The following is a 144,179-nucleotide window of genomic DNA, read 5'->3' on the forward strand; positions in this document are numbered from 1 at the left end:
TTTAGTACAAAATTAACAGACTTTAAGTATTCCAATTTATAGTGTGCCACAAAAACATTTAGTTATACTAAAGTACATATGAATAAATTGTGCTTAAAGGGTAACTAAACTCCTGGTCAGAGCCTGACTCCACCCACTGGCGATATTTGAAAAATGCTGAAAAAGTGGGCAGACCCCATGCAGCGGAGATAGAGGGAATGAAATAGATGCTAAAACACTCTGTCTAGTCTATATATACATACTAGTTTGTGTTTATTTTGTGTTTCATGCTTTGGATTACCTGATGGTTTATGTTTCACATTTTCTGGATTATAATCATTACAATAAACTGCACTTGGGTCCTCTACAATCTACATCTTTGTTTTCATCTGCTTCCATGTCAGCATCGTTACAGCCCTCATGTCTTTCCAAATCTCTGGAACTTTTTTTCCCCCAAAATTACCCAATTTATTGACAAATTATTAAAACACAAATTATCTGGATAAGAGCATCTGCTAAACGGCATAAATGCATGAAAATGAAAAAAAAAAAAAAAAAGAATTTCACCAAAAGTGTATAATAGATATTGTTCTTCATCTTCATAGGAAAATTATTTTCTTAAACCTGTACAGAGAGATGCACTAATTAACCAAATTTCCAAGCCTGCTTTCCCTTGACGCTAATCTTCCAAATGGTCAAGGCATTTAACACACAGTTGTTATGCAACACACCAAACAAACATGTTTTTGTTCCAAGATATAACTAGGTTCGAGCAACAGAGGGGAAGTACTTGCAGATGAAATCCTTGGTGTCCAATTAGACTAGAGACTGCGTTTTACTCTGAGTGCAGTATAGGCCTACATCCACATCAAAAAGTGGTCTAGATGTAAAGTCTGTTTTAGTAGTAAATGGTTATGCACTCACCTAAAAGATTATAGGAACACCATACTAATACTGTTTTTGACCCCCTTTCGTCTTCAGAACTGCCTTAATTCTACGTGGCATTGATTCAACAAGGTGCTGAAAGCATTCTTTAGAAATGTTGGCCCATTTTGATAGGATAGCATCTTGCAGTTGATGGAGATTTGTGGGATGCTCATCCAGGGCACGAAGCTCCAGTTCCACCACATCCCAAAGAAGCTCTATTGGGTTGAGATTTGGTGACTGTTTGGGCCATTTTAGTACAGTGAACTCATTGTCATGTTCAAGAAACCAATTTGAAATGATTCCAGCTTTGTGACATGGTGCATTATCCTGCTGGAAGTAGCCATCAGATGATGGGTATGGTGGCCATAAAGGGATGGACGTGGTCAAAAACAATGTTAAGGTAGGCTGTGGCATTTAAATGATGTCTAATTGGCCAGTGTGGGGTCAAGTGTGCCAAGAAAACATCCCCCAAACCATTACACCAACACCACCAGCCTGCACAGTGGTAACAAGGCATGATGGATCCATGTTCTCATTCTGTTTAGGCCAAATTCTGACTCTACCATCTTGTTTGCTCAAACATAGCACCGTTTTGAAACATGTCAGCAATTCCTAGCGACTGTTAAGATATGTAATACACAGCGGGGTTGGTTGTAACATAGTGTTACAACTAAGCCGCCAAGTGTACAATGATAATCAAATGAAAATGGAGCCACACAACTTTTCAGGTTTGAGTATACATTTAACTTTGTTGGACTTTCACAAACAATGTTGGAATTTAACATTTTTTAAATTTAGTGTACTATGAATGATAACTTGTTTATTTATTAAAAATATGGCCTGTTTTTAATTCAATAAACCCTTTAAATTTTTATTTTAATCTCATTTGTATTATTATTACTGTTAATAATGATAATTGTACAAGCAGCTGTCACACACAAATCTAATTCAATTGCAATTACAATATTTTATAATTTTATTTATTGCAAAACTGTGCAGCCCTTTTCTATGTCTCTATCCATTGATCCATAATAGAAGGATGATTGGATGAGGGATGTATGTATGATATCTGTCTATACAGATGCACAAACAATATCAAACTAGTACTGAATTATGTGTGTTACACACAAGTGTTACAACTAACCCCTCTGTTTGTTACAATTAACCCCGTATATTGTAACATTGGCACTTCTGTCACTTTCAGTGCAACTGTACGAAAATGGAATGTCCTAGAAAAAAAAAAACTTTAAGTGTTCATTTGTAGCAGAGATGTATATGTTACTTGTGTAAAAAAATTAATATAACCTAATTATTTTTTAATTGAGCCCAAACCAAAATGTGTTAGGTTGTGCCCCGCCTACGTTTTTAATTGAATTGTAAAATGGTATTAGACAATTGTACACGATTAGAAATAGCCTATGACTAATATTTACAAATGTATTACTAGTGGGAGTAATATTAGAGTCTCATTCATGGGTAGCATTTAATAAATCTGACAAGTCAGAAGTGTGGCTCTAGTCAGAAGTATATCCCTTACTTTTAACACAGCTAAAACAAAATAGAAGCTTGTTTTATAGGCTAAATGTTAAAACGGCTTGCCATTTATAATCTCGAGTCTCTTGAGTTTAGTGCAGTGTGGTATTAGCGGGCTTTAAGATTGTAATGTCACTATAGAAACCTCTGGAAAGAACACAAGAGTTGCATGACCATTGCAGACAGGCGTTTAGTGCGCGAGATGGCTGCGTTTCCGCTTCAGGCGCGCTGCGACACCGCTATTCAGCATCTTACTGTTTAGTCTGCGCTTTATATCTTTATAGCATCAGGATATGAACATTTGGCTCGAACATTTTATTTGCGGAAATTCCACGAGACTATGAGGATGATATGCACTGCATCATACTGGAGATATAACAGAATTGCGCTATAACTGTTTTACTTTTGTATGTTACCTTTTGTGGCCATGAGTGCGGAGAAGCCAAACTTTCTGTCTCAACCTGAGGTAAAAAATATCTATTTCTATCGGAATGGGGATCCGTATTACGAGCCCAGGCGTTTGGTGATCAACGCGAAGAGGGTTTCGACCTTCGACACGCTGCTGCGGGAGGTGACTGGTGGCGTCCGAGCTCAGTTTGGAGCTGTGAGAAACATTTACACGCCCAAAGCGGGACACCGGATAGACTCACTGGAGCACCTGAGGAGCGGAGAACAGTATGTAGCTGCTGGGCGAGAGAAGTTCAAAAAGATAGAGTAAGACCCATTTTATCTATCATCTATCAACGTTCTGGAAAGGTTATCTCAATATGTTGAACAAATTCTTCGTTGATAGAATGTTCAAAAGTATCTGGTTCTATAAAAAAAAAAAAAAAAAAAAACATTTGTTATTCGTTAATGGAAGGGTTTTGTTTTATTTTTGGTGAAACATTTTAGCTGACGTTTATCTAACAATCCGTCAGTGTTAGCCTACTTGTTTCAAAAAACATTCAAAGGGAAATTCCCATATCGTTGGGCAAGTTTGTTTGCAAGGCAATGTTTCCTTAATTTTCGCAAGAAAACACTTTGCCTATTTAAAATATGTGTTTAAAAAAGAAAAATGATGTTTTGGACTTTATTTACAGTTTTTCTCAGTCGCTTTGGTGCATTTCTCACATCACTATTTATATTTGCACAACAGTTCAACCTCCACTACATTTAGTCATTTGTGCACATCATAGTTCAATTCCAACAAATTGCAACTGCTTTTGGACATGCATCAATTGCTTTCATACAACTCTCTGCTGTTTTATAGCATTATCATTTGCTTATGTCATATCAGTCCAAATTAACTTGTGTGAATGCTGAATAGTCATTCCATATAAAACTGATAGTCCTCATTTCATTGCTTGAGTCATCACATACAAAAATGTTGAACTAGTTGTCAAAATCTGTCAAGCAATTTTTTTTTATCTTTAAAAAAAAACTTTTTTATCCTAAATTGAACAATTTCTCACAGGAGAACCTTAGCTTTCACTGATGAGAAGAGATGTGCATGAATGATTTACAGTATATGTTGTAGTTCCAATATGTACTGTGATATTGTTTACAGTTGTGCACCGATCTACCCAAAGGGAGTTTATGTTTGTTGTAAATAAGGGTGTATTTTTTTCTTTTGCACAATGTTGTGAACAAATTAGAATTGCAAAGAGCATGCAGTAAAAATGTTACATACTGTAAACATACATATTCAGTGTCTTGCACTCAATTACTGTACCTCACTACGTAAATACAGTAATGTGAAACTTTACTGTAGTTTTCAAATGGCTGTGCAAATAGTTTATAGGACTGTCTTGAGCATTTTCAGGTAGTGTCACCAAGATCTGACTTTTTTTGTATTGGCAAACACTTACAGAGTAAACTATCATAATGAAAACATGACAAAGCCATTTGACTATCTTGTTCATAAACACTGGTGTTAGGACTTTTCATCTTGACGAGACTGACACTTTCAATGACATGAATGCTTGCTTTTGAGGAATGAGTTTTCCATTTTGAGCAAGTGACACACTTATCAACTAAGTTTTGCAGTTTGTACTAATTGTTTTGCATAATTGTTTTACTAATTGTTAACTGCATTAACTGTTGTGCAAATGTAAATAGTGATGTGAGAAATGCACCAAAGCAACGGAGAAAAAAATGTATTTATTTATTTATTTATTTGTGGGGAGGAGATTATGACCGCAGGGGTAAGTTCTCATAACTTTGTCAAACATGAGCAAACATTTTCGAACAAGGTGTTTCCACATTGTTAGCATAAAAACAGTTTATTAAAAAAAATTTTCATAAATCTTTTATTTCTGAAATGTTTTATTTGGACGTCATCTAATGTTTTTAAAATATTTCAAAACATAAATTAAACAAATGTTTTCAGAATATGATCATCCACCCGTTTCAATCCGATCGAAATTTCTTTCTGATTGATTGAGGTGTTTAAATGAAGCCTTTTCAATCCGATTGAGCAGATTATTTGGGTGCATGCAAATGTATCATATCTTAACCTTGCCTGATTAAACCTAAATGTGCCATGAGTACAAGCTGTCAAACATTTTAACACCTTAAATGATTCTCTATTTTCTCTATTTTACAAAGTTACGAAAACACAAATGAAAGTCTGCGGATGATAGTGATCAAAACAAATAATGGCACTTGCTTCGCGAGGTGCATTCTGGGATGCTTTGTTAAAAAGTTCCCATGTATGGTGGACACATGATTATGCTTCGCCTTCAATTCACCTTTGGCTAAGCCCCGCCCACCTTAGTTACTGTTGCTACATCCGTCAAACTTCTGCGCTCTGCATGGCTCATGCTGTAACAGCTCTTCCTGCTGAAATGTTACCAAACTTTTATGAAGCAGCAAATAAAGTGTCCGATAGAAATAGGCAAAAGGGGCTGCAATATGCGTTCAAAGGCTATATTCAAGACATACAGGTGAAACGCAAGAAACAACAAGGCATCCAAATAGAGGCAAAAGCATAAAGTGACTGGTCACAGTCAAAAAATGAACCACCGCATTTCCTACTAATCGAGATGGAGGCTGGGACCAACAATATCAGGGAGCAACACTGTTCATGCAAAGCTGGGTAGGTCTCTATTCACTTCTATAATCATTATTACAAAGCAAACGGACTACACGAGTACTGTATAACGTTGTATTTATTAGCAGCTAGCGTATCAACAACCAGTATGAGAACCAAAATCATAACCTAAAACATTATAAAACGGTCTAACTAGTATAACTTCAAACTCACAGTAAGGTTAAAAGTAAAAAAAAAAAAGATGTGCTTGTTGATCTTTGCGGGGTTTAGCTGACTGAGGACGTCCATACAGTTTAATCCAAACACGACACTTGTCACTGTCAGGATTTTACTTCGGTTTTGGGAAGGGAAAAAACGGACACCCCCCTCCAACCTCTCTGGGAAACGCGTATCTGTGTTGCAAATGCCTGAGGCACAACGTTTAACCATTATTTTGGATAAAACTACGACGGTAATAGCCTGCCGAGACCAAAAATATATGAGACGCCTGTGTTAAAAGTCAATGGAGCGCTGTGAAAAAGTGTCGGACCTCTGTGGGAGCTCGTTGGCTGGGCTGTGATTGGTCAATCTACTTTCTAGGGCGTGGCTTAGCCAAAGGTGAATTTCTTACCCAACTAATTAATTTCAACAGAAAAATGTTAGTTTCATGAAGTTGTAATACAAATTAAGATAACTAATTTCATATTTAAGCATGAACTTTCAGATCAAACACAAATAAATAAACATTTGACCAGTAGTGCATCTGGTTAAAGGGTTAGTTCACCCAAAAATGAAAATTCTGTCAGTATTTACTCACCCTCATGTTGTTCCAACCCCGTAAGACCTTCGTTCATCTTCGGAACACAAATTAAGATATTTAGGATATTAAAATCGCTCCTGCATACAGTCCATAGGCTTCTTGAGGGACTGGCTCTTGCTGTCCTCGAAAAGTAATTGAAGACATCGTTAAAATAGTCCAAGTGACTACAGTGGCTCAATCTTAAGTTTATCAAACGACGAGAACACTTTTGTGCGCAAAAAAACAACAAAAATAACGACTTTATTTCAACTATTCACTTCCTTCTCCATAAGCCTATAGTCCGTTAACGTAGTGTGATTGCGTAGAGCTACGTCACACGTAGGCTCACTATTGGTCGACGCTGGTCATGTGTGTGTGATGCGTGTGACGTACAATAACAGAAGCTTACGCTATTAAACTAGTAACCTGACTCGCGCAGAGGGAGAAATAAACGAATAGTTGAAATAAAGTCGTTATTTTTGTTGTTTTTTTGCGCACAAAAGTGTTCTCGTCGTTTGATAAACTTAAGATTGAGCCCCTGTAGTCACTTGGACTATTTTAACGATGTCTTTTATGACTTTTCGGGGACGGCAAGAGCCAGTCCCTCAAGAAGCCTATGGACTGTTATGCAGGAGCGATTTTAATATCTTAAATATCTTAATTCGTTTTCCGAAGATGAACGAAGGTCTTACGGGGTTGGAACAACATGAGGGTGAGTAAATACTGACAGAATTTTCATTTTTGGGTGAACTAACCCTTTAATGGCAACGAGGAACAAAATCAGCAAATAATTTTTTACTTTGCATTGTTAAAGGAGTAAAAGTAATTCAGCCTTCTTTTCAGTTATTTGCAGATAGGAACCAGGAAGAAAAGAATGCTTCAGCTCAATGGAGTGGTAAGGACAAATAATTACATTTTATTTACAGCTGAAATCTGTATGCAATGAATACAATTTATATATAACACTGCTGATCCTATTAATTAAGAACACAGCACAAAGATTCAACATACATAAACATGCAGTATTTCGCTACAGTAGTCAGTCGCTACAATTTGGTTGTTAATGGAGTCAGCAGGGTATGTTCATCCTCGTGTCCCAGAGAACTGTGTACCAGAAAACTGACCCCAGTAGATTTAGACATTGGCAAACAAAGCCAATTTAAGAACATGTTTTTCAAAACACAATCTTTTTTTTCAAGGTATGTTAAGGAAAAGTAACATGAAGATCCAGTCACAGATATGACCGTGTTCTAGTTCAGCACACAGAATCGCACCTGCTTTAGCATTCAAGAAAAACTACCTAAGCGAGGTGTAATGTTTAGAGACACCCCGTCTGCGTTGTCGTCTGGGAAGAATCACTTTGTTGTTGGCTCATTTGGCAATGAATTATTAACCTGTGAATTATTATCCACCTTCTTGGATGCATATTTAAGTCAATGGCTCTGACCCAGAGCGCAAACAAAGCTCTCCGGACTCTGGAGACAATTTGAATGACACTTCATATACTCCCGCTGTACTTTAAGACTAGTTAAAGAAGAGTAGAATGAAAAGAAAGAAAGAAAATGAGCAAAGGGACTTTACAACAGTCTTAAAATTTTATGAACTCTCCAAGGCAAAGAGAGTGAGTATCATCACAACTGCTCAGAGACCCCTTTATTATTGCGGTGAACTAAATGGTTGTTGCCATGGTAATTGATGATACAATGTCCTAATCATCATTAGGCAAGATTGAACAGGCCAATTTATTTATGATGCGGGCCACACTTTGTTCCTACTAGCTTCTGATTGTCTCAATTAGAGCGGCTGCTTTGGCCTGGCAGCGTCCCAAAGACTCACCGTCCCTCTGCTCTTTACACAAGCGCCTGCGGGGTTACCAGGGGATACGGCAGGGGCCTGAGAGACACTGAAACACTAGATGAGAGCAGTTGTCTGTCTGTGTTTGGGTTTAACTGAGCAAGGCCCTCGCTTAAACACACTGGTTAATCAATCTCACATCTGACCCTGACAGCAAGTGAGCAGCTCCTACGTTTGACATCTTGAGGCAGTGTTTTCTACTGTCTGAAATCCAGTTTCCTATTTATTTTATTTGATTCATTTTTTACGCTTAAATTGATTAAAGGAGAACTCAGCCGCAAAATGAACCTTTGGTCTAATAACACAATGGGACCTAGTCGACCGTTTTCTGAGATTTGTTTTCATGATAATCGAATGTAAAGAGTTTTATATCTGAAAACTGTTTAGATTATAATGCTAGTAAATGGGGGCATATAATAAGTAAAAAGAAATCGCTATAACTAATACCACTAACAAGGCTCAAAATAGCCCCACACTAACACAGTAACATAATGAGGGTCCCTGGATGCAAAATGAAGCATTGAGAAATTTGTAAGTGTACAGACAGTTTAATTAGAAGATATTTTATAAAGACAGTCATGTATACACAGCAGAAGCCATCTTTGGAAAACCGTCTCGATAAGTCGAACCACGAACGACGTGCCCAGTGAACTGAACTGTATGAAGTTCAGCGAACTTCTGAACCGTATGAACAGCTTTTGTGGTTCGACTGGTCGAGACTGTTTTCCAAAGATGGCTCCTTTCTGTATACACAAAGTGAACTGTCTTTATAAAGTATCTCCTTATTAAACGGTCTGTACACTTACAAAGTTCTCAATGCTTCGTTTTGCATGTAGGGACACTCATTATGTTACTATGTTAGTGTGGGCCTATTTTGAGCCTTGTTAGTGGTATTAACTTTAAAATGCGATTTATTTTTTTACTTATTAAATGCCCCCATATACTAGCGCTATACGCTAATACAGCTAACAGACTTTGTAACAAAGTATTTCGGATTCATATTGAGTTTTTTGGGGTTTCGCAACATTAGAATTTTTTTATCCGATTCCGACACGTTTGTATCTGCAGCTGTGGTAACTAGAGAAGAGCTGGCAATTGCCACCCCGAATGGCGCAACACTACTGAGTCAGTGATTGGTGGAGGCTGACGCATCAGAACAAAACACAACTTGACAATATCATCATCAGTCAAGGGCTGTGACTTCACTTTTTAAATGACAATATCCTGGCCGGAGTACTGTTGTCAGTGATATGATATAAGTATTTGAAATGATGATTTCTTAATGTCTAGTGACATATCAGGGAAAATTTATGATTAATTGAAATACATTTCTTGCATACAGCTCCTTTAAGTGTAAACAAAAAAAAAACATTCAACATGAGCTATCTGTTGCAAAAGCTGATGAACTAATACAGTTGACTTCAGTGTTCTTTCACCAGCGGTGATAGACACTATCATTTAGGCTGAGCCCCCTCCACGAGGCGGGCCTATGCTTTGAAGTGGAGTTGAGACCGACCGAGAGGAAGACCCACAGAGACCAAGTGGAGACCGAGGGGAAGTCCCACAGAGATTTGAAAACTCCATCTCTGCTGCCAGTTGCTGCGTTTGTAGTAGTTTCTTCCTTTTCAGATAGGACCTACCACAGGGACTTATTACCATGTGTGGTACTTCTCAGGTGTTCCCAGGCCAGAAGTCCATATGATGTAATCTCCACACACTAACCTCCCCTTCGGGTAGAATGTGGTCTCTGTAGGGTTTCTTATCCCATCTGATGGTTGAGGAGATTCCCCCTTCCATATAAAGAGCTTTGAGTACCCAGAAAAGCACTATATAAATGTAACCAATGATTAATTATCTGGGAAGTAGTTCCTCAATGCTCTGATCAGGATCAGCCGTAGATGTTTCCTTGAAAAAAAAAAAAAAAAAAAAAAAAAGAACAAAAAAGATCAAGGAAGTGCACTTTTTACATCTACATTGCCAAAACTCATAACACAGTTCATCTGGTTGTGGCATTTAGTATAGGGACCCCTAGTGTCAGTACATCAACAAAACCTCACTGTTACTATTCTTAGATACATTCCCTGATAGAGGGAATAAGAGGTTGTGTCCTTTCTACCACAACTCTGAACTGTCTGCTGAAATGGCTGGGATGTTATCTTGGCTCCACAGCACAAACCTCAATGAGTGGAGCACACCAAGCCTCCTTTTATATTCCCCGCATGTCAACAAATTCTCAATGGCCTTTTCTGAAGTACCAGATGTGTTTGGGGCTCCAACGTGTGACCCCTAATGTCAATATACATTACAATGTCAATAAATAGACACTACCTCTTATGCCATCCATCAGGGAACGGCTACAATAGTTACTGAAACTTTGTTTTTTCATCTTTCTCAAGTGTGTAATGTTGCTGTTTGTGTATGAAAAAGGTCTGCAAAGTTACAAAACACAGTCAAGTAAAGTCAACAAGTCAAGTCACCTTTAATTATATAGCGCTTTTTACAAAACAGACTGTTTCAAAGCAGCTTTACAGCTTCTCTGGAGAAAACCGTGAGGTCATCGTCCAGCTTAGTTCAGTTTTCCTACGGTGTCAATGCAGGCAGATCAATAATATTGTTGAATATTAAATTAAATGGCAAAGGTGAAAAAAGGCGACAAAGGCGGAAAAAGGCAATAGTGGCAGGGAACGAAAACTCCATCAGTTGACAGTGGAGTGGAGAAAAAAACCATGGGGAAAACCAAGCTCAGTCGAGAGGCCAGTTCTCCTCTGGCCAACGAACGAACAGTGTATCATTTTGATTCAGCCGGCAGTATAGGTCAGAAATCATATTGGATTGGAACATTGAGGATATTATCCAGTTCCATGCGGGAGAGATCATCACGCCGGTATAGAGACGAGTTTCTTGTGGATCAGTGCCGATTTCTGTCGTGTCGATGAGGCCTTACAGGGGAGAGTCTAGTTGACACAATCTCTGCTGACACTTCAGGGATGCGTTGTCTAGGTCATGTCTAGGCGCAGGTCCTCCATCTGATCTGGATATGGCCCAGATCCTGCTGACTACCATCCTGCGTTGTGGTCGTGTCTACGGAAGAAAGGCCTGTTTTTTTGTTGTTGTTAAGGATTTGAAGAGTTCAGATGCAAAAGCCTCTAAGTGCCATTTGAAATTTTATTCTAGAATGATCATTTTTATCAAGCTTTTATATTTAAGTTCAGTAATTTCACTTAAATGGCAATGATAATTACCTATTAATTGTTATTTAAGTGAAACTACTGAACTTAAATATACAAGCTTGATAAAAATCATCATTAAAGAAGAAAATTTCAAATGGCATTTAGAGGCTTTTGCATCTGAACTCTTCATTTGTTTACTGTGTGTGATTCATTTAATGGAAATCACATTCACTGCTAGTTGCTTTGTTTTAATTTAAAATAAACTTAGTGCAAGTAGCTAATCAGTGTCTGCTCGTTTATTCAAACTAAGTTGTCCTTTAACAGACTAACCTCCTTTAATGGAAAGCACATTCACTGCTAGTTGATCATTTAATGGAAAGCACTTAATTGGGGCAAAAAAGGGCATAGTTCCCATTTAAGGGCCTGTTCACATATAACGTCTTTTGCACGCTCAAGTTCGTTATTTCAAATGTAGGCTCGCTCATAAAGGAAGTCACGGTGCGACGCGCTCGTTTTTTCCACGCCGCATCGAGATTAACACTTCTCAAATTTTCAGAATGCCGCAAGCGCACCATAAGCACACAGTAGGTCATGTGACAAGAACCAACTGGAGCGCAACCGCCCTAGCGCTTTGGAAAAAGCAGAATGCTGCACGCCTACATTTCCTACATGTTTTTAGGCACTATATGTGAATCCGGCCTAAAAAGAGTACTTGGTACAAAAAATATGTTTCCTAACTGAATGTTAGGATTTCAGAAACACTTAACTGCATGTTATTTACAATTAAATGAAAATGTAGACTAGTTTAAATTAAAGGGATAGTTCACCCCAAAATGAAAATTCTGTCAGTAATTGATGTTGTTCCAACCCCGTAATACTTTCCTTTATCTTCGGAACACAAATTAAGATATTTTTGAGTCTTTAAGATATTTTTAAGATAAATCTGAGAGTTTGATCACTCCTCCATAGGCTTCTAAGGGATTAAAACTTGCCGACCCAGAAAAGTTAAAGTGACCAGTGGCTCTATCTTTAAGTTTATCAAGTTTATCTTAAAGACCAGAACATTTTTTTTGTGCGCAAAAAAACAAATAATAATGACTTCTGATAATAAAAACAAAATAATGACTTTAACTATTCATTTGCCTCTCTGTGGGCCTCTAGATAGTTCACGTAGTGTAACTGTGCAGCGCTAATACGTCACACGCATCACACACATGACCAGCGTCGGACAATAGTGATCCTACGAGTGACGTACAACAAAGAAGCACTGCACAGTTACACTACGCGAAATCTCGAGGCCCACAGAGAAGGAAATGAATAGTTGAATACAGTTAAAAATATATTTTTGTTTGTTTTTTGCGCACAAAAAGTATTCTCATCGCTTGATAAATTTAAAGATAGAGCCACTGTAGTCACTTGGACTATTTTAACGATGTCTTTAACTTTTCTGGGCCGGCAAGTTTCAATCCCTTAGAAGCCTACGGAGGAGGGATCCAACAAAAATATCTTTATTTGTGTTCTGAAGATAAACGAAAGTCTTACGGGGTTGGAACCACATGAGGGTGAGTAATTTCTGACAGAATTTTCATTTTTGGGTAAACTATCCCTTTAATATGAAATGCAGTTAGTTGAACTTTAGACTACTTTTTGATCCACTTATAGGACTTAAGTACATCTTTATATGTTATTTCATACTTCTTCTATTGTCTTTGAAATATGTTTGAAGTGTACTGCCAAATATACTAACAAGCATTTATGGTAAACTAAAATACGCTTTAAGGTATTTTTTATTGAAACTTGTATGTCATATATTCAAATATACAGTATTTGTAATTACACATTTGTAATGATGAAATTGCATTATGATCTATCATCACATTCTGTTTTTTAAATACACTTTTAAGATGTTAAGTACAATACAATTGAACATTCAATACAATTAAGCACACTTCTTTTTCATAAAGGTTAACCAAAGATGAGGTTCATGAGAAAATTAAAACTGTTATTGTGTGTGGTACACATTTAAGTCTTTTCACTATGTGTAGATGAAACCTGTTCCCCAGAGTCGTGTGGTAGTGTCTGCCAGATTCCTCAAACCTATCAATGAACCCTGTGCAATATTGTAAGTACAGTTTATTTTTTTTATTTCATAGTCCTTAACTATAGGCACACTTCAATTATTGATTTCTAATTTATTGTTAAGAGGAAAACCTCTTGAGATGTGACATCTCGTTTTCGAGAAGACCTCAAGAAAAACATACTTCATACATACATACATACTGTACATACAACAGAACAGAGACATTTTTAGTCAGCATCACTGCAAACCTTTGACACCTTTTTTTTTTTTTGTTACCACATTTAATCAAAAATCTCTGTGGGGTACTTAAAAGCCTTACATTTTTCAAAAATGAAAATTCTTCCATTACACTCCCTCCTGTTGCTCCAAACCGTTTATTTTTTTCAGTAAATGTTTTGGATGAATTTTGCAGCTCTTTGCTCACAGTGATAGCTCATAGTAAACATAGCGGTCAAGAAAAAGGAAGAAAAACACCAAAAGCACTAGTAGTCAAACTATAAGGAGGTTGGATGTTTGGGAAGAACTTTCATTTTGATTAAGTATTACTTTAAGCAACTAATGAACCAGCATGTATGTATTTATGGATGAACTGATGTACTGAATTCATACATTCTGTTTGTTTGTATACATCTGCAGATTTACAAATACATATTTGTAATATAAATGTACATTTTTTCTGTGTCCTCAGTGTTGTGGCAAATGGAGATGTGCAGAATCCAGCAGCGAGGCTTCTGATTCCCAGCCGTGTGATTGGCCAGTTTGAGCGGATTCTGGAGATGATCACCGAGAAAATGGGCCTGCGAATTGTGGGTGGTGTGCGGAGGTAAAGTGAATTTTTAGCTTATATTAGTCAGAATTCATATCATCAATTGAAATGGCTTCTAAAGGATTTTTCTTTTTTTAACTAGAATCAGAGGTTAATTCTTTTAGGCAAATTTGTGCACTTGTAAGAGTTATTATCATTATGATAATTAATTGTTTTTTAAGAGATGCAAAAAGAACAACAATTAAAATATATATATATCATTTCAGATATCTGGGAATTCACACCATAATTATCTTTCATGATTGTGCTTCTCCAGGACACTCCCAGCTAACTAGGGTGACCACTATCAAACAAACCAAATGTGGGACAATTATACATTTGTGTGGGACAATGTGGGACATGTTACCAACACTAAAACATACCCTGAAACTGTTATATAATGTCTATCTAACTTGAGAAAAATATTTATATTCTGGCTTTAAGCTTTTTTTTTTCAAAAAAAGTCATTTAAATTTAGCATCACTGAGCCCAAAGGCAGCAGGAATCATGTATATAAATATTTTAGAAACAGTTCTGACCAAGTCCAACAAAAATCCAACAAAAATAAACAATGAACAAATAAAATATAAAACAACATGACATTAGATGTCTTATATATTAAGAATATATTAAAAACCAAAACCAAAAACGTCTCGGTTACGTATGTAACCCTCGTTCCCTGAGTAGGGAACGGAGACGTTACGTCAGAAGTGACGGAGATTGGGGGTTTCGCATAGAAAGCCAATCCTCTTCGAGTATTAAAACACGAGCCAATGGCATGCAATGCCTTGGGGCTGCGGAAATTTGCATAGCGTACTCCGCCCTACTCCGTGAGTATAAAAGGAGGAAGTGAACGCAACCGCAGTATGTCTTCGCTGAGGAGCCAAGACTGAACTCGGCCTCTACCCAGCGATACAGCAGAAGTGGCAGGGAGACGTAACGTCTCCGTTCCCTACTCAGGGAACGAGGGTTACATACGTAACCGAGACGTTCCCTATCGTAGTCACTTCGAGTTACGTCAGAAGTGACGGAGATTGGGGGTCTGTGCCATCACGCCATCTTCAAGCTGTCTTCCAGTGCCCTGCGAAAGACTGAACCCCCGAGCCTTACCTCTTTTTTTTTTTTTTTTTTTTTGGGGATCCGACTTTGACACAGGATTACCAAAGTACACTGGGAAACATATCCCGAAGGGGACATGCTACCAGCTGCCTACCGAAGGGAGGACTTAAGAATACACATATGGCCACATAGGAACGCACATGGAACACTGGAGTACCAACCGCAGGTGGCTACTGATTTAAACTCCAGGGGTGGCAGATGGCTTGCCAAGGGAAGACACATGCTCAGAGAGGCTTACAGTGGATAATACACATGAGACGGTTACCATGGGGAACCGTGCGCATGGAGGCACCTAGCTAGCATCCAGAGCACGCAGTGGTGCCCGCATCGTCGGTGCTGGAGGACTCAAGACTTCAATGGAAGAACTGAGGAAATATCGCACTTATCCAGTCCGGGGAGTGGAGTGGCGAGCAAGCGAAGACACCTGAGCGGATCCAGAACTGGCCGAAACGAGTACGTGAGAGGATACCGGCTCAATTCGCAGATTATAGAATCTGGCGAAGGTGTTGGGTGTCGCCCAGCCTGCAGCTCTGCAGATGTCTGTTAGCGAGGCGCCGTGCGCTAAAGCCCAAGAGGAGGCTACACTCCGAGTGGAATGGGCCGTCACACCAAGGGGGCACGGAAGGCCTTGCTGCTGGTAAGACAAAGCAATGGCATCCACTATCCAGTGGGACAGCCGTTGCCTTGAGAGAGCCCTTCCCTTCTGGCTCCCCCCATGACAGACAAAGAGCTGGTCTGAGGTCCTGAAACACTGCGTTCTGTCGACATAGGTGCGGAGAGCACGTACCGGACAGAGCAGTGCCAAGGCTGGGTCTGCCTCCTCCAGGGGCAGCGCTTGCAGGTTCACCACCAGGTCCCGGAGGGGAGTGGTAGGAACCTTGGGCATATATCCAGGCCGGGGTCTCAGGAATACGTGAGAGTAAGCCGGCCCGAACTCCAGGCACACTTCGTCAACAGAGAGTGCGTGCAGGTCCCTTACTCTCCTGATGGATACCAATGCAATCAGGAGTGCTGTCACATAGGACAGGGCAAAAACTCTACCGACTGCAAAGGCTCCAGGGGAGGCCTCTGCAGAGCACCCAGGTCTACTGAGAGGTCCCCAGAGGGCAGGAGGGGAGGGAGGCGGATTTAGCCCCCTCACTCCCCTCAGGAACCTGATGACCAGGTCATGCTTCCCATAGACTTACCTTTCACTGCATCATGAGACGCGGCAATGGCCGCGACATAATCCAAAGGGTGGAGGGCGACAGCCTGCGCTCCAACCCCTCTTGCAGGAAGGAAGCATGACTCCGATCGAACATCTCCGGGGGTCTTCTCAGCGAGAAGAACACCAATGACGAAGAGGTTTCACTTCAACGCATAAAGGTGTCACGTGGACGACGCTCTTGCGGAAGTGATGGTTGCCGCCACCGCAGGTGGCAGCGAACTCAAACCTGCCTCGTCCCGTCCTGGAGCCACACGTGCAGCCTCCAAGATCGGGACGAGGGTGCCACAGAGTGCCCCGTCTCTGAGAGAGTAGGTCCGGTCTCAGAGGAATAGGCCAAGGAGGTGCTGTCGCGAGGAGCAAGAGTTCGGAGAACCACGTCTTGGTGGGCCAGTAGGGGGCTACCAGCAAGACCTGCTCCTCGTCCTCCTTGATCTTGCACAACACCCGTGCAAGGAGGCTCACTGGGGGAACGCACACTTGCGTGGGCCCCGTGGCCAGCTGTGCGCCAGCGCATCCGAGCCGAGAGAGCCGCGGGTCAGAGAATAACTGGGCGCAGTGGGACGAGTCCCGAGAGGCGAACAGGTCTAACTGTGCCTCCCCGAACTGGTCCCAAATCAGCTGGACCGACTGGGGATGGAGTCGCCATTCGCCGGAGATGGGACGGGCCCGGGACAGCTCGCGGCTGCCCGGTTCCGGTCTCCAGGAATGTAACTGCACGAAGGGACCTCAGGTGCTTCTGACTCCATATCAAGAGGTGGCGGGCGAGCTGCGACAACCGGCGCGAGCGTAGACCCCCCCTGGTGGTTGATGTACGCTACTGCCGTAGTGTTGTCTGAGCGGACAAGCACATGCTGGCCCTAGAGCACGCTCGGAAGCGGTGCCGGGCGAGCCGTACTGCCAACAGCTCGAGGCAATTGATGTGCATGAGGCGCTGGGCTCCTGTCCAGGAACCGGCGGCTGCATGCCCATTGCACATGGCACCCCAACCCGTGGTAGACGCATCCGTGGAGACAACGAGATGCCTGGAAACTCGCTGAATAGGGACCCTGTCCGTAAAAAGCTGAGGTTCAACCACGGGGAGAAGGATCGGCGGCACGTCGGAGTCACTGGAACTCGGAGCGAGCCGCGATGCCATGCCCACCTCGGGACTCGATCGCGAAGCCACAGCTGAAGCGGTCTCATATGAAGCAAACCGAGCGGCGTTGCCGCGGCCGCGGATGCCATATGCCCCAGGAGCCTCTGAAATAGTTTCAGTGGAACCGCACTCTTGCCCTCGAACTGTCGAAGACAAGCCAGCAGTGAGTGCGCGCGCTCGTTCGTGAGCTGCGCGGACATGGCGACCGAGTCTATCTCCATGCCGAGAAAAGAGATCCTCTGCACGGGGCAAAGTTTGCTCTTTTCCCGGTTGACCCGAAGGCCCAGACGGGCTAGGTGCCGTAGCACCAGGTCTCTGTGTTCGCAAACCTGAGCTCGAGAGTGTGCTAGTAACAGCCAGTCGTCGAGATAGTTCAGGATGCGAACCCCGTGTTCGCGAAGGGGAACAAGGGCTGCCTCGACGATCTTCGTGAAGACGCGAGGGGACAGAGCTAACCCGAATGGGAGAACGGCGTACTGGTATGCCTGGCCCTCGAAGGCAAACCGAAGAAACGGTCTGTGTCGAGGGAGAATGGAGACATGGAAGTACGCGTCCTTCAGGTCGATCGCTGCAAACCAATCCTGATACCGAACACATTCGAAAATGCGTTTGGCCGTGAGCATTTTGAACGGTAGTCGATGGAGAGAACGGTTCAAAATGCGCAGGTCCAGGATCGGTCGTAACCCACCGGTCTTTCTTGGGGACAATGAAGTAGGGGCTGTAAAGCCCGGACCTCACCTCGGCTGGAGGGACCGTCTCGATTGCACCCTTCGCCAGCAGGGCCGCAATCTCCGCTCTCAAGACTGGGGCATTGCCACCAACCATCGTGGAGCGAACTCCCCTGAAGCGGGGAAGAGACCGTGCGAACTGAATCGCGTAGCCGAATCCGATCGTTCTGATGACCCAGCGGGAACCCCGGGAAGCGCTAGCCAGGCTTCCAGGAAGTGAGCCAACGGGGTCATGCGAACCACAGACGTCCCCCCGGAGGGGCAGCGAGGCGGGTCGACCGGCATGCGTGCAGGAGTTACCCCGTCCGGATGCACCGTCGAAACCCGCTCCCCGACAGAAGAGACCAGGGAAGGCAGAGCGTTCCACGGGGGTCTTTTCTGCCGGGGGTCTGGCGACAGAGGGGGAAGGGATTGGCGTAGCCCGGGGACGACACACGCACCCTTCCGCGCCCTCCGAGACAGAGAGGAATGAACGGGGCGACGCACTGGACGTCGTGCGCGCTCATTCCAGTCTGTGTGCTCAATGACAGTGTCAGCTTTTCCTCAACCAGCTCAGGGAGCTAGCTAGAACAAAAGATTCTCCACCGGCCCTCCACCGGGGAAGGAGGGGCCCTGCCACCGCCTCCTGAGAAAAACCATGACACTATCACTGAGCGGCCCGCCTCAGGAACATCGCTTCGCCTGGCATCTAGCGGGGCACGCGGCCTGAGGGGGGCTCTTTCCTTGGGACGCTTACCTGTGGCCTCCTCCGCGACGCGAACCGGCTGAAGGCTGCTGCTGAGGCCGCGTGGGAGGGAAGGGAGCCGCAGGGGGGCGTCCTCGGCGGCGAGCTGGCGGAGGCGTCCGAGCCGACGGCTGGTTGGAGGCAGCAGCTGGCCGTCGGGGCAGAGAAACCGCCTTCGTCTGCTCCTAGGCGGTCGAGAAGTGCTGGGCAAAGTCCTGGACCGCACCGCCGAACATCCTATGCTCCTGGACCACAGCGGTGGGCATCACCTGACCAAGGGAGCGAGCGACCGCCTCCGTGACCCGATTAAGGACAAGGTAGGCGACAGGCTCGCAGCTCGCTTGGTCCGTCACCTCCTCGTGCACATTCCTGAGCAGCTAGCTTTGTAGGTGCTCATCATATGCAGGGCGGAGGCTGCCTGTCCCGCCGCTCTACAGAATCGCGCCGCCATAGACGACGAGAACCCATAGGCTTTGGAGGGGCATCTGAGAGCAACCGCCGGTTGACCGGGGGAGCCCCAGCGTACCCACAGACAGCCGCATCGCCGAGGGGAGGAAGGGCGGGGAACTAAGCACGCTTTTTTATTTATTTATTTATTTTTTATTTTTTTATTTATTTTTTAGTGCGTGTCAGTTCCGCATGCAACTCGGGGAAAAAAGGAAATTGGGGTTGGCCGTGGCCGTAAGGCGGCAGCGTTACCCAAAAACCAATTATTCAGCCGCGAGAGATCGGGGAGGGGCGGAGTTCCACCCCCACCCGATGCTCACGGACGCCCGAGATAGCACGGCCATCATCGCGGGATCAGACACGGCGGCGCTGACGCTCCCGAGGGAGGCAACGCGGCCGCATCCTCACTTCCCGAGGAGTCAAGCCCGCCTAGTGATGCTGTGATCGACATCGCATCATCATCTGGAGCGCTGCCCGAAGCAGCCGGTGCCACCGAGGAAGCAACCGACTGAATCGAACTAACGCTCGCTGGCTCTCGCACTGAGGCGGGAGGTGTGGCCCGAGGAATCGTCGGGGCTTTGTCCCACACCATCACCGTAAAATCACCAGGTCCCCGGGTCGACGGGCCCCCTATGGAGGAAACCGATCGAGCGGGGGGGACCGGGACTCTCACTCAAGTGAGATCATTGAGTCTCGACCTCAGTGTAGAGATGGTCATGTTCCCACAGAAGGAAAATGAGTCATCCACGAACGCTGCTGCTGCATGCTGAAATGCCCAGGCATACAAAGCAGCGATCGTGACCATCAGATGACGACAGAAATCAATCACACCCAGAAGAGCACGGGCGAACCGTCTTTAAAAAGACGTGCGCGTGCAGCTCTTTCAATGAGAGGAGGAAATTCACTCTTTCAGCGCTGAAGCGACCAGGGAGAAGCGCAAAGTCTGGCAGACCACTGCTCAGATCGCAGGCGATGCAGAATCTCGCTGGGTACCGCCGTCACACCAACACTGAAGAGGACGCTCGTCTCGAAGAGTCTTGAACAGTGCTTTCAGGAGTGAAGAGGTTCTCTTGGCTCCGAAGCGAAAACATACTGCGGTTGCGTTCACTTCCTCCTTTTATACTCACGGAGTAGGGCGGAGTACGCTATGCAAATTTCCGCAGCCCCAAGGCATTGCATGCCATTGGCTCGTGTTTTAATACTCGAAGAGGATTGGCTTTCTATGCGAAACCCCCAATCTCCGTCACTTCTGACGTAACTCGAAGTGACTACGATAGGGAACTTATATATTTTTAGAAAGGATACAACCACTGCAGGTTAAACAACAACAGATAAATTCCGTTAAATTAAAATTTTAATTTACCTAATTATCCATTTGTTTTCCGACAGGGAACATATATGAAACGTATCATCGGTCCACATTTTGATTGACAGCCGTCACAACCAACGAGTGATCATGTTTACTCCTTTCTTTTCAACCATTGGATAGTGTATAGCTAAAACACAGCTGTTGTATTTGTACTTATGACGAAGCGCTGCAAACTACGCAGCAAAAGTAATAAGTAGAATGCTTTCTTAAAAAGGCAAAAGAACGCATGCACGTTTTCTTAATATGATATTAAAAACTAATAGACTGATGAAAATGCGGGACATTTCCTCAATATGCGACGTGCAGGACAAGAGGTGAAAATGCTGCGCAGTACAACGCAAAGCAGGACAGGTGGTCACCCTACAGCTAACAGGGAATGTGCTCAGAACTTTGGAAAATATTTTGGCAAGGGTCTCCTAAAGTAATGAACAAAGGTTCTTTTAGTAACATTAATAGAAAGTTCAAAGTTATCTGATCTTTAATAAGTTCTCAAAAAGTTATCACAAAAAACATTATTTATATCATTGTTTATATACTGTATATAATCATTACAAATACATGGAGGTTTTTTTTTTTTCTGAAACACTTTAACAGGACTTTTGTCTTTCATTTTTTTTAAATATTTCTATATTTCTGTCAGAATGTTTAGAGAATATTCAAATGTAATGCTCCAGTAATGTTTTCAAAATGCTAAAATGGAATGTTCCCTTAATATTGGAATAACCAATACATTAAATGGATGTTTTGAGTGTTTGTTAATTATGTTTCCATAACTTAATGGGAATGTTAGAAAAATGCTGTTAGAACAGATTTTTTTTTATTATTTAGGCTGTAAAACTAAAAAATCAAAAGTACTTGAAGTGCCTTTCCTAATTTTGGAAAAGAAAGCATTTCTATATCATCTGAGCAATATTGACTTATTTAAGCTTTTAACATCTTTTTTTTTTTTTTTTTTTTTTTTTGCAGCCTGTACACCTTTGAAGGGACTCTCATTATGGATGGAAAGAAATTAGAAAATGGACAGTTTTATGTTGCTGTTGGCAGAGACAAATTTAAAAAGCTTCCATACAGTGACCTCCTGTTCAGTAAACCCATAGGCATAAAGCGAGTGAATGGGTAAGAGAAAGAGGCTGCCTTTTCCCAGAAGATGAAGTATGTTTTCGGTAACGCTTTACAATAAGGTTTCATTTGTTGACATTAGTTAATTAGAAATTCCAGACGTAATTACATGCAGTTATTTTTTTAAAATATATGTACACAATTAGTGCATTGTATCAAATGACTAAATTTTAGAACATAAAGACTACTAACATAAAGTGGAACCCAATATGTATTAGTATTTGTTAATGTTAGTTAATAAAAGTTATACAGTTCATTGTTTGTTCGTATTAGTTCAAAGTGCAGAATATTAAGAAAAACAACTTTTTATTTCAATAATGTGTTAGTAACATTAATTAAGATTAATAAATACTGCAGAAGTATTGTTAATTCTTAGTTCATGTTAACTAAAGTAGTACACCAATGTTATCTAATGAAACCTTATTGTAAAGTGTTACCATGTTTACAAATAGAATGTAATTGAATGTGATTTTAGGTCAAAAGCAGCGTCATTACCACCTATATACAAATGCAGACGACAAAATGGAGATGTAAGTACAAAAACTGAAAAATAAAATATGTTGGGCATTCATTTGTTAAATCTTTGAATATTTCTGTTGTCAGGTGGGGAACCATCATATCAGTAAATCTGATTGTGGGCAAGAGAAGAGCAGTCCTTCAGACCAGACCTCCAAAGAACACCTGTCAACTATCGTCAGAGAGATCTCTCAGGCCAGACTCATGCGAATACGCAAGAAGAGGAGCGAACTAGCAGCATCTACCGAGGCTCAGGACGATGGTAAGAGATACACGTTTGACCAGCAGCAGAAAATCTGAAATCAATTAAAACAAAAACAATGAAGAAATGAATACACATGATGTTTTATTAAGGAGGAGCACGTTCAGTTAATTATCACGAGTGGAGTGCACTCAGCAATCAATGATAAGAAGGTATATATAGACCATTTTACAAGATGTAAACAACACTGGTAACTGTTTTCTTCATTTCACATGTAAAGAAAACATCTTAAAGATGTTTGTTTAACTTTTAGATTCAGTTTTATATGTTCTGTTGGTTGTATTTTATCCCAGCTTTTATGTAGTGTTAAAAAACTGAAACAGGAAGTGCTTCTGGACCAGTTGTTTACATCTTTCAAAATGGTCTATAGATTCAGCAATCTCACCTCACTCCATTGATAGTTTAGCAGCACCCCTCCACTGCCCCTTCTCTACACTTCCAGTCTTAAACACTTATTACATAGGGGGGTGTACTCTGGGTTTGGGCCAAACTCCAAGCTCAGAGCCCTCCCGCCGGACAGCACGCCAAATACGTGTTAAATCTTATCCACTCTCATTATATGTAAGTGTGAACTCGTGAAATACATTTTTTTGTGACCAAAAAAGGAACACAGCACAACTACATATCTAGCGTTCTAAGTTTGGGGTCGGTAAGACATTTTTAAATGTTTTAGAAAGAAGTCACTTATGCTCACTAATGCTGCTTTAAAATATTGTGAAATAAATATATATTATTTATTTCTGTGATCAAAGCTAAATTCTCAGCATCATCACTCCATTCTTCAGTCATATTGTCTTTCAGAATTAATTCGAATATGCAGATTTTCTGCTTAAGAGACATTTCTTATTATTATCAATGTAAAAAACAGTTGTTCTGCTTCATATTTTTGTAGAAACTGTGATACATTTTTTTTTTCAAACAGATCAAACAGAAATCTTTTGTAATATTTTAAAGGTTTTTTGCATCATTTTTGAACAATTTAATGCATCTTTTCTGAATAAAAGTATTAATTTTAATTAAAAAAATCTTAGTGACAAGCTACACTGTAAGAACAAATGTACATTTAACTTGTCACTGTATTATGACAAGTGTGCTGAAATTAATCAACATGAATAGTCAACCCGGTCTCATCCCAAGACGACATATAACTGACGTTTTGGGACGTCTTTTGACCATACGTCAATATTCGCCTTTTTAGGGCCCCCTTAAACGTCGGTAGATGAGGTTATGGGATCCTAACTCTACCCCAGACCTAAACCTAACCCGTCACCTATCTGACATTAAAAGTAAAGCGTCAGTTGTATGACGGCCCGGGATCGCCATCTACCGATGTTTAAGGGGGCCCTAAAAGGCGGATATTGACATATGGTCAAAAGACGTCCCAAGACGTCAGTTATATGACTTTTTGGGATGAGACTGTGTTAGAATAGTTTTAACTGTAGAATATTTGACTGATTTAACTGTAATATGCGTAATCTATCACTATCAAGTCAAGTCAGCTTTATTTACATAGTGCTTTTTACACTACAGATTTCAAAGCTGCTTTACAGAGATAACAGGAAAATAATGCAACAAAGTTTGTTTCTGCTGTCCAGCAGATCCAGAGGAAAACAGCATCATAGTCCAGCTTAAGTAAATTCAGTTCATTTCTGTTCATTTATTATTTAGTTAATTCAACTATACAGCCACTCTGGAGAAAACAGTGATGTCATCGTCCAGCTCAGTTCAGTTTTCGTGTAATGGAATTCAATGCAGGCAGATCAATGAGGCTGATGAATATTAAATGTCCCCAAATAAGCAAGCCAAAATCCAAAGGCGACAGTGGCAAGGAACCAAAACTACATCAGGTGACATAATAGAGACCAGGCGAAACCAGGCTCAGTCGGGGGACCAGTCCTCCTCTGGCCAACGAATGAACAGTGTATGATTATGATTCAGGCTGCATTACATGTCAGACGTCAGATTGGATCGGAACCAACCATCTAGTTTTTGTAGTCTTTTGTGCACTCACCAAAATGTCTCTGCAGCCACTATTGTCTGGAGAACGATGATGTAATTCAGTGATGCTTATATAATGCGCTTCCCTGTGTGTTCAAGAGATGGCACTGGTGCTCTGTGAGTGTGTTGCTCATGCTCTTGCTGTGGCATGAGAGGGATTACATCATCATCATCATCATCATCATTGTGTGTCCTCAGATTTCAGCCGGCGGTGTGCGATCAAGCGCCATGCTTGACTGCACGTGTCTCTTTTCAGAACATCTCACCGAATGATGACATTTCAGTGCAAAAAGAGCCCTTGCAGAGATCGCCTGCAAATGCTATTAGTCACGCTCCAGATTATGAACGAAATTGATTCATACTTAAATTGATGTGGTGAAAATAAAGCTCAGGAATAAGAGGTTTGGTAGTGAGCAGTGTCTTTAGTTAGTGTAGAATCGTCTCTCCCTCATTAGCACTCGAGGTCTTGCTGGTACCCAGGTGTCTGAAACAAGCCTATTAAATCTCCATGGCGATGAAATCAACAAAAGCGCGTCTCTTCTTTTCTTGGGCCGAGCAGAATGTATTTCTGATTGAAAACTGTTCTTTTGAAATCTGCAGTGCTGTTTATTTCATGAATGAAGACTTTATCCACGACTTTATTTATTTCCAGGAACATGTTCACTAAGGTCATTTTAGTTGGTGATTTGAGTGTGTATGACAGAATCAAGCCATTAAACAAGTGGTAATAGTGAGTCAGTTTGACCATATCAAATTGTAAAATAATGAAGTTTCCATTGTCACAGGATAAATGTCTCCATTTGACTCCTTTATGCAGCCTATACGATTAAAGAACCAAGGAATTTAGTTGCCTGATGTCTCCGTATCCCACACGTTTTGCAAACAACATGAACACAATAAGTGCATACCAATTTGTCATGTATTTATGTAAGTTCATTATAGTTAAAGACACCTACAAAAAGTGGGATTTAAAAAAAACATACCTTAAAGGTACTGTAAATTTCTTTAGGTATACAACTTTTAAATGAGGAACAAATTAGAGTGTGTCTTAATAAAAAATGACATCCATTTTAAAATGTCAATGAATCACAAAGAGTGTTTTTGCTGTCTTAAAGCACAGCTCTCAACGCAGGCAAAATATTTTGTGCGACTGATAAATATCCCTCTTTGATAAATAAACCATGCATTAAAAGGCAGGAAACTATGTGCTGGAATATAACACTACGTGCATACATTTGAATATCAATGATTAGTGAGAATCTGGCACCATTAACAAGGGAGTCTAACAGATGGCATAAGTGTTAAGTGAATGTAGGGCAAATTCTCCAATCACATGGTGTAATGAAGTCAGAGAGGTTTCTGGAGGAGAGTGAGTATGTGTGGCTGTGTTTGAGAGAGGGAAGGGGGAATCGGGGGAAATTGCTGCGGCTCCGTCCCACTCCAGTAATGACAGGGAGGGATCAGAGGAGTGTAGAGACGCACAAGAGCCGCTGATGGCTTTCACAGTTCAGTATCTCAGAGCTCCTGGTGACAATCCGTCCACAATACTGTAATAATGCTCTGAAATAGGCCATTAAGGTGCTTCTCTGTGCCTCACTTCACTGCTCAGAACGTGCGTGTGTGTCTGAGGTCTTCCAGCACCTCCGAACAGACTGAGATGTGACAAGTGCCAAAGTCTTGCTCGCTTCTAATTAGATCATGGCCTGCAGTGATGGCAGTAATGCAATATCTGAACCAGAGGTGAGAGACAAGAGGATAAAAGAGTATTTGGAAGAGAGAGTCAGAAATGTGTTTTTCTTGTCACATTGTCTTTTCCTCCCTTGTCTTTGCCAGTGTGATCTCATTAGTGTTAGATGTAGAACGTAAACTTTAGTAGCGCAATACCTATTTTTAATGCAAATAATACTATTAATCAATATCACATCACCGCTTCTAAAACATATGTATGAATGTGCAGCTACTGAGATGCACAATAGAGGGTGATCAATTAAAACTCTGTTTGATTGAGCATCCCAACCAGCCTGACATGGTAAATTGTTTGACCATGTTGGTGACAAGCAGGGGCGATTCTAGGATTTTTTCAACTGGGGGGCACAAGAGGGGCCACAATAATTACAGAGGGGCCATTCTTATGTTGTGTATTTATGTATAGAACTGTAGATATCCAAATCATTTCAAGTTCAGTAAGCTTTAAAATCAGCAATAAACAGTGATACCCTGTTATCTTTTAATAGCAGTTATTTACTGCTCTAAATCAAAACAATAAAATACAATTTATATTAACTTTTCACTTTACAAAAGTGATAGAAAAACTGTAATAAATAAAATAATCCAATGTATTAGTGTCCAACTCACAAATAATAATAGAACAGCCTTATTTATATAAATGCATAATTATATTAATCATTCATAGAATAAATACACAATAAATGAATTCATAAAACTGTAATAAAATTGTATACATATTTTTCCCCACATCCTATTCAATTTGCATTTCAGCAGTTGCAGTAAATTTGCATTGATGAATAGACCAAATCTGCTTATTTCGAGGAAGGCTAATTAGTCTTGAGCATATTGATTGTAAAATATCACATATAATACTTTGCTAGATAGCTACTTTTTCAAAAAGGTATGATTTAGTTTAACGTAATATATGCGGATCATAGAAACAGTGAATTAATTATCCAGTAGTATTAATTATTTATTTTGCTATTTAATCATGCATTTTTATTTAATTATCTTTTTTTATTTGAGAATGTTTCTGGATGCAGGGATTAAATTAAAAAAAATTCTTTTGACTGATTTTTTTTTTTTTTCAGGCCAAGTCATATTCCTGTAACTATTACAGGATTCTATTTAAGTCGAGACCAATAGCGTTTTAAGGAGAGATGTTTTAAACCGATCTAATATTGCCAGTTTGCGTAATTTGAAAGCTATTTTAATCTATGAAAAACAATTACTTATCTTGACAAATAGGCCTCAACCATCTACATAACTTTTCAGTGCATGTTTTGTATTTATCTTATACGACCAAACAATGCTAACTGGCTGAGGGAAAAGTGAAGTTTCATAACTTTATACATTTAACTTTTAGGCTATTTAACTTTAACTTTGTATCCCATTAGAGAGCTGACTTATGTTTAACTGAATTGTTTACTTTATTTCTCATTGTATAGCTTATTATAGCCACCTATTAGGCTACTTATACTTTTGAATGGGATATTATCATTAAAACTGACATTTAACAAAAGAGACAGGGTTGTGTAATTTTATATATTCTAAAATATATAAAATATTCTTTAAATGTGTATGTTTTTACTATACATTCTCTTCACTGTGTGTAATACAAAACAATACAACCCTGTCTGTTTGTTAATGTCAGTTTTAATGATTAATAATGTTTCACATTTTTAAAATGAAAACAAAAAGAAGCAGGGTTGTGTTTTATATTTCGTGTTATAAATATATGCAGTGAAGATAGTCAATGTGAGTTAAGGTTACCTGAACCACATTTTTGTGGCCATTAATATGTTTATGATAATATGTCCATTTATAAATGAAATGAGGCAAAATTGTTTTATATGTTTTATAAAAAAAACTGTTTTATATGTATTTTGTTTTATTGTTGATGAAAAGAAGCAAAATTGTGTTTTATACCAAGAGATAACCGGAGTCGCGTGCTGAGTGACGCGAGAATGACCGGACTCGCGTCCTCTCGTCCTCGGGAGTTCGTTCTCCGAAGTTTGCGTTCTTGGTATTGAGAAACGACCAATATTGACCCGCGTTCTGTTTTCTATCATACGACCGCAGCAAACGCGCAGTAGCCTGACATGCACTTCTCAAAATCTAAGACTAATTGAGTGAACATGGAGCAGTTTTTCCTTGAGCGGGAATTGAAAAACCGGAGTGGACCAGGGGCGAAGTGATTACAGAATGCTTAGAGTGGAGAGAGGAACGTGCTTTCGCTCCACTCCAGGCTTTATCACATTCTCCTCAGCAGGGTGAATACACATCGTCTTTCCTTAATAAATAATAAGCTGTATAAAATATCAACTTACCGTGTGGTTTTGAGAAGCATTGCGCGACGCGGAATCATTTAACAAGCTGAAAGATTATGATTTGAATTTTTGAGTGACAGACAATTAGAAGGGTGGGGGCACACTGGGGGGCCAATCAGTTTTCAGGAGGGGCCAGTGCCCCCATGGCCCCTCCCCTGGCTACGCCACTGGTGACAAGGAAAGTGTTCAGGAAAACCTGTTTTTACAAATTACATAGGGCCCTATAAAATCCGTTTTATTTTTTCCCAAATTCCGTTTTTTTCCGTTTTAATTTTTGCAAATTCCGTATTTTCCTTTTTAATTTTGGGGAATTGAGTTTTTTTTTTTTTTTACCCTTTACTGTTATTTTAGTTGTAAAAAGAGCTTTTAATGTTGCTTTTAATGTTAATGATTAAATTGTACACAAATAAAATAGGTATTTACTCTTAAAATGACAAATACTGCATGATGCAACATAGCACTGTCCTGTAAAAATAAATTATATTAGTTTATATAAGTTCAAATAAAAGTAACACTCTAGCTGCGTCGTAATGTGCATACTATCCATCCTAAATAGTATGTGACATTACTGTCAATACTATTTCGGGCATAGTATGCACATTGGGACGCAGCTTCTGTCTCTCGGTCGCACTGTTGAGTGCTCTCTCGGACACGCTCGGCCTCTCTCGAGCGCTCTCTCGGACACACGGTCTCTCTCGCGCGCACTGTTGAGCGTGCTGTCTCGTCTCTCTCGCGCACTCTCGACTCGGGCACACACTCAGTCCATAGACAGACGTGCATGGAGGGGATTTTGTGTGTGTGTGTGTGCGTGTGCGTGTGTGTGAAGAGTTTCTTAACTTTTTCGCCGACGAAAGCAGAGCCGTGGAGAGCCGCTTCGCCATGCTTTCAGTCATGAGCTGAAATGACGGGAGGGGTTGTGTCGCCCAGATTTGCTTCCCCGTCTCTCTGCATTTTCCCCAGACACTCGCCAGACACTCACTCCAGACATTCTTCTCCCACACAAAAAAACGAATTTCATTCCAAATATGTAAAATTCCGCGAAATTTCGCGTTAACGCTAGATTCCGCGTTAATTGGCCAATTCCGCGATTCCGTCCGCGATTCCGTGATCGTACTCGTATTCTAGTCAGAATGTGAATCTGATACTGGTCCATAGGGCTTTGATTATGAGGTGTATCTTAATCGAACCAGGAAAAAAATCAGACCAATCAGAGCAAAGCAGTAAGTCAGCTATATAGTTGCATAGCATAGTTGCCAACAGAAAGAAGAAGTAGATATGATGGAAGAAGTAGTAAAATATTGAGTGTTGCTTCTTTTCCTTGGTCCTCCATGAGTGCGACCAAAGGAGAAACCACAACGACCACAGGGTTTTCATTTCAATCTTCTTAGCGACCATCAGAGCCAGCTGATAAATTAAACTTTTGCAGAATCTCGTAGGAAGGACAACAAACACATCTTTCCGATCGACAAATGCCTTGATTGCAGTTCTCTGTTCGTCTTTTAAAATAAATGCGCTGTAGATTTCTTTTACAACAGACGCGATAGCGGAATCCATACATCTCAGTTCTCCAGCTGCAGTCATCTTTGAGGGAAACCAGTTCAAACCAAGCACTCTTTGATAACGTGATGGTCACGTAACTGCAGATCATCTGTTCATCATCGTATAAAACCCACTCTGGCAGTTTGTTTGGCCTGACCATTTCTGAACCGATCATAATTACTCCTCAATGGATTGAGTCCAGATTGAACTTCCCGACCAAAAAGTTTTGTGGGTGGGGTTCGGGCTGGCATCCAGGCTATTTCATGTTATTTTTTTGAAGCAAAACTGTTTAAACCATAGATATGTATATAAAGGCTAGATGTGTTGCGGCGGAGTTTCCATCGTCATCACCGGCGGCCATTTTGTCACAGACAAACTGAAGTAAGATGAGTGGTCAGCACGAACGCAAATACTCTTATCTAGTTGAAATCTTGACGGATTTACAAACGGTTTGGTTTCTTACAAACGTTATTAACATGGCTATAATTATCTGGATGATTATTTATTTATACACTTTTTATTCATAAGTTTGCAGTGTCATAACTACATCTCTGACGTTTATAACAAAACAAACCGTTAGAAAATCGGTAGAAAATTGAGCAAGTTATGGTCATTTAAATAGTACATGTACCATTAACACAATGTTACGAGTGAGCGAACTGCCTGTGACAAGATGGCCGCCAGGTGCAGACGTCAACCTCCATTGGCCAGCAGCGTAGACGACATATCTAGCCTTTATATAGATATCTATGGTTTAAACAATCTAATTTCAATCAGATTTTTTTAATGAATCAGTTGAGTGAATCATTCAATGACCCTCTTATAAAGACAGGCTTGTTTTTATTCCTGTATGAATCAGTGACTGCGAGCATCTCTGAGTAGGTACTTTTGAATTCAGACCATTAAAAAGTATATTTTACAGTATATGGTATGAATTTGTGTGGTGCGAATGTAATCCGGATGTACTGCTTTCATTTTATTGTCATTGTTATTGTCAGGGATCAATTGTGTTGCATCAATGCATTCACAACTCCTCTCCCTAGACTTCATCGGATAGTAAAGTGTTCATTGTATTTGCACTTCAGAGTCTCTGCAGTAGTAGATAATCATGTCCCCTAAAGGACCGCCGCCCTGCGTATCACTTGTAGCCAAAATATGCTGTGACTTGCTCCATAACCTGTCTATAAACAATCAGTGTACATTTCTGAGAACACATTTTAACACCCTAAGTTCTATATATTTTTTATAAAATCATAAAATGTTGATGATCAAAAAACTCATGATAAATAACTCAACCGCTGGGTTGTTACGTCGGACCCAGGCGCTGGGTTACACAAAACTACCCAATCACTGCGTTGTTACATCTGACCCAGGAGCTGGGTAACACAAAAACTACCCAAACACTGGAAACAAATAACCCAAGGATTTGGGTAGAAAAAATATCACAAGATTTTAAATGTGCATGTTTTGTTTAGTTTTTTTATGGACTCCGTACGTTCTTCTATATTCAGGGTGCAAAATGATATTCTTTCTCAACTGTTTATGCTCACTTAAGACAATTGACTATGTTTATTAGGATACTCTTTGAAATGGTAATTTTTCGTAATTTTCAAGAAAACGTGAAAGAGAGTTCAGTATACTATTCAAGCCCTGTCTGAGATGCGGCTTTCTGGGTGCGCACTTTGGATGTTTAAACTTCCCACACATAGCGCAAAAGTCATGAATTGCACTTGAATATTTACATTCGCTTAAACACTGGCCTGTCAGCCTGAGTTGCTCACGTTTGCTTCTACTGTTTTACACAGATTTTTTTTTTTTTTTTTGTAGGATTGCCACTCAGAAATTGATAGTGATTTTCCAGAAATGTTTACAAAGGACAGGCAAGTGAAACATAACATTTTTGAAGCAGAAAGACTGAAGTTGTCTTTTATTGTAAAACATACGCTAATAATCGTAATTTATTCACAACTTTGAAAAAAAAAAAATAACAGCGTATATAACTACTGTGAATTTGGACACACTACTCTTTTCACATACTGTTTTTCACCTACAATATAGTTAAGAAGTATGCTTGTTTTGGATGCTGCTGCAGTCTTGAATGAATCGGTTAAATTAATGATTCAATGACCTGCTCATTAAGTCATTTGTTACCACCCACTTGTATAACTGCAGAAATGGTCACTATAAATGCTCACTCTTCTCTGTCTGCTGAATAAATCATAACATATGTTTATTTCAATGATGCATGAAATATTCATGTCTACAATTAAGCCAAGTTAGATTAGGCCCCTGGATGTATGATGTTTTGGAGGAACTTTTCCATAACCGTCTGTTGAAATACTTCTGAAAGAGGCTGCTGTATATTATTGGCTGAGATGATGGTCTGGTGTAACAGTTGCTGGGCGGAGATTGGACAGTTGCCTCCATGGGTTTGCTGCTAACTGGTAACAGCGCTCTTATAGGATTCTCCTGTCTGCCTCGGACAAATCAACAGGAATGCAAGAAAACACTCTAGCGAATGAAAGTCAGCACTGATTATCCCTCCCCCGGTTTTGTACGCACTTAGACAAGGAGGAGGTGGTAATCAGTGCGATTTTATACAGTCCTCCCACCAAAAGCAGTGATTTATTTTTGTCAGAAGTGGCAAATTGCTTTCCACCAAAACGGTGCCTTAAAATATTCCCAATTAAGCCCCATTGCAGCGTGATTCGTACTGATTATGCAGTGTCAAGGCCATTAAAGACTCAAAATCCCAGCAGAGACTTCTATTGTGAGTTATATAAGCTTTACATCACTATTGTAGGTGAATAAATTGCTTCTTGAGAGATGTACTGTTAGATGTATGTTAAGACTGTGACTATAACATGATGATGTATGAGGTTAGGGGTCTGTTCTGAAGAATGTGTATTCGTTCTCTATTTTATATGTTGAGGCACTTTTACCTTGGTACTAAGCAACAATCACTCACATTTTCTTTGGAACAATGCAATTAATCACATTATAGTACAAATGAAATGTTTGCACAATTAAGAGCCACAGATCATCAGTTTGTCTTTGCCCTTGTGCTTTATAGAGGCATAACAAAAGACCTCATGTTGAATAGGTCCCTTTCATCGTGCACATTCCTTCAATAAGCCTGCTATTAGACTGAAGGTTACACATGTATTTTTAATGGCACCATAGAAGCTTTAGTGTCGGATAATCATTTGCAGATATAATCAAGTATAAATGCATTGCCACACTGGCAGGTTTTTGCTTTAAATTCTTTTAAAGATTAGACATAATCAGTTTTTGAGAATGATAAAACTGTCATTTTGGTTATTGTTGCATTTCAAGGCTTCCGCCTCATAAGAAATCATGTCTCTGTTGGTATTCTTAGTTTTGCCTTCTATTCTATCTGTTTGCACAGTCTTTTCATAGTTTAACCTTGTGAGAGCAATTTGGTGCCATCAACTTCATGCCGTGAAATGAAAAGCTCCTTTAGCTGGAAAATGTAATCTACGCAAGGTCAGTCACAACTGAAGTTGGCTGTTTGGTTGATCTCTCATCTTCATTTGTTGTAGAGGACAGCGTTACAGCCATGTGTTTATGACTCTGGTAGCATGTGATTAAAAGCGCACTCATTAATCTGGCAATCGGCGTGTTAAAAGCTGCTTTTATAAGCAAACAACAAGATTTAATATTTCCCCCCGGCTCTGATGGAAAAAGGTGACGCTGCCAAAGCGAATTAGCCTATCAGTGTGTCTTCTTAATGCTTCACAGCAGTCTTCACTTATGAGGGAAAAACAAATGCTGGAGCTGCACGTCTGAGCAGACAGGTCTATCTGGAAGCGAGCGTGTCTGAGCCCTGTGCTGTTTTCGTGTCACTTCTTCATGAATTGCCATAAAAAAACATTACATCCTTATCCTGCTTGCCAACCATCCTGTTTTATGATCCTTTGAAGGAGGCTTATTGGATTAGGGGAAAGAAATAATATTTAGTCGTTTTAGTCGGTAGACTAAATGTAGAGTATGTTGAGAAAAAAACATATAAATGTCTGCACGTTTATAGAGTTGCGCTTGACCTGAGAGATTAACAATTTTGAGGGGTTGATGTGTGCAATATTATCTGGTTTTATACCACTTTCCTGCATTATAACTCCATTAATGCCATCAGAATAAAAGTAGATCAAACTAGATTTCACTATTTTTCTGAAGACAATACTAGTGTGTTGTGGATGGTTTCCAAGGTGGTGCTGTGCTGTTGCTAAGGTGCTCTGGGTGGTTTCTAGGGTGTTTTCTGGTGTAAAAAGAGTCTCTGTGATCATTTTGTTTTTAGATATGGCTAAGATATCTTCTTGAATTAAGGAAACACACACTTTACATTATCTGCAGTAGAATGAAACGACTATTAAAATCAATATCACAGAAAAGCATGATGTCACCAATGCTCTTGTTGCTGATAGGCTAATATTTCTTCTATAAGCACTGTAACTTAAAAAAAAAAAACAAAGAATGGAGAACACTGGGCAGCTTCACTACAAAGAGAGACTCTTGAACACTATCAGAAAACAGTGAAAAATTTGGAATGTTTTTTTTTTTTTTTTTTTAAATAAATTCATCCCACTGTTTCGTCTGTAAACAGTTTTTATGTGAAACAGCCTTTTCAATTCAATTAAATACACATTTTATTTGTACTTTGTATAATGCTTTTAACAATACTGATCTTTCAAAGCAGCTTTTACAGAAAATTAAGCACTGGCACATGTTGATTCAGAGTTTGCATTATCTGTTGTCCTCGCAGGAGTTTTTCAGGGCAAGACTAAATAAAAATAAAAAAACAACAACATGCAGTTGTTAATTTATTTTGCTAAAATGGTGCATGGTGGATGTACATACAGTATCTCACAAAAGTGAGTACACAAACTAACATTTTAGCAAACATTTTAGTATATCTTCTCAAGGGACGATACTATAGAAATGAAACTTGGATAGATTTTAGACTAGTCAATGTGCTGCTTGTATAGCATTATATATTTACTGTTCTCTGAAAATAACTCAACATACAACCATTATTGTCAAAATAGCTGGCAACAAAAGAGAGTACCCAAGTGAACATGTCAAAACTGTGCCGAAAAGGGTCACTATTTTGTGTGGGCAGCATTGTTATCTAGCACTGCATTAATCTTCCTGGGCATGGAATTCACCAGAGCTTCACAGGTTGTTGCCGGGATCCTCTTCCACTCCTCCATTAATGACATCACAGAGTTGCTGGATGTTAAACACATGGTGCTTCTCCACCTTCTGCTTGAGGATGCCCCCCAGGTGCTCAATAGGGTTCAGGTTTTGAGACATACTTGGCCACACCATCACCTTCTGCAAGGCAGCTTCACCTTCCTCAGCAAGGCAGTTGTCATCTTGGCGGTGTGTTTGGGGTCGTTATCATGCCTTTCGGCCCTGTTACTTCAGAATGTCGCAGTACATATTGGAATCCAAGTTTTCCTCAATGAAGCGCAGCTCTATTTGGGGTGGTGATGGCGCAGTGGATAAGATACATGCCTTTGGTGTGAGAGATCCGTGTTCGAATCCACTGTTAGACACAAATGTCTCCCTGAGCAAGACATTTAACCCCTAGTTGCTCCAGAGGCGTGCGACCTCTGACATATATTGCAATAGTAAGTTGCTTTGGATAAAAGCATCAGCTAAATGTAAATGTAAGCTCCCCACTACCAGCAGCACTCATGCAGCCCCAGACCATGATGCTACCTCCACCATGCTTGACTGTTGGCAAGACACAATTTGCTTGCAACAACATGCTGGACACCATCTGAGCCAAACAAGTTTATCTTAGTCTCATCAGACCACAGGACATGGTACCAGTAATTTATACTCTTGGACAGTTTGCTTTCAGCAAACTGTTTGCACACTTTCTTGTGAGCCAGCTTCAGAAGAGGCTTCCTTCTGCGATGACGGCCATGCAAACCGACTTGTTGCAGTGTGTGGTGTATGGTCTGGTATGGAATCTTTTTCCGAGTCAATTCGTTCATTTCATTCGTTGAATGAACAAAATTACTCAAAAAAAAAGATTTGTTCATTTTGATGAACGAGTTTGAACAGGAGAGTCATGCACATCACAGAACAGAGCAAGGCAAGCATTTGAGCTTATAAAATTTAAACTTTGTTATTTTTTTTTTTAAATGACTGATCGTTTCACTTAACGTTTCACACATAAGATATTCATCGTCTGGAATCGCTTAAAGCCCTTTCAACAGTTTGCAGTTTGCACTGAAACTGTCTTTTGGACCTTGAACATTTGGTGGCCAGTAAAGTGCATTATATGGAGAAAAATCCTGGAATGTTTTCATCAAAAACCTTAATTAATTTTCCACTGAAGAAAGAATGGCATGGATATCTTGGATGACATGGGGGTGAGTAAATTATCAGCAAAAGTTGTTTTTTTTTTTTTTTTTGAAGTGAACTACTCCTTTAATACAATAAAAGTCGATATCCATCAATTTAATATTTTATACACATCAAGAACCCAAAGAAAAGTGCATAGCAACCTAAAATTGTAAAACTTAAATTTTATCATCAGATGAACTGTTTCTTTCATACATATTTAATATACTATCAGTCTTGATGAGGTTAAGAATGTGATTTGTTGCCCGGAGCAGCACATGTTTTTGTCCTCGTTTGCATAAGAGCAAAATCCTTCAACGCGTTTGATGCCAGGTGCATGCATACCAATCGCATTTGCACATTTTATTACCATATTCTTTTGTTTGGCTCAATTGCTTCTGCTGTAATTGATTTGCATCAGATTCAATATGCATCATGTGGTCTAAGAACTAAAGTAAATCTAATAACAAACAGCGATGTAAAGGAGAATTCATGACAGCGGAGCGACTCTGATGCTCCGCCTCGTGGGTCGTGTAGTTTGCTTGGTAACATGTATATGAGAGAAAGCTATAGCGAGCTTTAGCAGGTCTTTATTAAATAATCCATAAATACCTCCTCTAGAGCGCGTAAACAGCAGGACTTGTTCTTCTCCGAGCCGCAGGAGTTAAAAAGATTGGCCCAGTGCCTAGCAACCAATGACTGCCTTAACAGCTTCACATGTGTGAGTTCTTCACATCACTGCTGGAGCCGGTCCTTTGTGTAAAATCATCCAAGAAGTGCTGAACATCTGACATGGGTCTTTCAAACACACATCTCACTTGTAGTGCTGCTTTGTTTACTTCTCACCGTCTTTTGTGAAAGTCTTCATTTCTAACTGAATGGAGTAGATGATGTTCTTCAATATACTGTATATATATATATATATATATATATATATATATATTCATTTCTAACTGAATGGAGTAGATGATGTTCTTCAATATACTGTATATATATATATATATATATATATGTTTTTTTTTTTTTTCTCAGAGTTTGTTCTAAAACATTTAACGCTAAGGGTGTATTCACACCTGCCTTGTTTGGTTCGATTGAATCGAACTCTACTTCGTTTGCCCCCTTGGTGCGGACCTTTTGGGCAGGTGTGAATACAGCAATCGAACTCGGGTGCGGACCAAACAACCGAACCGAGACCCAGCTGAAGAGGTGGTCTCGGTACGGTTCCAAATGAACTCTGGTACGCTTCGTTTACGGTGTGAACATGAACCGACCCAATTGCAAGAAAGCACTGCGTCGAAAGAGAATATTGCGCGTCTTTCTGCACGTCTTTCTGCGCGTCATGTGTGAATGTCTAATCGCGCAAAGATGCAAAAAAAAAAATCATTTGCAGTTCATAAAGCATTTGCAGTTCACCACCTTTTGGTGGTGGTTGACGAGTTTCCCCCTTAAAGCGAGTGCCGAGAAAAATTCTATATGTAATGAATTATTATTATTATTGATGTAAGGATAGTTACAATACAAGGATGATGATGCGTTAATTTACGTTAAACTGGACAAACTTAATCGCAAGCGTTAACATTGACAGCACTTGTTAGGACACAATAAGAATCTCATTATTTGAATGAACATAGCCCCTCTCTATGAATGAAAACTTTATACCTTATCCGTCTTCTGCGAAGTGCCACTTGTAACGCAAAGTTGAGATGTTGCCCAGAGATAAAAAAAAAAAAACAGAAGGTGGTTGAATGAAAAGATGCACGAGACGAGAGTTGTCGTATTTCCCCGCGTTTATAGAGCCACTCAAACGTTACACTCGTCGTCTTCTCAAAATCCGAATTACAACTTCGTATAGATGACATTGTATCATATGATACTCATTAGTTTCTTCATATTGCGTTTGTACAGAATTAACACCAAATTAGTAAAAGAACAAATATTGCAGTATGAAATATATGGAAATATCTCCATGCTGAGCCTTTTTGCACTTCCTGATTTCCCTTGAGAATCCTTGTCCAATGAATGGACGACCTTAGCACACGTGTGGTTTGGTTTACAAATTTTGGTTCACTTGCAAAAAGAGCAGTGTGAAAGCGAACCGTACCAAAAAAAAAAAAATAATAATTTATTTGGTCCGGACCAAAGCAAGTGAACTATCGGACTTTCCTGGTGTGAATACACCCTAAGTGTTACAATTATCTGGTTGATTGTGCCTGAACCGCTGAGACATTGTTTTGTTATGGTTACGTTTCAGTTATGGTTATGTATGCTTTAGATTACTGCTTTGTTGTAAACCTTTTTCCCTTTTAGTAAATTTAAGGCAAGACACTTTTTTTTTTTCTTGCACTGGTCAAATTTGAGATTTTGGCCTATTTGGCTTTTTATAACATATTGTTTCAGACTAGTAGAAAGAGATCATTTAAAATACACTTTATGGGTATATTGTATATATTTGCATCTGTAGATTTCAATTACAATACATATATTTAAAGTCAGAAATATCCACTTTAGCAGCACTCACATACACCAAATCAATTAATTTCACATTCCCTGATTTGCTTTTTTTGTGAATTTAGAAATATATATTAAATCCCATGTGTAAAATCATTTTACCCTAACATGTCAAAAAATAAAATGAGAATTTTAAACCTATAGCTTTCTCCAGTGTTTAAATTAATTAAATAATGCCAACTTTGCATATTTTAACATAACATTTCAGAAAACTTGTAATACAAATCATGTTTGCAGTTCTTAAATGGATAGTAAAAATTGTCATCATTTACTCACCCTCATGTTGTTCTAAACCTGTACAATTTTCTTTATTTTGCTGAACAGGAAGATATTTTGAATAATGTTGGTAACCAGGCAGTTGACGGTAGCAATTGACTTACATATGCATATTTTTTCTACTATGGAATTCAATGGCTACCGTCAATTGTTTGATTACCAACATTCTTTAAAATGTATTAATTTGTGTTCAGCAGAAGACAACTTGAGAGTGAGTAAGTGATGACATTTTTTTTTTTTTTTGGGTGAACTAACCCTTTAATGTAACCAATCAACAACAAATGTATGTTGATACACTACTGGTGTATGTTGCCGTAATATTTAAGTTTGACTCATGTCAACGTTATATTTCCATAATTGTGATTAGTCTTTGCATTTCTTGGACAGTTTATAGCTGTCTGTGCACACAGTGACATACAGTGATTCTTATGCACAGACAGCAGAAAGTCTAATTTAATATGCAGAGAAATAAAACCTACTAACTAACACTAGTTGTGTTGGAAAAGAAGGCTTAAAAACAGGCGTCAAAACTTGCGTCATTCGAGTCGGGCTTTATACCCCATCCCCCATCCAACAGCCTTTAATGAAAGCAGGTTTTAAAATGTTATTTAATTTTATTTAGCATTTTTATGAGACGAGCCCTTCTCTCTATCACATTTAACTGTTTATTGTTACATTAGCGGTCCTGCTTACAGTCTGGGTTTTGGACTACAGTTAATAAATGTGAGCGATTTCCATAAAATATTCAAAGAAGCCCATTATTGCTACGGCGGCTCATCTCTGCTGCTAAACTTCAATCAGTTTTGCATTTGAAACGCATTAAATGCCTGGGTGAAACGCTATCATCTGCACAGCAATATTTTTATAGCCGCTATTGGGGAAAGCGTGAACTTATATGAGGTGCATTAATTCTGCTGTTTAATTATTTAGAGTATATTGATTTCACACTATGTTTGGATTTATTGCTCATTAAGTATTTAAAACACTTGTAATTTTCTTGTTTACTAGAGAGTACAATGGTATGACTGTAAATCTTGCAAAAAAATAATTACACCGAACCATTGAAAGCTAATGGTCATTTTAAAATCGACTCTATAATTAATTAATGAGAGATTTTAATAAGAGTGGGACGTAGGTCTATTTCTGTACACGCTTGTTGGAGTTCTCAGGCTAAATCTATCCTATCTGAGTCCCATTTTAACCATCTGTAATGTTGATCATATTGGTCACCGTTGATTTTACCAATAAAATCACAAATTTTCATAAATGAATATTACAGTACTTCTACTGAATTTCTTTATTTCATTTTTGGCCATTTACTAATTTTATTGAAACAGTTAAAAATATTAAAACTTTAAGACATGAAAGATATTTTCCATATTTTTAAAAAGTTTGTATTGTAGCATCAAATTAGGAGGTAACCCTTTAGAATAAGGTGTCATTTGATAACATAGTTAATGTTTAAACTAAAATTAACTAACGATGAGCAATACATTTGTTACTGTATTTATTCATCATTGTTAACATTAGTTAATACAAATATAACTGTTCATTGTTTGTTCATGTTGGTTCACAGTGCATTAACAAATGTTAAAACATACAAATATTGATTTTAATAATGTATTAGTAAATATTGATATTAACATTAACTAAGATTAATAAATTCTGTAGAAGAATTGTTCTTTCTCAGTTAGTTCAATTTCACTAATGCAATTAACTAATTTTAACCTTATTGTAAAGTGTTACCAGTTAGGATTTAGATACATGACCAGATGTTTGCCAATAAGGCAAAATAGTTGTAACTATTGACCTGCAGCAGTTACTTTGTAGTTTTAATCCTGACCAATGGATGGCGCTGCTGTTTTATGCTGTTATGTTTGTGTTTGTGCAGATGACGGAGAGGACAGAAGTGCAGAGAATGACACGTCTTCACCGGTCAAGCAGGTGAGATGCTCTAACCTCATCATGATCTCTAATACTCTTACTAGACAGGCATTAACCCAATCTGCACACATATGGTTCACTTCATTTCATAACAGAGTTACTCAGAAAGCTTTTCAGCCTTTGCAAGAAAAAAATAAAAAATAAATTATATATAAAACCCTACCCTTAAACCTATACCCATTACAGAAAATGGTCTTCATTTTTAGATTTTTAAAACATTTGGTACATTTAGTAGTAGTTAGTTTGATTTACAAGTTGTTTTCCTCACTGGGACCAAAAAATGTCCCCATAAGGTCAAAAATTACCTATATTACTGTCATTTGGGGGACACATTCCATAGACATAGATTTTTATACTGTACAAACTTTATACTGTATTATATTCCCACACTAACCCAACCCCTAGACCTGCCCATCACACAAAACTTTCTGCATTTTATATTTTCAAAAAACATCACTTAGTATGATTTATAAGTTTTTTTCCTCATAAGGACTAAAAAATGTCCTCACAAGGAAAAGGATTTCGGATATTGTCATCTTTTTGAGGACATTTTGTAGGGAATTACCAGGCCACACGCACACACACACACACCCACTCACTCATTTATAATGTTGTTCAATTAAGGAGGCAGCAGAGGCCAGTCCAGAAATAGACGACTCATCCAAAACAGAGAGTGAACCAGCCCAAAACACAGAAGAATCACCATGTGACGGAGAAGAAGAGACGAAAGAAGAGGATGAAAAAAAAGAAGAGGAAGAAGAGAAAGAAGAGGACGAAAAGAAAGAAAAGGAAGAAGAGAAAGAGGAGGATGAAAAAAAAGAAAATGAAGAGGAAGAAGAGCAGGGAGAGATAAAGGATATGGGACTGACATCAGAACCAGAGGCAAATGAAACCAGCGAAGAGAAGAAGGACGGAGAGTCTGATAGAGAGGAGGAAGAAGAGAAACAAATTGAAGGAACAGAAGAGGAAAACCAAGAGAAAACAGAGGATGAGGGAGATCCAGTAGAAAAGACCGAAGAGAATCCAGATCCCAGTGAAGAACAGTCGGAAAACACTGAACGAGAGGATTAGAAAACTTGTTCACAGAGAAATTATCATTATGTTATCATCTACTCACCCTCAAGCCTGACTTTTATGGAGAATATAAAAGGATATATATATATATATATATATATATATAATGAGAGTAAGATTAATCAATGAATAATTGCTTAAATATCTCCTCGTTCACATTGTTGGAAAAGTGAGATCAGCACATTCTTCAAAATATCTATAATGTATATAATAAAATCAGCACATTCTTCAAAATATCTATAATGTATATACATAATATCTATAATAAAACACTATAATGTTCTAAAAAAAAACCAGAAAGTCATACAGGTTTGAATTGGCTAGTGAATAAATGATGACAGAATGATAACTGTGAATTATTCCTTTTAGAGTAATGATTAATGCTTTGATTACAACTAACTTATTCATATTATATTATTCATATTGTATTGAGATTGCAATAATGTGAATTGATTTAATAACAGCTAACTTAAAAATATCTATTATCTATATCTATCTATTCTCCATATAACATCATTCCTCTGCAAATACAGTATCTGCTAAGCTAGGTGTAATGTTTGCTAAATATATTTATTTTAGACATATGTTTTGTAAAACAAAGATAAATATATAGATTTATGTTTCATGCCTCATGTTTCAGCATCTCCTCTATTGCTTATGACATATGTATGATGTCAAGTTATTTGTCATCATTGTGATTATTATACTATCATTCTAACCGGTTTAACTGAGTTGATTAACATCAGTCCTGAACGATAAGCTACAGTATATGCATACCAAAATACATATCCATGTCAATACAATACATGTCTGGATATCCCATTCATTCAGTGTGTCTCTTTTGTCATCAGAGAGTTTGTACTGTGTTGGTGTGAGGGTGTGTTTGTGTACAGTCAGTTTATTACACTGATGGTTAATGAAATACAAGTCACTTGATTTTGTCCATGGGGAATTGACTGATGGTTGTGGTTTGCTATTGGTCGATCTCGTGCGATTGACAGGTTGCCCCGCCTTAATGCTTTAATGACCTGACTGCAATTTATTTTAATTTGAGTCTGCTCCTCTCACAAAGCCTCGTATGATTTCAGCAGTCATATCGACTAACGGCGAGAACTATCTCCAAAATTAGTTTTACTATAGAAAAAAAATCTGTTTTTCTTTTATTAGGTGAACTTTTACTCATTTTATCTAAATAGACTCCTTTTGACTATTCAAATTATGTTATATATGCTATGTATTTGTTATTATTATTCTTTTGGGTTATAATTGGGTTATAAACCAGAGGAATTAGAGAGGTTTTTGCCATCTAAAAAAGATGAATAAAAGGTCATCCTATAATAGACATATCCATCGTTTGCAAGCTGTCGGGTTATGGTCGGGTTAAAGTGCAGGTGCAATATGTAATTTTTCTGAGGATCTATTGACAGAAATGCAATATAAGATCCATAACGTCTCTGGTTACGTATGTAACCTTAGTTCCCTGAAGGGAACGAGACGCTGCGTGTAAACGCCGTGGGAACGCCTCTGCGTGATGAGTCATGAAGCACGTATGAAATCTGTCCAATGGCGAGACGGAACGTCATAGGCGGGGTGACGTATCGACCAGGAAACTATAAAGCATCCCCGAAACACAAGCGCAACAGCTTCTGATAGGACTGAAGCAAGCGCTCACGGGCATGCTGGGAGTATGGCATGGACACGCAGCGTCTCGTTCCCTTCAGGGAACTAAGGTTACATACGTAACCAGAGACGTTCCCATTCAGGGAACTTCGAGCTGCGTGTAAACGCCGTGGGAACGCTAATACCAACGCCGCCATGCGAGCAGGTGTCCGTTGTATGAAATCAGGCACATATTTAGACGAAAGCACCTGCGCCCCTGGAGCGGAGCTACCATACCCCTGGTTGAGTGAGCCCAGACAGCCAAAGGAGAAGGCTGACCGGCGGACTCATATGCAAGTGAGATGGCCTCGACCACTCACTTACTCAACCTCTGCTCAGATGCGGGACAACCTTTCTTCGGAGGTCCAAAACAAACAGATAACTGTTCAGGCTTTCTCCACAGGGCAGCTCTGTGGACATAAGCATCTAGAGCCCTCACAGGGCAGAGCAGATTAGTTTCTCTTGGTCTGACCTCACAATACCACGAAGAAAAAGAATTACCAATGGGTATCTCCCGTGAAAAGCTCCACTCAAAGGGACGTGGTAAGCAGATAGGCCACCACATACACCTTTAGTGTGGAGTGGGATAACCCTGTGGAGAAATGCTCCTGAAGGAATTCCAGCACCGCCACACCGGGCAGTTAACTGGGTCCAACTGGTGTTCTCCACACCAAGAGGTGAAACATTTCCACCTCAAGGCATATAATCTCCTCGTGGACGGAGCTCTGGATTGGAGGATGGTCTCCACGACCTCAGTCGAGAGACCCGATTGTATGAGCTGGGCCCCCTCAGAGGCCAAGCCACACCCTCCATAGATCTGGGCGGGGGTGAAGTATCGACCCGCATCCAAACTCGGGCCGGCCAACGCGGGGCTACTAACAGTAGAAAGATCCCGTCTCGGTGAACCCTCTCCAGAACTCCTGGGAGCAGAGCAATCGGGGGAAATGCGTACAGGGGTGACCTCGGCCACTCCTGTACCATCGCATCCAACCCCAGAGGGGCTGGTGGATACAGAGAAACCACAGCATGCAGTGTCTCAGTCCCTGGATTCAAATAGGCCTACCTCGGTATGACCGAAATGACTCCATAGGAGCTCCACCACCTCGGGGTGGAGTCTCCACTCCCCGGGCCTCGGCCCCTGCCTCGACAGGATGTCTGCTCCCCGATTTAAATATCCTAGGATATATAATCGCCAAAGAAAGAAGCTTCCCCTGGGCCCACAGAAGGATCTGGCGCTAGCCTGAATAATGGACATGAGCGCAGACCCCCTTGATGGTCTATAAAAAGACCACCAATGTGCTGTCTGACCGGACAAGAACATGGTGACCCCTCAGGTCTGGGAGAAAGTCCACAGACCCCGGGCCGAGCGACCACTCATGATCGCCCCCAGCCCGTGAGGGAGGCGTATATCGTTAGCTTCTTTGGAACAATGAAGTAACGGCTGTAATACCCCAACTCTCTGTCGGGGGGAAGAACTCGTTCTATCGCCCCCTTCAGTAACAGAGCTTTCACCTCTTGTTCCATGACCAGAGCCTGCTCGGGGGATACCACTGTAGGCAAAATCCCCCGAAAACGAGGCGGACGTGACCTGAACTGGATCGCGTACCCGCGTTCGATAGTCTGCAGTACCCATCGAGATATATTTGGAAGACTTTCCCATTCTGCCAGAAATTCCACTAAGGGTACCAGTCTCTCGAGACTGGCCTCTGGAGTAATTATAGAGACAGAAACAGTGCCCTGTGACCGCGCACAGGCAGGGTTTAACGACTGTTCTGTATCGCTCCTCGGAGCAAACGAGCTTCCCTCGGGAAACCACTCGCTAGGACCGTCTGCGCCCACCCTCACAGGCAGGTTCAGCAGAACGGGTCCCTGCAGACCCCCCTGGTGGTTTATGTAAGAGACCACAGACATGTTGTCTGATCGGACAAGAACATGATGATCTCTGAGGTCTGGGAGAAAGTGTTTCAGAGCCTGAAACACCGCCATCATCTCTAGACAATTTCTATGCCATCGGAGATGATGGTCTTGCCACAGCCCGCGGGCCGAGCGACCACTCATGATCGCTCCCCAGCCCGTGAGAGAGGCATCCGTCGTCACCGTTACCCGGCGACACGGGGCTCCCAGCGCAGGTCCCAGGGACAGGAACCAAGGTTCTTTCCACATAGCCAGGGCACGGAGACCACATCGCGTGACCTTGATCTTGCGGAGCGGCTTTCCCCTCGGGGAGAACCCCTTGGTCCTGAGCCACCACTGTAGTGGTCTCATGTACAGCAGGCTGCACGGTAACACGTTGGATGCTGCTGCCATCAGACCCAGAGTTCTCTGGAATTCCTTTACAGTGAGTGACTGGCCTAGCTTCACTTGCTTGACAGTCGAGATAATCGAGGCTATACAAGCCGGCGACAGACGTGCCTGCATCGTCGTCGAATCCCATACCACGCCTAGAAAAGTGGTCCGCTGAACTGGCGAAAGCACACTCTTCTTGGCGTTGAGTCTCAACCCCAACCTTCTGATGTGGGCGAGGACGGCATCTCGATGCCGAATCGCCTGATGCTCCGATTGAGCCAGAATCAACCAATCGTCAATGTAATTTAAAATGCGAATGCCCTGGAGACGCAGCGGGGCCAAGGCCGCGTCCATGCATTTCGTGAAGGTTCGAGGAGATAACGCTAGGCCGAATGGAAGGACCCGATATTGGTACGCTTCGCCCCCAAAAGCGAACCTCAGGAACTTCCGATGTTGCGGAAGGATGGAGATATGGAAGTACGCGTCTTTTAGGTCTATCGTGACAAACCAGTCCTCGGACCTGATCTGTGACACGATCTGCTTGAGAGTCAGCATTTTGAGCTTCCCTACTGACCGATTTAAGAGGCGCAGGTCTAAAATCGGACGCAGCCCCCCATCCTTCTTTGGAACAATGAAGTACCGGCTGTAATACCCCAGCTCTCTGTCGGGAGAAGGAACTGGGCTGGAAGGAACACCAGGGCTGCCATAGAGCGGCCGACTGATCTGGCCGTCTCCTTGGTGGCATGGAGAGAAATATCTGCTGCCTGACGCAGCTCATTAACGCTGAATAAGCTTTGCCCACCAAAACCGAAGTATTTCTGAGTGGCTTGGTTTTTATTTATTTTTATTTTTATTTTTATTTTTTTTTTTTTTTTGGGCAACGCCGGTGTTTTAAAAGACGATGCCGTCTCAGGAGAAAGATGGCTAGCCAAAACTTCCTCCATCCTCGGCATCGCCCCATAACCGTGTCTCCTAGACCCAGCAATATTAGCATACATAGAGGTCTGGTGTGTCAAAATTCTAGCTGACACTGGTTTGTTCCACGATCTACACACCTCGGTGTGTAGATCGGGAAAGAAGGGCAAACACCGGCGTGGAGGTAGTGAGTGTGATTTTAAAAATCTCTCATCCATTTTACTCTTCACTCTCGACTCTTGTTTCTCAACTGGCCATTCAATGCTTAATTTTTCCACAGCCCGAGTCAAAACCTCCATCAGCTCTACATTCGCGGGAGACTGGGATGGCGAGTCCCCGATCTCCACTGAGTCCATAGACTCTGCATCCACACTTTCAATATCCAGCTCCTCAGAACTGGATAATTGAAGTGATGGCGCCTCAGCCCGGGCAGGAGAAACCGCAACGCGGACCCCCGCAGCGAGATCTGAGACACTGGATCTACCAGGTAAGGGCAGAGAAAGGGCGGGGCCCGTCTCAATCCCCGCTGATAGATCCATCTGCGATCCCCACGACGCAAGCCTTCGCTGTGCCTCGGCAGCAGCGGGACCCGAGCCGCGGGGAGCGCGCACCGAACCACTCTCCTCGAAGAGTGCCCGGCGGGAGCGAAGTGTCTTCATGGGCAGACACTCGCAGTGCTCACAGCCGGCCCCCTCGAGAGCCGACTGAGCATGCTGCACTCCCAAACAAACAACACACAGATCGTGTGTATCCCCACCCGTGATGAAGCGAGGGCAGGGACGAACACACTTTCTGAAATTCTGCTGTTGTTTGCTCGCCATATCAATATATATATATATATAAAATTTTAGACAGACAGACAAAATTCATACACAGAGCGCTTGTGAAGACTCAGAAGCTGTTTCGCTTGTGTTTCGGGGATGCTTTATAGTTTCCTGGTCGATACGTCACCCCACCTATGACGTTCCGTCTCGCCATTGGACAGATTTCATACGTGCTTCATGACTCATCACGCAGAGGCGTTCCCACGCCGTTTACACGCAGCTCGAAGTTCCCTGAATGGGAACTATATGTTGTTCAGTGGTGTATAAAGACATTACTCAATGAACCGTTGTGTTTTTAGAATGAGACATTTATATCTACATAACCGTGGGCACCCCCTTCTATGAAGGTCGACATAATGTGACGTCATGTTTCTACCATAGCCGACAGCGAACAAACAGCGCTACAGAACGCATTTCATTCATACCTTGATAGAGAAGCTGCAGAAAGTTAGAAGCTTGCTATAGACACTTTAAGTAGTGATCGTAGTTGACAAGTTGATCTTGGAAGCATTTTAAGTCAATCGCGAAGAGTTTTCAAAACCAGAGGAAAAAAATCTTATTCAAAAAAAAATTGTATTCATTATTATTTATTAATTCGAGTGTATTAAATTGTGTCTAGGGGATGTGGAGGCGTGCGTGCTGTTACAGTCACGGCACCTTTGTGCTCGTGCGGACGCGTCAAGTATAAACAAGGCTTCACGCTTTAATCAGCTCAGCCACAGCCCTACAGCATAACAGCTCATATTAGCCAGCTAAACTTTTACTACCCTGTTGTAAATATGTAATTGGATAGTTTCATGTGGTTCTTCTCCCTGGCTGTATCATGGGTTAGCTATTTTAAGGGAAAAATGTGCTGGTTATGTTCGTGAGACAATCAGCTGATTATTATATTATATATTAAGACCCTTGATCATCACCTGACTATAGCTTTGTAAACTTTATCCATGATGTGGTTTATAATGGACAGTGGTAGAGAAACTTAGCTCACTCTGGCTATTCTCTGCTGTCTTAGCCGACGAGATGTTTGTCCCGTTTTAGCCACCGTAGCTTTTTCGAAAGGGAGGGGTGAGCAGTGGGCTGAGACCTTAATACAACTCACAACCGAACTGCTAGATGCTGCTAAAATCTACACACTGCACCTTTAAAGGGGTGATGAACTGAGAAATCAAATTTTCCTTGAGCTTGACATCTAAGAGGTCATCATATTATAAGAATATCCTGTAAGTTTCAGAACTGAAAACGTCCTTGTTAGTCCAATAAAAGCTTTTATTGACACAGCCTCTAAAAACGACTCGTTTTTAAAAGTGGGGAACTATGACGACAAAGAGGATAAAACACCACCCCCACAGAAGATGATCAACGCCTGCTTCACCACGGCAGGTTTAGCCCCGCCCACCGATTCGCGCATTACACACATAAGTATCATACATGTACATGCTTACCTCGTGATGACAAACTGGATCGCTACGGAGCAATACAGAATATTGTGCAGTGCCTGTTGTGCAAGACAGTCGCTGCAGCTTCCTGTGGATTCCAATAGGACTGCATGGATAAAATTTATTTTTAATGACGTTCCAGCTGATGAGGTAAAACATCGTCGTCTGTTCGCTTCATTTCACTGAGGATTGTTTTGTCAACAAGACTGGATTTGCAGACCGATTAAGAGTAAATAACGGTGCTGTGCCGTCTTTGGATCTGACAGGAATATTGTGCAACACACGGACTCTGGGTTGAACATGTATGGGCGAATCCGGTTGCCATTTGACAACATAGGACGTTTTCCCCCACATACACCGACGGGTGAGTGAAACTCATTATAATATGCAAAACTGTTCTCCACTCGCAGCAGTGGGTGTTTACTTCCAAGTCTTCAGTGCGACACGCCCATAAAAACCGACTGTTTTTTAGGTAGGCTCACAACCAGGGTACAAAATAGCCTATTACTTGTTCATTTTGATGTTTTTGAATGCAAAAACCAAGCGAACGTTATAAGTTGACCTCAGACAACAATATAATAACATTTAAAAAGCCAGTTCATGACCCCTTTAAGGTCACTATTCAGGTTTCTGAAACATTCAGAATAACCCCTTTACATGCGTGAGCAGAGAGAGTTACTTCAGTATACATGGAATTTGTAATCAATTGGCAATATCCAGATGTAAACGGCGGCGCACGGTTAGCGTCTGGACGTACGGACAACCTTAATACACAATATGCGTAATTTCTGATTCTTCTTCCTGTATCCAAAGACAACAACAACAGCAGCAGCACACAGATAATGAATAGTTTGGGGCAGATGCCAGATAGTGATGCCTTTGCACTGGTGCTGGTACTTGAGTACTGGTCCCAAATGATGGTGCTGCGTCTCGCCATGCTTACGTTTATTTCATTTTCTTTCGGCATACTGCACGCGGGTTTTTGTATGTGCCAGACGGCGGTTTTTTGCCGGTCGATGGCCGTACGCGACCAGGTTATTACTAATATTCTGGTTTTTCAACTGGTTATTTGCTGCTTGTAAACGTAGTCAGTGTTAAACAAACTGCTCTGGTGGACTTTTATATTGACTTTTGACCACGGCTATATCATAACAATCATCTCAACAAATGCGATACCTTCCACAGACACACACATACAGCTGACAAGAATTCTTGTAGATGCTGCTAGATTTATGCTGCTTAGGTGAACAGTGTGAGTGAGTCATCCGAGACAGCAGCAGATCTTTAGCATGACTCAATGAAATCAACATCCATTTCTAGCCCACTGAATCACTCGCACACCAGAAAACAGCGATACATCACTCACTTTAACATAGTTCATACTATGATAGCTTGTTTCCATCACGTAATAAATAACTTTTTATCTCACAATTGCAGGATATAAACTAATAATTGTGACTTTATATCTCACAATCCATGACTTTGTTCCTCAGAATAGAGAATGTTAAGATACGTCATGCTGCTTGCTGGGATAGTTGCGCCATCTTTATTTTTCTAGCTCAACTTTCACAGAATGGAAAGCACAGGATTGTGGGATATCAAAGGCAGCGATGGATACATCTATGCTGCCTTAAAAAATCGATCAGATGGAGGTATTTCAGGAGACAGTGCCTTGATGCATTCTCACCTTGGAATGCATCCTCCAAAGGCAGCATTTATCAGTTTTGGGATGCAGCCAATGATTCTTTTGAATAGGCTTTTCTGAGATGAGCAAAATCTGCGCAGAACCAATCACGTGAACACCGAAAGATGCGCGCAGGTTAGAAAAGTGGGCTGTGTTCGAAAACTGAAAAATGCTCCCTCCGCAGGCGGATACGGAGGTAGGAAGGTAACAAGACAAGTCCAAATCCAATGATCCTGCCACATCCTGTCCCCGAGATACCTTCATTTGATTGATTTTTGAAGGCAGCATAGACTCCTTTGCTGCCTTTGATATCCCACAATGCTGTGCTTTCCATTCCCTGACTGTTGAGCTGAAAAAATTAAGATGGCATCTGAAATTTGAAGTTTGTGGTCAGTTTGTAAGATGTACATTTTTTTTACCAACTTGTCCCACCTTTGATGTAATTTCTAGCGAGAAGTTAGTATTGTAGTAATTAAATATTCAATTTGTTGTCACCAAAGCCCTCTCTGTTTTGTTCTCGATCATTAAATTGTTACGCTGCCTCAGAAGTTTCGTGAAGTGTCGTCATGCACAAATACTGCCTGCTTAGTCATTGCCTGACATGGCAGCGAGGCATCAAGCTGCCAGGTTTTCGGATGCAGCCGTGATCGGACTTGCTCTAACCGTCATCTTTAGAATATTGTCTTTGAACTTCCGGTTCTGTATATTTCTATGGCATCGCTGTCAAGGAGTAATTAGCTGCTGAAGTGGATTTACTTATTGTAGAGTTAACAAAAGTTATCATGAGCATTGTAATGTTTATGCATTGTAAAGCAGATGTCTTAACAAATGTCGAACGGGAATTTTTTTACAAGCAGTTCATTCATACCTATGCAAGATCGCTGTGGAAATACAGACCGGAAGTCAAAAGACAACGAGCGCAACGCTGAAAAGGGGCGGGGCTATAAGGTCTATAAATAAATAACTTCCTCCAGCGAGGCGGCCGTGTCGGATAGCGCAGTTGCTCTCCCTGGACTGAACTGATCAGAAGCTCAACAGGAAACAAACTTGCTGAGGCACAATATTTAAGATTCCATAAAAATATCCAAATACCACTAGCACAGTGTTACATAGTTTATTGACTTGTGTACTTACATTATCCCAAATGTTTCTAACAATGTTTAAATCCAGAGAAATGTGCTATTTTAACCACAGTAACATCCTTCTTCATTGTGTCGCTTGTCAGTGACATATCCGTGTTTCCCTCGATTTTTTACTTTTGCAGAAACCATGAAAACATCACATAACATCACATTAAAATGTTGTTTTATTAGAAAGGTGAGCATTTTTTTAGATACCTCATCGACAAATAAGCATTGTTATATAGCTCGACACAGTTAGTCTTACTGTTTGAATCTCTTGTTTTCTTGATTTACTGTCAGTAATATTTGTGTACCATTGGGGACAATATTATTCCTGTCAAGTGGCTAACATAGATTAACCAGAAAGAGCTTTATAGTAACAGTAAAACAACATTTTCTCCATCTTACAATTTACTTTTAAAATGAATAGCATAGCAACACAAGTCATTTATTAAAGGGATAGTTCACACAAAAATGTTTACTCACCCTTCAACTGTTCCAAACATGCATGAATTTATTTCTTCTGCTGAGCACAAAATAATATATTTAGAAGAATATGGGTAGCCAAACAGTTGATGGACCCCATTGACTTCCATAGACTGTTTGGTTACCAACAATTCTTCAAAATATCTTTTGTGTTCAGCCGAAGAAATTCATACAGGTTTGGAACATCTTGAGTGTGAGTAAATGATGACAGGTTTTTCTTATAACCAATGAGATTTGTTTTTGTGTATCAAGAAGGTTTGGTTGAGCTTCTGTTTGTGTTTACTGATCAAAGTTTATATGTGGATAAAAAAAATTGACTGAATTTAGCTGTTCAGAAAGCAATCGAGTCTCTTCAGAAAATGTGGACTAATCCGCTCGATTGATATGGATTAGTTTTACAATCTCTCTGAAGAGTACAGAACTGGCTCAGTTTTTATTAATACTATCTTCATTTGTGTTCCAAAGATGAACGGTCTTACAAATTTCAAAACGGCATGAAAGAATTTTAAAATTTTTGGAGAACTCTTAAATTTGGTGTTAACAAATTAAAGCTATGCATTCCAAGGAGGGTAACCTCCCAGATTTCTACAGGATAAAAAAAGGAAGGGAAAATTTAAATAATGAAAGCAAAGCAGCATTGTAAAATGCTCCCAGATTGAGAGGGAGCTGGTGGAAAGCAATAAATCCTTTGGAAAGGTATGGAAACTATTGCTGGCATAAAGAATGATAGGAACTCTAAGGTGACACTTGAAGGTTATCGATGTGACAATAAGTTGTATCTGAGGTTTGAAACCCACAAGTAAAAAAAAACAAAAAAAAAAAACAGAGAATCTATTCATTTTAATAGGATACCTTGGAATCTGGAATTGATAGATCTTTTTGAAACTTACCTAACATGACCACACTTTTTATACTATTATGACAATAAGCTAAAGTCAGTGGTATGCAATTAATGAATGCATAAAATTAATAATGGAAACGTTCTTTTTATGTACTGTATTTAATTGGTATCTCTTCAATGTGCAAATTCAGTCCAAACAAGAAAAACAGACATTGACGGTAACAAACAGTTATTTTTATTCTGTTTGCTGCAAAAGACATGTTCCAAGAGTAAGAACAGCTCTGATACCTTCTTCCAAATAGAAGACAGCACAAACCAAACATGAAGCTTTAATAGTTTGAGATAATAACCAGCATTGTAATCTACACACTTCTGCAAAGTCACAATTTCACATACAGTGTCATTTTAAACAAGAAATTCTTGAAGCAGCTTATATTATAAATGTTATATTTCAACTTGATTTAGGCCTGTCTGAGAGATTAGATTGTTAAATATCCTATGATTAATGTGTTCATTAGCAAGCCTTGTCATTTTCAAATATCTGAATGCATATGCAATATGTTCAACGATCAGTCATAATAATTAGTAAATAACAAAAGATTACACTCACAAAAGCTGCTATTAGTTTTCATTCTTGTCAACCTTCTTGAAAGTAGTTTACAATGTTTAATCAAAGTGAATAATATGACAATAAAATAAAATAAAAAATACATGCGCAAAGTAATCGTGTTTTCAGGAACGAGCGTCACGAACAATGAAATGAAACTTTGCAACAGGAGTGAGTTCAAACACCAACACAAAGGAAAACCAGACGGAAAGAAAAAGTGGCGTTTTCTCCAGAACAATAGCAGAAGTGCATGGAAAGTCCTAATAGGCTCCGCTCCAATGAGTGTAATTACCAACAGACAGAGACGGCGCTTAATGTCCTCTTGAGAAAACAGAGGCTGAAGCAAGAATGATGTGCAACACAATGACAGGATATTACATAATCCCACAGGCGTATCTTGACGTTAATCTATTTTCGCCCCATGATATCGCAAGCAATGATGTATTTGAGTAGATGGATGCGTGGTATTGAGATGCTGCCGCATGATGTGAAATTGTGGCTTCAGCTGTCTGGAACGCATTGCGTTCTGTCAACTAACTATTGATTGACTGTAGCAATAGAGCGTGAAGCGTTCGCTTGGAGAGATTTGGAGAAAAATTGCACCTTAGGTGTTGGCAATGAGCCAACGTGAAGGTTTTCGAATGAGCAATAACAAATCATTGTAGTTTCCGTTGACAGTGTTAGTAAGGCAGCGATGATAAATTAGCCAGTAACGCGCACAGCCTTCTTTCTGCTTGTTTATGAGTGACTCTGACTAGCTCCATCTCATATATCACAATGGAAATTGTGATTAAAGCGAGAGGCTGTGAACTAGCGAAGACTGCGAGGATCACTGCGAGATTTGAGTGTAACAGAGAAACCATTCTTACTTATTCGGTATTAATATGCACATGCTTAGACGCCTCTGAAGAATATGTTGCTCTTTGGAACAGCTGCCTAAAGGTGTTCTGATTCCTAGTTGTTGTTATCAGCATAGCACGCAAGTATATGTGTGCTGTTTGTCTATTCAGGAGCACCACGTTTGTGGCATGATGATTTACAGGGGTACGCTTACGTTAAACACCAAATACTCTCTGTACTCTTGGTCGATATAGACGAATGATTTGCGCCGGAGAAAGTGCAGTGTTATCTATCTCTACTGTTCCTGGAACTGTTGTTTTGCACGAAACCATCGGAATCTCGTTTTGCTGACGTTTAACTGTGGCGAGGGCTGAGGTCAGGTTTCTGTCTCAGGTTGGACGCTTTGAACCTTGGAGAGCGTCACGGGCACCTTGCCCTCCCCCGGGGTGGGTGCGCGGGTGATGGGCTGAACAGAGGCCTGGATCTCGGCAAGCCGCTCTTTGAAGCGCTGCTGCAGATGGAGCTCTTCCTTCGAACTGCCCTGAGAGCAGGCAGCCAGAAGTAGCCCCACTGCCATCCCGCTACCCCCAACGCAGAACAGCACGGCCCCGGCCAGCTTACAGGCATCCAGTGCCCGGTTAAATCGGACGGCGCGTCCGTCCACGAAGAGCAGCTCATCTTCTCCGAATGCCTCGAGTCGAGGTGGCGTGGCGTAGCCCACCAGCAGCACAGATAACCCCGCTACCAGAATCAGAGCTCCTAGCGCGAGACAGACCTGACAAAGAGTAACAGAACAAATAAATTAGTCTATTCAACAGCAGGATGACAGTACTGGCATCTGCTGCATTGGTTCATGTATGATTCAACCTTTAACCGTCTGATGACTGCACATATAAAAAGACAGAACTAGCAGAAAACTGGGGTCACACTTAATATTAGGTGGCCTTGAAAGGGATAGTTCACCCAAAAATTTAAATTAGCCCCTTATTTACTCACATTGAAGGCATCCTAGGTGTATATGACATTCTTCTTTCAGACGAATACAATCAGAGTTATATGTATCCTGGCTCTTCCAAGCTTTATAATGGGAGTCAATGGGTATATTTTTTTGGAAGTCCTTTAAAGCACATTCATCCATGGTAAAAGTGCTTGAAACATCTCTGGCTGGTTAATAAATGCCTTCTGAAGTGAACCAGTGCGTTCATTTAAAAAATATCCATATTTAATACTTTATCGACTTAAAAAACTTGACCCTTGTAAATAAGTAACCCTTGAACTTAAAGCACAACGTAATGACGGATGTGGTTTCCCAGCCCTGTTAGTTTATACTGTGAGAGGAGTCAAAGCTTACGTTACCCCTACATCATACGTCATACACATACATCGTCAAGTGTTACTCTTTTGCAGTGGTGGAATGTAACTACTTTGTTACTTTACTTAAGTACATTTTTCAAGTATCTTTACTTTACTTAAGTAGAATAAATAGTGCATACTTTTTAATTTTACTTCGTTACATTTTGCAGCAATTATTATACTTTCTACTCCACTACATTTCTACAACTTCTGTTACTTATTCATTACATTTTCTGATCAGTTTTTTCCCTGCCAAAACGTAATCTGACCGTCCGTCCGTTGCACGTTTGTCTCACCATGACGTTTGGTTGCGGTCACACTAAATGCGTCTCGCACGCAGTGCGTTTATAGTGCAATTTATACGCGAAAATGAGTTTTTACGTGCATAGGAAATGCACCGTGTGTAATATACGTTTAGTTAGGATTATGGCAAGCCAAGAGGTTCAGAATTACACCATAAATTAATCGTGTTTACTGCCATAGTCATAAACATATAGTAAGGATAAGCATGGTTTATATATTGCCTAATTGCAAGCTTGTTTCAGAAATGGTGACAACATTTTTTTTTTCCATCATTATTGAACATCATTATAGGAGTATTAGGTTGAATGAGTTAAAATTAAATGTTTTATTAATCATTAGAAAATAGACATTAAGAAAATAAATTATGCAAGGACTTTTACTTTTAATACTTAAAGTACATTTAAAATCAGGTACTTTTTACTTAAGTATGGTTGTCATTGTGTTACTTTTACTTTTACTAAAGTAAATATTTATCTGGTTATTTGTACTTTTACTTAAGTACTGAGATTCAGTACTTCCTCCACCACTGCTCTTTTGGCGTAAGTTGACTTGCGCAGGCTGTCCACCGGAATCTCGATATTTTAGTCGATAAAGTTTTAAATATGGATATTTTTCTTACACAAATGCATCGCTTCACTTCAGAAGACCTTTATTAACCCCCCAGACACTTGGAGCACTTTTATCATGGATGGATGCACTTGATGGACTTCCAAAAAAAATATACCCATTGACTCCCATTATAAAACTTGGAAGAGCCAGGACATTTTTTAAAGGTGCCATCTGTCAAAAAAATTTAATAATACTCCATATTCCATACCAGATGGGGGCAGTATACCTCCAGAAAGTGAGTTGTGCCATGTGCGCGCGCACTCTCACATCTTCAAACAACACGGCCTGTCTTGCTCTCTCTCCCTTGTGCATATTAATCAAATCAATTGACATGATAGTAAAATGTTGGAAGTCCGCAGTTTCACGAGGAGCATTTTGGAGATTTTTAGAGCTTAGAGACTCAATGAACAACATCTCAACACTAAATTATAAAGGCCGTCTCATAGACGCCTGTCTCAAATATAAGCTGGTGCATTTCGACGATATGGGAAAATAAAGCCCAGACTATTATTTGAAGTTTACGGTATTCGTTTCGTTCTTATTACATTTTTATTGTTAGTTTGAATTAATTTGACAGACAGCATTCGCTGATGTTGACCAAGCTAGAGCCATTCAAAGCTGCCAACTCTCACGAATTCACCGTGAGAAACGCAATTGACACTTTTCACATGCTCTTACGCCACACATCAATTTTGTCACGCACAGAAAAGGACACGGACACCGACAGACTAGACGGAGCAGGTCAGCTCTCAGATTCTATCAATTTTATTACGCAATTCAAACAATGTTACACGACAGATCCCTAGCGCACGTGAACCGATCATCTCTAGCTAATGGTAAAAGAACACGAACACTGTTGAAAGATACAGTATGCTACAACATACCAAAATGTATTCCTCATGTATAATATCGACCAATCATTTTTTTAACTCTTCCCTGAACCGAAATGTAGTAGTGGGCTGTACTTTCCACACGATTGACATCAGGTTCAAGTACACACACGAGCCATGCAAGTTACTCGTGTATTGCAGTTTGGCTGGTGGTTATGTTGCTCGACCGCATACTGCCTCCCATGGCCGAAACTGGTATTATGACACCTGCGGGGCCGGGGCTAGTCATTTAGCATGCTAATTCAGGTTAATATCTCGGCAGCACAATAACTTGTCATTTTTTTAATGACATTATTAACCTTATTTCTTCTCATTCTTTTGATGCGTGTAGCTTATTTTTTTGGATATTTTAACCTCAATTTTTACACATGGCACCTTTAAAATAACTCAGATTCTATTCGTCTGAAAGAAGAATGTCATATACACCTGGGATGGCCTCAGGGTCAGTAAATCATGGGCTAATTTTCATTTTTGGGTGAACTATCCCTTTAAAGGGTTAGTTCACCCAAAAATGAAAATTCTGTCAGTATTTACTCACCCCCATGTTGTTACACCGTAAGACCTTCTTTCATCTTCGGAACACAAATTAAGATATTTAAGATATTAAGATCGCTCCTGAATACAGTCCATAGGCTTCTTGAGGGACTGGCTCTTGCTGTCCACGAAAAGTCATTAAAGACATCGTTAAAATAGTCCAAGTGACTACAGGGGCTCAATCTTAAGTTTATCAAACGACGAGAACACTTTTGTGCGCAAAAAAACAACAAAAATAACGACTTTATTTCAACTATTCGTTTATTTCTCCCTCTGCGTGAGTCAGATTACTAGTTTAATAGCGTAAGCTTCTGTTATTGTACGTCACACGCATCACACACACATGACCAGCGTCGGCCAATAGTGAGCCTACGTGTGACGTAGCTCTACGCTATCACACTACGTTGACTGACTAGAGGCGCATAGAGAAGGAAGTGAATAGTTGAAATAAAGTCGTTATTTTTGTTGGTTTTTTTGCGCACACAAGTGTTCTCGTCGTTTGATAAACTTAAGATTGAGCCCCTGTAGTCACTTGGACTATTTTAACGATGTCTTTAATGACTTTTCGGGGACAGCAAGAGCCAGTCCCTCAAGAAGCCTATGGACTGTATTCAGGAGCGATCTTAATATCTTAAATATCTTAATTTGTGTTCCGAAGATGAACGAAGGTCTTACGGGGTTGGAACAACATGAGGGTGAGTAAATACTGACAGAATTTTCATTTTTGGGTGAACTAACCCTTTAACTACCATGTACTTAACATTTGATACAATTTACTTTAAATGTAATTACAAATCCACCAGTGGCGGCTTGCCCATATAGCCACCCTCTTTGAACCATACACACAAAATTATGTGTAATATTATATATTATTTAAATTGATATCTATATGATGTGATATGGTAGAAAATCACCCAATCATCAAAATATAGAAGTTTAGCCAATTGCTGATTCAAGATATAAAAGTATTCGAGATAGGACATACAATTTAGCCAATCAGTGTCCTCAAATCTACTCCGACAAGGGTGCTTATTCCATCGCCCATAACTGCTAAAATCAGGACTGATCTATTGGTGCAATTTTAACTACACGACAAAGAGAGGCACAGTCATCAAACCTAACTCTGTAAAATCTATACTCCAATATCTGTTTGAGAAGAGAACTTTGGCAGAAAAACTAAAGGTAAAAGAGCTGGACCCAGACCAACATGCAGGTTTTTTCACCACATTGATTTTTTGGGTAACACTTTACAGAATAAGGCCTCATTTGTTAACATTTGATAATGTATTAACTAACATGAACTAATGTTAACTTATGAAACCTAATTGAAAAATGTTAGTGATTTTTCTTACATAGTTTCATCTGTTTCATTTGTTTTAATTGGTCATGGAGGTATCATACTCATCATATCTGATTTTATAAATAGCCAGGTGTCAAGGTCAAGGAGATGTTCTTTTGCAATAAATCATACTGCAACCTGCAACGCTTGCTGAAATAGTTTGATATGCCACAGCCCCACCTAGCATATCATTCAACAGCCACCACTGCAATGCACCAACGTGTACGTAAAAAGTAATTGCATTTAATTAACTTTTGTAGTTACCTTACCCCTAACAATGACCCAACCATTACCTCAAAACCTAACTCTGTAATCGCACAGTAAATACATAGTATTGTGGGTATTTAAAGGGTTAGTTCACCCAAAAATGAAAATTCTGTCAGTATTTACTCACCCGCATGTTGTTCCAACCCTGTAAGACCTTCGTTCATCTTCAGAACACAAATTAAGATATTTAAGATATTAAGATCGCTCCTGCATACAGTCCATAGGCTTCTTGAGGGACTGGCTCTTGCTGTCCTCGAAAAGTCATTAAAGACATCGTTAAAATAGTCCAAGTGACTACAGGGGCTCAATCTTAACCCTTATGTGCTGTTGTGGCTTTTTTCAGCCACTAAGGGGTATTTTTTAGTCTTAATTTGGCCGTAACTTTTTCTTTGTTTCAGCAAATGGAATGATTTTTGGTGACAAATCTTATTTTGACACATATTTTGGGAAAATGCTTTGAAATTTTTCAAAAACTCAACAGTACACTCTGGGCAAATTCACTACCCTTTCGTTATGTTCGTGGCTGAAAAAAGCCACTACTTTAAACTGCTGTAAAAATGTATCAGATAAATATTTTTTTCAAATTTTTTTGCATAAATCTATTAACCGACCTCAGTCCTGATCAAAACTACTAAATGTTTAAAAAAATTTCAGGATTTTAACTCTTTAATTGCCAAATTCATAAATGATGTCACTGATTTGGGAAAAAAAAACACAGAAAATGACTTATTTTCAATATAAAATATGATTGTGGACTGGATTTTTTTTCACCTTTTATCACAGTCTTGGACATGTCAAAGATTAGAAATAACATTGGTTTTGATGCATTGTTAGTTTTTGTGTAGCATCAGATTTTAACTTTTTCTCCCTCATTTACTGTTCGTGGCTGTTTTTGCCCCATTGACTTCCATTATAACCACATTTTTTGATTGCAAAGCCATGACACCATAAAATCACGCATTTTTGATTGTTGATGGTTTTCCCTGTTGGGAAGAGGTAAAATTTGTAATTTTTACTGTTGATAACCAGGTGGAACCATTTAACCCTTTAGACAGGCCTGTGCAAAAAAAAGCTTAGTTTCTGGCTTTTACATGCAGTTATATGGAGTATAATAGCATATTACAGTGTGTATATGTGTGTGTGGGTGTGCGTGAGTGTGTGAGAGAGTGTGAGAACTCACCTTGATGCGTCTGAGAAAATAAAAATATACACTTCAGCTCTCAAAACTACATGGAGTAAACAAAAACAAAGTAAGTGTATTTATGCATCTGCTGCCTTTTGATGGTGAGAAATGCAGACTAAACAAAAACAAAGCAAGTGGATATAAACACTTGTCATTTGATGGTGAGAAGAGCAGCAAGCAACATGAGAGAGGGCTTGACTTGTAGTGAAGTTTTAGAGATGATTATGCAGTCTGACCCCTCCAGCGAGCTGCAGGAGGTATTGTCTTCTCACTCTGACCGCAGACTCAGGACAGTCAGATCCTGGTTTGGATGTGGCACCCTCATCATCATCTCAAGCTTCCACTGAAGGCGAGGAGGATTCAGATGATCCTGGATCTGGATGGACTGGGAGAATCTTGAGAGGGACATGGTGGCTCTGAAAATCGCATGACCACTGCGATCACCCCACAGGCAACGTGTGGACTCCCCTCTGGATCTGTAGACGCTGGCCAAAATCAGTAGCCCCATGTTGGCACAGAGATCTGTGGAGTCCACCCCAGTCCAGTTTCTCATTGTGCGGTGCCCATGGAGGTTGGTCATGCTGACAATGAGGTCAGTCGTCTCCTCCGTAAAAAACAGATTGAACACAGAATCCATGTTCTGAACCATTGCGATAGCATTGCGTGTCGGCCCTCGACTCACGCCTCTTGCAGGCTGAAGAAAGGGAATTGTCTCCGCATTGGTGGAAAACCATACTTCACCATTTCTCCCAATCCACCCAGATCCAGGATCCACAGAATCCTCCTGCTTTCAGTGGAAGCTAGAGCTCCACTGAAGGCGAGGAGGATTCAGAGGATCCTGGATCTGTGGACTCCACAGATCTCTGTGCATGGGGCTACTGATTTTGGCCAGCGTCTACAGATCCAGAGGGGAGTCCACACGTTGCCTGTGGGATGATCGCAGTGGTCGTGCGATTTTCAGAACCACCATGTCCCTCTCAAGATTCTCCCAGTCCATCCAGATCCAGGATCATCTGAATCCTCCTCGCCTTCAGTGGAAGCTTGAGATGATGATGAGGGTGCCACATCCAAACCAGGATCTGACTGTCCTGAGTCTGCGGTCAGAGTGAGAAGACAATACCTCCTGCAGCTCGCTGGAGGGGTCAGACTGCATAATCATCTCTAAAACTTCACTACAAGTCAAGCCCTCTCTCATGTTGCTTGCTGCTCTTCTCACCATCAAATGACAAGCGTTTATATCCACTTGCTTTGTTTTTGTTTAGTCTGCACTTCTCCCCATCAAAAGGCAGCAGATGCATAAATACACTTACTTTGTTTTTGTTTACTCCATGTAGTTTTGAGAGCTGAAGTGTATATTTTTATTTTCTCAGACGCATCAAGGTGAGTTCTCACACTCTCTCACACACTCACGCACACCCACACACACATATACACACTGTAATATGCTATTATACTCCATATAACTGCATGTAAAAGCCAGAAACTAAGCTTTTTTTTGCACAGGCCTGTCTAAAGGGTTAAATGGTTCCACCTGGTTATCAACAGTAAAAATTACAAATTTTACCTCTTCCCAACAGGGAAAACCATCAACAATCAAAAATGCATGATTTTATAGTGTCATGGCTTTGCAATCAAAAAATGTGGTTATAATGGAAGTCAATGGGGCAAAAACAGCCACGAACAGTAAATGAGGGAGAAAAAGTTAAAATCTGATGCTACACAAAAACTAACAATGCATCAAAACCAATGTTATTTCTAATCTTTGACATGTCCAAGACTGTGATAAAAGGTGAAAAAAAATCCAGTCCACAATCATATTTTATATTGAAAATAAGTCATTTTGTGTTTTTTCCCCCCCAAATCAGTGACATCATTTATGAATTTGGCAATTAAAGAGTTAAAATCCTGAATTTTTTAAAAAAAATTAGTAGTTTTGATCAGGACTGAGGTCGGTTAATAGATTTATGCAAAAAAAATTGAAAAAAATATTTATCTGATAAATTTTTACAGCAGTTTAAAGTAGTGGCTTTTTTCAGCCACGAACATAACGAAAGGGTAGTGAATTTGAACAATGCACAAGGGTTAAGTTTATCAAACGACGAGAACACTTTTGTGCGCAAAAAAACAACAAAAATAACGACTTTATTTCAACTATTCGTTTATTTCTCCCTCTGCGCGAGTCAGGTTACTAGTTTAATAGCGTAAGATTCTGTTATTGTACGTCACATGCATCACACACACATGACCAGCATCAACCAATAGTGAGCCTACGTGTGACGTAGCTCTACGCAATCACACTATGTTAACTGACTTACAGGCTCATGGAGAAGGAAGTGAATAGTTGAAATAAAGTCGTTATTTTTGTTGTTTTTTTGCGCACAAAAGTGTTTTCGTCGTTTGATAAACTTAAGATTGAGCCCCTGTAGTCAATTGGACTATTTTAACGATGTCTTTAATGACTTTTCGGGGACAGCAAGAGCTAGTCCCTCAAGAAGCCTATGGACTGTATGCAGGAGCGATCTTAATATCTTAAATATCTTAATTTGTGTTCCGAAGATGAACGAAGGTCTTACGGGGTTGGAACAACATGAGGGTGAGTAAATACTGACAGAATTTTCATTTTTGGGTGAACTAACCCTTTAATGTTAGTACATTGCAGTTAAGGCCCCCTGATATAAATGCAGTTCTAATCTGATTATGAGGCTACTTTGGACCGGCTGAAAAGGTGATAGAGAAGGATCTCTTACATTCTCACTGACCGCCAGTGCTTCCCACTGAATATTATCTCTCTTGCTCATGCACAGGTCGTGTCTAATAGCAACAAAGTCATCACATGGCCAGGTACGACATAGGGAAAAAGTCTATTTAACCCTGTGACATCCTGCAAACTGTCGCTAAAATCTTCTTACATACGTGCAAAGATTGCAGGTCAAAGGAAAAAAATTAATTCAGAATACACAAATTCAATCTTTCACATCTGCGCGTTGTGTTGGAGCCACACGTTGTGTGTCCCCCATAGGCTGCAGCGGATTGAAGACAAACTTTACTTTGTTGGAACACGTCTGTTTATTCTGGTCGAAGCCAGATCACGGTAAGTTGCTTACATAACCACTGGATATTGTTTATTTTATGAAACGTGTATAAGAGGCATTTCAGAGGGACTCAAATCTTCTACTCTATGCCTTTCCCCCAAACCCCTTAATTCTGCCAACTCTGCACAGAATTCTTCAAGGACACCACAGGATGCGCCTAGTGGCACTGAACTGGCCAGGCAGGCCTTGGTTCCCAATGTTATGCCGGCTTCTCAATGGAGAGACCTGGAGCCTACCCAGGAGGCCGGACCTGCTCCTCCAGTTGCAGGGGCAGATTTGGCACCCAACCCCAGGTCGGCTACAGCTCTCTGTCTGGCCACTGAGGAGCCAGAATTACTGTTGAAGTCTTGTAATGTTAAGGTGAAAAACACAATCCTGTATTCTAGAGCACCTTCCCCTAAGAATATCTATGCTTGTAGGTGGAAGCTTTTCACTGATTGGTGTACAGTACACCAAGAATGTTGGTCCCAGACCAGTGCCAATGGTTTTATGTTTTCTGCAGTCCCTGATAGACAATAACAGGGCTCCCTCTACCCTAAGGGTATCTGTGGCTGCAATTTCTGTCCAGCATGTAAAGGTAAATAATCAATCACTGGGGTCACATATTCTAATCTCCCGCTTTCTGAAAAGTGCTCAGCAATTCCACCCTGCTCCAACTGTTAGGGTGCCCTCATGGGACCTCAGTCTGTTTTTAAGAACACTTACACAACACCCCTTTGAGTCAATGAAGCATTGTGACCTGAAGTGGCTTTCAATAAAGACTGGATTCCTTTTCGTAATAACGTCAGCCAAACGTGTGTTGGGGAGCTCCACATATTGTCAACCAATACGTCCTGTATGCATCGGAATGCAGATGGAACAATTGTGACATCGTGGCCTAGCCCCTCATTCCTACCCAAAAGGCTCTCAACATCATTTGGAAATCAACCAATTGAGTTGGTAGCACTTAACTGTTCTGTGTCTGACACATAAGATGGCAATCCAACGGAACAATTATGCCCAGTGCGAGCCCTTCGGGGCTATCTGAGTGCTACAGAGAAACTGCAACAGTCACACCAACTCTTTTCTCTGCTATGGCGGGCCAAGAAAAGGGCAGCCTCTGTCAAAACAGAGGTTGTCACATTAGGTGGTGGAGGTCAATGTCCAGGCATATAAGGCCAACAACCTGACATTGCCAGCCGGCATAAAATTCCATTCGACAAGAAGTACATCTTGGGCAGCATTAAAAGGTGTCTCTCTAATGGACATTCGTGTAGCTAACTGGTCATCCACTGAGATCTAGGGCTAGGCTATGCACGGAATGATTTTTTTCACAGAAAATTAATAATTTTCGAATGCATTTATAGTGTTTATATAAACCACTATATATTTTATAATGACATTATAATTATACATGTAGCCTACATAAATATGTTTTAAATAGAATTACGATTACTGTAGGCTAATATGTAGCACGGCATTCCGTTACTTTTGAAAGGGTTAGGTCTCTCTGTTGGCAAGGGCGTGGTTAGCTGGTGCCTGCTTACATCACAGGGCACCACAACATCCAATAGGAAAATTCAACTGCAGTAGCCAGCTTTCAACCTGAAGAGGGCAGCACTCAGACGTTTTTACACCATATATTGTAGAATTAACACACTTTATACCCAAATGTCCAAATTCAATGAACAGCAATAATAAAGCCCCGGTCTTACAGACCATTTACTAAAAAAAAGTTGGATTAGGGTTTACCCTTTAATGAAATGTATTTTGAAAATATTTTGCATACCTGTAACTAAAGCAGGTAAGTAACATATTGTAAAGTTCACAGTTTGCACATTTTCGAGTTGTGAAAAAACATTCTAAAAAAATATTTCTGATTAAATTGTATACCTGAAAAGGTCACAGTTATGTGGTTTTGAAATATGTGGCAAAGCAAAAAAAATGCAAAAACTATTACTTCTGAAAAAGGTTTTATTTTATTTTAAATAAAATAACAATAAATCTTCCCAGAAAAGTTGTAATTTTGAAAATGTTGTAGAAAAAAAAAACAGGAAAAAAAAAAAACATTTAGCAAGAAAACTGACAAAATCTATTTATTTTCCAAATGAGACATAAAAGCCAAACGTGGCATTTATGTAATATAAAACATTTGACAGTCTACTAATACTCTAATGTTAGTTAGTTGAGATGTAGTTGCATGGTACCCCCCCCCCCCCCCCCCGAAAAAAAAACAAAAAACAAACAAAAAAAAAACAAAAAACAGATTAGCACTAATAATCTGAATGGCCCAATTTAATGTTTGAATGGTAAATTTCGCTAAAAGGCAACGAGTTTGCAGGTATGATAATCATGATTATTTTGGTCAATACTGAAATCACCATTATTAAACACAATTACTCACTGACACTGAAAACATCATCATGGATTCATCAAACTTGAATAATATAAAACTAAATAGTAAAGCAAATAATCTTGGTTTGAGCTAAACTGAACATGCCACAGCTTGATATAGAGTGTTTAGGCTTTTATTAAGGGGTGAGAGAGCTGTAAAGGAAGTGGGTGTGCTCAATTCTCACTGTGCTGGATTTAGAACACAACACAAAATGAGAGCATCATTGCAAAACTGAGTGCGGCACAATATTTTTTTAATCTCAATTATCTTGTTTTTATAAATGTTAAAAGCTAAAACAGTTATTAAAAATAAAATTAGATTTCGCCCAGCCTTATCTGATCGTGACATCTATCTGTCGGGGTGCACTTGGGTTAATACAGCGAGAGCTTTGGTGGAAGAACCAGGTTTGTGATTGGCAACACATTCTGCTATTGTCTTTTGTGTTTTATTAACTGATATTTCTGTCTAAATGTTTGACTATTTTTTTTTCGCTGCAACAAACTCTTTACATTTCAGTTGGATAGACCAGAAGTGCCAGTCCATGGTCAGAATAATTAGCAAAATAAAAACTATTTTATACTGACAGTCAGAAGTCTGGCTAAATTCATGCAAACAAAAAAAACAGGCTTACAGCTCCAACATTTTTGCATGGAAATAGCACATGCCCACTGCCCAGCCTTTACAAAAGCTCACCTTCCAGAGCACAGAGCTCCAGCGATTAGGCGATCTCTGTGTCTGAAAATCTTCATCGCGCTCCCAGATGGAAGCGGTGCACTCCTCGTAAAACTGGTGCAAGTAGGAACGCACCCCATAACCCTGGTGACCGCTGCTGAGTGCACCGTGGCTCTGCTCAGCGTAATCCGACCCACAGATCTCTGAGCAAGAAGTCATCCTTCACATCTGCACACACACACACACAAATGAAACAGTGTCATTTAGTTATGCAACATGAACATTTATAAAATGCATTTTGTGCTAAAAGTAACAGTCAGGAAATAACCTCAACAAACAGCGTTCAAATTACAAGTAGAGATGCACCGGTTGCAATTTTTTTGTTGCCAATTTTTGCCGATTCCGATTTTCTTTCAATGAGCTATAATTGACCGCATATACAAACCAAAATCTACTTTTCTTCATGCTAAATTTTATTTTCATAAAAAACAAGTAAAAAGACAGTACTAATTAACAGAACACCTTATGAACAAATTTCAAAACAACACCATAAATAAATGCAATATAATAAAGTGATATGAAATAAACACGGCTTTAAGTTTTTTTCAGGTGGGTATACAGTACATTCTGGTAAGAAATACTAAATACTGTAGAATAGTAAAATAACACTGAGATTAAATACAGATTAATTGCTTACAATTAGTTACAAAAGTAATTCAGTCAAGAGCAGGGAGTGACTTTTTTTTGTCTTTTGTTCTTTTATTAGCATGACAGCAGAAATATTAGACTGCTGTCACTTTAAAGGGATAGTTCATTGAAAAATTATTTTTTTAATGATTTTCTCCCCCTAGGTGTTTAATGATTTACTCCCTCCTAGACATCCTAGGTGTATATGACTTTCTTCTTTTAGACACAAACTGAGTTTGGTTTGATGGTAGTGAATGGCGCTCCCTGATTTTGAAGTCTAAAAAAGTGCATCCATCCATCATAAAATATCCATATGCCTCCAGGGCGGTAATAAAGGCCTTTTGAAGTGCAGCGATGGGTTTTTGTAAGAAAAAAAAAATCAATATTTAAAACTTTATAAATTAAAATAACTAGCTTCCGGTAGACACAAGTCAACCTGAGCCAAAAGAGTAACCCCTGACGCGATGTGTGACGTAGGATATCTTAGGTCCAAATCAGGCTGGGCAACAAACTCAAGCTCCTCTTCTCTTATAACAAAATCCTATTTTGCTCTTTCCTCTGCACTTCCGCGGTAATGTTTAGACGTTACTCTTTTGCCTTAAAGGTGCCCTCTGGGATTTAAAATCAAATCATACAACATGTTCCATACCAGATGGGGGCAGTATACCTCAAGAAATACCTCCACGGCCACGCGCTCTCTCATGTCTTCAAACAATATGGGCGAGTGCTGTGTTGCTCTGTCTCCCTCGTGCATATTAATCAAATCAATTGACACGATAGTAAAAGGTTGGAAGACCGCAGTTTCACGTGGAGCATTTGGAGATTTTCAGAGATTAGAGACTAAATGAACAACATCTCAATACTAAATTATAAGGTCCGTCTCATAGACAAGTCGGTGCATTTCGACGATATGGGAAAATTAAAGCCCAGGCTATTATTTCTAGTTTTATGATATTCGATTTGTTCATATTACATTTTTTATCATTAGTTTGAATTAATTTGACAGACAGCATTCCCTGATGTGGACCAAGCTAGCGTCTTTCAGAGCTGCCAACTCTCACAACACTTTTCACACACTCTCACGCCACACATCAATTTTGTCATGCACAGAAAAGGACACGGAGACCGATGTCAACTCTCAGATTCTGTTCATTTTATTATGCAATTCAAACAATAAATACAGTATTGGCGCTTTACACGACAGATCCCTAGCACACGTGAACCGATCATCTCTACTAGCTAATGGTAAAAGAACACGAACACTGTTAAAAGATAAAGTATGCTACAACTTACCAAAATGTATTCCTCATGCATAATATCGACCAATTATTGTTTTTTAACTCTTCCCTGAACTGAAATGTAGTAGTGGGCTGTATTTTCCACACGACTGACGTCAGGTTCAAGTAAACACAAGCTGGCGCGAGCGCGACTTACTCGTGTACTGCAGTTTGGCTGGTGCTAACGTTGCCCGCCCGCATACCGCCTCCCATGGTCGAAACTGGTATTACGACACCTGCCGGGCCGGGGCTAGTAATTTAGCATGCTAATTCAGATTAATATCTCGGCAGCACTATAACGTGTCAGTTTTTTAATGACATCATCAACCTTATTTCTTCTCAATCTTTTGATGCGTGTAGCTCATTTTTGGGATATTTTAACCTCAATTTTTACAGATGGCACCTTTAAGTGGATTTGTGTAAGTCGTCTGCTTGCACAAATCTGCTGCTTTGTTTTAGTTTATCAAGATTTAAATATGGATATTTTTTTCACAAAAACCCATCGCATTGCTTCAGAAGGCATTTATTACCCCCCTGGAGCCGTTTGGATTACTTTTATGATAGATGCACTTTTTTAGACTTCAAAATCAGGAGCACCACTCACTACATTACTAAGCTTGGAAGAGCCAGTGTATTTTCTAATAATTGTGTTAATCTGAAAGAAGTATGTCATACTTGAGGGTGGGTAAATCATGGGATGATTTTCATTTTTGGGTGAACTATCTCTTTAAGAGTTTATACACGGATCTAATATACTGTTACCGAGCAAGTTATCTTTCTCAACTGATTAGGCTCCAAAACTGACCGTGTTTAAATGAATATTCTCCAAGACATCATTTTGTGTGTATTTGACCATTATGTGCACTCCACTTATATAGCGAATTGCGATAGATCAGTAGTGTGCACACTTTTGATGTAAGCAACAAATCGGCGGGATTTGTAAAATTATGTGCAATTCAAGCACTATTTAACCGGAACAAATGAGACGAGTGATGTGGGTGAGTGTCACTTTGCCGACAGAGGGAAGAACGTGCCGCTGGCAACAAAACAAGAGTGGCTTGGAATCGGAAAAAAAATCGTCCGATTCTGGACCCTGGCCAGTAGATCGATGCATCTCTAATTACAAGAACAAGTAGTTTTAGTAAATGAATTAATAAACAAATAACTGACTAATAATGGGCAGGGCAACCTGTCACTCACATGAGATCGACCAAATAGCAAACCACAAACGTCCAATCAATTCCTCATGGACGAAAATCAAGTCCTGTCCTACTTTTTGTTGTTCATTGTTATTCCAGTAGCAGTTTTACTTGGATATATGAAGAGTTCAGATGCAAAAGCCTCTAAGTGCCATTTGAAATTTTCTCCTAGAATGATCATTTTGATCTAGCTTGTATATTTCAGTTCAGTAATTTCACTTAAATGGCAATGATAATTACCTATTAATTGTTATTTAAGTGAAATTACTGAACTTAAATATACAAGTTTGATAAAAATCATCATTAAAGTAGAAAATTTTAAATGGCATTTAGAGGCTTTTGCATCTGAACTCTTCATATGTTACAATAGGGAAGAAAAGACTATCACAACTGTTTCATGCTGACAGCCACACTGGCATGCAGAAAAACAATTCTGATTTTCTGTCATATAGATGTGTTCAAACACAATATGGTTTTCAGCGTGAGTTATTTCTGTTGAGGTTCAAATGTTAGCATTTTTAAAAGGATGGTTTGTGTGATGGGAGCACATGGGGTGAATTAGGCTGTTAGCTTCAAGCAGAGCGCTGTAATTAAATCACGACTCAGTGTACCTGCTGAAACCCATGAGGAAATGACTCAGCTGCCCTTCAGCATAGCTCTCTTCTGACAATATCAGTTTGTTTCATTTGAATATTTAAGCTCATTTTGTAATTAAAGTCAAGTCATGCAAAGATACAGAAAATGAAGCCAAATTTGCCCATCGTCAGTAAGATTTCAATACCGTCACTTTATAACAACATAAGCTAATATGTTAGGTTATAGAAAGCAGCCTGTCCACTTTCAGTGGTGTTGGTTGTGAATTTTGTTTATATAAATTTTTGTTCCAAAAAAATATTGGTTTAAATATTATAAACCATGAACCAAACCAACTAGCTACGAGATAAATCACAACATTACAAACTCTGATTTGTAGCAAAGACAAATATTTGAAAATCAGACTACAAGAAAGCCTAATGTAGTTTCTCACAAGGAATTATATTGTTGAGCTGAGCATGAATATAAAAAAGGAAATAATGTGGGCGGATGCCTTCAGCAAAAGCAAATACCACTGAGCAACCTTGTAGCTCACAGTAGGTCTGCGTCTGCCTTTTGTAATTGTTAAAAGTTATTATTAAAAAACTATTCCCCTGTGGAGAAAATAAATGGGGTAAGTTATTTCCAAAAACAGACATTTGCCATCTATTTGGACTCCATGTGGAGGAAATTCACATCATCAAGTGCTCTTGATAGGTAACCACCGTCTCTGGATCATGCTCTGGATGATATAGCTTACCTCAAAAGAAAATGCATGCATGCATTCTGGATTGTTTCAAAATAACGCACATTTATTATAAATTATATTATTATCCATAACAAATATTAATAATTAACACGAATTTGTCAATGTCTTTGAATTTGGTTTGAGGACATCTGTGTCAAGCAAGCTGTATGAAAGAGCAGTAAAACGTCAAAGATGACGTCATGCCAAGCTCTTCATGTCATCTGATGTCCCTGAACAACTGAGACACTCTGTACCCGACTGTCACCTCATTAGAGATATCAAAATATATTAATAGCTGCTGGCATGTCCGAGGCACCAACGAATGTTTTAAAACACGTGTCGTTCTTTTTTACGTCGAGCATTACACATTTGATGATTACTATTCATCCAGCACAGTCTTACCCATCAAGTGTCTTCGTGACATACATAAAAACAATGATATCTGCTATAAGAGCTGTATAAGTGACCTCGATAGGCTTTGATAGATCAGTGTTTTGCGCATAAAATATAAAAGTGAATCTACCTGTCATTACCGGGCTGGAGCGCGATCGCTGCTCTTCACTCTTCACAGCCGACGACTCAGTGACGCACTGCGCATGCGTCAAATCCACAGAGGTGGGAGTCTATTCTGATCAGATGCTTCTCTGAGTCACCTGCAAAAGTGTGTGATGCATTTTTAAATCCCTTATCAAATGAAAGAAGCTGTTCTGTCCTTCCTCATATTTTACTCCCGGAAAACTAAGTCATATCACTATTTAATAAGGGAGGTGATTCCCTTCAATCCTTTTAAATATCCAGATGAACTAGGTCGGCTATTTTTGCATTGTGATTAAACCCATTTAAGCTTTTATATATATATATATATATATATATATATATATATATATATATATATATATATATATATATATATATATATATATATATATATATATATATATAAAAAATAATTGCACCATACTACGTAATTAATATTTATTTTTCAGCATTACATTTAAAAATCTTAAAAAGTGAATAATGAGATGATACATTTGCTATTAGCAAAGTTACAAATCATAAAACTACATTTTCTTGGTGCTGAAATATTGAGATATTGCACAAAATCAGAATTGTTCAAATGTCTAACTGTTGATCCTTCTCTTAATCGGTGTATATTGAACATTTTAGTGTATCATCCAACAAAACCATGCAATAGTATGCTTGCAATATCTCACACATCAAAGTCAAAAGTCAAAGTCAAAGTACCTTTATTGTCCCACAAGGGGAAATTAAATTTTCAGCAAGTGTTCAACATAAAACACATAACATACAACTGAACAACACTCACCAACAAAACAAACACGGACACAAGCTAGCTGCTTTTCGCCACAGAACAGTGCCACCTCTGTCGCCTCCCATTTTTGTCTGTGAGACTATTATCACATAACCAATAATATTAATAAATCACAGAAAACACTTGTCACAGCTGAGTGTAATGTAGGCAGGATGCGAAGACGAAGATATGCTTAGCGGCTCTATGCACGAACGTTGCTGACGTGTGTTCTATAGCTGTTATGTTTTCCACTGAAATAACATTTAACACTTAGGGTAAAGCACGTGTAAAGATCACAGCCAACATTCAGGGATACGTTTCTTCTTTATTCCTCTTTATTATAGAGGAACACAACTAATAATTATAAGTGGCAGTGCCACCAACAGGCACAATGGGGAATATCAGTATTACATACATAACATTTCCTCCCCTCTTAAGCAAGAACAAATAAAACATTACATTTGGAGATTATTCTGCCCCATGTCAGAACGGGCTCACTAACATAACTAAATTGCAATTCAATCCAGCAGAGGCATCACGTGGCTCTATAAGGTCAGACGGTTGGGCGGTTTAATAACTCAGGCTGGGTAACGTCTGACCTGTTCTAATGGAATGCTGAGTTTGCCATAGTCCGCCTGAGACTCCACAGATGCGTCCTTGCTAAGATCCTGTTCCCCTGTGGGTGATGCCGAAGAAGCATCATCTGCAGAGGTCCGTACAGACCTCTCACACACACATCACTGATCTCAGGTGGTTGTGTCACCTGAGTTCCAGCTGTTGGCTTCGCAATGGACAAGAGTTGATCAGTATGGCGTCGCCAATCCTCAGAAGCTCCAACATCAACAGTATACGATACTGGACCACTTTGAGCCGTCACCACACCTGATGTCCATCTTTCTCTCCCTCTGTAATCACGAGCCAGCACAGCCTCACCAACTCCGAACTGTCTTGACTTTGAACGGCCAGCTCTACGGAGGACCTGGGAGGTCTGCGAGAGTTGCACGGCAGCTGTCACACTGGGTTTCAAGGCATCCAAACGTGTGCGCAGTTGTCGTCCCATAAACAACAAGGCAGGGGACTCTCTTGTCGTTGGATGTGGTGTGTTGCGGTATGTCAGCAAGAATGTTTCCAGCCGTCTCTAAAGAGTAAAAGAGCCCTTAGACGTCTTCAGTGCTTGTTTTAGTGACTGGACAAACCTTTCAGCCTGCCCATTGGTTGCTGGATGATATGGGGCGGAACGGATATGTTTCACGTGGTTGGCCTTCAGGAAGGTTGCGAACTCTTGAGAAACAAATTGTGGTCCATTATCACTCACCAGGACTTCAGGCACAGTGGTGTAGTCTACGTGATACGCAGGTATACGCCGTATACCCACTAGAAAATGTCAAGGATTTCCGTATGCCCACTAGGAAATGTCAAGCATTACCGTATACCGAGTGGTGTAGTAGTCTACATGATACGCAGGTATACGCCGTATATAAGTTACCCCCACTTGGACATGTCAAGGATTTCCGTACCCACTTAAAAAAAGCACTAGGATGGGTAACAACATCGTTTAATAATGACCGATCTTCCGCGCTTTCATTCATAAATCCTCCCTATCTGTTTAGCGAAGCAATGAATTTTGGACCATTGGGGCTTCCGTGGCCGTGACCTGGATCTGACGTCACCTACCACGGAGCAACAACACGGTTGGCGGTCATTTTGCAAGTTTGAAATTTGCTATCTAAATCTAATGTGAATCACTAAAAGAGGATGAAACGAAAGCAAACTCAAACCACACTATTTGAGTGTTTTCGTAAGTCTGCCCCTGAAGCTACTGTCGCCTCGGGTGACACTGCAGCGGCTGCTGCAGATGACACGAATATTAACAGTGAGCCAGATAGCACAGAAAACGAGCCTGATGGTAGTACTGCAACGTTACCTGGTAAGTAAAAGTAGCATTTACGTTATCATTAACATTATCATTAACGTAACTGCAAGGGGATTGTTTGGTATATTGAATTGTGTACAGATTTAGACTTATAAAGCTCCATTCAGATTTAGACTTCACTAGGAGAGAGATAGACTGTGTGTGTGTGTGTGTGCGCGCGTGCGCGTGTGTGTGTCTGTCTGTGTCCAGTGAACACTAAACAGAATACAAATGTCCAATCTCCTTGTTACAGATGATGAGATAGGTGAGAACTCCTGGCCAGCCTTGTGGACTGAAAGTCAGGCTAGAGAATTTAAAAACAAGCATCCCTGGTTAGAGTGGAGGGACAGAAAGTTAGGTAGATATCAGCAGAGGTGGAAGTAACGAATTACAACTACTCAGATTACTGTAATTAAGTAGTTTTTTCGTGTACTTGTACTTTTATGAGTACATTTTTTAGCCTGTAATTTTTCTTGTACTTGAGTACAAATTAAGTTAAGTAATGTACTTCACTACTTTAAAAATCCCATTAATTACAAAGTACTTGTACAATTTGAATTCAACAATTATTCAAATCTTTGACCAGCATTTGGGTATCCAATGGAAATAACTGATCTTGGGCGGGCCAATAAAAACCCTTGTATTTGGAGCGGGAAAAAAATGCTCGGTTCCTGGAGAGCTATATTCGTCCTCACACGTCCTTCAGTTTGTATTTTAGTGTTATCAAATAACTTTGCCGTAATGGACATGGACATTCGAGACACTAAATTCATTGAAAATTCCGAAGAAATACGAGATGACGAGTGCCCATGACCCCACATGGAGGAGTTGTTCTTATACAGAGGAAGGAAAGGAAACGTTTTATAGAAACTTTGTTTCTGCAGTGATATGTGATAGTTCAGTTGTTTTTGTTTTTAAAGTTGGGTGGACCTCACGATAATTTGACTAAAAACATCACTTGAAACATGAGCTTCAGCGTTACTCAGGTGACAAGCACATATACCGTAATAAAGATTTAGCATTGTAAAGTTAGATTAAAAAGTTATATTGTATGTCATTGTCAACACATTGTTTTATTAATATTGAATCCATGTTTTAAGCTTAGAATGAAGAGTTTAATAATGACTCTTTCATAAAAACAGTATCTTGCCGGCCATGACCCACTGGCATAACATTGTAACTGCACTGATTGACAGTCTGTCTAGATGGCACATTTGTGTCAGTGCTAAATGCTGATAACTTTTGAAACTTTTGAAATATTCGTAGGGTACTTTTGGAAATCTTTATTGTAAAAAAAAAGAAAAAAAAGAAGAAGTTTATAAATAAAATAATCCAATAAGCTTATTTATTTTGCATTATAATTCATTAATAATAATAATCATATTAGACCATTTTTATAACTTGGTTTCCATAAAAGTAAATAAATATCACAGGCTAAAAGTAATTAGTACTTGAGTAGTTTTTGAGAGGGGTACTTTGTACTTTTACTTAAGTACATTTTTAACACCAGTACTTTTGCTTGTAATAAAGTATTATTTTAGCAACTACTTGTACTTGTACTCGAGTACAAATTTTCAGTACTCTTTCCACCTCTGGATATCAGCACACATGCAGGGCTGATACAAACAATTGCAATGCACTTTCTGTAAAGTTGCTTTTTCACAATGTGAATTTTTATGTATTGTGAAAAGCGCTATTCAAATAAATCTGAATTAAAATGAATTGAATTTGGAAAAAGTGACTATGCAAATGAGGTTTATTCTTTTTTCATCTTAAAGTAGTAGTTCACTTTAACATGCTAACATAGTAGTTCACTTTAACATGTTCACTTTAACACAGCAGAATTAACATGCCCTGACGATTTACTCACCCCCACGGCACTACATCCAAGACGTTCATGTCTTTACTTCAGTCGAAAAGAAATGTATTTGAGGAAAACTTTTTTTTTTTGAATTTATCATTTTAATTGTACAGAAATGTGTATTGGTATTACTAGTATTAGTTGGCTTAAATTGTTCACCAAATATATATTTCCTTCAGTTATTTTCATGCTTAATTAAGCCTGCTTAGTGTGATTACGTAATGTGTGGCGCATCACAGCTGGTGCAAGACTAGCATTTGTGGTTAAAAAGTATTTAAATGCTTGTTTATATATATGATGGCCGATGGTTTGTCTAGATAATACTCTTATTCCTCGGCTGGGATCGTGTCGAGACTTTGAAGCTGCACTGAAACTGATTAGATCTTCAACCCGTTGGACCCCATTGAAGTAAATATGTGGAGATTCAAATCCGGGAATGTTTTACTCAAAAACCTTAATTTCTTTTTGACTGAAGAAAAAAAAAAAGACATGAACATCATGATGTGGGGGAGTGTAAATTACCAGGGTTTTTTTTTTATTCTGAAGTGAAATACTCCTTTAAATGTGCATTAATTTAAAATGTTTACACTATTTACCAAATTTTTTCAAAAGTTTTCGGATAATTAGCTATTGAATGAGTAACATTTCTCTCCTTTCGCCTGCTTTTCATGCGTTTGTTTACCATAGGGTTGAGATTGTAAACAGTTTATGAAATACTTTTAAAGAAAATGTTGCCCCTGTTCAGCAGATTATTACTTATATAGTTACAAAAGTTGTATGATGATGCTAATTAGTCATGGTTTTGCTTCTAGGTTGTGCTGTTTGCAGCGCAACAAAATCAACTGGCATCCTCACAGAAAAAAGAGTGTCCATATCTGAGGAGTGGGTGCACTTTAAGATCCAGTCCTTAAATGCAAACAGGTCAACATCTCTGGCTTCTTTGAGGAACAAGATACGACGACATGAGACATCCAAGGCACACAAAATAGCCCAGGAGCTCACTGAAAAGGTCGACAAGATTTACTTGGAAATTTGGTGAGTTCTATGTCTGAGACTGTGTTTGCTGAGACAGATGCTGTTTTCAGAACAGCGTACTATCTTGCGAAAATGAACCGACCTTTCACTGACCATAACAATCTCATTGAGCTTCAAGAAAAAAATGGTGTCAACATGGGTGCTAGTCTGCACTCAAGGTACAGTTCTACAAAAATTGTGGAACACATTGCAAAAGAGATGCAAAAAAATTGTTCACAGTATTGTGTCGTCTTCAAGTAAGTTGTCTGTTCTCATTGACGAGGCTACATTTCTTAGCCACAAATCTGCTATGATTGTCAACTTGAAAGCCTCAGTAGATGGAGCTACTCCTGAATTTGTGTTTCTGGAGCTGGTTGAGCTGGAGAGCCAAAGGGCAGGGGATGTAGAAAAAGCTCTTCTTGACTGTTTGGACACTGCAGGCTTCAGTGAAGAGTGGCTTCAAAAGAACTGGGTCTCATTTGTTTCAGATGGAGCCAGTGTCATGTTAGGCAAGAACTCTGGTGTGGCAACCAGGCTGACTGCAAGATACCCTAACCTCTTCACATGGCACTGCATGAACCACCGTTTGGAACTGGCTGTATCTGATGCTGTGGATGAGGTTCAGGCAGTCAACCACTTCAAAGTGTTCATGGAGAAAGTCCATAATCTCTACAGTCAGTCCAATAAAAATTCACGAGAGCTTCTGGAAGCAGCGGAAGAAGTGGGTTCACAAGTCCTGAAAATTGGCAGAGTTTTAAGTACGCGATGGGTGGCCAGCAGCTTCCGCTCAGTAAAGGCTGTGTGGAGGTCATATGAAGAACTTAACAGACACTTTGAAAATGCTGCAGGAGCTGCAGCTTGGACTCATGTACGATGCACTGTCTGAACTCGCAAACCTTTCTCAGCAACTCCAGGCGCATTCAATCACACTCTTGAGAGCAGACCAGCTTCTGAAGCGCACCATCAGAGTGTTGGCATCATTCAAAGATACCCCAGGAGAGAAATCAGAGGAGGCACTGACAGCACAGGGTTTAGGACATTTTGGATCAGTTCCCCTGGAGTCAAATGCAAAGCTCACATCAATCAATGCAAAGCAGTTCCTACAAAGTCTGATCAACAACATGGAGAAGCGCCTCTCATTTGAAGGTGAAATGCTTCATGACCTCAGCGTTTTGGATACAGGCAACTGGCCATCAACACCTGGCATACGACATGGTGAGGCACAAGTGAAACGATTGTGCAGGCGGTTCAATCTTTGTGAAGAGCAAGCAGTAAATGGAATGAGAGATTTCCTTGAGCACCCAGACAGTGAGCCTGAAAGCCTAAAACCACTCATACGATGCATGCAGACCATCCCTTGCAGCACTGCTGAGTGTGAAAGGGGCTTCAGTCTCATGAACAATGTATGTACGGAAAGAAGATCTACACTGCTGTTGTCTAATGTTACTAATTTAATGATGATCAGCATCAATGGGCCCCCTTTAAGACTTCTTGAGCCAAGGAAATATGTAACAACATGGCTGAAAAGCCATCGCTCTGCCACGCAGGCAAGGAGGCAATGCACACCTCAGATGCCTGTGTACAAACACATTTGGAAAGCTCTGTAGACTACCAGGCTAACCTCCCAACCTCCATAGTGACTTAGTGATCCCACTTCTCCCCTTCTTACCCCACCCCAAGGACACTGCCAGCAATTTAGTTGGAATAGGAGTTTGGCTGTCTGTAAGTGTTCAGTTGTTTTTCCACAACCTGTGGAGTAACACAGTTAGCCCAGTATGGATTCATATGACAATGTTAAGTTGTTAATTGTTAATTAATGTTAATTCACAATTCATGGTAACTGCCTTTTCAGCTGCCTTTCTTTTATTGAGATAAAACTTATTTGTTAATTAACCTTGTTTGCGTTTTCTTATTTGAAGCTTATTTGTCTTGTAGCTGTTCCTGGATGCTTCTCATGCATTTAAAGGCATAATAGTACACCCAAAAAACGAAAATTTTGCTGTCATTTACTGACCCTTATGTTGTTTCAAACCTTATACATTTCTTTCTTATGTTGAACACAAAAAAAAAAGACATTTAAAGAATGTTTGTAACCAGACAGTTGATGGCACCCATTGACTTCCTTAATATATTTTTTTATCCTACTATGGAAGTCAATGGCTAATATAAAAAAGATTAAGTTACAGATTTTAACTGGTTAATTTATGCAAACCGTAAAATAGAAAATCAGAATCTTTCAGAATGCTCTCAATCACATGTAGTTGCACACTGTATGCATTAGTGAGTGTGGTGGTGGTGCGTATGGGGTGTCGCTCTGGGATGATGAGTGAGTGTTGTGGCAAATCAGAAGTCTCAATTCAGTTTAGCAGAGTCAAGTCTTGGTCTTGTAGAAATTGCGCAGAGTCGAGGTTTCAGGTCTCAGAAGAATAACTTTATTGAGCAGGTCAACAAAGTGAGATGTGGCCAAGCATCTGAAGTTAAGTTGGTTTCATCCCAGCATATTATACCCTTTTCTTATCGTGGCTGCCCAATTAGTGTTTCTGCCCTTATCTCTTTTCTCCTGCTCCTCCTCTTCATTTCGCACCCATTTTTGCTTACTCAGCCTTATTCCTGCTTTAACCGTGGCGAAACACGTGCTCATATGTTTTTTAAAAATAAAGTACTGTACACTTTTTATTATCAAGGCTAGGAGGTCAATAGGTTAAAAAACTAACTGTCAAATCCAATTTGATCCCTTTAAACTTATCTAGGGGGTTAATAGGTCATAAAACTAACTGTCAAACCCATTTGATGCCCTTTAATCCTATCTAGGCGGTCAATAGGTCATAAAACTAACTGTCAAACCCAATTGATGATACCTAGGCGCAGTCGTGTGACTCTGAACACCTGTTTTTGCTATTTTTGCTAATTACATGACCATTTCTATAGATACGGCCTTCCATACCTTGTTGCTCTGCAGAGGAGCAGTTTACCATGAATAATCAACCATCTGTATTTCTCTTTTTGGAGTGACTTAAGACAAGTGGATTTCTCCAACACATCCCCCCTTTGGGACTATCCTTAGTCCCACACTCACTGTATACCCAGGATGCATCTGCATGAGCCGATCCTTCTTTCCTCATATTATATGATCAACAAAGACCATCCACTTCTTACCAAGCTGATCTGCATCATCCAGTTGCACTCTGGAGGATAGGTGGGACCAAACATCTCCACCCCTATTGGCTGGAGTGGAGTAAAAGATCCCACCCTCCTTATTATTCAGACAATTAAGGGACATGCTTAATTAACCACTTTTCATCTAATTCTTCATACAGAAATCCTTATATCTTGTCCAGCGGTGCCAGAGGAACTGCACAGGCGCTTCCGGTGGCCTGGAGTGCTATCTGGGTTGCTCCATCGTTGCCAGAGGTGCTCTGTCCCCAAAACACTATCTGGTGTTGGAGCAGACAGCGAGTTTTTAAACCACCAGTTGAGTCTGCCCTTGCCTTTTTGACAATCGGTGACCGTGCTTCGTGGATAGTTCCTCTATCTATGGCATCACCCGTCCCTCTTAGAGAAAATACTCAGGCCAGTTTCCCGTACACACATTACATAAAATCACATTTCAAAAAATAGTATAAATGTTGATTAAAGTGATTATTAGCAAACCTTCTTGACTTTACCTTTCTCTATTTTCATCTTCTGACCTCACAGATGATGTCCTGTTCTAGACCTTCTATCATCCCTTACATTTAAAATTGTGACATTTAATATGATTATAATAAAATATTCTTTGTGAATAACACAAGCATAGTATATAGAAACAGATTATATAAGTGTAAATATTACTGGAAAGACAGTCCTTATGTAAAAAGGAACGTAGAAAAACCCTCTGACTACCTGCCTACACTACCCATGCACTAATCATTCTACCTAATTTTTTTATCCCAAATCAAATACACAGTGGAGCTAACTCCCTCTCTAATCAAAAACAGAGTCAAAAGTATAAATCAAAAAGTAATAAGGTACCGTCTTTCCATATGATCTTTAACTGGTTACTTTACAGAAACTCGTCCAGCTCATCCAGGTCTGGGGCACTTGGGTGAATCTCTGCGTTGACACATCCAATATCAACTCCTGATGGTCTCACTGATACATTGATCATTTGTTTGGCAGCTGTACTGGCCAGCATTGATCTGAGGAAAGGCACAACACAACAAAACAACAGAAAGAAAACACCAACTGATACTGCTAATATTATTCCCACCTGAATGAGCCAGTCTTTCCAGGATGCAAATATTGAGTCAAGCCAATACCCAAAGCTCCTGTCTCTCCCCGCATTGGTAGCAACTTCCGGTCTTAATTCTTTTATCTTCTTCATGTCCCTAGTAAATGATCCATCCGGGGCTGTGCCCGCTTAGGAATAAAGGTACAACAGTCAGTTTCAAACATTACGCACACACCTCCGTTTTCTGCCAGGAGCCAATTCAGAGCTTGTCTGTTCTGCCAGGTCATTTTGCTTGTGTCTTTTAGTTGTTCTCCTAGAGCTTCGAGTGCTTCATCCGTGTAATTAATAAATCTCTGCTGGTTGTAATATATGTAATTAATCCATTCCATATTCTTATTTGGCTTTATCTATACAAATATTAATTCAAGTCCTGCTGCTGCCTCGTCTCTAGCATATGGTTTCCATCTTGGCTGTAACAATCCATCACTAGATGGTTGAAAGATCCTTCTGGAATAGAGCCTATTGGGGTTGCTGTTCCTTTTCTGACATTATTTCACATTCATTTAAAAAATTCATCTACCCTTGTCTGTAAGTATGGGGACCAAAATCCCTGTCTTTTTATCTTTCTCAACATTTCCCCCCTTGCACAGTGATCAAAACTGTCTGTGCGCATCAAGAATCAGGATGTTTAGTAGTGGTAATGGAGCTATCATAAGTCCTTCCATGGCAATCAAATCTATTCTAACACCAATTCTGACGTTGTTTAGAAATATTGCATTTGGCTATCATCAATCTTCTATTAAAATCATCTATCATCAAATTTCTTTCTTTTTTTCTCTTTTTATATTTTTACTCACTTCCCCCCTTTGTGCGATGGTCAAAAAACCACGCACATCTTAAATTAAAAAGGTTTGCCAGTGTAATTATTTTAATTCCTTTAATACCTCATTTGTCCAATATAAAGTTGAGGGTGTTGCTGCCTTCTGGACTTATCTGATATAGACTTAATTTTATATTCAATTATCTATCCTAAATTTCAAGGTACGAATATCACTAATACAAAATTGTTAATACAACTCTGATGACAAAAGCTACTGAATATTGTGGTGTAGCATTCCCCATGTGACAATGTCCACGTCTGTGAACAACACAGCTGGCCGACATCAGTTGCCATTTGATTGTGTTAAACACCTCTGTCATAAACCTCACTTTTGTAATACATAATATAACAAATTATCTGGTAGGTCAACTGTTTAAAAGACTGATTATCAGTTTATCTAATCTAATTTGTCATTAATCTGTTCATTTAATTTCTCCTCATAATCTTTTAAATTACTTTAGATCTCATCATAATCTCAAATTCATGACCCACAATATCAACATCGTAAAATCCCCGGTAATATCAAAATTTGTGATATCACGTGCTTATAATTTGTGTAGTAACTATTTTACTTCTCAAAAAATGACTATTGACCAAGATAGAGTGACCAGCATCATAGCTCTATCATCCACTTTTTTGTTGTTTGACACATTTTGTCCCCCCTTTTTTAATACAGAACTTACAATCACTCAAGCTTATACCAGCTACCTTGAAAGCAGAGCCCAAGCATTCGCTGTTTAATGAACAAAATCTTAAATAATCTAATTATGCATTTACTCTTGTTTTTGTTATTATTAATCCAATATTCTCTCACTCTGCTAAGTCCAGTCTCGGCTTTAATTAATTATTTAGTCATGCAAGCACTTGACTTCTTTTCTTTTAATTATATTATTAGCATTATTAAATGCTTACAGCTGGACTGATGTCTATGGAAAGAAAGCAAATAGAGTGTTAGCCTAACAGAACATAAAGAACTGCTGCTGGACCAGTGTATAACCAAAATACAACTAATATGGCCAATCAATGAAACTATAAGCGGTCTCTGTAGTGATCATTTAAGACACATCACCTGTGCCTGCTTAGGAAAGGATGAAGTCCTTCTGCTTGGATCAATTAAACTGGTTGGGCTGCTGTCATGTTTCTCTCCTCATCCAATGCATTTGATCTGTCAGTCCTCATTCAAGGGTCTGGCGTCATGTTCTGACACAGTGGTTGGATTGGATGCTGTAGTCTCTCTGCTTCTCCTCAGCCTGGTTTTTGGCCAAGCAACGGAGGAGGCACATTTGAAGAATGGCAGGATGTTTTTTCTTGGTTGTTTCTCCATCAACACAGTCTTTGTCTATCCCAGCTCCTCAGAAGTTTCAACTTCATATTTTCAGGGAGGATGAAGGCCCACCAACCAAATGCCTCTTCTTTTCTCTGCAGCCGTGTCCTTATGTTTCTTGCTCTCACTTGTTGCACAGTCTAGTTGCTGTTGTTCATGTCGAGGCAGATGCCCCAAAAGCTGACTGGTGTCATCTGGAAAATGAACACTCAGAGATCCGCATTAATCAAATTCATACTTTATAAATTCTTCAACCATCTCTTTCAATTTTCCCTTAATTTCAGAAATCTCATCTGGTTGATAACAGCAGTTTCCCCATGCAGTTTTAATAAAGCAAGTTCTTCTTTGCAGAAAAGAGCAAGCATGTTCTTCTTTGCAGAATGCAGAAAATAGCAGCCTATCAGTCCGTCTGAATTGCCTTATATGGTATTTTTATCACTTGCTATTTCGATCCCTACTCCCTTAAACATTTTAGGATTAAATTAATTACTCTCATTACTGTAAAAATGCATAAAATACAATACAGTATACGTCTGTTAAAAGTGTTTTTTTTTTTAAGCTTGGTCACCCAATCCTGCTCATTCAACACAATCAATGTATTATTTAAAATAACCCAATTCAAAAATCTACATTTCTACAATATATCAAATTTCAAACTGTCTCCCAGGGATAACAAGATACAAACATCATAGGCCATGTTTTTACTATAACTGGTCAATCATACTCACATCTAGCATGTCCCTCTCTTTATGTCAGATACTTCTATAATTTTTTTTTTTTTTTGTCACTTATTCTTTTTTGAACTGCACAAACCACTAATACAAAGTAGAACACTCCAGTATTTTTGATGGCCACCAGTTTTTCACAATCCACCATATCAATCCCTGTTAGGCCTGATTATTAATTCAATTTCCCTATAGACTGGTCAACTAACATTTATTCAATTTTAGTAGTTTTTTTTTCATGTTAATTTCTTATCATTTATTTTTATTGGTGTTTTCTCTGTAATTCTGAAACTAGCCTATTTTAATTCTGACTGGATTAGCAGAATTCACCAATCCTACTTGATCTGTTTGTAAACTGTTTTTGAACACTCGACTGTTGTCACAATTGATACAATTAACTTCATAAAAACCCAATTAAGCCAATTGAAAAATGTATGTGACCAATCATTAGACATTTTTGATTTGCAAATTTTTCAGTTAACCTTTGATTGTCTGTCTTTTGCTTTCAGAAATACATCTTTGTCAGCTCTTTTCTCAGGGCTTCCCTTTCTTTATCCATTCATCAGTCCCTGTGTCTTACTCTAAATCCTTCATTATATTTGCCAAACTTTCATTGGATGTCTCTCCTCTCTTTAGGCTTTCTTCATATGGCCTTGGTGTTGCAAAACTAATATTTTGATCCTGGTATATCTACAGTTGTCGGCCCCATTAATCTTAATCATCAGTGTTTTTCACACCTTTTTACCTTACAAACCCCAGATTGCATCTATTCTTAACTAGTTTTCACCAAGATGGTCAGACATTTATTAAGGTATTTAATTAGTCTTTCTCTGGTATTTTAAAAACGCAGTTCCTCTATTATAGGTCCTCTGATGACAGTTACAAATAAGATCTCTCAAAGTGTATGGTACTCACTTTTTCTGGTTTATAAGCTAGTCAGAACTAGAAAAGTTGAACTCTTTCTCTGTCTCCCTCCTTTCCTTCATCTCACACCCACACAGTCTCGCTATCTTTTTGCAGCCCCTCCTCTCTCTGTCAGAGGCAGCCCCTCCTTTCTGCCTCTCTTTCTCAGATCACAGTCACTGTTTACTTGTGCTATATGAGAGGGAAACAAGTGTTCTTTCATAATTTTAGTTTCTCTTTATGAATGACTATCGTAAATGAATATCATTATTTTTTCAAACAGTCCTAATCTGTGCATTTAATGCGCACACACATACTTTTACTCTTTATTTTTCTTGTAACAATGAATAGACAAAGCCGAATTATTGTTCAGAATAGGCTGTTTTTCTCAGTCCAGATCACAGCTCCTGCAGTCAGAAGAATGGCCAAATAGACGAAAAATCTAAAGTATTAAAAATGTCACTTCATAGTCTCCCCATAATGTTTAATTACTCTTTATGGCATATTTCTGAATTTAATTGCTCAAATACATAAATATCAAGTTTCTTCTTTCTTTGTTGTTTAAGATTTTTCTCCCCATCTCCTCTCGTACCCCTTCTATTTGTTCATCATTACATTTTTTTCCATGAATTTCTACCCACTGGTATGCTTTGGGTTGCTTCTCAAAACTAGTCAAATTATCCACCAGTGCTGGTCTGATTTCTCCTCCCTATCTGACTTTAACGACTGTGTCATTTTCCCGCTGCATATGCATGTTCCTCAAAATCGTGGCTCCTCCCAAACCCAGAGACCAGGTGTACCATGCATTTCTTTTCAGGTATGTTATATATAATGGATTTATTTTTATTTCTAATGTAGTGAACTGTGAATCCAAAAGGGTGTTTGAAAGGTTAAATTTGTTCAGGTTAGGTCTGAGTATTCTGTTTTTTTTATTTTTTTTTATTATTTTTTTTTTTATTATATATATATATTTTAATCACATCACGCCAATCCATTAAGGGCCATTCTTGCTCAAGATGATTCAAATTTGTGATCTTTGTCAATTTTTAAAGAGCTATTTTTTTCGTTGGTCTGTTAACTACTGTCTCTGCACTTCGTCATCTATAAACTCATTTTCAAACCAGAAGTGATCCTTAATGCCTTTGGTTAGTTTTAATGCCTGTTTAAAGTTGTCTTCGTCCTCTCTTTCTCTCTGTACTCTCCTATCATCCTCTGCCTCGTAATGATCTCTCACTCTGGTCCACATGTGTTCTTATCTTCAGGTGTCAAAAGATTAAAAATAAAAAGATATCCCTCCTTAGTTCTTTATCTCAATCCAAACACACTTAGTTTGTTAGTAAATTCATTCACACACCCGGGTTTTCATTCACACACTTTCACCACACTCATTCAACACTTTGATACCTTCTTATCTTTCTGCCTAACAGAGGCTGTGTCTCTCTCTCAGGGTCACAGCGCTCACACTCTAGTGAGTGTCCAAGCAAACAACAAAGCAAATTTTTTTGGAACATTCTTTGCCTTCCAATATTTGCTTTTCTGTATTTTTTCTTCACTGTCTTGACTTTTGTCTTTCATCTATTTTCCAATTAGCTCATGTATAAATTTCTACTTCTCTGCAGTTTTCTCTACTATGTGCACTTTTCCAGCCGGCGCGCTTCTACAGCAGCTGCAGCATAATTCACACACACTTCTCTCCCACACACACTTTTCTCCAGCGCGTGCTCCCTCTTTACACACACACACTCTTCTCTCGGCGCGCTCTCACTCTAGCATACATACAATCTCACAGCACAACCACACACACTCTTTTTTGTTTTAATCATTCACACAAATGAACCTATAGCACCTCTTATAGGTTCTCTCACAGCACCTCTTGTGAGAATTTACACATTCATACAAATGAACCTATAGCACCTCTTATTATGCTTGCACTCTTTTTCTCAATCTCTTTACTTTATTCTTCTATATTTTTCTCTTCTTATGCTACTCAACTTTTACTATATTTCTCTTTACTTCTTCTCTTAATCTTTACTCATTTTTCAAAAAGAAAAAATCTCAGAAAGTAAGCTCACTCTACTTCTCATATATAATGCTTTATCTCTTTTTCTTTTGTCTCACAATCTCATATACTTCTCATATATAATGCTTTATCTCTTTTTCTTTTGTCTCACAATCTCATATACTTCTCATATATAATGCTTTATCTCTTTTTCTTTTGTCTCACAATCTCATATACTTCATTAAACTCTTTTTCTTTTCATTCATGCGCATGCACTTCTTCATCTTGATCCGAAACCTCGACTTTTATTCATTTCCATTTTACTTTTACTCAATTCAGTCTTTTTTAGGTTCGTTTTTCGGCGGGGTTTAATTTATCAAATAATAATAATTACCAACCAAGGTGACTGCTCTGTCAGGGACCACACGAAACAAATTTAAGCAAAAGCTGCTTACCTTGTTTTTGGTCGACCTTTTGTTTCGTGGGGTCACCGGCAGGGGTCGTCCACCACGGCCGCTCCCCTCTCGAAGCTCCTGGCTGGCTCGCCAATTATGTTGTGGCAAATCAGAAGTCTCAATTCAGTTTAGCAGAGTCAAGTCTTGGTCTTGTAGAAATTGCGCAGAGTCGAGGTTTCAGGTCTCAGAAGAATAACTTTATTGAGCAGGTCAACAAAGTGAGATGTGGCCAAGCATCTGAAGTTAAGTTGGTTTCATCCCAGCATATTATACCCTTTTCTTATCGTGGCTGCCCAATTAGTGTTTCTGCCCTTATCTCTTTTCTCCTGCTCCTCCTCTTCATTTCGCACCCATTTTTGCTTACTCAGCCTTATTCCTGCTTTAACCGTGGCGAAACACGTGCTCATATGTTTTTTAAAAATAAAGTACTGTACACTTTTTATTATCAAGGCTAGGAGGTCAATAGGTTAAAAAACTAACTGTCAAATCCAATTTGATCCCTTTAAACTTATCTAGGGGGTTAATAGGTCATAAAACTAACTGTCAAACCCATTTGATGCCCTTTAATCCTATCTAGGCGGTCAATAGGTCATAAAACTAACTGTCAAACCCAATTGATGATACCTAGGCGCAGTCGTGTGACTCTGAACACCTGTTTTTGCTATTTTTGCTAATTACATGACCATTTCTATAGATACGGCCTTCCATACCTTGTTGCTCTGCAGAGGAGCAGTTTACCATGAATAATCAACCATCTGTATTTCTCTTTTTGGAGTGACTTAAGACAAGTGGATTTCTCCAACATGAGTTCGAGGCTAGGATGGAAAAATCACAGTATACTCACTACAAAAAACTAGACTACACCACTGTTCAGGCAGTCCATAATGGCTGAAGAGATTTCGCAAAACTTCAATTGTTCTTTCTGCAGTTGATGCCATCAATTGTACCTCAGGCCACTTCGAATGAGCGTCAACCACAACTATAGGTACATGTGACCTTCACATGGCCCAGCAAAATCTACATGTATGCGCTCCCATGGTTTGCTTGGCCACTCCCTTGGGTGGAAGGGTGCCTGGGATGGCATTTTCTGTATTTGTTGACATGACTGACACATCTTTACACACAGTTCAATGTCAGCATCAATACCAGGCCACCACACATAACTGCGAGCAATGGCTTTCATTCGGACAATTCCTGAATGACCATTGTGCATTTCCTCCAAAACACTTTTCCGCAGCTTGAGGGGAACAACAACTCTCATGCCTCGCATTAAGCACCCGTGTTGGACGGACAGCTCGCTGCGTCTGGAGATGAAAGGAGAGATTTCGTTATTACCAGTCAGGTTGACAGCTGGAGTCCCTTTTATGACCATTTCGACGACTGTAGACAAGGCTGGATCACTCATAATCTCACGTCGGATATCAGTGGCACTGACAGGGAGTTTCTCCATCTGTCCGAGGTAAAACAGCTCTACGGCATCCTTTTTCTCACTGTGCTCTACTTGTAACGGCAGACGGGAAAGGCCATCAGCATTTGCATGAAGCTCAGCTCTCTTGTACTCAATTGAATAGTTGTGGGCAGACAAAAGTAATGCCCACCTTTGCATCCTCGCTGCCGCCATAGACGGAATCCCTTTTTTGCGCCCCAAATATTGTAGTAAGGGGGCGGTGGTCTGTGAAAAGTGTGAATTTCCGTCCATAGAGATACTGGTGGAATTTTCTGACCCCAAACACTATGGCCAGAGCCTCACGCTCAATCTGTGCGTAATTCTGTTCTGCCTTGCTTAGTGTGCGCGATGCAAAGGCTATTGGCTTTTCTTTACCGCCGGGTAACATGTGGGAAATGACGGCACCAATGCCATAGGGTGATGCATCGCATGCAAGCCGAATGGCATTTTGAGGATCATAGTTTCAAGACATTTTGTGACACCAGTTGTTCTTTTGCCTTTTTGAATGCAGCATTGCACTCTGCAGACCACTGCCAACGTTTCCCTTTACACAGCAAGGCGTTCAGAGGATTCGCTATGTTTGCCAGATTGGGTATGAATCTCCCGTAATAGTTTAACAGGCCGAGAAATGATCTCAGCTGTGTGGTGTTAGATGGAATTGGCGCATTGACAATTGCACTTACTTTCTGAGGTGACTTGTGCAAACCTTCTGCATCAATTATGTGACCAAGGTATTCCAGTGAGTCCTTGAAGAAGTCACATTTCTCTTTTTCAGCATGCAAGCCGAACTGCTCCAGTCGTCCAAGGACTGCATCCAGGTTCTCCAGGTGTTCAGCTTCAGTCCGCTCGGTAACCAGAATGTCATCCAGGTAACAATGGACATTAGGCAGACCTTGTAATACTTGATCCATAGCTCTCTGGAATATGTCTGGAGCTGAAGCGATCCCGAACGGAAGGCGATTGTACTGCAATAGCCCTTTCTGTGTGGAAATTGTGAGGGAACTTCCTGGACTCCTCCTCGACCCCCATATGAAGGTAAGCATGTGACAAGTCCAATTTGCTTAAACATTGTCCTCCCTCTAATGAAGCGAACAGGTCCTCAATGCGCGGTAATGGATAGTGTTCAATGTGCAAGACAGGGTTTACCGTCACCTTAAAGTCACCACAGATGCGCACATCTCTGTTTTTCTTTACGACAGGAACTATTGGAGTGGCCCATTCGCTGTACTGTACCGGTGTCAATACTCCAATTTCAGTGAGACGGTTCAGCTCCGCTTCGACTTTTGGACGAAGAGCATGCGGAACGACTCTGGGCTGGCAAAACTTGGGTTTGTATTCAGGTTTCAAAGTCATTTTAGCTTTGATGTTCTTCATTTCTCCCAACTGTTTAGAGAAAATAGCTACATGTTTCTGCAGCACAGCTTCTAGTGTCTTCAATTTGACTGTTTTTATTTCTTTCCAGTTCAGTTTGATCTGACGCAACCACTCTCTGCCATAGAGTGGTGGATAGTCCCCCTGCACGACATATAAAGGAAGAACAGCTGTCTGCTTGCCCATTTTCACATGCACATCAATTACACCTTCAGGACGCAAAGCTTGCCCAGTGTATGTCCGAAGAACAATGTCTATTGAGCACAGGGGCAGGTGTTTCAATATCCGATCATAAGTCTCTGATGAAATCAATGACACTGCTGCGCCCGTGTCCAGTTCCATTTCCAGTGGCATTCCTTCAATTTCTGGTTTCACAGTGATACTGGACTTTTCTCCTGGCTGTGACAGTTTATACAGAGCTAAATCAGAGTCTGTGTCATCATCATTGGACACTGCATCAGCATCAAGGCTGTGTACATTTCTTTTTTTAAATTGTCCTTTCTGTTTAAAAGATGCTTTCATTTGCCGTGCAGCTTTTGCGATATTTCCACTCTTTGTTTTCCTGTCATCATTAACGTTACTTTTCCTCTTCCAAACGCGACTGATATGGCCCTTTTTTCCACAAGCATTACAGTTTTTGTCTTTAAACCAACAGTCATCTTCACTATGGTTATTCTTTCCACATCGTTTGCATTTGTTTGCAGTCTTACTCTGTGATAGAGACAGCGCATTTACCGTCAGTGATCCGCTGAGTTGGTGTGCTTCACGTGACGCCGTTTCCATGGAGACCGCTAACTCTACCGCTGTCTGAAACGTCAGCGCAGACTCCGTTAACAAGCGTTTTTGAGTAGCCTCGCTCTTCAGGCCACACACAAATCTATCGCGAAGTGCATCATCCAAATGTCCCCCAAATTCACAGTGTTCTGACAATCCTCTTAGCACTGCAACATACTGTGTCACCGACTCGTTCTCCTGATTCCGCCGGTGGAAACGAAAACGCTCCGCGATGACCAGGGGCTTCGGAGAGAAGTGCTGCTGTAGCGTGTCAGTGATGCTTTTGAAGCTTTTCTCTCCCGGTTTGTCCGTAAGTTTTTCCTCCGATCACGCTGAGTAACACGGCACTTTCTTGTCGGCCTCAATACCGTTAGCTTCTATGAAGTGTTCAAATCGTTCAATGTAAGTGGTCCACGGTTCGACACTTTCATCAAAACTTTCCATGTGGCCAATGGTAGCAGCCATCCTCTTAGCTAACCTAGATCACTTTAGCTACGCAGAGAAAACAATATAAAAGTTGTACTAACGATACGCCTAACTACTCACGATTCACTGTAGTAGCTTCGTAGTCCTTTTAATCCACCTCGTCGCCAATTATGTTATGTTTTCCACTGAAATAACATATACATTAAACACTTAGGGTAAAGCACGTGTAAAGATCACAGCCAACATTCAGGGATACGTTTCTTCTTCTGAGTTTTTATTATAGAGGAACACAACTAATAATTATAAGTGGCAGTGCCACTAACAGGCACAATGGGGAATATCAGTATTACATACATAACAATAACCATTTGAAAATGTCATTTGGGGGCCTGCTTAAAAGTATACGGAGGTATACGGCTTTAAATGCAAATGAGCTGCATATGCCCGCTCTGCCTTTGGATGAGGGCAGAGAATGTCTAATTGAAGAGAATTGGCACTGGCTGGTTACTTCCGGGTTCTGGACTGGCTGCAGTAACACGTCTCTGTCCATGCGGGGGCGCTTGCGGTCGAGTGCAGAATGAATGGGAGTCAATGGGGTTTCACCCCCATAAATCCACTTTTCTCAGGATGTAAAATTTTGTCAAGTAATTTGAAAGTTGCATTCAAAGGGGAGGGCTAAGATAATACACTCAGCTGAAAATTGCATTTTTATGTTCACTTATCTGTTCTAAAAATCCGTTCAAAACTGTGATGACATCACACAATAGCAGAAAGCTAGCGTGTTCTGGCCAACAACGGCCTAACCTGTAAGAAATCAAAAGGACATAAGTACTCGTTCATTCGACTTTTGGCCTATAATCTATATTGAACTTGCGGAATCAACAATAAAATCTATGTTAATTTAACGACAAGCAGGTGAAAGAGACACTTTTAGCCGTTTAGCCCCATAGACTCCCATTCATTCTGCTCTCGCCCGCGATCACCTCCAGTGGAATTCTAATGGAACTGCAACCAAGGTGATGCACAATGGGGCTAATAGGAAGTGCCAAGGCTCTCCGTTAGACGGGCTCTGATGAGGGCGTAACTTGATGCCAATGGCAGTCGGTACTGAGAGAATGTGAGAAACCGCTGTTTTGGATGTCATTCAGCCGTACTTTTGAATCGGAATATATAAATAGTACGAAGAGACTCCAGCAGAATAAACATAAATGAGAATGGACCAGTACGTCTCGGTATGGTTATTTGATACACTTGTGTACTTATAGAGTTGTTGCAATCGCGTCTTTTTGCAAGTATGGATGTGCAACACACAGACACACACAAACACTAATGCTGGCGCATTTTTTTAAAACTACATACACATTCTGTGATAAAGTTCCCATTCAGGGAACTTCGAGCTGCGTGTAAACGCCGTGGGAACGCCTCTGCGTGACGAGTCATGAAGCACGTATGAAATCTGTCCAATGGCGAGACGGAACGTCATAGGCGGGGTGACGTATCGACCAGGAAACTATAAAGCATCCCCGAAACACAAGCGCAACAGCTTCTGAGTCTTCACAAGCGCTCTATGTATGAATTTTGTCTGTCTGTCTAATATTGTATATTTATATATATTGATATGGCGAGCAAACAACAGCAGAAAGTGTGTTCATCCCTGCCCTCGCTTCATCACGGGTGGGGATACACACGATCTGTGTGTTGTTTGTTTGGGAGTGCAGCATGCTCAGTCGGCTCTCGAGGGGGCCGGCTGTGCACTGCGAGTGTCTGCCCATGAAGACACTTCGCTCCCGCCGGGCACTCTTCGAGGAGAGTGGTTCGGTGCGCGCTCCCCGCGGCTCGGGTCCCGCTGCTGCCGAGGCACAGCGAAGGCTTGCGTCGTGGGGATCGCAGATGGATCTATCAGCGGGGATTGAGACGGGCCCCGCCCTTTCTCTGCCCTTACCTGGTAGATCCAGTGCCTCAGTTCTCGCTGCGGGAGTCCGCGTTGCGGTTTTTCCTGCCCGGGCTGAGGCGCCATCACTTCAATTATCCAGTTCTGAGGAGCTGGATGTTGAAAGTGTGGATGCAGAGTCTATGGACTCAGTGGAGAGCGAGGGAAGCTCGTTTGCCATCCCAGTCTCCCGCGAATGTAGTAAAAAAAAAAAAAAAAATGGAGGTTTTTGACTCGGGCTGTGGAAAAATTAACCATTGAATGGCCAGTTGAGAAACAAGAGTCGAGAGAGTAAAATGGATGAGAGATTTTTAATATCACACTCACTACCTCCATGCCGGTGTTTGCCGAGGTGTGTAGATCGAGGAACAAACCAGTGTCAGCTAGAATTTTGACACACCAGACCTATATACTATGTATGCTAATATTGCTGGGTCTAGGAGATATGAGTGAGGGGGAGGTCGTCGGCACTGACGTGATTAATGAGATACTGCGTCAGGCGGCAGATATTTCTCTCCGTGCCACCAAGGAGACGGCCAGATCAGTCGGCCGCTCTATGGCAGCCCTGGTGGCCACGGAGAGGCATCTGTGGCTAAATCTGGCTAATATGAAGGAGAAAGATAAAGCGTTTCTCCTGGATGCGCCGCTGTCGTCCGGAAAAAAACAGGCAGCGGCGCTCCAGAAATGTCTCCCCCTCCGTACTCATCCTTCGGGGGCTGCTGGGCGAGAGCAGCCCCGCCCGTCGAGAGAGCGTCGCGGGCTCCTCCCCAGCAAAACTGGGCTGAGACGCGGCGTTCTCAGGCGAGGTCTTCCCGGGATAGAACCGATCTGAGGACGGTTATTGTCGCCAGGAAGGCTTCGTCGAAGAAGTCCTGACGCCACTGGTGTCAGGCTACTGAGGGTGGTCCCCACCGTGAGACAGAGGTGTTCGCCGCTGAATCCGGCGCCCGCTCTCTCTCGGTGCCCTCAGGGGTTCGTTCTGCCAACCCTGCCTGTAATGGGGGGTGCAGACGGTCCCAGCGAGCGATTTCCCGAGGGACGCTCGTTTGCTCCGAGGAGCGATACAGAACGGTCGTTAAACCCTGCCTGTGCGCGGTCACAGGGCGCTGTTTCTGTTTTTAAAAACTACTCCAGAGGCCAGTCTCGAGAGACTGGTACCCTTAGTAGAATTTCTGGTAGAATGGGGAAGTCTTCCAAATATATCTCGTTGGGTCCTGCAGACTATCGAACGCGGGTACGCGATCCAGTTCAGGTCGCGTCCACCTCGTTTCCGGGGGGTTTTGCCCACAGTGGTGACCCCCGAGCAGGCTCTGGTTATGGAACAAGAAGTGAAAGCTCTGCTACTGAAGGGGGCGATAGAACGAGTTCTTCCTACCGACAGAGAGCTGGGGTATTACAGCCGGTACTTCATTGTTCCAAAGAAGGATGGGCGGCTGCGTCCGATTTTAGACCTGCGCCTCTTAAATCGGTCAGTAGGGAAGCTCAAGTTCTAAATGCTGACTCTCAAGCAGATCGTGTCACAGATCAGGTCCGAGGACTGGTTTCGTCACGATAGACCTAAAAAAAGACGCGTACTTCCATATCTCCATCCTTCCGCAACATCGGAAGTTCCTGAGGTTCGCTTTTTGGGGCGAAGCGTACCAATATCGGGTCCTTCCATTCGGCCTAGCGTTATCTCCTCGAACCTTCACGAAATGCATGGACGCGGCCTTGGCCCGCTGCGTCTCCAGGGCATTCGCATTTTAAATTACATCAACGATTGGTTGATTCTGGCTCAATCGGAGCATCAGGCGATTTGGCATCGAGATGCCGTCCTCGCCCACATCAGAAGGTTGGGGTTGAGACTCAACGCTAAGAAGAGTGTGCTTTCGCCAGTTCAGCGGACCACTTTTCTAGGCGTGGTATGGGATTCGACGACGATGCAGGCACGTCTGTCGCCGGCTTGTATAGCCTCGATTATCTCGACTGTCAAGCAAGTGAAGCTAGGCCAGTCACTCACTGTAAAGGAATTCCAGAGAATTCTGGGTCTGATGGCAGCAGCATCCAACGTGTTACCGTGCGGCCTGCTGTACATGAGACCACTACAGTGGTGGCTCAAGACCAAGGGGTTCTCCCCGAGGGGAAAGCCGCTCCGCAAGATCAAGGTCACGCGACGTGGTCTCCGTGCCCTGGCTATGTGGAAAGAACCTTGGTTCCTGTCCCTGGGACCTGCGCTGGGAGCCCCGTGTCGCCGGGTAACGGTGACGACGGATGCCTCTCTCACGGGCTGGGGAGCGATCATGAGTGGTCGCTCGGCCCGCGGGTTGTGGCAAGACCATCATCTCCGATGGCATATAAATTGTCTAGAGATGATGGCGGTGTTTCAGGCTCTGAAACACTTTCTCCCAGACCTCAGAGATCATCATGTTCTTGTCCGGTCAGACAACATGTCTGTGGTCTCTTACATAAACCACCAGGGGGGTCTGCAGGGACCCGTTCTGCTGAACCTGCCTGTGAGGGTGGGCGCAGACGGTCCTAGCGAGTGGTTTCCCGAGGGAAGCTCGTTTGCTCCGAGGAGCGATACAGAACAGTCGTTAAACCCTGCCTGTGCGCGGTCACAGGGCACTGTTTCTGTCTCTATAATTACTCCAGAGGCCAGTCTCGAGAGACTGGTACCCTTAGTGGAATTTCTGGCAGAATGAGAAAGTCTTCCAAATATATCTCGATGGGTCCTGCAGACTATCGAACGCGGGTACGCGATCCAGTTCAGGTCACGTCCGCCTCGTTTTCGGGGGATTTTGCCTACAATGGTATCCCCCGAGCAGGCTCTGGTCATGGAACAAGAGGTGAAAGCTCTGTTACTGAAGGGGGCGATAGAACGAGTTCTTCCCCCCGACAGAGAGTTGGGGTATTACAGCCGTTACTTCATTGTTCCAAAGAAGCTAACGATATACGCCTCCCTCACGGGCTGGGGGCGATCATGAGTGGTCGCTCAGCCCGGGGTCTGTGGACTTTCTCCCAGACCTGAGGGGTCACCATGTTCTTGTCCGGTCAGACAGCACATCGGGGGTCTTTTTATAGACCATCAAGGGGGTCTGCGCTCATGTCCATTATTCAGGCTAGCGCCAGATCCTTCTGTGGGCCCAGGGGAAGCTTCTTCTTTGGCGATTTTATATCCCAGGATATTTAAATCGGGGAGCAGACATCCTGTCGAGGCAGGGGCCGAGGCCCGGGGAGTGGAGACTCCACCCCGAGATGGTGGAGCTCCTATGGAGTCATTTCGGTCATACCGAGGTAGGCCTATTTGAATCCAGGGACTGAGACACTGCATGCTGTGGTTTCTCTGTATCCACCAGCCCCTTTGGGGTTGGATGCGATGGTACAGGAGTGGCCGAGGTCACCCCTGTACGCATTTCCCCCGATTGCTCTGCTCCCAGGAGTTCTGGAGAGGGTTCACCGAGTCGGGGTCTTTCTACTGTTAGTAGCCCCGCGTTGGCCGGCCCGAGTATGGATGCGGGTCGATACTTCACCCCCGCCCAGATCTATGGAGGTTGTGGCTTGGCCTCTGAGGGGGCCCAGCTCATAGAATCGGGTCTCTCGACTGAGGTCGTGGAGACCATCCTCCAATCCAGAGCTCCGTCCACGAGGAGATTATATGCCTTGAGGTGGCAATGTTTCACCTCTTGGTGGGGAGAACACCAGTTGGACCCAGTTAACTGCCCGGTGTGGCGGTGCTGGAATTCCTTTGGAGCATTTCTCCACAGGGTTATCCCACTCCACACTAAAGGTGTATGTGGTGGCCTATCTGCTTACCACGTCCCTTTGAGTGGAGCTTTTCACGGGAGATACCCATTGGTAATTCTTTTTCTTCGTGGTATTGTGAGGTCAGACCAAGAGAAACTAATCTGCTCTGCCCTCTGAGGGCTCTAGATGCTTATGTCCACAGAGCTGCCCTGTGGAGAAAGCCTGAACAGTTATCTGTTTGTTTTGGACCTCCGAAGAAAGGTTGTCCCGCATCTGAGCAGAGGTTGAGTAAGTGAGTGGTCGAGGCCATCTCATTTGCATATGAGTCCGCCGGTCAGCCTTCTCCTTTGGCTGTCTGGGCTCACTCAACCAGGGGTATGGTAGCTCCGCTCCAGGGGCGCAGGTGCTTTCGTCTAAATATGTGCCTGATTTCATACAACGGACACCTGCTCGCATGGCGGCGTTGGTATTAGCGTTCCCACGGCGTTTACACGCAGCTCGAAGTTCCCTGAATGGGAAAGTCTCTGGTTACGTATGTAACCCTAGTTCCCTGAAGGGAACGAGACGCTGCGTGTCTATGCCATACTCCCAGCATGCCCGTGAGCGCTTGCTTCAGTCCTATCAGAAGCTGTTGCGCTTGTGTTTCGGGGATGCTTTATAGTTTCCTGGTCGATACGTCACCCCGCCTATGACGTTCCGTCTCGCCATTGGACAGATTTCATACGTGCTTCATGACTCGTCACGCAGAGGCGTTCCCACGGCGTTTACACGCAGCGTCTCGTTCCCTTCAGGGAACTAGGGTTACATACGTAACCAGAGACGTTTGCTACTACAAGCGAAATTACATTTATGCGAGGGACCTGTGGCGTCATGTTTACTTGTCATACAGGTGCTTCTGTGGCAAATGTGAGGAGATGGCTAACTTACAGAGCAAGAACATAATGCAGTTTTTAATACAATATCTTTAAATATATATAAACCAGCCCGTTCTCATCCTTTAACGTCATATAGAACGCTTTATGCAAAAACGGCGCTATACTACACACATGGCACCCTTTATCGTTAATATAACACGCGAACCCAAGACGTCATAAATCCTTTAGCGTGAATATGACACGCAGACCCTACCCCACACCTAAACTTAGCCCTCACAGCGCGTTATATTAACGATAACGGGTGCCATGTGTGTAGTATAGCGCCGTTTTTGCATCGTTCTATATGACGTTAAAGGATGAGAATGCATTGATATAAACGTGTGGTTTAAATTATTTAGTCTACACAGACATCCTACGACAACAACAACTTTAGACGCATTTGTTGTTGAATTGGCTGACATTGACTGAAAAGACTATTTGCTCAAAAATCATAAAATACACTTACTGTTACTGGATGTGACGGTGGATCGCAAACAGTAGATGACGATCCACAGTTGTGGATTAACTTTTAAGCTACAACAACAGGATTAACCCACGAGTCCACGACAGAACATTTATGTTTCCAAGAGACATTACCGGCTGTCGTTGAAACAATGGAGGATGTACAGATCACCGAGGGCGGGGTCTATGCCACAACCACACTGTCAATCAAACCCCTTTCTCACTTTCTACGTCACAAAGTGCTGGATCTCAGAACAGCTCGTTCTGAGGCAGTGCATTATTGAGATTGTAAAAAAAAACACTGGGTGGATTTTTATCATTCTAGGGTGGTTTTCCTCACACACTGCCAACACACATTTATGTTCAAACACCATGTAAAAGTGAATTTCCCATAATAGGTGCCCTTTAACTTAATTTAATCAAGTTATTTGGACATGTCTAAGTTGAGTTTACTCCATTATATGAAACCATGTCCATTTATCCAGTATGAAACCATACCATGACCATGAATCAAGTTCATTCTTTTTAGTATATGATTTTATTTGAAGTGATTTACAGATGAGCAATTCATCATCAAAAATATATACATAATAATAATTATTTCATTATTATTATTCATTACCAGTGTATTTTGCGGTCTGAAATGTGTTTATGCATCAAATATTTCCAATTGCATGGCTTCTGTACGGTCATATTATGTTTCCTCATCCCCCGTGGGGTCCTCGCATCGATGTGTGCGTTGCAGTTGTTGACTCAGTACAGAGACGTGGAAACTGCCGGTAATCTTTTAATCATGGGAGCTTCTATAGCAACCACTTAACGATCCAGTGAATTTGCTCCATCGTAAACTACACAATGGATTACTGAAATAAGAGTCCTGCATCACCTTTTCACAGCTTTTTACAGCCATTCTGACTTTTATATTGCAGCTTATATTTTTAGTTGGGTACAAAAAGCTCATGAGTTTCATTTGAGCAAAATTTTTATTTGTATTTTTGTTATTATAAATGTATGAACGTGCTAATTTTTCTGCTTGTAATAAAAGGTTTTGCAACTAGTACCTGATTTGTATTCCATGGCACATTTTCTTTTCTTTCAATTCTACCATGCTTATTAACATGTTCTGTTTCAGTCTCAATATATTATAGTGTTTAACAGTGAATGAGCACCTGGCAAAGGGTCTGATTACAGTGAATGCAAACCCTTCCCAGCATGCACGATTAGTCAAAGTGTATCTTTCCTGCATCTGTAAATAATGAAATGTTTAAACGTACTTGCGTATAATACAGGTCTGAAATAAATTATATTTACTGGTGTGTTCTTTTTTTCTGTCTGCACAGAAGCCATCCCTCGTGGAAAAGCTGTGCCTCTTTCATACCGTTTCTATGGTTACAATCACACAAAGGTCACCTTCTGGAAGTTGCTCGTGAGCCGCATGCGCCGCATGATGACAGTTCCATAATCACACTTGCAATAACAGCTGATAAAACCAGACTTCATTAGTGTGAGTGTGTGTGAATCACTCAGATGTGTTACAAGAGCCACTGCACTTCATTATAAAAGCACTTTTACTCTCACAGCAGTTATATATCAGTACTAAATAATGATTTAAAAATGCATAGCAATTTGTTGATCATGTTATGAATGCAATACAGCTCAGGGAGCTCAGAGAGCATCTCTGAGGATCAGTATACTTGATGTAATTGTGTCCTCCATATTCACCATATTTTTTGCAAAATGCTTTAATGGTCTGTCATTGGATAACAGACAGTGGATGATATAGTTCATGAATGCAAAATGCAGATGCATATCATAGTCCCTGTACACTGACTGTTTAAACAACATTAATATTGCAAAAATATATATACTGGAGCAACCCTGGAGACACCATCTGCCTCCTAGTGGTTTATTTTGACATTTCAGATTTCATCACACTTCATGAGCGAAAGAGCAACAACAAAAGTGGAGCTCACACACTATAAATCAGCATATTTGTATTTATACGCATTAATAAATCCATATAAAGTGACACTTCAAGATTCCTGACCAGTCTATCAGTCAAGGACTCAAACAAAATGTTCTCTTATGTAAATGTAACCAACAAACAAACAGATCTCTTTGTAGCCAAAGGCTTTTTCTCCCACACTTCATATACAACAAATGATATGTTCCTTCACCTGAGTTGCTGTAATGGTTGGGTAATCATTTAATAACCAAGCCCCTGGATGCTCAGTAATCAGGTTACCACCCCAGACAACCTCATCTTAATTTCAAAATCTCTAATGATAGTTTTGATTGGTCATCTGTCAGCTTTCCACGTTGATGTATGGAGTTTGCCTTCATTAGCCTTTGCCTCACAGAGAGAGCGTTACTGATGTGCCGACTGTTCAATTCATCAACACACACGTCTCTTACCAAGCTGAGCGTCGGAGTCTCGGAGAGCAAATGAAGAGTGTTTTTGAGTAGGAAGACCCAGGTCATGTCATGTGCAAGGATAGACTATATGTGTTGATAGGTGAATGTGAGAAATCCAGTTATATACCAAGGTCTTACAAATGTCAATGACAAATTTGTATGCATTTGTATGCAAGGCTCTAGGCAAAGAAATACAATCATGTTACCCCAATTTAAGTCTCTCTTCATTGGCTTCCAGTCTGTTTCATGATTCACTAATAACAAAAACAAAAGTTTTTAAATGCCCCATCTTATGTTGAATAGATTATTATGCCTTATACAACTGTCTAATTGTGCTTATAGATGGTGTTTATTAAAGGAGTAGTTCACTTTTGAAAAAACTTTTGCTGATAATTTACTCACCCCCATGTCATCCAAGATGTCCATGTCATTCTTTCTTTAGTCGAAAAGAAATTAAGGTTTTTGATGAAAACATTCCAGCATTTTTTTTTTCCATATAAGGCACTTTAGTGGGAACCAAAAGGTTCAAGGTCCAAAAGACACTTTCAGTGCAAACTGTTCAAAGGGCTTTAAATGATTCCAGATGATGAATAAGGGTCTTATCAAGCGAAATGATTGCTCATTTAAAAAATAATTAAATAAATAACAAAGTTTAAGTTTTATAAGCTCAAATGCTATCAGGCCTGGTTGGCTTGTGGGACTCTGGAGGCAGCTGACAGGTACCGGCAGGCCAAGCGGACTGCGGCCCGGGTGGTTGTGGAGGCAAAAACTCGGGCCTGGGAGGAGTTCGGCGAGGCCATGGAGAAGGACTATCGGCTGGCCTCGAAGAGATTCTTGCAAACTGTCCGGCGCTTCAGGGGGGGGAAGCGGTCCCCCACCAATGCTGTTTACAGTAGGGGTGGGCGGCTGCTGACCTCAACTGGGGATGTCGTCGGGCGGTGGAAGGAATACTTCGAGGATCTCCTCAATCCCGCCGCCACGTCTTCCATTGAGGAAGCAGAGGCTGAGGGCTCAGAGGTGGACTCGTCCATCACCCTAGCTGAGGTCACCGAGGTAGTCAAGAAACTCCTCGGTGGCAAGGCACCGGGGGTGGATGAGATCCGCCCTGAATACCTCAAGTCTCTGGATGTTGTGGGCCTGTCTTGGTTGACACGCCTCTGCAGCATCGCATGGCGGTCAGGGACAGTGCCTCTGGGATGGCAGACCGTGATGGTGGTTCCTCTTTTTAAGAAGGGGGACCGGAGGGTGTGTTCCAACTACAGGGGGATCACACTTCTCAGCCTCCCTGGGAAAGTCTATGCCAGGGTACTGGAGAGGAGAATACGGCCGATAGTGGAACCTCGGATTCAGGAGGAACAGTGTGGTTTTCGTCCAGGCCGTGGAACACTGGACTAGCTCTATACTCTCTACAGGGTGCTGGAGGGTTCATGGGAGTTTGCCCAACCAGTCCACATGTGTTTTGTGGATTTGGAGAGGGCATTCGACTGTGTCCCCCAAGGCGGCCTGTGGAGGGTGCTCCGGGAATATGGGGTCCGGGGTCCTTTGCTAAGGGCTGTCCGGTCTCTGTATGACCGAAGCAGGAGCTTGGTTCGCATTGCCGCTAGTAAGTCAGACTTCTTCCCAGTGCATGTTGGACTCCGGCAGGGCTGCCCTTTGTCGCCGGTTCTGTTCATAATTTTTATGGACAGAATTTCTAGGCGCAGCCAGGGGCCGGAGGGTGTCAGGTTTGGGGACCGCACGATTTCGTCTCTGCTCTTTGCGGACGATGTAGTCGTGTTGGCCCCTTCACACCTGGACCTTCAGCATGCACTGGGGAGGTTTGCAGCCGAGTGTGAAGCGGCTGGGATGAGAATCAGCACCTCCAAATCCGAGGCCATGGTCCTCAGTCGGAAAAGGGTGGCTTGCTCACTTCAGGTTGGTGGAGAAATCCTTCCTCAAGTGGAGGAGTTTAAGTATCTTGGGGTTTTGTTCACGAGTGAGGGAAGGATGGAACGGGAGATTGACAGACGGATCGGTGCAGCTTCTGCAGCAATGCGGTCGATGTACCGGTCTGTTGTGGTGAAGAAGGAGCTGAGCCGTAAGGCAAAGCTCTCGATTTACCGGTCAATCTACGTTCCTACTCTCACCTATGGTCATGAGCTTTGGGTCATGACCGAAAGGACAAGATCCCGGATACAGGTGGCCGAAATGAGCTTTCTCCGCAGGGTGGCTGGGCGATCCCTTAGAGATAGGGTGAGAAGCTCGGTCACTCGGGAGGAGCTCAGAGTAGAGCCGCTGCTCCTCCACATCGAGAGGGGCCAGCTGAGGTGGCTCGGGCATCTGTTCCGGATGCCTCCTGGACGCCTCCCTGGGGAGGTGTTCCGGGCACGTCCCACTGGGCGGAGGCCCCGGGGAAGACCTAGGACACGCTGGAAAGACTATGTCTCCCGGCTGGCCTGGGAACGCCTCGGTGTCCCCCCAGAAGAGCTAGAGGAAGTGTCTAGGGAGAGGGAAGTCTGGGCATCTCTGCTTAGACTGCTGCCCCCGCGACCCGGCCCCGGATGAAGCGGAAGAAGAAGAAGAAGAAGAAGAAGCTCAAATGCTTTCCTAGCTCTGTACTACGATGCATGTTGGTGACTCTCCTATTTGAACTCGTTCATCAAAATGAACAAATCTTTTTCCGAGTCATTTACAAATTGACTCGGAAAAAGATTTGTTCATTTTGATGAACGAGTTCAAACCGGAGAGTCACAAAAGTGCATCACAGAACAGAGCAAGGCGAGCATTTGAGCTTATAGCAATGAAGCAGAGATCTACTTTGAAAACTGTCCAAACACTAGAAAACAAAAAAAAAAAAAAAAGAAATCAAATTATGGTGCTAGCAAATGAAATAAATAAATGAAACAAGACTGCAGCATTGCAAAAATGAGTAAGCAATAAAATCAAAAGAGAAAACCAAAAATAAGACTTGGTTGAACTGGAGCAAAATCAAAACTGGACCTTGACCAGAGTAAAACAGGAACAAAGAAAAACAGGAAAAATAAGAAGGAAATAAATACAAAGCTAAAACCAAAAAGGAAATGTAGCACTAACTGACAAGACCCTGTAAACAAACAAGACAAGCTCACACACAATAAACGCAATAACCAATTTAACCAATAAGGACCAGACAAGGGCTGAATCCAAAATCGTCCCCTATACCCTCAAATAGAGCATTATTCGAGGGGACAGCCAGTGGTGTCCGAAACCATAGTGGACGTAATTGAGTGCACTCATTCTATCCCACATTGCACCACAATAATGAGTGTTCAGTCAAGTGAACCGCTTTATTGGAATAACGTAGGGAACAGGGTTATGATTGAGGGTTTAGGGGGCAAATTAGGATTCAGCCAAGGACTAAACAAACAAACAAGATAACTGGAAACAAGGAGGCGGGATGAGAGGAGCACATGGCCAAAAACAAACAAAGACAGAGCCATTAGCTCAAGCACAAGACAAATAAGGAAAAATTAAACAACGACAGAACAGACAAGTCAGGGCAGGACCCTGACATAATTGCTGTATGTTTATCTCTGAAACATAAGATATTTTGAAGAATGCTGGGAAGTTTTGGTGATAATGGGCCTCAATGAAACGAACGTATGACAACCGAAACTCAATCGATCATTAAAAGGTACATATATGCTTTTAAATCATTCCTTTTTACATGTAACGCACATTTGTGGTCTATATAAAGCGAAACTGCAATGCTTGGGTCTGAGTTCCTCATTGTGTAAATGTAACACGTACCTTTTCAACGCATTCTCACCCCAAGGCGTCACCTTTGACCATACTTCAATATTTGATGTTTTAGGCGATCCTACGGCGTCATTTAACTGATGCTAAAGGAAAGCTTCAGTTAGATGACGCGGTTAGGTTTAGGTCTGGGGTGGGGGTAGGGTACACGCGATCCTAGGGCGTCATCTAACTGACGCTAAAGGGCGCCTAAAGCGTCAGATGTTGAAGCATGTCCAAATGCTTCCCAATGCGTCAGTTAGGTGACCTTTTACATAGTCAGTCAGGATCAAGCAGGTTGTCTTTCCGCTCTTTTCCTCTTGCTGCCAGACTACGGTATAAAGTTTTGATTATATTTCGTTAGGATACTGGACAAAGAGTGTTTTGACACCATGCAAGTACATTTTCCATCATAGATTTTTTCGGTTTCTGAGTTGGGTGTATACGTTTCCAAATCTAACTTTATATTGCCTTAATCACTGTCTTGTTGGCTCAAACATAGCACCGTTTTGAATCATGTCAGCAATTCCTAGCGACTGTTTGCTTGGGTTAAAATATGTAATACACAGCGGGGTTAGTTGCAGCACTGTGTTACAAACAAGCCGCCAAGTGTAAAATGATAATCAAATGAAAACAGGGAGCCACACAACTTTTCAGGTTTGAGTATACATTTAACTTTGTTGGACTTTCACAAACAGTGTTGGAATTTAAAATATTTAAAAGTTAGTGTACTATGAATGATAACTTGTTTTTTTTTTTAATGCAATAAACCCTTTATTTTTTATTTTAAGCTCATTTGCATTATTATTACTCTTATTAATAATAATAATAATAATAATAATAATAATAATAATAATTGTACATTCAGCTGCCACACACAAATCGAATTTAATTGCAATTACAATATTTTATAATTTTATTTATTATTATTTATTACAGAACTGTTCAGCCCATGTCTCAGTCCATGATATTTATCCACAATAGAAGGATGATTGGATGAGGGATGGATGTATGGATATCTGTCTATACAGATGCATAAACAATATCAAACTATACAAATAAAATGTGTGTTACACACAAGTGTTACAACTAACTCTGTCTGTTACAATTAACCCCGCATGTGGGGTAAGTTGTAACATTTGCACTTCTGTCACTTTCAGTGCAACTATGCGAAAATGGTAGGTCCTAGAAAAAAACTTTAAGTGTTTATTTGTAGCAGAGATGTGTATGTTGCTTGTGTAAAAAAAAAATATTAATCTAACCTAATTATTTTTTTAATAATTTAGCCAAAACCGAAATGTGTTAGGTTGTGCCCCGCTCTCCCCTATAGCTCCACAGGCCCCTTTTCTACCCCTTTTCTGATGTGCGTCTGTGGGCAACTCGTTTTGGAGCGGTCTCTTTAAATAAAAAGGATATGTTTCATACCCCGCCTGTTCTCCAGGTTAATGAGTTCAAACTCGGTTCAACTCCACCCCGTTCGGACATTTTTGTAGTTTGATTAGAGATATTCAATTATATAGACAATTATATATACACATTAACAAAATGTCAACAACAGAAGACTTGTTACATCAAGCCATCGAGCCAGAGCGAGCGATTTGAAAAAGAAGACGACGAACTTGCAGAACAACATCTACATATGGATGTAGTGCAATTGTATGTAACTTTTGTATTATAAGTGAAAGTCGATTATTTCTCTTGTTAAAACAAACACACTAACAAGATAAATGAGTACGGTTTAATCTTACAACTAAAAATCTGTATTGATAATATGACACGTTTAGAAAAGCATCAGAAAAAACAGCAGCTAAATTACCATTGATGAAACTCAAGAACAATAATACTGCAGTAACGTTACTTCAAAACAAAAACAAAGAAAGACAAAGCTACTGCTAAACCATGACCACCATGTCTTTGAAGAAAGTAAACTACTTTATTTTTAGTAACGATATTTACAGCTTATCGAAATGCTCTGTTCGTCATCTCCAAAGAGAGAAGGAATTGACCCCTAATTCAGACGAAGTCGATCGGCAAACCCTTCTTTATACTGGCGGAGGTTGTTGAAGTTGGAATCCTTGAAGTGCTTCGGGTCACTTCATCCAACAACCAAACATTTTGACTAGCCCTCTCGTAACTTCTGCATCATTGAGCTTGGACTACAAAATCGGAGTGAACAATAATAATGGCGGATTGCTCGAAGTGTTGGGCCGGTAGTCAATGTCCTTATTTGTCAGTTCCACTGCAAAATACTGTGACGTAATTGTTCAAAATACATCATAGAGAACAGAAAAATCTGAACAGGTTGAAAAATATGACCAAAACAGAATATAAAGATATAAACGAAGCACCTGAAGAGAGTAATTTCATCTTTTCTGTACTTATAAACACTCCAAATATACAACAAATTGCATTTAAGAGCTAAAAAAAGTGGATTTAGCATGATATTTAACCATTAAGATTAGAATGTCAAATTAAAATTCAATTAGAATAGAGGTGTCTGTGACCCATTCCCCTAAAAACAAGGGCAGCCCAGCATCAAATAGGAAGTGTTTGTCCAAACTCACAACAATTTTTGCGAGAGAACACTTCCCTCCTTTTTTATTTTTTATTTTTGCACCACCATGTCCCTTTAGTGCCTCCTTAATAGCCTAGAAGGAATAATAAAATAAAATGCTTAAGTTAGCAATAGTGAGACTTTCTCTTCAGTGCAATCTCTGCACATTTACACTATAGACATTTTTAATAGTGGCAAAAAATGTTCACCAAAAAGAGGTGTCATCTTCTATATGAACTACATTTGCAATGTGTGTGTTTTTTTTTTTAAATATCCTAATAGTCCAAGACTAAATCAATAAATAATAGTGTTACATCTTTGACCTCACATTGGAATCTTACATGTTTATGGTAATAGAGTCACAGTAGCCATGGATACATCACTCGCTCTGCTCTCAGCAGGCTACAGTATTCTTTAGTGCTGTTTTCTGTTTCCAGATGGAAGATATAGAAAACAAATCAATGCAGACTCACTCTGAGATCTTATGTTATCTAGGTTTGAATACATATCTTCACTCCACTTACACAGGGAATTTGATTTGACCCATATCATAATTCTGTCTATACAGAGTTCAGCCAGTGCAATATTTCCATTAACACATAATATTGCCTTTTCAGGGAAAAATCAGCTCAGTCTATGTCTGTATTCATTTCTTTCTATTCTAACCTTATTTCAGAGCTGCAATAACCTGCTCAGAGTTTCAGACGGTACATCATTTACCCGGAGACTCTCAGTACGATCATGCTATGTTCATTTCCCCTGGCATTGTTAATATTAAAAATAAATGTATTGATGTGGGAAGCTGCGGTGTTTTGGTGGGAAATACATTGTGAGTGATGCAGATCCAGAGGCCATGCACCTGCTTCTGATTGGGCTTCTGCATGTACAGCCGCACATCATTTATCATGCAAAACAGTTCACGCTGCTCCATCAAAAGATGGCTAATAATACGTCGGGCCCATTGCATGGCTAGGCAGGTGGGCTTTTTCTTCTTAAGTCTCTTTATTTGTGTTCTGGATAAATCTTATTTTTGTGTTCTCTCTTTCTTTATTTCTTTTCCCTTTCATTGTACCTCCTGTATCTACCCCTCACCCCCTCTCACCGTCTTTTTTTTTTATTATTAGACCTTTTATAATTGCTCATTTGTTCGAAAAGGCCTCAGTTTGGGGATTACGGAGGCCAGACAGCATCATGGCACGAGTCATCGCAGCGTTACCTAGACAGCGGGTGCTCGGCGACAGACACTCGTGGCTTTGGCTGAGCTCTAATTATGCCTGCAGCTGATGCTGCGGCCCGATGAATAGAAGCAGCTATTTGCTGCTGCGTGCCACTGTTTTCAAAAAGCCATGGTCGAGTGCTTGTGCACCTGCCTTTCTCAGCGGTCTGACGCTCTTTTCTTACACGCGGGATCTTGAAGCAGACCAGGAGCTTCTCTAGGAAGGTGACAGGGGAAATGGTTTGTGCTCATGGAAAAAGCCAGTCTACATGTCAAAAGCGAAAAGCTTGTATGTGTCAGGATGTGATTATTTTTTTTTTTTTGCCATCTGTTATTTGTTGTAGTTTATCAATACATCTGATGTTTCATTAGAATGCGTACAATTGATATTATTAATTTTGGCTGCTGTACACTGCAGCTGAAAGAGGTCAATACAGTCCTACTTTAATTAAAACTTCATGTGCACAAGTACGCCGACAGACGAAGACACCTAAGATTGAGGTTCCAACACACAGTTTACTTATCCAAGCAAGTATAGCGATCAAACAGGCAGAAACACGCACAGTGACCGGAAAAGGAGTGCAGGTGAAGGAACAACTTTAGTAAAAATAAATGAAGATAATTAATAAAACACACCTGACACATATGAACTAATAATGACAAATGTCTGCAAATATTACAATAATTGGGGGGAAATGACCATAAACATAATTTCAGTATGCATTTAGCTATTTGATGACACTTTATATTACAGTGTCTTTGTAACACGTTTCACACTATAGTAATAACAGTATAATGCATGCAACTAACCATAAACCAAACCCTATATGAAATGTATAACTGAGACACATAAATATATCACATTTTCTTCATGCACCATTCTTTTGTTGTTGTTGTTGTTGTTGCTTCTTTTGATTTCTGGGCCTGAATATGTTTTTTTTTATGATATAGTTAGCATGATATTTTAGTTCATGTAGTCCAAGACCTCCAATATGAACCTTCTATAGGGGTTTCACAAGATACTTCAGATTATTATTATTAAATGTTCCAGTCTATTTTAATGTTTTGTTATTTTATGTTTATATTTGACAACGTCAAATATAAACATATACAAATGAAACAAACAACAAATGAAAACGACAAATTTAACAAAATAAACGTGAAAATGAAACTAAACTGAATAGAATGGTGACATTGTGAAATCACATGTTTCTATACTAATAATATCCCCTTATGTTCACCAGTAGAGATGAAGCAGTATGTTTCTGTTCAACAGGGAACAGACATCGTCCTCCTCATTATACTTTGTTCGGTCATTTCTGTGATGTCACTTCCTGTTTTCTGCATGTTATTACAACACAATTTTGTTTTATAAATAAGCAGTGAAGAAGCAGTCTTAGAAAAAATAATAAAAGGATTTGTAAAGCAAAGTTTGCATCAATCTGTCTTTTTTTTACTTCATTATTTATAAATCAAGTCATGGTCATCAGGTGTATTCAAGTAATTGTACAGGGGTGGACAATGAAACCACAATGAATTTATTAGTATGTTGTGCCCAATACAACATCAATTTGTCTTGGAAGGACAGAAACAAGTCTTTCACAGTGGCCAGAGAGATTTTGAGCCACTCCTTTTCCAGAACAGTGGCACGGTCACTATGTGATGCTGGTGAAGGAAAACATGTTCTAACTTGCTCCATCAAAATTCCCCAAGGTTGCTCAAAAATATTTAGATCTGGTGACTGTGCAGGGCAGGCCATGTTCAATTTCACTTTCATGGTCATCAAACCATTCTGTCACAAGTCTTGCTGTGTATATTGGTGCTTTATCATGCTGATAGGGAACCCCTTTTCAGGGATTTGAACCATTGGGTGCGCATGGTCCTCCAGGTTGGTTTGGTAGTCCAAAGATGCACTCATAAAGCACAGTCGGGAATGCCATGATATTGCAGCCCAAACCATCACTGATGATTCACTCTGGGAGCGCAGCAAAAGCCTTTTTCACGAGTTCACACTTACAAATGATCAGAGAATAAAAATGGTTATGCGTATTTAGCTTGCTGTCAGGGGGGAGGACTCCGAGCTCGGAAATTGGGCCCGAACCCAAGAGTACTCCCCCCGTATCTCTGTTTAGGAAGATAACTAGGCAAGTGTGAGGAAAAGGGGTGGTGGAAGGATGCTGAAAACTGTCGAGGAATGTGGGTGAGTCGACTGTGTGTATTATAGGCTTTACTTGTGCTGACTGAGTGGAGCTGTTGATTACTGATTGCTGACAGCTGGCTGACTTGATTGTTTGATCATTAGAACGTGTTCCTCCCGAATCTTGTTAATAAAACATCAATTAAGGACAGTGTAAAAAATAAAATCGTAAAAAAGGGTCAAATGACTGGCAGCAAAGGGTGCCAAACAAATACCGTAAAAATAAAGTAAAATATCCTAATTAAAATTAAGTGCAAAAACCATTTTACAGATATTTTTCTTAAATGTTTTACAGATAAACACTGTTATTTTACAGCTGTTATCTGGATTATTATGATCAAACACTCTAACTGTAAAAACAATGCATTATTATGGTCAAATACCTTGTAAAAGAGTAATAAAAACCCATAGTAAAACAACAGTCAATGACTATCAGCAATGGCTGCCATAAAAAAATAAAATAAAAATAAATAATAATAATAAATTCATGTAAAATAGCCTAATTTAAATAAGGGCATACGTAAACCCGTAGCTTTTTAACAGAAAATGGTCATTTCACATCTTTCCTAAATTTTTTATTTAGAAACATGTAAGTGAAGTATGATTTACTGTGACTATACATCACTGGATCAGCAACAACACTGTTACTGTCAGTTAAATAAAGGAACATGCAGCATTTCATTAGTGTTACTCTGCTCATCCTGAACTGAAGCACAGGCTCTACTCTCCAACACAATGGTGACCCACAAAACACACCATACAGACAAAATTTACATCCCAACAGAACATTAAACACTAATAGATCCCTCAAGATCTCTGCATCCTCATTTATTACAATCCAGACTTTATTTATTGCATACTAACATTCTTACTCAGAATTAACAGATGATTAGAAGTTAATTTTTTATGTAAAATAATAAAGATTGATGTCACCATGATGGAGATCAGTGTTTGCTTTAGTGGGGCTTTTGACCCTTTGAATTTAACATTACGTTACCTCTGACCTCTTAAACTGTGTGTCACTGATATATATTTGTTATAGTAGGAATCCATAAGAATCTTAGTCCAGAAGATCAGATCACTTGTTAGTGGTAATAATCATCATGTAGTTGAATGCTTTATTGATACCACCTGTCGAGTGTAATATCGGAATAATTCGTTAAATATTAGTAGTTAATTTTGCAAGCCAATACTGTTATAGAAGATCATGCAGTGCCGTTTTACTTATATTTTATCAAGTCATAATACAGAAGGTGTTTTGACAGAATCACCAAGAATCAGCATATCAATCACTACTATGGTGATCAACTCTGAACTACTCAAAAGTAGGGCTGGGCGATATGTCGCACAATAATGTTATGCGCATCTAATCAGTAAAGCCGTTTCCTTGTTTAGTAGTAAATTACCTTCATCTGCTTTCAGATGGACGATATGATGCAGATATGAGTGTTAAATTAACACTCAATAGTGTTAAAGGTAATGAGATGATTAAGTTTTTAATTTAGTGATGATTGAGCATTAATGAAGACACCTGATGATCACAAGCAGAATCGCTGAAGGAGAAAATTTAAAATTGTAAGCCACAGTGTTTGCTTTAGTTGGGTTCTTGACAATTATACTTCCACTTTAAATTATGTTTGTCTGCTGTTATTGATTTATTGATTTGAACAAAGAAAACTATGTTCTGATAGTCTTGGTTATATTTTGACATAATCATGCTATGATCTGAAGAATGAAACTTATTCAGATGATTTGGTTTAACTTGTTAGCAACAGTTTAATGGTTCTATAGCATATGATAATCCATATATTTCTTTTAATCCTAAACATTTATTGAAAATTGTTCTGATCAAATCACTTTCATCTTTATTTAGAAACACAGACATCAATAATCAGCCTGTGTATTTCAACCGTGTTGACAATAATACTTGTTGCCACCAATCACAACTCATTAATGGCTCCCATCATGCATTGCGGTATGAATAAATTATGATCTGAATTGTATTGAATGAACTGAATATTCTGTTGAGAAGCATTGACTGAATATTGTGGTCTGTGTGTGCCCAAAACAACGATTGTTTTTTTTTTTAAAACAACTTTTAAGAAATCCATTATATTGTATCTAACATCCTGGATATTTATGCAGAATCTCAGTTATGCTGTAACAGAATATATGACAAACATAAATTTCAAGTGATGAATGTCATAATATAACTAGCACCATAAGATCACTTGTTTCCTTTGTTCATCTGGCAGGTATAACTCAGATACAACAGCCAAACACAATCTAAAGCTAATAATATGTGGCGAGAGGGGACGCAAGAGTTATATAATAATGACTACGCCACCTGGGAGTTCTTAGCCCAGGAATACAACCCTAATAAATAGGGTGCACAGATTTCTTCCCCTAGTTGGACAAGAGACGTGGATAGACATTTAATTGTTTTATTAAAATGTCGCAATAATAATAAATAAGTCAAGACAAAGACAATACCAAGAATAACACTTCAACAACGAGTAGCACAAAACATCACAACATCAATATGAAATAAACCAAAAGAGCTACATTCAATTAGTCAGATGGCAAGACTGAGTGTGACCAGCAGGGGGGGACTCAACGGGCACCAAAACACTCAATAAGTAGCAAACGAAATGCACAAGAAACCCCCCCCCCCCCCCCCAGGGAGGTAATATCCCTCTTATCGACCTGCATACGTTTTCAGTTTCGTTTCGTCTGCAGCCAGAGTGGAACGAACTTGACGCAAATCCTTTGCCTTCAGTAATTGAACCAGCAGCAAAACAGCAGCGCTCCGAAATCAATGAACGAACGTCGAGTGACCCCAGCACCGGATTCCTCCCGCCATTCAGCAGAGTTTACTGCACGTCTGAAACAACAGTCATAAGTAAAAGTAGCATCATACAGCATGACGCATTTATACAAATAACCTGCATACTTAGGGTGCGAGGAATCCCAGTCGCGGCAGTCCAAAGTGCAACAATCAACGCGCACGCTGTAACAAAACACAAAGCACTTTACCCACTACCCTATAAGGGAAGGATACACTACAAACATCCGCGCTCTTACCTGTAAAGAGGCTATCGACGCATCAGCCATAGGAAACAGTACTCGTTCTCCTACATGCCATAAGAGACTTTACAAACAATTTTCCCGCATGCTCCTCAGCACGCGGAACCGGAAAAGCAAGGAAGAAGCTTCATGACGCAATTCCCTGCAATGCAGGTATATATATGCTCCGCCTTTAGCCATGATAGGCTTAATAAATAAACCTGACGCAACCAATAGCAGCCCGAAGCCAAACATATACACTGCCACATTCTACCCCCTGCTCTTTTATCGTCGCCCCAACGATACTCAATTATGTGGACTTAACCCCAGGGCCTAAAAAGGGAGCCAATTCATTACCGGACATTACGCCCAAATAGGACACTTTTTACAAGTCCTCTTGCCATGACGGCTACACAACGAGGAACGCATAAGAGACACTCATAACAAGTCCTCTTGTCATGACGGTGACACGACGAACACGTAAAATAAAATAGAGATACTTATTACAAGTTCCCTCGCCATGATGGCTATGTGATAAGAAACACTAGGGAGACACTTACCGCCAGTCCCCTGCCATGACGGCTACACGACGAACACACACAATAAAATAGAGATACTTGTCACAAGTTCCCTCACCATAACGGCTACATGATGCGAAACACGGAGACACTCGTTAAGAGTCCCCTGCCATGACGGCTACATGACGAACACACACAAAAAAAATAGAGATACTTGTTACAAGTTCCCTCGCCATGACGGCTACACAATAAGAGAAGAAAAAAAATATACGAATTGCAAGTCCCCTCGCCATGACGGCTATATGACAGTAGAAAGATACCGAATCTCTTCCTGTGCCTCTCCTTGTAAATTCCAAAAAAGCGAAAATCTGATCTGGAATAATCAAATATCAATTTCGAATACAGACCCGAGTCTCCTCAATCCACTCGCCAATGCTGGTACAAAGACAAAGCGTTCAGACACTCCAACATTAGCGCCAACGTACGGGCCGGGGGTGTAACGAACAAAACGGTCGCGTCGCCAGGGAGACTACTTGACCCTGGAGAGGCAACTTACCAAAAACAGACTCCCATCAAGGAAGGCACAACCGTAAATGGGAAGACTGAACGGGCACTGCTGCTTTGCTGCTTTTCTAGAAAAGTGAGACAAAAAAAAAAAAAACCCTAAAGCAATTCACAAAAATAAACACCCACGTCTCCGTCTCAAGTATTGGGAACCCTGCCGACTGCGCCAAATGTGGCGAGAGGGGACGCAAGAGTTTTATAATAATGACTACGCCACCTGGGAGTTCTTAGCCCAGGAATACAACCCTAATAAATAGGGTGCACAGATTTCTTCCCCTAGTTGGACAAGAGACGTGGATAGACATTTAATTGTTTTATGAAAATGTCGCAATAATAATAAATAAGTTAAGACAAAGACAATACCAGGAATAACACTTCAACAACGAGTAGCACAAAACATCACAACATCAATATGAAATAAACCAAAAGAGCTACATTCAATTAGTCAGATGGCAAGACTGAGTATGACCAGCAGGGGGGGACTCAACGGGCACCAAAACACTCAATAAGTAGCAAACGAAATGCACAAGAAACCCCCCCCCCCCAAAAAAAAAAAAAAAAATCACAAGATTAGTATCACCTCCACACACCGTGCCAGAGTTACACCGCACAAAAGTAAATCAAGTAAAGCCCCGTCCCTGTATATATTTTTTTGACACTCAGTTCCTACTTGAACTAAAAGAACAGAATATACAGAAAATCTTTACATACACAGTTCACGATAAAACCAAATACAGAATAAATTAACTAAACAAGAAACATTAAAAAAACACAATAACATGACCAACACACCACACTCTCCTGGTAAACATTCACGCATACACGCACGCACAGACACTAGCTCTGCAGGGAGGTAATATCCCTCTTATCGACCTGCATACGTTTTCAGTTTCGTTTCGTCCGCAGCCAGAGTGGAACGAACTTGACGCAAATCCTTTGCCTTCAGTATCTAATTGAACCAGCAGCAAAACAGCAGCGCTCTGAAATCAATGAACGAACGTCGAGTGACCCCAGCACCGGATTCCTCCCGCCATTCAGCAGAGTTTACTGCACGTCTGAAACAACAGTCATAAGTAAAAGTAGCATCATACAGCATGACGCATGTATACAAATAACCTGCATACTTAGGGTGCGAGGAATCCCAGTCGCGGCAGTCCAAAGTGCAACAATCAACGCGCACGCTGTAACAAAACACAAAGCACTTTACCCACTACCCTATAAGGGAAGGATACACTACAAACATCCGCGCTCTTACCTGTAAAGAGGCTATCGACGCATCAGCCATAGGAAACAGTACTCGTTCTCCTACATGCCATAAGAGACTTTACAAACAATTTTCCCGCATGCTCCTCAGCACGCGGAACCGGAAAAGCAAGGAAGAAGCTTCATGACGCAATTCCCTGCAATGCAGGTATATATATGCTCCGCCTTTAGCCATGATAGGCTTAATAAATAAACCTGACGCAACCAATAGCAGCCCGAAGCCAACCATCTATACTGCCACAAATATAAGGGTCAAGAGCCCACTAAAGCAAACAATCATCTCTATAATGGTGGCTTACAATTTTAGATTTTCTCCTTGTGATTCTGCTTTAGGTGTCTTCAATAATGCTCAATCATCACTCAATTATTCACTTAATTATCTCATTATTATCTCAACTTTAACACTCATATACACTCCCAGGTGTGTTAATTTAATACGCGAGATTTTGTTGTGACGAAGAGCCGTAGTTAACTGAGTAGCTGAGCCATGTCGCAATAAATATCAATGCCGATACGTCCTCGATATTAATGTGATATGGCTCAGCTTGTCAGTGAACTACGACTCTTTGTAGTAAATGCCGCTCCATCTGAAAGTAGGTGAAGGTGATTTACTACCAATCAAGGAACCGGCTTTACTGATGAGATGCGCATAACAACAACGTGCGATATATCGCTCAGCCCTACTCTAAAGTCACATAAAGGCTTTGTTGATTGTCACCATTTTTGAGATTCATATGTTGCTTATTGATGTCCTACTCCTAAAAAACAGCTTAAACATTTTATTTATAATAGATAGTTTTCTTAAATTTCAGATTAGAAAAATATTGTTTCAAAATTTCAAGGCTCATGGGGAAAAGTACATCAATCATAGATTTTATCTAAAACTTAAGCACGCCTATTTATAATGTAATTTCAACAGATACACTTGGGTATTTTTCTGTCATATCAGTGAATCAGATCACCATATGATGACTATAACATCACCAATAAATTACCAACATCAGCTGATATTTTCTCCTGCTTTCAATGTTATAACAAATGTATGTTGAATACATAGTTAAAGCAGCCACAGAAAAATTAATAGTAGATAACAAAGGTCAAGAACCCAACTAAAGCAAACACTGATCTCAATCATGGTGATATCAAATTCCTGGTAAAGTTTTTTGCACTTTATTTAAAGGGATACTTCAGCACTGGGAAGATGAATGTGTATTTAATATTGGTCATTTATGTAGTAGAAATGTGAAATTATTTTTGAGATTGAAGCATTCTAGACTGAGTAAAGGCAGAAAATGTATTTTATGTGGTTGAAAGACGACAACTCCCAGAATGCACTTGCTTTTCTGCCCTCCCAAACCACGCCCACTGGTTACAGGCACCAGAATCCAAAAATTGATACAGCTAGGCTTGCTTTGATACATCGTGAGTTATTTGATAAAATGCCATATAAATGGTGCTAAATTGCATTTTACCGGGATGTACTAGCCTAATAACACAACGTAGACTTTCACATTAAAAATATGATGCAAGGTAGGACCATGTAAATAGAGTAGCTTAGTAACTCTGCTTATGAACTGTTTCCTCCAACTGAAATCACTTTTTCTCTAAGCTAATACATTATCTAGGCTAATCCATACTCTACTAACACTGAAGGTTTATAAAAAAGAACCACAAACAATGTGAGTTATAACTTTTAATTAAAAAAAGCTGAGATTCGCGACAGCAATAGAACTCTATATCTAGAAAGACTCTATGTATAGAAAGCACTTACACCACCAATGCGGTCTCACTCCGGCCGTCTCTTCTTCCTGTATCTCCCTCAACTGTTTATCGCTGTATTGCAGCTTGTACAGATAGCCGCGAGCATCAGATTCTCGCCCGCGCCAGCTCAAGTCTGTCTCACACCGGCTCTTCTTCCTCTATCTCCCGTGACTGTTTATCGCTGTATTGCAGCTGGTACAGATAGCCGCGAGCATCAGATTCTCGCCCACGCCAGCTTGAGTCTGTCTCGCTCCGGCCGGCTCTTCTTCCTCTATCTCCCGCGACTGTTTATCGCTGTATTGCGGCTCGTACAGGTAACATCAGTACATCAGATTCTCACCCGTCCCTTCTCGAGTCCGGGCCTCTTGATCCTCCATCTCCTGCAACTGGCTCGTACAGGTAGCCACGAGCATCAGATTCTCGCAACAGATCTTCAAAATCCCCTCCTGCCATTTCAACTTCAAAACTACTTTCCACCATCCTGATTAGCCTACTATACAAACTTTCTACACAGACCAAGTGGCAAGAGCCCAATAGCTTAGCTTCTACAGAAAGATGGCTGACACGATGTTTACATTCTGTGAGTGAGATCCCGCCCCATTTGGGCGTGGTTAAAACATGCGGAACACTGGCTGTAGTGTTTAGCCTCTGGCCCAAAAATCCTCCGATGATGCAAAATGAGGATTCCCTTTCAAGGGAACTCAAGCTGCGTTTGAGACGCAGTGGGAACGCTCTGCATGATTGCGTCGTGAAGCACGTGTATAATCAGTCCAATGGAAGAACGAGACAACTATAAAGCACCCCTGAAAACAGACCGCATCAGCTTCTGTGCCTTCAGCAAGCGCTCTCTGTATAGGGTCCCTGTCTGATTTATTGTTGTCTGTTGGTTCACAATATATCATATATAATGGCAAAACAAGAATACAAGCGTTGTGTTGTTCCCTGCCCTCATTTCATCATGGGTGGGGACACACATCAGCTTTGTGTTGCTTGTTTAGGAGTGGAGCATGCCCAGTCAGTTCTCGAGGTAGCTGACGGTGAGCATTGCGAGAAGCTGTCTGTGAAGACGCTCCGCTCTCGCCGGGCGTTCTTTGAGGAGGATGGTTCATTGCGCGCTCCCCGAGCCATGGGTCCCGCTGCTGCCGAGGCACAGCATCGACGCTCGTCTTGGGTATCGCAAATGGATCTAACAGCGGGTTTGAGATGGGCTCTGCCCTTTCCTGTTGGATCTAGTGCCTTATCTCAGGGAGAAGCACGCACTGCGGTTTCTTCTCTACGGGATGAGGCACAAAGTCTGCGGCTATCCAGTTCTGAGGAATTGGATGTCGTCAGTATTGATGCAAGTGAACATGAACACACACCATATCATAAAACACTTGTAGATGAGGAGCTTATGGAGGTTTTAACTCATGCTGTTTCTAGATTAAATGTTGAGTGGCCAGAAACAGAAGAACAGGATGTTTGCAGAAATAAAAAGAGTTTATTGAACAAGAGATTTTTGCCATCCAGAGTTCAGGCTCCATGCCGGGGACTCCCGTTTTTTACTGATCACCACACTGAGGTGTCAAGGTCGTGGAAAAAAATGGTGTCTTTCAGTGTCTTTAATCCCCAGACACATAATTATAGTAACGTTATGGGGATGAAGGACACAGGTTATATGACGATGCCTCAGGCTGAAGAGACGCTCGTGAGCTATCTCTTTCCTGAGTCAGCGTCATCTCTCAAAGCCCCGGCGTTACCCACCAAGCCATTAAAATCAACTTCAGTGCTGGTGGGTAAAGCGCATTCGGCGGCGGGTCAGGCTATCTATTTTGCAGGCATACCAAGCCGACCTGCTTAGGGATTTGGATGATTGTGACGAAGTCAGTGCTGACGTGATTCACAAATTACGTCGCGCGACAGATCTATCTCTCCGTGCCACCAAAGAGACGGCTAAATCTGTGGGTCGATCTATGTCAGCTTTGGTGGCTACGGAGAACCATCTGTGGCTTAATTTAGCTGATTTAAAAGATAGAGATAGATCTGTCCTTCTGGATGCTCCACAATCACCTTCCAGTTTTTTTGTTGATTCTATAAACACGGTTATTGAAAGATTTAAAGAATATAAGAAACAAAATGCAGCATTCCAGAAGTTTCTTCCTTGCCGATCTAATATCCCTGAGACTGCTGGGCGTTCTGAGCAGTCTCGGCCGACTACGAGCTCCTCGCAGTACAGAGTACAGCAAAAAGAAAGCGTCGCTTCTCGGGCTCCTCCTCAGGCAAAGGGGAGGGGTGGGGGTGGGCTGGAATTCACAGTCGAAGCCTATTAGAGACAGACCAGATCTGAGAACTGTCATTGTCTCTAAGAAAGCTTCGGCTAAGAAGAAGTCCTGATGCCAAGGCTGTCAGGGTTCTGAGGGTGGTCCCCTCCGGGGAGAAACGGTTTCGAAGAATCGTTTCCTTGGTGCCCTCTGGGGGTGACTCTCTGAGGGGAGTCGCAGCGCCGTCAGTTCGGTTGTTCCATGCCGGTTATCCATTTCAGGGCACCAAGGTGTCGGCGTCCCCAAACGATCCTCCGAGGAGGGTCGTAGAACAGTCAAGTCGGTTGTTCCCTGCCGGTTATCCGCTTCAGGGCACCAAAGTGGCTGTTCAATTAAATCCAGAGGCCAGTCTCGAGAGACTGGTACCCTTAGTAGATATTTTGGCAGCGTGGAAACTTCTGCCAAATGTATCTCATTAGGTCCTGCAGATTATACAATAGGGTTATAGAATTCAGTTCGGTTCTCGTCCGCCCAGGTTTATAGAGGTTCTTCCCACCGTGGTGAACTCTGAGCAGGCTCTGGTCATGGAGCAGGAATTACTGACACTTCTGCAAAAAGGAGCTATAGAGAGGGTTCCTCCTCAGAGAGTCAGGGTTTTACAGCCGCTGCTTTATTGTTCCAAAAAAAGATGGGGGGTTTCGTCCTATTCTAGACCTGCGTCTTTTAAACCGCACAATTCAGAAACTCAAGTTCTAGATGCTTACACTCAAACAGATAGTGTCACAGATTCAGTCAGAGGACTGGTTTGTGACGACAGACTTGAAGGATGCTTATTTTCTTATTTCCATCCATCCTCATCACAGGAAGTTCCTGAGGTTCACTTTCGGGGGCGAAGCGTACCAATACCGGGTTCTTCCTTTCGGCCTAGGGTTATCACCCCGCACTTTCATGAAATACATGGATGCAGTCCTAGCTCTCAGACTCCAGGGCATCCGTGTGTTAAATTACATTGACGATTGGCTGATTTTAGCTCACTCAGAGCAGATGGCACTCCCATTTGAAAAGGCTAGGGCTGAGAATCAACGCCAAGAAGAGTGTCCCATCTCAGAGGACAAACTTTCTGGGTGTGGTGTGGGATTCAACAACGATGCTGGCACAGTTGTCTCCAGTGCGTATTTCATCGATTCTCTAAGCCATAAAAGGGGTGAAACTAGGCCGGTCACTCACTGTGAAACAGTTTCAAAGACTGTTGGGTCTCATGGCAGCTGCGTGCAACGTTATGAGTTTTGGCCTTCTGTACATGAGACCCCTGCAGTGGTGGCTCAGGACCAAGGGGTTTTCCCCAAGGGGAAATCCGTTTCGCTTGATCAAGGTCACGCGGTGTTGCCTTCGTGCCTTGGTCATGTGGAGCAAACCATGGTTCCTCGCTCAGGGCCCAGTGTTAGAGGCTTCTTGTTGATGCGTTTTGCTTTCGACGGATGCTTACCTCACAGGGTGGGGGGCGATCATGAGTGGTCGCTCGGCGAGAGGTCTTTGGCAGGACCATCAGGTTTCCTGGCACATAAATTGTTTTGAAATGATGGCAGTGTTTCTAGCTCTCAAGCACTTCCTGCCAGACCTGAGAGGCCACCATACATCGGTGGTCTCGTACATCAACCATCAGGGGCGTCTGAGGTCACGTCACCTCTGCAAATTGGCTCATCAGATCCTTCTATGGGCCCAAGGGAAACTGCTGTCTCTCAGGGCAGTTTTTATTCCAGGCATCTGAATCAGGGAGCAGATATCCTGTCAAGGCAGGGGCTGAGGCCCGAGGAGTGGAGACTTCACCCCGAGGTGGTGGAGCTCCTGTGGGAGAAATTTGTCATGCTCAAGTAGACCTTTTCACTTCATCAGATTCAACTCATTGTCGAATGTGGTTTTCCCTCACGCACCCAGCTCCTCTCGGACTGGATGCGATGGGTCAGGTTTGTCCGAGGCTGCGCCAGTATGCTTTTCCCCCGTTATCTCTGAATCCGGGAGTTCTGGAGAGGGTTTGCCGAGAAGGGGTCAGTCTATTGTTAGTAGCCCCGTACTGGCCGGCCCGAGTCTGGTTCTCGGACCTAGTGTCTCTTCTAGACGGCTCTCCATGGGAGATTCCGATCAGGAGGGACCTGCTGTCCCAAGCAGGGGGCTCAATTTATCACCCTCGCCCGGAGTTGTGGAAACTGCGGGCTTGGCCCCTGAGGGTCTCTCGACTGAGGGCCCCTGTCAGGTCTCTCGACTGAGGTCGTGGAGACCATACTCCAATCTAGAGCTCCCTCCACAAGAAGACTGTATGCTTTAAAATGGAAACTGTTCTCTACTTGGTGCGTAGAATGCAATTGTAATCCTGTTAGCTGCCCGATTGGTACAGTACTTGATTTTTTGCAAGAACGGTTTTCTGCTGGATTATCCCCATCCACTTTGAAGGTGAATGTGGCGGCTATTTCTGCCTACCACTCTCCTTTGGGTGGTTTATCTTTGGGGAGAGATCCTATCATTGTTCGGTTTCTCCGTGGCACTTTGAGGCTTAGGCCTGCTCAGCGCACGAGAGCACCGGCCTGGGATTTGGCCGTGGTACTGGAAAGCTTGGCTTTGGCTCCCTTTGAGCCCATTGAGGAGATTTCGGAAAAGTTCCTTACATTAAAGACTTTGTTTCTCATTGCTATTTCTTCTATTAAGAGAATAGGTGATTTACAAGCCCTTTCGGTTGCTCCTTAGTGCTTGGAATTTGCTCCTGGCATGGTTAAAGCTTTTCTTCACCCTAGGCCGGGTTATAATCCTAAAGTACCCACTAGTGTGTCGGGCCCTATAGTTCTGCAGGCCTTTTGTCCTCCACCTTTTCTCTCTCCTGATCAGGAAAAGCTTAATCTGCTGTGCCCTGTTCGGGCTTTGGATGCTTATGTCCACAGAGCTTCCCTGTGGCATAAATCAGATCAATTGTTTGTCTGTTTCGGGTCAACCAAGAGAGGTTGCCCTGCCTTCAAGCAGGTTATGAGCAAGTGGGTAGTTGAGGCTATTACACTTGCTTACGAGGTGGCCGGTCAGTCTTCACCTTTGGCTGTCTGCGCCCACTCGACTAGGAGTATGGCAGCCTCGAAAGCTTAATATCTGGGGTTTCGTTGCACGATATTTGTAGTCCGGCAGTTTGGTCCTCACCGCATACATTTGTTTGTTTTTATGACTTGGACCTAGGCTCCACTCCAGGGTCTAGGGTGCTTGTGTCTTAGTGTGCTATTTTATTTCATACAGTACAGGCATTTGTCATATGGTGTTGTGGGTATGGAGTTCTCACCACATCTCAAACACAGCTTGAGTTACCTTGAAAGGGAACGTCTCAGGTTACGTATGTAACCCTGGTTCCCTGAGAGGGAACGAGAGCTGCGTTCGCCTGCCATACTTCCTGCATGCCTGTGATCGACTTGCTTGTTTTCTGGGGTGCTTTATAGTTTTCCTGGTCATGACGTCACCGCCCATGACGTCTCGTTCTTCCATTGGACTTATTATACACGTGCTTAATGATGCAATCACGCAGAGCGTTTCCACCGCGTCTCAAACGCAGCTCTCATTCCCTCTCAAGGAACCAGGGTTACATACATAACCTGAGACGTTTTTGCGTCATCGGAGTACTAATACTACTGGTTTTCTACTGATACAAAGCTTAATGCTAAATCCTGAAGTATCCCTTTAAATGAACATATTTTACTTTAATTTAATGGTTTTTTTCTGGCAGCAACCGTAGCTGCCAGTCATTTGACCCTTTTTTACGATTTTTTTTTTTTTACACTGAAGATATTTGATCATAATAATGCAGGAAATACGTGTGAAATAACAGTTTTTTTGGTTCATTTATAATAGAATATTTTACTTTAATTTTATGGTTTTTGTTTGGCACCCTGTGCTGCCAGTCAATTGACCCCTCTTTTACGATTTTTTTTTACAATGACGCTATTTGATCATAATTATGCAGGAAATACCTGTGAAATAACAGTGTTTTTTCAGTTTATTTAATTTTTTTACTTTAAAATATTATACTTTATATATATATATATATATATATATATATATATATATATATATATATATATATATATATATATATATATATATATATATATATATACTTAAGTAAGTATATATAGTAATAAACTATATATATACTTAATATTTTACTTTAATTTTATGTTTTTTGTTTGGCAGCCTTTGCTGCCAGTCATTTGACCATTTTTATGATTTTTTTTTTTTTTTTTTTTTTTACAATGAAGGTATTTGATCATAATAGTGCAGGAAATACCTTAACAGTGTTTTTCAGTTTATTTAATTTATGACATTGAAATTTTACTTTAATGTTAACATTACTTTAATGTTACAGTTTTTTGAGCTGCCAGTCATGTAATCATTTAACTGTTTTGTTAGAATTTAATTACAGATTCTATTTGTAATTTTACATATTTTTTATGAAATTTAAGAAAACAGAAAAATACTGTATGAAAAACACTATCAATTTCTGTAAAAAATGTGAATGACTGGAATTTGTCTTTAATGTAACAATACCTAAAACATCAGCTGCATTTTTATTTTGCAGATATTATTTATCTTTAGTGTTTTGAGTACAATTTAAAATGAAAGAAAATGGTCATCAAAAAATCAGTTATTTTATGTGAAATAAGGATTTTGTTTTTAAAGTGCAACGTTAAGCCTCTTTTGGGCTTCTCAATACTGTAAGTCCCCCAGATGTGGGAAAGACAGTGAAGGTGGACCCTACAATTCATGTTCCACTGATATGTCTCCCATTATGTAGTCTGGATTGCAGTTTTTATCTAAAAATGTGCTATTGCTCTGCTAAATCAATCTTCACAATCTGATGGAATGTAAAATCAGTGAAGATTGCGCATATAGGCGTGAAACCTCCAACATTATATTGGCCGGAGTTTCAGTTTCATTAACCAACCCCTGTATGTAAATGAAACAGTATCGTATTATATTTTAATTAAATTCATAGTTATGGAAAAAAAAGAACGAGCATCACATCATTGTGGGTCGCCAGTCCAAATGCAAATCTGCTGAGAAAGTCCCAACAGAGCAAAGTAAACTTACTCTTACTTTCTGAGTGGCTTCCCAGCTAACTTTTATCAGTTGGTTGATGAATCGTTTACACGATGATCTTTTTGGTGCCATTCTCATTTGATCTCGCTCTTTGTTTCCTCTTTCTCTCTCCTTTAACTGCCTCTCGACCAGCGACTGGAATGAGGTATAGGTGTAACTGAATAAAAGAGTATTGCTCTAATCTTTTGAAGATGTGTTTGAGCTGCAGGCCTTCTGTCAGATTGTAAGTGGAGGAAACTGTAGAGTGTGTGTAACCGAGTGCAGAGCACTATCGAGCCACACAGCTTTAGGCAGAGTGAGTTGAGACTGCTAATAGATCTTTATTAAACCAGAGCAGCAAAGCTTGAAATAGCCTTTTAAAGGCCAATTTTGAAGCCTTCTAAGTGTAAAGAAAACTTTAGCGCTGCTGCTGAACTTCAAAGGGAGCCGTTTGAGCGTGTTTAAAGCATGTGAACTGAGATCCCTGATAACAAATGATCCTGAGTGTCAGAGTGATTGGGTTGATAGTACAAGGCTTGGAAACAGCAGGTTACTGCTAGTTTAACCACACAATTATTCATCTTATTAGATACGCTGTGAAATGTTACATGGGCAGATAACTGATGTAGATCATCAAGGCGATCTGAGCTGGGCGAGATGAGCATGAATCTCCATCCAGGCTAGATGCTGGTTTAGTATAGTCTCAGAAGCCATGCCCACAGACCGATGGCTCAACGTCTGATGCATTACACTGTAAAAAGAAAAGGTGCCTGGAGGAACCTTTTGGGGTTCTTCACTTTTCCACACCGGTGGAACCGTTTGAAGATCCTCTAGGAACCAGTTCTCTGAGGAACCACAGGTTTCCTGAGGAACTCTTACATTAGGCACTGTGTGGAACCGCTTTGGGTGCCTCCAGGAACCAATTTTTATTTATTTATTTATTTATTTATTATTGCATGTTGTTATTATGGTTAGCATTAAAGGGATAGCTCACTTTGAAATTAATTTTTTATATGTTTTAGCTTACCTCAAGGGGATCCAAGATGTAGGTGTCTTTGTTTCCACAGCATTTTCAATTTTGACATTTTTTGGTCAAACCATTGTTGTCTGTCAGTCATACACTGGAGGTGAAGGGGGTCCTCAATCGGTTCACCTCAAAGAGCATGCAAAGAGAAGTCAAAATTAAACATGATTTAATGACTCGTACATGTAAGTACACATTGATGGCCTAAGACACGAAACAAGCGGTTTGTGTGAGAAAACGAACAGTATTTATATCGTTTTACCTCTTGTAATCATAGCCATGACAAAATGATCTGACAGCATGGGCGCTTCCGTCTGCGCATGCGCTGGAAATGATTGCTTGCGCGCCTACGTCACTCTTTGTTTATACAGAGATTTCGGAAGTTTTACCTTTCACTAAACATATTTAGATATACGGGAAACCGCAATGGAAGACGATTTTGGTATATCTAAATATGTTTAGTAAAAGGTAAAACTTCCGAAATCTCCATGTAAATATTGAGTGACGTCACACCGCAAGCGATCACTTCTGGCGTAACATTGAACTGATTCAGTTCGGTTCAGTTGGACATTGAACAACTGATTCAGATCACTTGGACGTCACTGTGATTACACGAGGTAAAAACGATATAAATACTGTTCGTTTTCTCACAAAAACCGCTCGTTTCGTGTCTTTGGCCATCAATGTGTACTTACATTTACGAGTCATTAAATCATGTTTAATTTTGATTTCTCTGTGCATGCTTTTTGGTGGACCCCCTTACACTGGATACACTGGACCCCCTCCAGTGTATGACTGATAGACAACAACGGTTTGACTGAAAAATGTCAAAATTGAAAATACTGTGGAAACAAAGACACCTACATCTTGGATGCCCTTGAGGTAAACTAAAACATATCAACAATTAATTTCAAAGTGAACAATCCCTTTAACTTCTATTATTATAAACAAACTGAAGCAAATATAAAGTAAGAATTGTTTATTACATATTTTAGATCCATTTTAGTACATACACTTCCATGCACTTGGGAAAAGAAGCTAGTAATAGATTAATATCAATGAATAGAATACACAAACAAGTAGTATAATACATAAGCAACATGAATAATCAACAATGTACAGTATATACAATAGGGTATACAAGAAAAGACATCTCAACAAAATGCATGGAAACACATCACATTAATAAAAGAAAAATAATTAAGTTGTCAATGGACTTTTTGCCTGCATGTGTAATTTCATGAATTTCACAAATGTGACCACACCTTTACTTGCTGCAACATAAAATGCAATCATCGAGGTCCCTGCAAAGAACCAAAATTGCTGTCAGCAGTGTTATTAAAGTGATAGTTGTGAACTTAAAATAATTTTCTCAGCCTTGTGACATTCCTAACCTGTTTGACTTTCTGTCTGTGGAACCCAAAAGCAGATCTCAGGTGCAACCCCAAGTCATCATTCAGTTTCACTGCAGGAGACAAGCATAACAAAATTGTTTAAATCATTCATGAAACCATTCTTATGTACACTTGTTTAGTTCAATTCAATGCAACAATGTATGTAAAAATGGTTAAATATTGTGTTAATCTCCAAAAATGTCACAGAAAAGATCCTAAAAATATGAAAAATTAAAAAGACAATAGGTCCAATATTTGTTATGAGTTGTGCTGCAAGTCTTCTGAAGCCATAAAATAGGCTTTTTGTCTTAAAAGACTACACTTTAAGTTATAATTAAGAGTTCAAATGTTTTATATTAAAATGCAAATGATTAAGGTTTAAGAAAAAATGCCTATAGCATTTTTTGGCGCCAAATCTGTGATGTAATTTTTCTAAGTAACATGAATGAGATTTGAGAGCATGAAGGAATATTTTCAGAGAATGAATAAGTGATTAAAAAACACAAGTACACAGTTAAACAAAACAATTTCACACAGAAAAGTTCATAGTAATAAAGTTCTTGAATGTGGTGCAGGTAACTTACTGTAATTCAACGTTGCCTCTGAAATGTTCCGATGATTTTAGAAATGCAGTGGTTGTTCTGGGGAAACAAAAGAACAAAGCTGATTATATCCACATCAGCTCACAACATAATATTTACTGGCCAGTAAAGGGCTTTAAATGGTATTTGAAAGAATCAGGACACCTGTTGTGAATAAACAAAAACAGACCAAACTAACGCCTATCCACTTGTGTTATTCATAACAAATGCCAAATGATGACAGTCGACAGCAGGAATTAGCTACTAATAAGTTATATCAGCAATTTGAAGACAATGTTGTACAGAATACATTTAAGTAAATGACTAAAAAAATCTAAGACAATAAGTCAATGATTTCCATTTAGTCTTCAACGTTAAGTTAGATTAGTTATCATCGCGGCTAAAACCCTCATAACGTTACCACATAGGCTAGTTGTGCAATAAAAGAGTGGTAAACACTGTAAAAACGCGTGTTTTAGTTTGTATGTGTTTGAATATATAGTGAGTAGAATCTGTATTTATATTTCTTTAGCGAGTTTACAAACCTTGTAACGGAGTGCCGAACAAACAGCTGAAGCTTTGATCAGAGGAGCCGTTACTTTCAAATCTTGATTGAAAGCTTGAGTATCCGACAGGATATTTGAGGCACCTTTAGTTTTTACAGTGTAGGCCAACGCATTCTCATCCTAGGGCGTCTTATAGTGACGCTTTTGAAATTCCATCTAAATCCAATGCACATGGCACCCTTTAGCGTCAATATAACACGCACAGTCCTTTGTGCGGTAATGGGTAGGTTTAGTTCTGGGGTAGGTTTAGGGTTACACCACTAGGAGGCGCCTTCTGGCCCATACATATCTGCGTCTCATAGTGGATGTAGATGAAATGTCAAAAGTGTCAGTTATGACACCTTGGGATGAGAACGGGCTGATTAGGCACACAAAACTGAAAACACTTAGCCTACGCTTGAATTCTACAGGATTTCTGGGAGACGTGATTGTCGCTTACTTTAACCATCTGACAGGAAACAGCCGCCATCAAGCCAAACCCCCCATGGAAGAAAAAAGCTGTTGTGTTTACAGCTGTAACAATAAGCTCATCAGGATCAACATGATATGTGAGATATGTGAAGCTCTTTAAAGGAGTAGTTCACTTAAAAAAAAAATAAAAAAAATAACTTTTGCTGATAATTTACTCACCCCCATGTCATCCAAGATGTCCATGTCTTTCTTTCTTCAGTCGAAAAGAAATTAAGGTTTTATATCATTTTGAACAAAAAAAAAATGAGAAAATTAAGAATGATGATCAAAAGTAGAAGATCATAATCATGAAAAGTAGACTAGATCGAGGCCATCAACACCCCCAAAACATCACTGTTGCAATTCAGAAGGATCAAAGAAAGTTTTAGCATAAGTTCTGCTGGGAATATTCAATTGTTACATCGCTCATTACCTTCTCATCTACCCAATTGTGTTCTAATACCTGTGGTATAAAAGATTGTTACTTACACATGAGTTTGCAGATGCTGATGCTTCCATTCACCTCCATCCTCCCCACCACCACCATGATGGTCTCTTCCCATTTCTCACAGGGGGTCGGTTGCGCCCCTGCCTTCGTCTTCAGGCAGGAAATGCAGAGTCCGGATTGTGAGCTACCCCAAATAACTTTATATAATAATATTGCTTTCTGGGCTGTTAATAAATGGTTAATTGTTATGATATTATTCTCCCGAGTCTTTATGGTAGAACTACAAATAAAGGGAGATGAACAGCCAACCTTTACATTGCAAAATATATTAGCTTCATTTCACATTCTTCTTCGAAATGAGCTGAGAATCAACCATCTAAAGCCATAGGTATTGATGCGAAAGAAAATAAACTGCGACAAAGTCCAACGCACCTCCAGAGCAGACTCTCGCCGTCAGGAAACATGCAGCTTTTGTAGGGAACGAAGAACACCTGTGTGCCAGTGCTCCTAATCAGGACACAATTAGCCAGTCACCCGCAAACAATACAGAACAAGGAACATAACACACAGAACACACACAAACAATACAGAACAAGGAATAGAACACACACAGAACAAGGAATTGAGAGGCCAAGCCCACAACCTCCATAGATCTGGGTGGGGGTGAAGTATCGACCCGCTTGTCCATACGTGATGTGATGTAATTTTGCTGCCTGTCTTGGCCAGGTCTCCCTTGCAAAAGAGATTTTTAATCTCAATGGGTTTTTACATGGTTAAGTAAAGGATAAAAAAAACGTCTCTGGTTACGTATGTAACCTTCAGGGAACAAGACACTGCTTATAACCGCAATGGGAACGCCCCTGCGCTGTGCATCATGAAGCATGTATGGAATCAGTCCAATGGAGAGACGGAATATCCTAGGCGGGTGACGTCATCGACCAGGAAACTATAAAGCACCCCGAAAACATTGGCTTCTGATAGGCCTGAAGGAAGCGCTAACGGGCATGCTGGGAGTATGGCATAGACACGCAGCGTCTCGTTCCCTTCAGGGAACTAAGGTTCCATACGTAACCAGAAAAGTTCCCTATCAGGGAACTTCAAGCTGCGTGTAACCACAATGGGAACGCTAATAAAAACACCGCCATACGAGCAAGTGTCCGTCGTGTGAAGTCAGAGTGCACATTCAGACGGAAGCACCTGCGCCCCTGGAGTGGAGCTGAAGTCAAGGCAGCCATTTTCCTGATTGAATGAGCACGGACAGCCAAAGGAGAAGGCTGACCGGAGACTCGTAGGCAAGTGAGATGGCCTCGACCACCCACTTGCTCAACCTCTGCTTAGATGCAGGACAGCCCTTCTTAGGGCATCCAAAACAAACCAATAGCTGTTCAGTCTTTCTCCACTGGGCAGCTCTGTGGACATATGCATCTAGGGCCCTAACAGGGCAAAGCAGATTCAATTTCTCTTGGTCTGACGTCAGAAAGGGAGGACAGAAAGCCTGCAGTACAACAGACCTGACCACATTGGTTGAGACCTTAGGAACGTATCCCGGTCTAGGGAGGAGGAAAGCCTTCACCATGCCGGGTGCATTATCCAGGCACGAGGGAGAGACCAACAAAGCTTGAACATCTCCTATTCTTTTAAAGAAGATATAGCTAGCAGGAAGATGGTTTTCAGAGTGAGGAATTCCTCTGGAATTTCTTCAATGGGCTCGAACGGTGCTAGACAGGGCCCTTCTAGAACAACTGCCAGGTCCCAAGTCGGCACCCTCGTGCAAACTGCTGGCCTCAGCCTTAAGGTGCCACGAAGGAAATGAGTTACAAGTGGGTGTCTCCCGAGAGAGGCTCCACTCAAAGGGACGTGGTAAGCAGATAAGGCCGCCACGTGCACCTTCAGTGTGGAGTGGGATAACCCTGTGGTGAAATGCTGCTGAAGGAATTCCAGCACTGCCGACACCGACACAGTTAACTGGGTCCAACTGGTGTTCTCCACACCAAGAGGTGAAAATTTTCCACCTTAAGGCATATAATTTCCTAGTGGCCAGAGCTCTGGAGTGGAGGATGATCTCCACGACCTCAGTCGAGAGACCAGATTCTATGAGCTGTGCCCCCTCAGAGGCCAAGCCCACAACCTCCATAGATCTGGGTTGGGGTGAAGTATCGACCCGCTCGCCTGAGAGAAAATGTCCCTCCTGATCGGAATACACAGAGGAGAACCTTCGAGGAGAGAAATTAGGTCCGCAAACCAAACTCGGTCCAGCCAGCATGAGGCTACTAACAATAGAATGACCCCGTCCCGGCGAACCCTCTCCAGAACTCCTGGGAGCAGAGCAATCGGGGGAAATGCGTACAGGGGTGACCTCGGCCACTCCTGAACCATCGTGTCCAACCCCAGAGGGGCTGGAGGACTCAGGGAAAACTGCAGTAGACAGTGCGATGTTTCACTGGATGCAAATAGGTCTACCCCGGCACGACCAAAATGTTTCAATTGGAGCTCCACCACTTTGGGGTGGAGTCTCCACTCCCCAGGCCTCGGCCCCTGCCTCGACAGGATGTCTGCCCCCTGATTTAAATACCCCAGGATATAAATCACCCTTAATTAAAGAAGCTTCCCCTGGGACCATTGTATATCGGCCGCGAACGCAGATCCCCTTGATGGTTTACATAAGAGACCACCGATGTGTTGTCTGACTGGACAAGAATATGGTGACCAGGTCTGGGAGGAAGTGTTTCAGAGCCTGAAACACCGCCATCCTTTCTAGACAGTTTATGTGCCATTGAAGCTCATGGTCCTGCCACAGACCCTGGGCCGAGCGACCACTCATGATCGCCCCCCAACCAGTGAGAGAGACGTCCGTCCTTAGTGTTACACGACAACACAGAGCTCCCAACACAGGTCCTAAGGACAGAAACCAAGGTTCTTTCCACATGGAAACACCGTCGCGTGACCCTGATCTTGCGGAGCGGGTTTCCCCTCGGGGAGAACCCTTTGGTCCTGAACCACCACTGCAGTGGTCTCATGTAGAGCAGGCCTCAAGGTACAACGTTGGACGCTGCTGCCATCAGACCCATAATTCTCTGTTATTCTTTTACAGTGAGTGACTGGCCTAGCTTTGCCTTTTTGACGGCTAAGAGAATAGAGCTATACGAGCAGGAGACAGACGTGCCTGCATCATAGCCGAATCCCAAACCACGCGCAGAAAAGTGGTCCTCTGTACTGGAGAAAGCACACTCTTCTTGGCATTGAGCCTCAACCCCAACTTTTTGATATGGACGAGAACGACATCTCGATGTCGAACCACCTGATGCTCCGATTCCGAAAGCGAACCTGAGGAACTTCCTGTGATGTGGAAGGACGAAAAAATATCTTTAGATCTATCAAGACAAATCAGTCCTCAGACCTGATCTATAACATGATCTGCTTGAGTTTTGAATTTGAGCTTCCCTACCAAGCGATTTAACAGGCGCAGATCTAAAACTGGATGTAACCCCCTATCCCTCTTTGGAATGATGAAATTTCGGCTGTAATAACCTAACTCTCAGCTGGGAGGAAGAACTCGTTTTATAGCTCCCTTCAACAGGAGTTTTCACCTCTTGTTCCATAACCAGAGCCTGCTCGGGGCCCACCACTGTAGGCAGAACCCCTCTGAAGCGAGGCGGTGGTGATCTGAACTGAATCGCATACCCAACCTCAACAGTCTGCAGGACCCATAGAGATACATTTGGAGGCTTTACCACTCAGCCAAAAATTCTGCTAAGGATACTAGTCTCTCAAGACTGGCCTCTGGAATATTCTGAGTGGCAGACACAGTGCCCTGCAACGGCGCACCGGCAAGGAACAACTGGTCTGACCGCTCTAGACCACTCCTCAGAGTGGGCGAGCATCTCTCGGGAAAGCACTCACTGGGACCGTCTACGCCCCGGCACGCAGACGTGGTTGGCAGAACGGGCCCCTGGGGGCACAGAGGAAGAATGGGCACCGTAAAAAGAGGTGAACACCTTCCTCCCTCAGTGGGAACCACCCTCTGCGTCCTGAGCCCCGTGGTGACAGGACTTCTTAGCCGAAATCTAAATAGCCAATATAACTGTCCTCAAATCAGTGCTATTGCCCAAAGGCTTCAGCTGAGATTGCCACGTCTGGTCCCTTTTCCAGCAGGGGGAGCACGTGACGTGATACTCTGCTTTGCTGCGCCTACTGTATGCGAAGAGCTCGTATACGGCCGGGACTACTTCCGCCCAGCAGCCCCGTGGACGTGAATTTTTAATGGAAGAAACCTTTAAAAAGCTGCTGCCTGTCTCTTTTCTTCCTGAATTAATTAATGACAATATCAACTAAGTCACTTAATAAACCCCGCAGTGGAGAGAGGATCTAGAAGAAAACTTTTTCTTTCTCTTTTATGTTGGAAAAATTCATTTTACCATAAATCAGCAGACTGACGCAGTTCTCAAACCACGTCAGTACTGCATCCTCACTCACGCTCACGTCCATTAGCAGTTCAGCAGCTGGTATGTCTGCAATATAGACACTGTATGCAGACACTACGCAGCCCGACCTGCCGCCGAATACACATTACATGCCAAAATATTTTATAATGGCTTAGAATGTAATGCCGGTGCTTTAAGCGCCGTCTTTTTTATTTTTTTTAATGATTGGACAAAACATATTCATCTTTAGCCAGCTTCCTCCATTATCTCGACACCTCAGTAAGGAGATGATAAAAGAACAGCTAAGCACTGGCGTGGAGGTTGCAAACGGGAAGGGAGAAATTTTTCAACTTATTTAGATTTAATAATAGACTCCTGCCTATAACCACTGGCCACTCAGTGCTTAGTTTTCATACAGCTCGAGTTAGAACCTCCATGAGCTCGCTTTCGGGAGAGTGAGGTGGCGAGTCCTTCACATCTCCCTCATAAATACTGCTATTATTATCTCCTCAGTTTTATATACTCAGTCCGGGCGGAAGAAACCGCAGAACTTGCTTCCGAACCGGGACTGAGACACTGGATCTAACAGGTAAAGGCAGAGATAAGGCAGAGCCTGTCTCTAACCCCGCTGAAAGATCCATTTGATCCCCACAATAAGTGTCGCCACTCAGCTTCGGCAGAAGCGGGACTCAAACCGCGGGGAGCGCGCACCGAGCACTCTCCTCAAAGACCGCTCGGCGGGAGCGGAGCGTCCATAAAGGCAGACGCTCGCAATGCTCAAAGCCAGCCCCCTCGAGAGCTGACCGGGCCTGCTGCACTCCCAAAAAAACAACACAAAGAACGTGTGTATCCCCTCCCGTTAGATATCGCGAGCAGGGAGGAACACACTTCTTAAATGCTGTTCGCTCGCCATAGTCTCTCATACAAAATTGTTTGTGTGGTGTAAATTGTGATTTGTTCCTGCCTAGCAAATACTAAGGACAGACAGTGTTTACACTCAGACAGATTCACACATAGCGCTTTCTGAAGGCACAGAAGCTGTTGCGCTGATGTTTTTGGGGTGCTTTATAGTTTCCTGGTCGATGATGTCACCCGCCTAGGATGTTCCGTCTCTCCATTGGACAGATTCCATACGTGCTTCAGGATGCACAACGCAGGGGCGTTCCCATTGCGGTTACACACAGCTCGAAGTTCCCTGATAGGGAACAGTCGTTAACCCTTCCTGGATCATTTCATTCAGTAACATTAGGCAGTTTTAATTTATGCTGTATAATGTTGATTATCACATTATTTTACATATGCATAGACTATGTATATATGCTATCGCTGGTTTCTGCTTCTTTTTCACCTTTGTTTTAATCATGGGATTTAGTTCTCTTTCACAAGATGCGTATTAGAGCCCCTCACCGTATAGCCTAACAGTGAAAACACAAAAATTTCCATCAATGGCGAGGAATATCTCATAAATGACGGAAAATTTTGTTAATGGCAGGGAAAGAGTTAAAAAATATGTACGATTTTTACATGGCGGTCTGGTTTTGAAGGGACATCAACTTTACATTTTTGCTCATCTAAGCATGATTATGAACAAAATGATATGTGATTGGATGCTTTACATTTCCGTCAGGTGGTCCTTGGCTGCTATGAGCTGCGTCTCATTTTGAAAACTGCGCCCTCCGGAGGTCGTATTTGTAGGCTGCATATGTCAATGAGGCCTTTTCATTTCAGTAAACTGTACAAATAAAAAATAAAATATGAACCTCTAAAGTATGCATGATTATGCAACTAACCCTAAACAAAACCCTAATCTTAACCCTTTGGTAATATAGTTCATTTATATTACACAGTTATTGCGCCGCAGCAGAGTCACCTTAAAATAAAGTGCAACCAAAGAAAAATCTTCTCCTAAATGTACACATAAAATGACTGTAGCAGAGTAATAACGCTTCAGCAGGTTTTGGTCAATTCCTTCACATAATGATGAGATTAGAGCTGCCAATCTCTCCTGACAGAATCAGTTAGACCTGTGAGCACCTGACGGACACAATGGGGGCATGGGGGCATTTTACAGCTCCACATGTGAGAGTTTGATCAATTTTATGAGTTTAAAATACCTTAAAATGCCTTTCCAGTTTCAGTACATTCCTTAGTGACAGAATGCAGGAATATTGCTACTCTTTTCTTTCTGAGTTATCTGATTTTCGTGATAAGGCACACAGTGCATAAAGAAATATCACAGGGACACGATGAAAAGCAAGCAAACACACACACACACACGCACAGGGACATTCCATATAAATAATTATTTTTTATATTGTATTTACTGTTTTTTAAAGCCCCTAACCTTAAAGTTTAACTATCACAGAAAACGTTATATTTATTATAAAAACGTTATATTTCATGTATTACATAAAAAAAAAAAAACTAAAAAAAAAATATATTTTCTTCATGATGACCAAACAATGTCCCCAGAAGGACAAGGATTTCCGATATTGCCATCTTTTTGTACCCATAACATGTATACCTGAACACACACAAACGTATTGATTTTCCATGTTTTATGGGGACATTCCATAGACAGAATGACTTTTATACTGTAGACCTACACTCTATCACCTAAACCAACCAATCACACACACACACACACACACACACAAAAAAAAAAAAGTTCTGCGTTTTTTATATTTTTAAAAAACATAATTTAGTATGATTTATAAGCTGCTTTCCTCATTGGGACCAAAAAATTTCCCCACAAAGTACAACATTTCTGGTATTGCCATCCTTATGGGGACATTTGGCCCCCATGACGGAATACCACACACATACACAGACAGTGATGTTTGCCAGCCCCCAGCACAGGTGCTCGCCGTATAGTGAATGCACTGATGAGTGGACTGGACTGTAATGGGATGGTGCGCGTGATCACACTAGGCGGTCCACATTAAATACAGCGGTGAGAGCTGAGCCTGACACAAACCCTGCAGCACGGCTCCACTGACCGCTCATTTAGCCCGCTGATAGATTCTTGTGCTCTTCCGGATAATAAGGAGCTTGTGGGCTTGTGAGCTTCATCTCCTCTAAATTTATCATACGTTAGTCACATTACAGCCTTTACCAGCGGAAGGGTCTCCTTTAATTGTGAACCGGCCCCCTCCCATGTAACAAATGACCCTTGGAAGCAGCATTTTTCAGAGGAGGTGCAGAAAAAGAGAGTTTTCTCTAAAGAATGCTGCAACACTGGGGAAGACGTGTCAAGCCATCCACTGTGGTGTCAGTGAACACACCAGGTAGGCAAGGTGGCTTGTCAGATAGAAATATTAGACTCAGGTATGTCTAATGATATAATATCAGCATCAGCAGAAAGATAAGTTGATATGGAAGAACAGTGGCAACATGTGACACTAGATGGCAGTATTGGTCCAGAGAGCCAGCACAGCCTGCAATGATGTAATCCTCCATAATATAATGCAAATTATTAGAAAAATAATTGTCTTCTTGTCTTTTTTGGCAACTATCAGCTTCTCATAAGAGAGAAAAAAAATACTGCTAGCTGCTGTTTATTTGAGAGAGGTCAGGGCACAAGTACATATAAATTACTTCTATATCAAATGCTAAATTGTAAGTTAATAAGGAGGAAATCTATTAAATTGTAATTCTGTATCTATTTATAAAAGAAAAGAAAAAAACAGATACCATTGCAGTCTCTGAAAACGCAGCTTAATCAGCTGACTTGGTGAATTTGTAAGTTATGAATGGATTTTTTGGGTCATTCTATACATGACCCTGATTAAAATTATCAGTGGTCACCCGCAGGCTCAGTCAATTTGTTTATCACATATTTGTAAGTTATAAAGACAAATGCATCCAAAAGTTTGAGGCTGGTATGATTCTGAAAATCTTCTGCTCACCAAGGCTGCATTTATTTGATCAAACATACAGTGAAAACAGTAATATTGTGAAATATTATTCTAATATAAAATGTTTTATATGTGAATACGTATATGAATTTAATTTATTCCTATGACGGAAAGGCAGAATTTTCAGCATCATTACTCCAGTCTTCAGTATTACAAGATCCTTCAGAAATAATTCTAATATGCTGATATGCTGCTCAAAAATCATTTATTATTATCAATGTTGAAAAATGGAGCTGCTTCATATTTTTGTTGAAACCATGATAATTTTTTTTTAGGATTATTTGATGAATAGAGAGTTCAAAAGAGCATCCTTTACTTAATTGAAATCTTTTTAACATTAAAAAAATGTATTTTCTGTCAATTTTGATTACAATTTAATGTGTCCGTGCTGATGAAATACAAAAAACAACAAAATTATTTATTTTAATTATTTGTATAATTATAACTTTTGATTTTTAGTGTTTGTGTAGGCTACAATCCAGTGATGCAATATCTAAAAAAAAAAAAAAAAAATACCCTTAACTTTTCCAAATGGGGTCAGAGCAGATTTCTGGGGGCCAAATAGTTTTCAAAGGCACATTTTTCCCACATTTGAAGACGTCCCATCTACTTCCAGCATGGGGGGCTACACAGCCAATTTACAGAGTAACATGAACACGGACAAGAAAATCATTACACAAGATTCATATTGATAGCTGTTCCTTTAATGCTCAGAGAGCAAAGTTTAGCTTTAAAGTCCTGCAGCGAAAGACTCAAGGATAGATCAATGTCAACAAACCAGGAATGGCAATCCGACCCTCTCAACGAGCAGAGCTTCAGGCGTGGAAAGTCATATTGTGATGTCTGGCTAGTATGGTTTCATTTCATGAATTCTTTAATGTGCTAAGTCCAAATGGTCCCAAATGTCCCCTATTGCTTGGCAGTCTAAAATAATTGAGGAGTTTTCCATCAGGTTTCTCTCAAAATTACATCCTCTCTTTCTGGGCTCTCATGGCTTTCAGGCCAAGAAACTTGGGTCCGATGATGGAGCTGCGCACGGCCGTAATCTACAGATGTAGCGGAAAATGGCCCCCCGGAGAAAACAGCCCCTGCCTCCGACATCATTTATCCTGCTGTCCAATCACCATGCTCATAGATCAATATTACAACCTAACAGAATGAGAAAGTAGAAAAAGTCAACGTGTTAAATGCGTGCTAAAAGAAAGCTGTCTTTAGGTGTGATCAGAAGATGCAAATGCCGGAGTAAACCTGCACAGCAAATGCCGAGCTAACAAAAATATGTTCTAAGAATGTTTTGCTAACTTTCCCATTAAGTTATTAAAATGTTATTTATGAACGTTCTCAGTACAGGTACGCAATGCAGCAGAGCCAATATCTGTTACAATCTTAAAGTTGTTTGAATCTGTATTCAGATAAATCTGTAAGTGGGCGAGGCTTTAACCATAATTTTCATGAAATTACTCGAAAACCCTGTTTTAAATGTAATTTTGTCCACTTTATCATTTTCATTTAACAAATATGCCTTGTATGTCTGATTTCGAAGAAATGAATGGTAAAATTTTGGAAGAATCAACACAGCACCTTATAACCTCAAGCTGCGCTCTTGACACACTCCCCACCTCCCTTTTCAAAAGTGTGTTAAACTGCTTAGAAGCAGATCTCCTAGAAGTGGTAAACTCCTCAGTTCTCCCTGGGACTTTTCCAAAGTCCTTTAAAACTGCAGTTGTCAAGCCTGAGACAAGAGTTCAAGAGATTTCCACAACGCATGCGCGAGAATTGCAATCTCCTTCAACTACTTCAGTTCAGTTCTCACGCATGCGTCGTGGAAATCTCTTGAACTCTCGTCTCAGGCCTAAAATGAAGAAAATAAATAATAATTTGTTTTTTCGCACAAAAAGTATTCTCGTTGCTTGATAAACTTATACTTGAGCCACTGTTGTCACATGGAATATTTAAACATTTTCTTCATTGACTTTCTGGGCCGTCAAGTTTCGATCCCTTAGGCAGCCTATGTAGCAGTGATCCACCTCTTAAATTTCATCAAAAATATCTTCATTTGTTTTCCGAAGACGAACGAAGGTCTTACGGGGTTGGTACAGCATGGGGGTGAGCCAGGCCTGGCTACAGGATGAAATGAATGAGGGGGCATATGAAATTGTTAAGGGGGCTTAACTTTATACCATCAATAAACAATCAATATACACACCTCGCTTTGGAACAACAGATTTTTAAATGCAGCGCTCCATAACACACTCCATATGCAACCACGTAATAAAAAGATAAGCCAGCATAATTTTTTATTCATATATGATTATGAACTATTTCGTGCTTAAGTTTAAAATATTCTGACTTACTTCCCAGAGTGAGTTTTTAATTTTAGAATGTTCCCCCTTAAATGTTTCCATGGCAACGTATCATATTTGTCACGTGACACATAGCCACAATGAATAACAGATGTGTATCACTTTTATTTCGTTTTTCCTTTTTTATTTAAAATATTCACAAACTTGCTTACCATGTCATCAACTATCTGATACTCCGATTGTCAAAAATGTGTAAGTGAGTGTGGTTGGTCGTTTAAAACCTTTATAAATAATCTTGATCTTGATCTGTAACGTGAGATGGACGACACGTTTATTTGCGCCGCAGTTCAGAGAGTCCTGTCAGTCATCATCAGTTTCTTCCGAGATATATGTAAGAAAGTGGCCGGTGAAATGTGAGAAGAATAAAGTAATCTTTATAGTCACTTCCACTATGTTTGTCTGATATGAATAACACACGTTGGCAAATTATGTTTGAATAGATTGTTATTGCTGCTTCCACAGACATCCGTGTGTATTTTACAAACTCCAAATGTACTGTTTTACTAGTGCTTAAGTGAGTTTCAATGTCTGAAACCTAAAATAAACATTATGAGGTTGAAACACTGCATAGTTTTGATAGCCTATATGACAGCGCTGTCCGTCTCTGGCTCAGTGCCAACCAAAGCGCGAATCTGGTAGCACGTCACGTCACTGAACATTATGCATCCCATATGGGACTGTACCGCTCTAAAGGTTAAACATTTCATTTGTAACCATGAATACAAAAATTAAACTGAGGGGGCACAAATCAGATCTGAGGGGGCAATGCCCCCTTTTGCCCCCTCGTGGCGCCGGGCCTGGGGTAAGCAATTAATGACTTAATTTTATTTTTTGGGTGAACTAACCCTTTAAGCTGGCTATGATTGAACTGCTTGTTTAAAAAAAAATGCAACTTGCAAATGCAACAAGCCGATCTCAAATCTACCTTTTCTGTCAAAGATACTAGAAAAGGCAGTATCCTCACAACTCCAGTATGCACCTTTTTAGAAAGAAATGGTATCTGCAAGGATTTCCAGTCAGGATTTAGACCGTACCATAGTACTGAGACAGCTCTCATTAGAGTCACAAATAATTTGCGCTTATCATCCGATCGTGGTTGTATCTCTATTAATGTTACTCGATCGTAGTGCTACATTTGATATTACTGACCACAAAATTCTGTTAAGTAGACTCAAAAATTAAGTTGGCATTAGTGGAATTGTATTAGCAAGGTATAAATCATACTTATCTGAATCAGTTTGTAGCAGTAAATGAAGAGATGTCTTATCGATCACAAGTTCAGTATGGAGTACCACAAGGCTAAATACTAGGACAGTTGCTGTTCACTCTGTAAATGTTACCCTTGGGAGATATCATTAAGAAGCATGGCATTCGTTTTCACTGTTGATACAGCTCTATATTTCTTCACGCCCTGACGAAACTTAAATTAACAACATTAACAGAATGCATAGCTGATATAAAAAACTGGATAACTATTAATTTCCTTACTTAACTCTGAAAAGAGATTCTAATTAGTGGACAAAAACTTCCTCATGTAATAACCTAGAATATTGTCTAACACTTGATGGTTGCTCTGTCAAATCTTCATGGAACTATGATCATATTTGCCCGGTTCTATCAACACGGCATTGGCTCTGTATTAAACTTTGTATACATTTTAAAATATTGCTTATTACTGACAAAGCACTGAATGGTTTAGCTCCCCAGTACTTGAGCGAGCTCTAAACGCATTATAGTCCTTCACGTCTATTGTGATCTCAAAATTCCGGCCAGTTGATAATACCTAGAATATCAAAATCGACTGCTGGTGGTAGATCCGTTTCCTATTTAGCACCAAACCTCTGGAACAGACTTCCTAACATTGTCCAGGAAGCAGACACACTCTGTCAGTTTAAATCCAGACTAAAAATAAATCTATTTGACCTAGCATACACATAACACATTATAGACTTCAATGTTATAGGCTGCATAGTTTAGATCAGCCTGAACCGGCAACCCTCCCCATAAATCCTGATGTACTCGTTACATCATAAGAAGAATGGCATCTACGCTAATTCTCTGTTTATCCGGATGTAAAGTATCTCTGGTCAGGTTTTGGGGAATATCTATTCAATAATTAATAGTTCATAATTAACAATTATTCATACGGGTTTGGACCAGATAACCATACAATTGTAAATCACCCAAAGAGGGCGTTATGTATATTACCTGCATCTGATCCCACGTTTATCTCGGCAACCAACCACAAATTGATTGTACTTGTTTGCAAACACGTGCCACAGACAGGTAAAAATTAGCTCAATTGTATATCAATATCTAATCAAATCGAATTATAATTAAACAGTAATGTGTCAATTAGCTCT

The 144,179-nt window shown here is 40.8% G+C and overlaps 3 protein-coding genes across 4 annotated transcripts; 2 read left to right on the top strand and 1 right to left on the bottom strand.

The window, feature by feature from the left end:
- Nucleotides 1-2,625: 2,625 nt before the first annotated feature.
- Nucleotides 2,626-42,644, top strand: dcdc2 (doublecortin domain containing 2). Of its 2 annotated transcripts, none has more exons than XM_039655159.2 (9): nt 2,626-3,153; nt 7,095-7,146; nt 13,321-13,397; nt 14,044-14,178; nt 21,856-22,005; nt 22,484-22,538; nt 22,612-22,786; nt 41,435-41,487; nt 42,112-42,644. In XM_039655159.2, the coding sequence occupies exons 1-9, from the start codon at nt 2,849-2,851 to the stop codon at nt 42,556-42,558; spliced, it is 1,449 nt and encodes a 482-aa protein (XP_039511093.2). In that variant the 5' UTR covers nt 2,626-2,848; the 3' UTR covers nt 42,559-42,644. The 2 variants fall into 2 exon arrangements, with proteins under 2 accessions (XP_039511093.2, XP_039511094.2); XM_039655160.2 differs by having other exon boundaries at nt 2,759-3,153; nt 13,339-13,397.
- A 12,705-nt stretch (nt 42,645-55,349) lies between these two features.
- Nucleotides 55,350-73,010, bottom strand: nrsn1 (neurensin 1). The gene is made up of 3 exons (XM_039681046.2): nt 72,884-73,010; nt 67,898-68,104; nt 55,350-56,035 (listed from the first exon to the last, which is right to left on the bottom strand). The coding sequence occupies exons 2-3, from the start codon at nt 68,093-68,095 to the stop codon at nt 55,637-55,639; spliced, it is 597 nt and encodes a 198-aa protein (XP_039536980.2). The 5' UTR covers nt 68,096-68,104; nt 72,884-73,010; the 3' UTR covers nt 55,350-55,636.
- A 5,594-nt stretch (nt 73,011-78,604) lies between these two features.
- On the top strand, nt 78,605-80,066 carry LOC148976927 (E3 SUMO-protein ligase KIAA1586-like). Its single transcript, XM_089118169.1, is given in 2 exon segments — nt 78,605-79,308; nt 79,310-80,066. Coding segments are annotated over 2 exon segments (1,461 nt in total).
- The last annotated feature ends 64,113 nt before the right edge of the window (nt 80,067-144,179 follow it).

This window comes from Pimephales promelas, chromosome 12 (assembly GCF_988280905.1).
Source record: "Pimephales promelas chromosome 12, fPimPro1.hap1.1, whole genome shotgun sequence".
In the NCBI taxonomy this organism is placed as follows: domain Eukaryota; kingdom Metazoa; phylum Chordata; class Actinopteri; order Cypriniformes; family Leuciscidae; genus Pimephales; species Pimephales promelas.

What these genes read in the sequence shown, in the direction of transcription:
- dcdc2 (XM_039655159.2), top strand. Translation starts at nt 2,849, where the DNA reads ATGTTACCTTTTGTGGCCATGAGTGCGGAGAAGCCAAACTTTCTGTCT. An exon ending in GAGAAGTTCAAAAAGATAGA is followed by an intron (nt 3,154 to 7,094) that starts GTAAGACCCATT and finishes CCTTCTTTTCAG; the next exon opens with TTATTTGCAGATAGGAACCA. An exon ending in GGCATAAAGCGAGTGAATGG is followed by an intron (nt 22,006 to 22,483) that starts GTAAGAGAAAGA and finishes ATGTGATTTTAG; the next exon opens with GTCAAAAGCAGCGTCATTAC.
- nrsn1 (XM_039681046.2), bottom strand. Translation starts at nt 68,095, where the DNA reads ATGACTTCTTGCTCAGAGATCTGTGGGTCGGATTACGCTGAGCAGAGC. An exon ending in GGAGCTCTGTGCTCTGGAAG is followed by an intron (nt 56,036 to 67,897) that starts GTGAGCTTTTGT and finishes ACTCTTTGTCAG; the next exon opens with GTCTGTCTCGCGCTAGGAGC.